General features: G+C 41.5%; 3 protein-coding genes across 8 annotated transcripts in view; all 3 read left to right on the forward strand.

The window, feature by feature from the left end:
• The first annotated feature begins 18,946 nt into the window (after nt 1-18,946).
• On the forward strand, nt 18,947-38,325 carry SGPP1 (sphingosine-1-phosphate phosphatase 1). Its single transcript, XM_039733037.1, has 3 exons — nt 18,947-19,796; nt 29,935-30,024; nt 32,263-38,325. The coding sequence occupies exons 1-3, from the start codon at nt 19,203-19,205 to the stop codon at nt 32,812-32,814; spliced, it is 1,236 nt and encodes a 411-aa protein (XP_039588971.1). The 5' UTR covers nt 18,947-19,202; the 3' UTR covers nt 32,815-38,325.
• A 4,557-nt stretch (nt 38,326-42,882) lies between these two features.
• WDR89 (WD repeat domain 89) lies at nt 42,883-61,428 on the forward strand. Of its 5 annotated transcripts, XM_039733005.1 has the most exons (4): nt 42,910-42,991; nt 44,949-45,045; nt 47,921-48,074; nt 59,800-61,428. In XM_039733005.1, exon 4 carries the CDS (start codon nt 59,812-59,814, stop codon nt 60,979-60,981), a length of 1,170 nt encoding a protein of 389 aa, XP_039588939.1. In that variant the 5' UTR covers nt 42,910-42,991; nt 44,949-45,045; nt 47,921-48,074; nt 59,800-59,811; the 3' UTR covers nt 60,982-61,428. The 5 variants fall into 5 exon arrangements, with proteins under 5 accessions (XP_039588934.1, XP_039588939.1, XP_039588936.1 ...); XM_039733000.1 differs by lacking the exon at nt 47,921-48,074 and having other exon boundaries at nt 42,883-42,943; XM_039733002.1 differs by lacking the exon at nt 47,921-48,074.
• A 26,323-nt stretch (nt 61,429-87,751) lies between these two features.
• The window catches only part of PPP2R5E (protein phosphatase 2 regulatory subunit B'epsilon), a 77,164-nt gene continuing 20,736 nt past the window's right edge, over nt 87,752-144,179 (forward strand). The window contains exons 1-5 of one of the 2 annotated variants that reach the window (XM_039732998.1): nt 87,752-88,389; nt 90,970-91,133; nt 129,105-129,301; nt 141,438-141,539; nt 144,136-144,179. The exon at nt 144,136-144,179 is cut by the window's right edge and continues 49 nt beyond it. In XM_039732998.1, coding sequence (XP_039588932.1) covers nt 90,977-91,133; nt 129,105-129,301; nt 141,438-141,539; nt 144,136-144,179 — 500 coding nt within the window. In that variant the 5' untranslated portion in view covers nt 87,752-88,389; nt 90,970-90,976. The remainder of the gene's footprint in view (nt 88,390-90,969; nt 91,134-129,104; nt 129,302-141,437; nt 141,540-144,135) is intronic. The other variant, XM_039732999.1, reaches the window with a different exon arrangement.

Consider the following 144,179-nt stretch of genomic DNA (forward strand, 5'->3'; position numbering starts at 1 on the left):
AGGAAAGGGAATCTTGTGACCCAGAAAAGAAAGGGGTGAGTTTTGTTGCATGTCCATGCACTTCATGGCATGTCACAGCTTTCGATGCCTTTCAGTTCGGCGACGATTTGTCCATTCAGGAAGGGAAACGGAAACTTGTGACCCAGAAAAGAAAGGCTTACAAACACTCTGGAAAAGGGGATCAAATGAAATCCAACTGCAAAAAATGCACACAGACCAGAAAATTGGGACATTTAGTGACTACCAGAAAATGGTCTGGGAGGAAACCAGGTGCAGTGCAAAGGGCCAAAACATGCCAAACCTAAGCTGACAGATGTTGCAAAAGCTGGTGAAAAAATCAAGGAGGAAGACAGCTTTGAGAGGTAGATATCAGAGACATGGCATGGATACTGGAAAAAAAAAATTTACAAAAAATCATCACCGAACTGAAAACCATCAAAGCCATGGCATGCCATCACGTGCAGGGACATAGAACAAAGCATGCCAAAATTCATCACCGTTCCAATGCTGGAAACAGAAAAGAAGCACTTACAAATCCTCTGCAAACGAGCTATCATCAGAAAAAATGTAATTGAAGAAAAAAAAAAGAAAATTGGGAAATTTAGTGACTACCAGAAAATGGATCAGGATTACATGCCATGCAGTGCAAAGGGCCAAAACATGGCAAAACTAAGCTGACAGATGTTGCAAAAGCAGGAGAAAAAATCAAGGAGGAAGACACAACTTAGAGGGGAAGATATCAGAGAAATGGCATGGATACTGAAACAAAATGGAAAAAAAAAGTCATCACCAAACTGAAAGCCATCAAAAGCCATGGCATGCCATCAAGTGCGGGGACATGGACCAAGATTGCCCAATTGGTCCCCACTGAAATTGCAAGATTCTCTTTCCCTTCCCGAAAGGAAATGAACTTTGCTTTCCGGAAGGGAAAGGGAATCTTGTGACCCAGAAAAGAAAGGCTTACAAACGCTCTGGAAAGGAGATATGATCAAATGAAATGCGGCTGAAAAAAACCCACAAAATGCAGAAAATTGGGACATTTAGTGACCACCAGAAAATGGTCTGGGAGGAAATCTGTTGCAGTGCAAAGGGCCAAAACATGCCGAACCTAAGCTGACAGATGTTGCAAAAGCAGGAGAAAAAATCAAGGAGGAACACACAACTTTGAGGGGAAGATACTGAAGACATGGCATGGATACTGATAAAAACCAAAAATAATCATCGCTGAACTGAAAGCCATCAAAAGCCATGGCATGCCATTGAGTGCAGGGACATGGACTAAAGATTGCCCAGTTGGTCCCCATTGAAATTGCAAGATTCCCTTTCCCTTCTGGATAGGAATTTTCATTTCATAACCTATGTCCCTGCTATTCCCACTGACCTCCCTGGCTGCCAAGCTGCATGTCCACTGGAGCAATGCTGGTGCTTTCAGGTATTTTCCTACGTGTCCTCCCTCCTCCTCTAGCTCAGCAGATGCAGTTCTGTTAGATTACATGCCTAAATGCTGTGATTTATTTGGTGCACAGATCAGCACATTCATGCATTTACTACAGGAGGAAACCTCAGGCCTGGCATGTATTTGCTCATGCCTTTATTTAATTAAACATTTAGTGGTAATTACTCTAATTGCCTAGCTTGACTTGTTAAGTCTCCCATTCTGAAGATGAAATTCATTTACCTAAAGAGGCTTCGTTTTCACAGTCCCCTTTATTCCTATCTGTCCCCTATACAGCTTTGCCATATCCCCTTTCCCTGATACTGCAGATGAGCAGTGTCCAAGGGCTGCTTGAGCCTCACAGCTGGATGCACATGTTACAGAGGGGCTGCAGTCAGGAGCGTGCTGTGTGCTTGCTTGCACAGTCCCACAATTTTCAGCAGTTGTTTAACCTAGCTCTAGCCTGGCATGGGCGTCCCCCTCTCTGTCCTTCCACTCAGCAACCATGCCAGGCTAAAGAGCCCTGAGAGACTTCCCCGTGCCATGAGTGTAACCCCTCGAGCCTGCAGAGCTCCCTGCTCCATGTGCTCACAGATGAATCTGCAAATGAGAGAACACTCTGCTTTGAGCACAAGGCTGCAAAGACCTTGGTGTTATAAACCCCAAAGACCTTAGTGTTATAAACCCCAGACCTCAGCACAGGTGTTTGACTTTGCATTTTGACTATTTAGATAAGAACATGCTGTCTGTTCTATTACTCTTTACAGAGGCTCAGGTTTAATCACTGGTGTGCCAAAGGGAGATACACCTTCATTCTTGCAATGACTCTGTGCTGCTTGTGCTGAGCTGGAGGGTCCTGAAGGAATGGAGCTGTTGTAATCAATCCCCAGCACTCTCAGCCTTTCAGAGGAGACAGACTTTCACACGTTGATCATGCAGTGAGCCTTTCAACCCTATCCAGCAGCCCTTTGTCAGAGGGTGGATTTTTGTTTCCCCAGATTGGATGGCTTTCCCATCTCTTTTCAGCACATGTAGAAATTATTCTCAGAAAAATCACCAGTGGATCCAGAGCAGAAATATGGATAACCAGCCCTGCAAATGCACTGAGTGTCATGCCTCAAAGCTATGAAAGAATGAAAATTAAAATATAAAGTACAAATGGGTGTTGTCTTTATAACCTTTCTTCTCTTTTTTTGTGCTCTGGGCAGCTGGGCTTATAGCAATTCCTACCTTTATTTGGATAGGTGGAAAGAAAAATGAGGCAAAATCATTCATCCTCTTAATTCTTTGAAATAGCTCTTAATGAGAAGTTATTGTCTACACAGCACATATAAAACAGGCAATGATCCAACACAAAGTTTCATGCTGCTGTCCTTTGGAAAATTTCTCTAATTTGCATGTGGGTTTCATGCACCCACAATCCCACAACACACATTCCAGACTTCCATGAATAATAACAAGTACCCTTTATAACATGCCAGGGCACGATGTCCCAGCATGAGAACAAAACTTTCCTTGGAATTCAGAGGTACCTGCTCCTGCCTGGCACCATGTCCCTGTACCACTAGGTGGCTTTTCCACCCCATAGTTTGTGCCTCGTTCTCCAAAGTCATTACAAGAATGGGAAATCTGCTCCCAAGTGCAACCATCAAACCGGTGGAAAAGAGAGAACAAAGCTAAGGCATCCTTCAGCAAACGAGCTCTTAATTTCCCACAGTTTTACAGTGAATCCTTTACCAATCCCTTATCTGTCCTTCTAATGCGTTGTTTTGACTTTGTTACAGCTGGCTTATTCCTAGATTTTGGGTATCATAAGACTCAGATACATTTCTATGTATCTGTGGAATTTTGCAAAATAGTGCAAGTGTCAAATTTTATAATAGGCATTTTTGTAATTCATTAGTATAAACCAGTTAGTAACACAGAATCAGGACGTGTATTTGTAAAGTGTTGCCTCACCATGTTCTCAGGAAGAGTAAATCCAGCTTTGTCTTCTCAGACATTTTACTTCTTTTTTAACTTAACAATTATAGATCTTTGCTCACACCTAAGCACTGCAATTATCTAACTAAGGATAGTATATTTTTCAAGTAGCACTCAGTGTCTGAAGTTTTCTCCAAAAAAGAAGAGCCCCAAGGGGCTCATTGACTGTGTACAGAACAGAATGGGCAGGAGAATGAGGGTTGCAAATCCACAGAAAAAAAAACAAAAACAAACCAACAAAACAAAAAACCAAACAAACAAAAAACCCCACAAAAAGCAACAAAAAAAAAAACCCACGCACCCTCTTCCCTGAGTTTTTGTTTAAGCTTGGCCATGTTGAATAGAATGTATTTTATTTGAAGCATAAAGGAGCTGAGTTGGGCAGATACAGACCTAAGAGATGTTAGAAATTTGCAGATGAGCTCAAGATTTGCATTTTTCATTCATTTCAGACTTTTCTGAACTTCTGTTTTCTGTTACTAAAATGGTCATAGATTCACATGGAGAGAGACCATGGAGCTGTCTCCTGACAAGTGCCCTTCATTGGTGTGAAAAATTGCATCAACAGCTCTTGCAGGTAGGACACATGGAATTTACATGTAAATTTTAGGGGTGGGCTAATCCTGCAACTAATTTAACACACAGGAGGTAAGATCTGAAAGAGGAAAGTCAGCTATTGATGAAAAGCCTGGAGAAGGCTCCTGCTTTAGAAAACAGCAGAGTCTTATTTGGAATACCTATGTAAAGCTGGCTCCTATCTCCAGATGTTCAGCAAAGAGGGACACAGCTGGGCAAGAGGGTGAGAAAAACACACCTGGAGCTGCTCTGCTGCAGCTTGGCGTGCTCTTGGTTGCCATGTCCTGATTTGTGCTGCTTGGATCCAAGTCTCTGCACTGATTGTAGCAGCCAGCTTTTCACAGCAGCTGGTTTTCAACACAAAGCTTTCCCAGAGGCCCTGGATTGCTGAGGGAAGAGTAAGATTGTACTTAAATTTGTTGGAGAAAACTGATGCTCGACAAAAGCTGCACCAGGGGAGGTTTGAGTTGGATATTAGGAGGAATTTCTTCACAAAAAGGGTTGTTAAGCATTGGAATGGGCTGCCTGAGGAAATGGTGGAGTTTCCATCCCTGGAGGTGTTCAAGAAACAACTGGACGTGGCACTTGGAGCCATGGCTTAGTTGACAAGATGGTGTTTGCCCAAAGGTTGGGCTCAATAATCTCAGAGGTCTTTTATACCCTAAACAAATCTGTTATTCTGCAGTAATATAGCTGAATAAAAAGCAATTAGGAATATGTGATGCTTTTTTTCATTACACAAGCACCTTTCAAGCCATGTTTATACAGCATAAGCATCCATGTATATTCCAAGTAAAAGCTGTGTTATCACAGTAGCCTGGTGCTGATCCAAAGACAATATACTCTGCTCCCAGCAGCTTTTTTTGTGGGTGCTTGGCACCACATGGATGCAGGAACACAGCTTTTGATGGGCATAGAGCATGGGCAAGAGCCATCTGTGTTCTCTCAGTCTAGGTGCATGTCCAAGCTGATCTTTAGGTTAGAATTATCCTAATCAAAATGAAGTTTTGACTTTTTATGCTCAGACAGATGCACTGTAACCTGTGCTTTTGCTTTGGCCTGGCACACTTTGAACCTGTGAGTGCTGGCAGTGCTTCCTGGCCAGAAAGTGCCTCAATTGTGGCTTCACTTGCTGAAAGACACTGGATGAGTGGTAAACCTCTGAACAACTCTTGATCTCTTGGCTGTCCCTCAAGCTGCATTATCACTGCAAACATGCACTTCCCTTAATCTCTATATAATCTTCTCCCAGACAGAGGAATTTAAAAGCAGTTCCATGTCTCTTCCTTAGCTTTGTCCAGCTAAGCATTTTGCAGCCTCCCCTCCCTGCGCCAGCAGTCTGTAAATTTTGTCCTGTGACTTTATTTTTTCTAATCAAACTCTTCACTCCTCTGCCAGCTCTGCTCTTTTTACAGAAAATTTTACAGGTGAAATGCTTTCTTTCCTCCTCTTCACCTCATTGAGAATATTCGTGTGGCTGAAGAGTCCTTGTGGAAGCAAGCTCTGATCCCAGCTCTGCGTTGTTTCCAAACACTCTCCTCCATGAATGTCTGTCACCTCTCCTTATCACCCTGTGCCCACAAGCTGGAGCAGGCAGCTGTGGTGCAGGAGCAGCAGGAGGTGAGGTCTCTGTGCCAGAATTGTTTCCAAACACTCTCCTCCGTGAATGTCTGTCACCTCTTCTGTGACCACAAGCTGGAGCAGGTAGCTGTGGTGCAGGAGCAGCAGGAGGTGAGGTCTCTGTGCCAGAGCTGTTTCCTGATGTGCTGCAGGTCTGGAGGCACAAAGGTGTTGTCATCTTACAGCAAAGGCTCCATGCCTTCTTGGTGAGGGCTCACGGGCAGCTCCTCACAGTACTGACTCCTTCTTCCTCACAACACAGCCAAAAAACTCTAACTTCTTGACCAGCCAACCTACTCTTTTACAATACCCATCCTAATTGGATCTAGCTGTGGCCTGTTAAGGGCAGGCCTGTTCCTAATTCTTGATAATTAGCGCAGCTGTAACTTCTTAGGGGTGAGATTACCTTCATCACTACCTCTACTCTGCTTCATTCCATCCATCCACACAAAGGGATTTCAGCAGGGCGGCTCTCAGTGGGCACAAGCAGTGGCAGAGACAGTGCCCAGGTGGGGATGTCAAACTGAGAGCCCAAAACTGCTCTGGGAGGCAGCTGGACCCCTCTCCCAGTTGTGCCCAGCATCCAGGGCCACCTCCTGCCCTTCTTTCACTCCTTGGAAATACCTGCTGCAAACCCATGGGTCATGGGAGGATGTGATACTTTCCCCAGGGCTGGCATTTCTGTCATGTCATCCTCTTCAAAGCTTTTCTCTTGTCACTGTCCAGGTTCACTACCTTTCTTTCTAAGCCTTTGTTAGTTCTGTGTTAATCATGGGACACATGCGTGCTGTGCTATGATGTTTTTACTGTCTTGCTATACTTTGATATCCATTTTCCAGCACAACAAAGAAATATTGTTATAATCCAATATTCTCGGTTATTTTGACTGTAGTTAAACCACACAGGAAAGAATGTGAAAACAGCTCTTTCAAAGCATCAATTTTAATTTTTCAAGGAGCAGTTAAAGGGGCATATAAAGGTATAAAGGGGCAGTTTATACCTTTTATTTTAATTGCTTGTGGTAAGGAAACATCAGTGGATTCAATATAATAATATTTTTCTACATGAGTGCCAAAAATCCTGCATCTGAAATGGCACATGGAAATTATTCACAAAAGAAGGTTTTCATTGCATTGATAACAACTTTTCTGGTACTTTTCACCAGTTGATTTACAAAGGAAATCAGTGTTCTTATTTCACTGTTACTGGTACATAAGCACAGGAAGTAAAAGGGCTTGATAAGGTTTATTCTTCCTAGCAACATGATTGCTTGCAGAGGGGTTAAAGCCTCATGGCTCCTCTCAACTTTATTTGGAGTTGAGAGCCTTGGGAGCCTATTAAAAAACTATAAATTTTCACCTAATTTTTTTTTTCGTATTTCAATCTACTTATTATCTTTACAGGGAGTATTTCAACATTAAGCAAGGAAGCTGCATCTTAATTCTATTAGCAGTAGGCCCACAGGCTTCTCAAAATTAATTCCAAACATTTTATGACCTTGTCAAGATTCAAATATGTTCAACTTCCAGCACTGAGTGCCTTCCCTGTGACTTCAAAGGAATGTGTGAGCACGATGCATAAAGATAATCCCTTGCAGAATCACAGCACTGGTCAGTGTCTTCACTGGAAATTCAACATTTCATGGTGGGGCATTACAAACAGGTATTATTTTGTAATGACACACTTGGGAGAATAGTGTGACTGCCTTTAATTTGGAGATCACTTCATGCTGCAAACCTACACAGACTGCCTTGTAAGAAAGACCTTTAACACTAAAAGGTGCCATTTTCTAAGGCCTTTGTTTAAGTGCCCCAGGTTCTTGCATGTAAGAGCAGTTATATTAGTGACTGTATGTGGTCAAAAAGCTGCTGAAACCAGAAGGTTATAAATGACTATTTCACAAACCTTTTAAACCTCAGGTTTTAAACCATTTAAGCCAAAATATATAACTCAAGCCAGACTTGCTGAAGGCATGGCTCAGGTTCAGTGAGACAGATCATAAAACTGAGACACATCATAAAACTGAGACAGGCTTACACAGACCCTGATCCGTGTTTCAGATTTGTAATTTATGCTGGTTTGAGGTTTTCTTGCAAGTGTTTTGCATGCCCTAACAAATACAACTGCATTTTAGTTTTCACAGTGTCAGGGGTGTTTGAGCACCAACACACCCTTCAACCCTGCTCCAATGGGTTTGGTGCCCATGTTCGGGGCCAGCGCTGTAACCTGGGACAAGACTGAAGGGAAAAGAGCTGTGAGAAGTCTCCTCCAGGCTGGGATCTGCCTGGTCTTGTGCCTGATCCTGCCCTGACCTCCTTGACTTGCCTTCCTGGCTTGGCATTGCCCTTCCTGCCTGCTGTGGCTTTGCACAGCCACTGTAGGGCTGCAGCTCATTTCACCTGGTGTCACCAGGGTTGCTCTGCTCATCTTGCTGGGGCGCTGCAAGACTGTGCCCCAACAGACACTGAGAACCTCACATGTGGCTTTTCCAAGCATTTGTTTCAAAAATGAAACCAGCTTGTTAAATTACAGAAAAAAAAAAAAATTACCATGTCCTCATTAAAAGTCTTGCAGGCAGTTGTCTATAGTTAAACAATCAGGTCTGGCACTTGAGTGAAGTCCTGTTTGCCAGGATTTCACTGGACGTGGCATGCAATAGCAGCATGATGATGATGACCAATCTCTTGCATCATTTAGATGTGATTTCCTTCCGGACACAGATGTCCTGGTCCCATTTTAGTCAGGGCTTTGTTGGAGAGTGGTGATTTTGTTAGGCAAAGAAGGTGTTCTTATTACACCTGAAATATGTCTGTTAGTCATTGCTACACCATGTTTGCCTTGTTCTCCACGTTAATCTTTGGATATGTTGCTATTGGCTTGAATGCCAAATCTTGCAGACTCAGAGGCTGGAAATTTCTCTAAGACAGAAGGGTAAGCTCTATTTACACTCTGGATAATATGCAGAAGCCTGTGATTGTATCTAAGAAGCTTTAACTTTGCTTATGCTTTGTTTATGATTTGGTTTTGTAAATGATACGGGGTAATTATTGTCTGTTCCTCCAAGAACATATGATATGTTCTCCAGCAACTGTCACCCTGTTTCTCCAGTTTCTTAATGAAGTCCAAGTTCATAAGGAAAAATGAGGAAGTCCTGTCCTATGTAGGACTTACAATCCATATCCAAGAAATAAATTACTAAGAGAGTAATTCTGCCTGGTGTTTATTTTTTTCCACAACAAATCCACTTATGCTCTTGTTATTGGCATTGTCAAGGAGGACTCTGTGTTTTTCTGCAGCTGGCACTTAAAGGGTGAAAAAAATATGAAATATAGTAACGTGACCCTGGTACTACCATATGACCAGAAGTGTGAGCACTCCACTGGTGCTGGTGTGATTAAAGAGTAGGACAGAAGTGGTTGTAGAGCTTGTGGCTGCAGAAGCTCTGCCAGACACTCTATGTTCAAAAGGCCAAAGGGACTTTGAAGAGTTCTCCTGACTGCACATGTGGGTGAAGCATCAACCAAACAAATGCAGGGGAGAGGGCAGACAGAGCTAATGAGAACAAGGCATAATAAAAAAGGTATATGGGCACAAATATGCATCATACAGAAGGGAACAGCACCACAGTCATAAGGCAAAGTCAGATTCCAAAAGAGAGTACTTCCAGCCTAGAAGAGATAGGATAAAATCATCTGATTAGCCAGAGAACTTGCAAATTTTAAGACAAAGTGAGTGTGACAACTTTAGCCCCTTCATGAATAGTGTTTTATCTTCCTTTGTTGTCTAGCTAAGCTGGTTTGAAATGTCCCTTCATCAGCAGGATGTAATTTCTAGCACAACAGAGGTATAAAACTACACAATCCTGAGAATGCTTAGGTCCTTAACTGATGAACCTACATTGCAAGTTCCTCCAGTCATGTTATAAACACCTTTTTTTTTTTCTAAAATACAGTGATCAAAAAGTTATGCAGTCTCCTACTGCCTCCAAAATTAGCAACTTCTTTAAAAAAATGGTTCTCCTACTATACATCATTTATTTTCCTTTCAGGAGGCATAGCAGATCACGAGGGCAGTATCAGAAGACATCCAGGCAAACAAACACAGAGCTGCTGCATCCTCAAGTTATGCTTCAAGCATGGTTGCTCCACAGCTCTGTGAATCAGCAGTCTTGTGTTCCTGGCCAAATTCTACCATTTACATATCCTGACTCCAAACCTACAGCTGCATGACTTGTCTGCAGGACTAATTTCACTGAACTCCAAGGGCAGGACTTCGGGGGCCTCCAATTGCAGCTCCCAGTACCTGTGGGAGGTAACACCTAATCAAGAGTCTCTGCTCTCTCCTCAGCCAAAGCAGTGAAGCTCCCCCAAATGTGGATCTCCAACATCCCAATCACAGCACTACTTGCAATGCTAGATCTCTTTCTACTCCTCTGACAGAGGTCTTAAAATCAGGAGGAGGGATGGAAGACACAAGGCCCTGGATTATGTCATAACCTAGTGGCTACAGCAGCCTTCTGAGTCATGAGTGGGCTGCATCTCATCAGGCCAAGATGAAACTAAATTGAGATTTCCTGCTCCCTAGCTGGCTACATTTATTAGGATATTATGGGAAGGAAGCTCTGCTGCTTCTCTTCCCTTACCCTTTTGACAGAAGCGTGTGGTTTTTCTGAGCATGGCACTGGCTCAGTGCTACAAGGCTCTGAGTGTGCACAGCAGAGTGGGTTTCTCCCGGGATCCAGGTGGAACAGTCACCCCTTTGCTGTGTCCCTGAATCAGGCTGAGGGCCTGGTTCTACTGGTCACTGGACCTGTGCAGGCATGGCAGCCCAGTTTAGCCACCTAGGGAACTGCCAGGACAGCTGGTGGTAGGAATTTTTACATACCTCTAGGCTCAGCTGCCACAGCAGAAAATAGTTTCCCTGATAGGTATCTGGAAGATAGGTAGTGCTCTTGAACCTGGCCAGATGGATCCACCTGAGTCCCATCTAACCTTTCCATCATGACAGTGCATTTATTTAATGACTTGGATGTTTGAGGGCAAGTCACATAACCATATGTATTTTAACTCACTCCCCCCAACACCTAATTACTTCCTTCATTAGGATATTTAAGGATTAATTTACATTTGAGGAAATGGCTCAGGGTCCTCAGGGAAATGGCTACAGCACCAAACCTGCTGGAGTTCAAGAAGTATTTGAACAATGCTCTAGGGTACCTTGTGTGGGGTGTCCTGTGTAGGGCCAGGAGCTGGACTTTGATGATCCTTGTGGGTCCCTTCCAACTCAGGATATTCTGTGATTCTGTGAAATATCACAGACACACACGTAATTCTGAGCACTTTCTGTGTAATTAAAAAGAGCAGCAAATGTTACCCTGAGAATGAGAGCTGGCAGAACTGCCAGCTCCATCCCAAATACTTGTCATACAGGTTCTGAATCGCCCTGGGATGCACGGGTTGCATTACCTGAAAAAGGGTGCAGCAGTAAGGCAGGCAAGTTGTTCTGAGTATCACCATGTGTGCTGAGCACACCTGGCCTTTTCCTGAGAACCTCCCCAGGACTGGGAGTACGTAACACTCCAAGACTGATGGAGGCAGATTGCTGGCATTTTCAGCAGATTGAAAAAAATGGCTCTTGGCGATGTTGTTGGATATTCTCAATTCACCTGCAACAAACAGGACCACAATAAGAGTGAATTAATATTGGCTATTACATTGTTAAAAGGGCTTAGAAATGTCCTTCCCTGGCAAGAGCTCTGACCACTTGGCATTTATAGCAAAAGTGGGAATCCTACCCTGTAAAAAAGTGGCATCTACCCAATTATTTATAAAAGTAATCATAACTGACTACCATCAGTGGAACCTGTATTGCATTGAATTCAAGATATCTCCCTTTTAGTCCTGCCTGAGATGTAGGATGGAGTTTCAGAGCCATCTTCACAGTTGGTTTGTTATCAGCCAACTCCAAACAATTCTCTCATCTGCCTGTAGATCTCCTGGTCTGTCTGTCTGCAAAGGTATCTGCCTTTTCCAGTGAATGATTCCATGAATGATGAACACATTTCCCAAACTGTGGCTTCTTTTCCCCTTCTGAATAGAAAATGAATAAATGTTGTCAGAAAGGACCCTAGGGAAGCTTTCACTCCTCCTACTCAAGGATGAGTAAGTTGACACACCCTTGAACATGAATCTGCTCCATTTCATAATCTTGGCAATTTGAGATCTTCCAAGAAAAAGAGTCCAGAACACAATTTAACTGACTAAAACACACATCTGTGAACACAAAAGCAAATTCCCTTCAGCTGTACATGTTACACTCTGCATCCTGATTCTCTCAGCATATCAAATCCCTCTTCCCTACAGATTTATTTAGCACATCTAAGCCTTGCCTAGTTACCTACATATGAACTTTTGAGCCTGACGGGAAGATTTGAACATGCTCCTCCCTTTCATGTCATGGGATGCCACGTGGTGAACTTTCTGCTCCTGCTCTTCAGGCTGATTCCCATGAATTCCTTCCCATTCTTGTGGTGTGGTGTGCATCCCTTTGATGAGTCCAAGGAATCAAAATAGCTCTAGTTTCTTAAAAAGGAGCTTTTTTTTTCTTTTTTTTTCCCACAAAGGTATAATTCCTAGGATGTGATCACATTCCCAGGTGCCTTCCCAACTCTGTGATGCCCTAAGAAGAGGGTTGTTTTCACCCTTGGCCTGGGGACTGTCCCATCAGTGAGCAGGTTCTGCTCCTGGAGAACCAGGAGTGAGATCCCTGCTGCTCTCAGCGTGCTCCAACAAGAATCCTCCTGCTCCCAGGAGCTCTCAGCAGCTGTTTGCCCCTGCAGCACAGTTGGCTTTCAGACACGGATGTAACTGCCACTCCTGCACACAAAATTCAGCCCAATGTGCAGGAACTGCAATTGATGCGAGTCAGCATGAAAGAACTTTTTCTTAAAGGACAAGTATCTGCGGGATCTGCAGGAATTCCAGGGATAAAAGGCTGAAAGTATGGTATGAGATGAGTTGTGGAAGAGGGAACCCTCTAATTCTGGGCTCCAGGTTGATGAAGGGCTGTGCACAAGTTTTGGTTGTTTGGGGTTTTTTAATTCTACCCCTCCTCTGCTGTCTTGCTAGTAATAAAACAGAGCTATAAAATAACACAGTGATGGCACCCAAACACGTGCAGGCACAAGTTAGCAACTTGCCTCTTCCATGGAAAAATGTTATGGATAATAAAGGAAAGCATGGGAATGAGAGCACAGTCAGTTATTCCGAGTGAAAACAAGCAATTCTACAATTTAATCCCTGGTAGCCAGAGTGAAGAAACAACTTCCAGAAATGAGAGTTTCACACCCACAACTAAGTATTATTAGCTCAAACTTTAGAGAAAGCAGGAACCTAAACCTCCTCCTCTTTTTCTAAATTATTTTTTATTATTTTGTGTTTCTGAAAAAGAGCAAACCTACTCTGCCCACCTACAAAGCAACCAATGTCTCTCCTGCCTCCCCAAATGCAAATCCTGGGATGAGGAGGCAAAAAGACCAAGGGTTTATTGTTGCTTTAGGATTTGTTAGTCTCTTTGAGAAACCACAGGGGAAAATAAAACAATCTCCATTTTCTCACCACACAGTCAGCACATCACTGAATTAAAAATTTAAAATTACAGGAACATGGGAAAATGGAAGAAATGGAAGTATAATGAAACTGTTACCAAATCAGTATCTTTTTCCCAGTAGTAAAATTAAGGGGGTGGTAATCACATGTTGCACTCCCTCACAGAGTTGTTCTGATGCACTGCCAACTAAGAGCTGTAAGACACTGGGACAAAAGTATGTTAAGATAATGTTGAAAATGGAATAATCTAATTTTTAACACAACAGAAACACTCCTTAAATAATGGCATCTTATCTGAATTCTGTTTGAGATGGCATGTGACAGGGTTAAATCCATGGATTTAAGTTCACAGAAGAATGGACTATAACAACTGCATTCCTAGAACAACTTTAGAGAGAAGACTCCATCACTGCAGTCCCTTTTATGACTTATTTTCAACTTTTTTATTCCTGTTTGCTGTAATGAATCACAGCATTGCACACCTGGCATCTGCATACAACCATGCTGTCACCACAGTTCTGTGCCTTTCCCAGATGATGTGCCCACACAGACATGCAGAGAAAATAAAAAGATAAACCAACCCAAGCAGCTGGGCAGACTCTGGCATGATGGGCACACTTGGCTCTCACCTAAATGAGGCAGCAGCATAATGAGAAATGCATCTTGTGACATGAGGACATGTGCTGCTGTGCCACCCTGGGCTAAAATAGCAACACACCAAAGCCAGCTGATTCCATTCCCTGCAAAATCCAAGCTTGTAACTCTGAAGCAAAACATTCACAATTCAAACAAAGCCTGTGCTTTCTGCTTTTGGCATTCATGGTCCTACTGCTAAGGTAATGTTAATTGGGCCTTCATCTTGCAATTTTTCCAGACTGCCAAGGGATCAGATTTCTGAGGTACCCAGTGACCTTTCCCTATCATACCCAAATGCCAAAGCCCTGCGTGTGCACAATTTAACAGATTAACAAAGTAAATAATACAGGCAAAGTGTTATAAAACACCACTACCAACAAAAAATGTTCTCTTGCATAACGAACCTAGAGCATTATTCTGCAGAAAGAAATGCATAACCAGGCTAAATTGAAGTCAGGAGATTGCAGCAAGTCATTGAATTATTTTTTTTTATTGCAATGGTAAAATTTTTAGCTTAGCAATTAGAACACCACAAAAAAATCAAACCAAAACAAAACAAAAACCCCAAAACCCCACAAGAACCAAACCTTATTCTTTCCAAACTGCTGATGATTTTTGGGGTTTTTTGTCCATGTAGAATGACAGAATTGTTACACCTTATCTAAGAGAAGCGCTACATTTGCTCATTACATATATTTTTACTAAAGACAGCTAAATTCCTTGAAGTTCCATTGGAAAAGCCATCACTGAGATTCATGAGCAGTAACTTTTATGGAGATAAGCAATATTTTAATACCTTAAATTGCTTACAAAGTAAAGTACTGCACAGAACTCAGCAACAACCAAGTACAGCCTAAGTGAGCTGAAAACCCTTCAGTCTGTTCTTTCCCCCACTGTTGTAATTGTAGATTAGCACTTGTGCAGCTCCTTCTCCAAGCTGTTGCAATAGCTCACACTCAAGAACAAATCAAAACTCTCGCACGCTTTTTTTTTTCCTTAGAGAAATAAGCATTAATTAGAAATAAAATCCATTTTCCCTTATACTCTCATGTATTTTTCAAGACTTATAATAAACCTTATAATAAATATATTCTTGCCTTCTCAAATCTGGGCACTCAACTCACCAATTTCTTTAATAATAAACCTGATATGGTTAGCACATTTTATTCATTGACATTCAAAAAATCATCTAAAATGAAGCTTTCCTCTGACTCTAGGCACTTTAACATCATTAATAATATAACACAACCCTAGCAGCATTAGAGTAATTATTTAAATGGGAGGGCAGTCCTTCAGACCTCTATGGATGGTCCTCTCCATCTTTCCTCATGCTGGGAAATAATTCTCCTGACAAAATGCTACCCTACACGCCTTTGGCACAAAGAGATGACTGGATTCAAGCTATTTCTGGTGACAACAGAAAACAATCCCCCAGTCCTGGAGAACATCCTGACACCTGCTCCTTCAGTTTTATTAGGACAGAAAAACAACTGGCTTCTGCTGACTGGGATGAACTGCAATTGTTAAAAGCTTTATGAGGCAGAACTGGGGTGTTAAATACCAGTGATCATCTAAGTGGGTGCCAAGCAAGATGTTCTGCTTCAAGAAGGAACTCCTGGTGCTGTTCCTCTCACCGGGGCAGGGCTGTGGCAGCAGCAGCTGTAAGTGGGATGTGTTCTGCACCTCATTTGCCATCGATCCCCACAGCTGTCTCCTCAAATCCTGCCAGCCTGCAGAACACGCTGCGAGTGCCCTGCTTTGCCAGGCGTCCCTGGAAATGCATGGGATGGGTGTCAGCTCAGGCAGCCCTTGTGTGCTGGGCTGAAACGGATCCAGAACAGCCTTAGGGCCATCTTCTGCAGATACTACAAAGAAACACAATTTCTGTCCAAGTTCAGGGTCAGGGCACACCCCACCCCTCTCCTGGAGTGCCCACTGCGATCGTTAATTGCCTTAAAATGTACAGAGGTAATTTAAAAAGCTCCCTCGGTATTAATGTCATGGCATTTTCACACTAACAGTTCAAAGTAAACAAGTTTCAGCCACACACACAAACACTTTCTGCTTTTTTAAGTTACCAAGCACATACCATAAAGACAAGTCTTGCTTTGTAATCGTTGATTTTTCCCCCGTGCAGTTATTCAGATCTCATTCCAGAATTCGTCATCTGGTTAATTAACAGATTTCAGTTTGTTCTGTGTTTAAGGGGAGATTGTTTGTGGCTTGACTCTGGGAAAATGCACAAACGAGGCAGCAGCTTGTTTTTCAGCTCCTGTCTTTGCATTTTCTGCCCAAGAGCCAGGGAAGCATGTAAATTAGGAGGCACATGTATCTTGCAGGATTAGCATTTCTCAGAAGGCAGAGAAGTGACAGAACACCTTCCAGTCTCAAGACACAAAAATTGCTCATGTACCATTTTGGGGGTGGATTTTTTCATGTTTCTCTGCCAAGCTACTGATCTGAAATCTTATTTTTATTTCATTCATCCTTCTTTCAGTAACAGCAGCTCCTCTGTTGGTAATATAATTGTTTATATTATGATGCCTCAAGTGAGGTTAAGGCTGTATGATGAAAACATATGCCACATACAAATATACATAATGTACAATATAGCAAATCTATCAGGATTCATTTGGTGCAGTTACCTGAGCGCTCTGCATAATAATCCCACAAGAAATATTTCACAACGTGAACATCAAATAGGTAAAATTGCCTCAAGGCCAAGAGAACCAGAACGCACTAAATGAATTTTCTTGTAAGGATCTACTCCTTCAGAGATTTAAATTAAAATGCAAAGAAATTTTCCCAAGTAATCCCAAGAGTGTAAATTTAGGAGGGAAAAGGCCAAAACCTTTAGATATTTTCTTAGCAAATATATTCTGCAGCCAAAGGCTTAATTCAGATCAGCTTTTTTATGGCGTGTAGGTATTTCAAGGTAAAAAAAGGAATTTATTCTAATGCTCATGGTAATAAATGAAATGTCTGCTTCTGGCACTTAGAATTTGAAACACAATGGTCCCAGCAGATCAACTTGATGCTGTGCTTATCATGGCCCATCAGATTTCAACCTGTGTTCATCCAATAAAATAAAGCATAACTTCTGCTCGGCTGAAAAGTAATTTTCAGAAATACATCTGATCTTCAACAGAAGACATGAAATTATGGCAAATCCTGAGCTTCTCTTGGGAATGTGTTCTGGTGGTTAACCATGGAAAAATGTGTCCTATTTCCTATTTGAATTTGTCTGGCTTTTGCTTCTGGCCATTATTTTTTATTATGCCTTTCTTCAATAGATTAAAGAACCCTTTAAGATCCTGTATCTCCCCTCAGGAATGTTCCTATGCACTACAATCTTCCAATTCTCTTCCAGATAACTTTAACAGCCTGAGCTCTTAAAACATCCCAGTGTAAGATATTTTCTCCAACCACCAGAACATTTTGCTTTATTCTTTTGCTCTCTCTTATTTTCCAACGTGCTTCTCAAAATCTGAAAGCCACCACTGTATGCATTACTCTGTGATGGTATTTTTGAGGTCAAACATGAGAGGTAAAATAAACACTTTTTAATTCCTTTGTTTATACATTGATTAATCCTTTTCTGTCATAGCAGCATAGAGGAGAGCCCTTATCTGATAGCTTACTTATCTGACCCTTAAATCCTTCTCAAAGTCATTACCTTCAGAGTCTTTTATTTTCCAGTTATGGTCTCCACACCTGGGTTTTAACATAGAAAGCTATTTGGTTTGATGAATGAAAATTCTCTAGGTTTGAACAAGCTGCTTGTATAAGCCTGCATTGTATTGATCAGTGCCCCATCCTCGTGTCATTATTTACAATTCCATTCATCCAGGAGCTGAATTTTTGCAGCAGCAGGTTTGGATCTGCTTCCAGATCATTGCCAAAAATGTAGCAGGACACGGAAACTGCTACTAGGGACTTTTTAGACACCATCTCTTTCAACTAAGTTGTCATAAAGATTTCTTCTTGAGATATGGCAGCAAATTCCATTTGTATGGTTTGTTGGCAGTGTATAATGAGAATATCACGTAGCACCAAGTCAAGTACATCCTCAAAACAGTATTGGTAGCTATGCTAATTAAAACACTCTAGATCTGCATCGTATTCCTTTGTTTCAACTTTTTATTATTTGAATTCCACATCAGATTTTCTGTTTTGCTTAGCATATCTGTTAAGTAACCAGTTGCTTGGGTCATATGGTTCATCCTTTTAAAACTGGCACAAAGCAACAGTTTATCACTTCTTTAAACTCCTGATTTTAAGATACAAATACACAGGAGCAGCATCTGTAGTACAGGCAAAAGCAGCAGAAAGCAGAGAAGACCAGAGACCGCATTTCCCACAGCATTTCCAGGCTGGAAACCGCAGGAACTGTGGACTTGCAAAGCACCTGCTCACAAACCTCCGCGCCCTGCTGAACTCCCAGCCCTGCACACACACACACTCTCAGGAGATGAGGAGTCTCCTCCCGACTACGGAGACGGGACAAGGCACGGCTGCTCGCCTGGGGCACTGCAGAACCTCCCCGAGCGGCCCCGCGGTCCCGGCCTGCACCGGCCCGGCCGGGGCCGCCGCCACGCCGCTCCCCTCTCGTGCTTACACCACCAGAGCTGGGCTCCGACACATCTCCAGCAGCACCACGGCAGGTTTGGGTTGGATACTAGGAAGAATTTCATCATGGAAAGGATGATTGGGAATGGGCTGCCTAGAGAGCTGGTGGGGTCACTGTGCCTGGAGGGGCAAGAAAAGATTGGATGGGGCAACCAGTGCCATGGTCTAGCGGACAAGGCGGCGGTCGCTGACAGGCTGGACTCGATGATCTCAGAGGTCTCTTCCACTGCAACTGATTCGGGTTTCTATAACGGAGAAGAAGAAGGAGGAGGAGGAGGACAAGGAGGCTCCTTCACAGTCCCCCGACCCACCCCACAGACCGCCCTCCGCCGCCTCTGCCCCTCACGCTCGAGGCCGCCTCACGCCGTGCACCGCCTCGCGCAGTGCCGAGCTCCGATTGGCTGCGCCGCCCGTGAGGGCGGGACCGAGAGAGAGCCGCGGCCAATCCGCGCCGCGATGGGCGTGTCCCGAGGGGTGGGGGGGGCTGCGCGCAGGCGCGGTGCGGCGGGGCGGGGCCGGCGCGGGCGTGAGGGAGGGAGCGAGCGCCGGGAGGCAGCGGGAGAGGCGAGGGGAGTCCCGCGGTATCCGCGGCGCCTCGCCTTCCAGCGGGTTTCTCTTCAGGGAACGGCTCTCCTATTCCGCGGAGCCCCCGTCCCCCTCTCCACCCCTCAGACGAAGTCCCCCGCCGCCCTCAGCCCGCCCCCGGTCCCGCCGCTATGTCTCTCGGCCAGCGCCTGGCCCGGCTGGCCGCCCACCTGCAGGACCCGCGGAAGGTGGCCGCGTTCCAGCGGCTCTGCGGGGTGGAGGGGCCCTCGGGCTGGGCCGACGCGGAGCAGCGGGGGCCGGTGGCGAACGGCGGCCCCGCGGGCGGGCAGGCGCATCCCGCCGGGAACGGGGCCGTGCCCGGCGCGGCGGGAACCCCGCGGCGCTGGAGGAGGAGGCCGCGCCGAAACTCGCTGACGGAGGAGGAGGACGGCAGCCAGGAGTTCGCCACTCGCAGCCGCTTCCTCTACTATCTGTTCAGCCTGGGCACGGAGCTGGGCAACGAGCTCTTCTACATCCTCTTTTTCCCCTTCTGCATCTGGAATGTGGACGCCTGGCTGGGCCGGAGGCTCATCATCATCTGGGTGTGGGTGATGTACCTGGGGCAGTGCACCAAGGATGTGATCCGCTGGCCGCGTCCTGCCTCGCCGCCCGTGGTGAAGCTGGAGGTTTTCTACAACTCCGAGTACAGCATGCCCTCCACCCACGCCATGTCGGGCACCGCCATCCCCCTGGCGCTCCTGCTGCTCAGCTACGGCCGCTGGCAGGTAATGCTCGCCCCTCCGTGCCCTCACCCGTGCGCTTTCCAGCCCCGAGGTGTAAGAACGATGTGGCAGACCTGATTTCCCCTCAGGAGGGGGAGGCGGCTGAGTTTGGTTGGGAAAACGTGAGATTCGTACCTTTTTTTCCTTGCTTTACTTTTATTTTTTTTCCCCTGTGGTTTAAGCGAGTGCTCAGGTAACGAGAAGTGTTCTCGTAATTCTGTTTCGTGAATTTGTGCTGGTTTTGGGGATTAGCTCAGCACGCATGAAAAGTTCGCGGTGACAATCTGCGTTTTGTTCCTATGAGGGTTTTTTTCCAGCTTGCCCATTTGCGCAAAGTTTGGATAAGCATCCAGTGTTTTTACAGGCGTTTGGTTTTACAGAGTGAGAATTTAGTGGAGAGCCAGTAGCTAAAGGGCTTCTTGTTGATCCTTCTTTGCTTCGAGTCACTTCGTAGCGTCACTGAGTTGCAGCTTTAGCCTTTTCTTTAACGATTTTATTTTCATCAACCACAACCTGGAAATGATTTTGGTATTTGTATTTCAGGAGGTTCTCCAATCTATCAGTGTGTTCATAATTAGCAGGAACCGCTAATCTGTGATGTTTTCATCACCTTCATTCAGCAGAATCTCTAAAATCTGGCTGTTGCGCTTGGGGTCAATAGATAAGTTAAAATAACACTGTTGATCGCCTGGTTTACGCAAGCAGTGGCATGTGCTTTGGCGCTGGCTGCTGGAAGTATGGCAACAGCAGCCGCTCCAAAGAAAGCACATCCAGCTCTCTAAATCACTGCACCACTTCCAGCAGTAGCTGCGAGAAGGCTTTCCCAGGTAAATGTCCAGTGCAGCGTTTTAAAGAAGTTAGGCAATAATTAGACTCTTAAGTCGTTAATGTTTACTAATCCTTGCCTGGTTTAAGTTGGATAGAAGTCATGTCGATAGAGAAAACTGATTCTGAGCTTCGTGCAGGGGCTTAACTCTTGTCTTCCCAGTTACGGGTAACAATCACCCGTTGTCTGCTGGCACTTTGTAGCTCTGTCTCTCTTTGTGGCATCTAGAATGGGTGACTGAAAGGAATGAGATGACTAAGGGTTACAGATTTGATTTGGCCTCTCTAACCAAAGATTATTTATCTGTTTCTGCAAGGTGAATGTATGTGCCCAGAAGGAAGCTCTTAGGGATTCATATTTGCTAGGAAAAGGTTAAGTATTATCTGCTGGAGTTATGCAGGCATAATAATTACATATATATATATGTGTGTGTGTGTATAATAATGTCATGTTATTTGAAGTTTTGCCACTGAGATGCCTAATGTCAAAGTTGTTCTTACTAAAGGACCAAAATCTGTATGTTTGATTGTTGCTTGTTTGGTTGTTGCTAGTGTAGGGCTGGTGTCAGCTGGAAGAACAAGCTGGATTTGTACTTCTCTGCATGTGGGAAAGCTCATTTAGCAGTACCAGTGGGTCGGCTTTGCCCAGGCTGGTGTCATGCGTGCAGAGGAGAGCTCGTCTCGATGGCCTCCGAAGGAGCAGCAAACAGGGTGTGAAATGGTGTTTTTGCCAATGAGTTCGATCTGTGGTTTGCCAGCCCTGCCGCTGCAGTCTGTGAAACACTCTGCTAATTCACTAAACGTTTTTACCATTAAGAAAATCATAAACATTCAGCCTTGTTACTCGTGTAGGACTGTGCTTTAGAAATGCAGAAGCAAAGTGTTTGAGTCAAGATTTCCTTTTTCTTAGAAAACGAATATGAATAAAATACCTCTCTGAAACCAACTTCTGTCATTTCAAAATACTCATGTAAAAAAAATCACTTCTGATTTTTAAATTATTTCCACAAATTAATCAATAATTAACCAATGGCATGTCAAGAGTCTTTTCATTAACCTTTCATCTGACACTTCTTCTGTTCTCCCTGTTTTACTTCTGTCGAAAGGGAATAGAACCTATGTGACATCTTTTGTCATGGAAAATGGTGTTTTTCTGGAAATGGTGTTAAAAAACACTGACCTGAAGTTCTTTATCAAAGATAAAGGAGTTTTTAATATTTTTGATTTAGTTCTACAAATTTACCAGTAGGTGCAGGTTGCTAGATTGAACCTGTTGGTTTAACCTCTTTCTGTGTGTATTTAGTATCAAGCCTTATCCCGAGCCTGATTGTGATGGGACAACATTTTGGGACTGTTGGCTCAGCAGATCCCAGTGGAACGAGGCTGAGGATGAACTGAGGCAGATTCAGGTGTAACTCTCTGCAGGGACTCTGGAATACAGGCAGCTTTGAGTTTGTCACTTTGAAGTTTATACTCAACCAAAGAAAGCTCCTTTTGCTCTAAAAGATGTTACACCAGTGAGGAGGGAATCTGTTTCTTGTGTGGCTTATTTGCAGTTTGCTTTCAGTGATCTATGACTTCCTGCTATTGTGTGATAGTTCTTTTCTATCAAAGACAGTCTATTTGAGTCTTTTTCTTGAAGAAAACAGAGAACACAGAAAATGTGCTCCTATTTTTCTAGGTGTGGCTCAGATCGTCCATTTAAAAACAAGTTTGGATTGCAGTAGTGTTTTTTCTTAACCTGTTGACTTTGTGCTTTTCAGTTTTTCAATGCCTTTAAGCAATCCTGTTACAATTATTTTTACATAGTATTCAAAAGGTTTTTGACTATAAAACTAAAATGCTTCCTGTAAGTGCAATAGTTCTATTGTTCAAGTAAAATATTTTCAGAAATAATGTATTTTAAAGATAGTTTTGGCAAATTATCACAATTAGATATTTTGGACATAGCGAATAATCAATGAAACTGTCTTTCATACAGAAGCAAGTTACATATTACTATAAAGTTGACAGTAATTAACTTTTCTGTCCATTGTATCCAAATTTTTCAGTTTCTACTTGTATTATGAGAGCTTGCCTGAAACTTTTGATTCTACTTGCATAACCCATGTCCATTTATTTGTTTAATATGTTACATTTCTGCAGGGGAAAACCATTTATTTCAACAACACTTGAGTAACCATGAAATAACAAGCTCATGTCAAAGACTCATGGGAATTTGGGAGTATTATAAATGTTGATTCCCTTCCCCACCATCTCTGAAGTGCTGATACCCTGAAAGAGGAGGGCAAACATTTAAAAGACATTGAGGTTATAGAGCTTGATACTATGTAGGAAAAAGCAACCTTTATCAAATTGGGGAAAACTTACTTTCTTTGAAGTCATGACAGTTTGAGCCAGGCTGGCTTATATCATGTCCCAGATGGAGTGAGGAAGAGATAGTGTGAACTGCTAATTATCCACAAAATCTCCAAAGGCTCAGGCTGAGACTACTGGAAAAAGTATTTTTTATATTTTGTTTGATTACGTTGAACTGCTGATTTCAAATAGACACCAAGATGTGTTTTATTAGGATTGGGATGGTACCTGAATGTGTCAGAACTCTGCTGGCTTATTTTGAGGAGAAAAAAAATATCAGCCAGGGGATACAGAAAATTCAGAAAAATAAATATCAGAAAATAAAGAAAAATAAATATCAGCCAGAGGATACAGAAAATTTGCTTCTCTCCCAGAGTTCCTCCAGGATGCAGCCTGGCTGTAGCAGTGGCTGTGGGCATTAGGAAATGATGGGTTTGCACTCCTTCCTGAGCTCTGCGTTAATGAGCTCAGTGAGGAACTGCTGACTCTCGCTGTAGCCACTGAGCAAACTTCAGTTGATGTTCAGCAGGAGCCCAGAGCCTGGGTTGATGAGTAGCAGGCCTTTAACTGTATTAACCAACGCTGATTTACCTTCTGAAGCAGCGTGTGGTGCTGGATGTGACAGCCTTGTCCTCCCTGGGAACGTGTCTGGCAGTGTTTGATATGCACAGCCTGTCATCGGGGACTGCCTTTGCACCCTGCTGCTGCTAATGGTGACCTGGATAAACACACTGCTGAACCTGCACTAGGTGCATCTCTTCTCCAGTGGCCTCTCTGATGCATTTTCATTTACAGTTTTCATTTACTCAGTGCTCTTTTGACTCTCTGTGGTACTGGTTGTGTAACACTCGTATGTGGTACCACGTGAAACTCCCTTCCAGAAATCTTTCATCTGCACTGTGACTCTTATCAGCCTAGGCTGGTGAATGTAATTAAATGAGATGGGTTTGACAGGATCTGTATTGGGATTTCAGGGAGATCTGCATTGCTCTGTGGTTCTGACTGACCCCTATTGAAGATTACCTCTAGAACTGTCTGCCTGCTCTTTCATTTCAAAAGGCTAAACTCTCTGATCCCTGCTGGAAAGAGGGAATAATTGGTTATTGGGTATGAATAAACAGCCTAATCACAGTGTTGTAGTGAGAATTTTGCAGAAAGGTGCACAGCCTTTTGTTAAATGTCTGTCCTTGGTGAAAGGCTTGCATTTTCAGTAAGATTGATGTAGTGGTAAACTGGAAGCTGCACATAAAGCCATCTTTTACATACAAAGTCTGTGTGCAGGGGCAAGTGCAGTCCCTTCAGAAAGAGACACATCACCCCTCAGAGAAGCCCAAATGGGCCTTTGGCTAAAATACCAAAATGTTGGGAAGAAATGTTGGCAAAGAGATGTGTGCATGCTTGTCTAATTGGTCTTCTTGAGCATGTTTCCTGAACAGTCAAACAAAAACTCTTCTGACATGGGAAGCACAGCTGAAGGGATGATCTGAAAACACAGAATTACCCACACAATGATTTGAGAGAGAGAGAGAGAGATGGGAATTTGGAGGCTCAGCACTGGCCTTGTCTTGTGTGTATGAGATGTAAGGTGTTCTGTGGGCCATTAGTTCGTAAAGGAAACTGAAAAAAGTTGTTTTTTGCAGGTGTTAGAAGTTTAAAAAGAGCACAGCCAGTTCTGACAAATGCCACTAGGGAATTTCTGCCAGAGGAGTACAACTGCCTGTCTCATTAGACTGTGTTGATTGTCATTAAATGTATTTTTCAGTTTTGCCTAAGCAAATCTTCAATTAATGTAAAGGGTCTTGGGAGAAAACACGTAAAACAAATGCTCTAAGGTTGGATACAGAGTTTTTAATGAAAAGGTATTCAAAGGAAATACTTCTCAAGCAGTTTCTTTTTCTTGGTGCAGTACACATGTAAATGCACTCCTTGTTCTTTAAAGAGGGTGTGCTGATTAAACTGAGAAAACATGATTTTGCAGAAAAAATGTAGTTTTAGGTACTGGGGCATAAACAGATCAAGCCATAAGTGATTCTTCCTAGCTTTGTTCAGAGAGAGATTATTTTTTTAATGACTGCAATGAAAAGAAATAACAAGCTAATTCCTATGGTTACTCCTTAATTTCTTTTCAGATTAGGTGTAGCAGAAAATTAAATGTTTTAACTTTCTTCAGGACTGGCATTGAAAAGTTTATCTTGGAATTTTAAAAAGAGTTCTTGTAGTGACATGTAACACTGAGGTCCTTATGTCTCTTGGTATTAATGTTGGTCAGTGTGAGAAAGGAGAGACTAATTGATAAATGTAGCTTCACCAGTGGTATTTACCACCTGGCCCATTTGAAAGAAAAAGTTTCATTTTCCTAAAATGACTGATTGGTCTCTGTTTTCTAACAATCCTATTCTCCCTTTTCTTCTGCTCCCTTCACAAAATCATTTTTGTGCTGTGCTTTTTGAACTCATCTGTGCAGCCAGGGTGCTGGGAGTCATTCCCACAAGCATTGATTATAGTTTTTATTTGACTATTGCCAGTACACGGCCCAAACACCTTATTAAAAGCCTGGTGCTGCAAGTGCTGCTTGGATTCTTTCCGTGAACTTCAGCCCAAAATAATTGTCTCAAACTCAAGTTGAACTTCTGAGTTATGATATGATTAAAAAAAGATCATTGAATACTCTAGAACATGGAAAATATTAGAAAGTTACTTTGGAATCATTTGTGGGTGTTGGAAACTTCTCCGGTGCAGAATGTGCTTTAAAAAGGTAAAGAAGTGAGCATTTAGTGTCTTTTAACAATGTTCCCTTTTGAAAGAAGGAATTTTTTTTGACCTAGGTCAAACCTTTTAGGACAGATTGTTTCCTTATAAGCATTTTTAAACAATGGTTATGTTATTAAGACTCTTGGCAAAAAGATCAAGGAGCGGGAGGAGGATAGGGGAGGGTTTTGTGTGTAGTCCAGTCAGAAGTTTGAAAACCTGTTTTGGAGGATGTAGTGGAATTTTCTATAGGATAGGAGTTATCTTTTAAAAATATAGGACATAAAATTCTCAGGGACTTACTGAGAGTGGTTTCACTGCTGTTTTACAAACACAAATTTAATTCAATTTCTTTAATCAAAACAATATTCTGGATATGGGAATAAAATTGGGGTCTGAAACACAATGAGTAGTTTATTCAGTCAGCTTTACCCCTCATTTTACCTTAATAGGTAAAGTTAAGAAATCAATTAACATTCTTAAATTTTTTTTTTTTTTTGGAAATAACATGCTTATTGGTTTGGTTTTGTTTTAATTTATAAAAAAGAAAGCAGTGTGCAGTTAAAAAAAAAAACACACTCAGAATTGTTGAGGTGGCATGTTGGCTATGGGGAGGCATAAGGAGTTTTTGAGGATATACATGAGATGGTCTTAAATGAGGGCATGGAGACAGGGTTTGAGGTGTTTGTGTCCAAAATGGGCTGCTCCTGAATATGTGACTGAAAGTGACACCAGGTGTGGTCAGGATTGATGATACATCAATTCTGTTATCAGAACCAGCAAGCTGAGAGAATGAAAGCTGGTTTCTATGTGCAGCTGTGCCAGCTGTGATCTGTGACAGCCTTCCACACCCTCGTCTGGAAGGACACGGGATGCCAGCCTGCCTTCTGATGCCCAAATGAGTAAAACCAGCAGTGAATCAGGGAAGGGGGTAGAAGTAAACTTGTGATCTTGTGTCCTTTGTGCCTCTGTAGGTCTGATCTGGCATGCCAGGAACCATGGGACTAAAAGTGCTGGAATTCAGCTGTCTTGCTTAATAGCTCTCATTTAAGTAGAGACCCGAGTCAACACAATAAAAAGTGCTTATCACTTTCTTCCCTGAACACTTGATATAAGTTTATATTCAAATTTTCACATTATTCTTTCATAAAATATGCCTGTTTTTAAGTAGAAAACCTAGTAAAACCTGGTGTTTTCCCTTTCTTTGAATATTCATTTATGATTTGGAGAGGAGATTTTTGAAATCCATTATCATAAAACAGTATTATTACAAGGCTTGCTGGTACCTCAGCCTTGCAGGCAACAATTTGGAAGTAAGTTTATGGCATCAGCTTTTTTTACAAGGATCCAGGTGATGTCCCTGTTGGTGGTATGACTCGGCATGCTGCTGAGCTCAGAGGTGTGTGGGAGTGCTGATATTCTCCTTTAGTCACCTTGTGCACTTAGCCCTGCGTGTGAGCACCAAATACATGCTTGTCTCACCACCTCAGGGCAGATGTGAAGCAGGTGCTACCAGTTTGGTGTTCTGGGAATTCTCCAACCCAGTGGCTGCTTTAAAAGGTAGGAGTTCAAACAGGCTGAGGAGGACCCAGGGTGTTGTGCTTCATTTGTGATCAGTACTTAAAAGGTGCCTGTGAGAAAGATGGGAGCCAGCTCCTGTGGGCCTCTTGTGATGGGAGAAGGGGTGATGGTTCCAGACTGAATGAGGCTTAATTTAGATCAGATGCAGGGAAGAAGTTTTGTAGCTGGTGAAACACTGGCACAGGCTGCCCAGAGAGGAGGTGGATGCCCCATCCCTGGAAACATTCAAGGCTTGGTTGGATGGGGCTCTGAGCAACCTGCTCTAGTTGAAGATGGTCAAGTTATTCTGTTTTGCTACAGAGAAACTAAGCTCTCCCATGTTCTCAGATGGTTTTAAGGGGTATTTTTTCAGAATTAGAGTGAGATATGACAGAGCCAAATAATCTTTCCAAAACATTGTTCAGAGCTGGAGTTTGTTTCTTTCTTACTCAAACACCCCTCCCCTGTGACTTCCCTGACAGCAAGCATTTCTTCTTTCATTTACAGAATTATTGTAGTCTGCCTGCTGTTTACAATCCTCTGCTCAGGACTCTTAAACCAGACTTCTCACCTAACTATTTCTTTCGTACTCCTTATTCTCAGGATTTTTTAGCTGCTCTAACCCCTTCCCTCCCCCAGTCCCAGCCTCTCACCCACAGTGTCGTGAGCAGCTGCTGAGCCTGGCACTTCATTCATCTTCCTGCTAAAGCTCCAGCCTCTCGTTCTGTCAGGTACTGCAGAAACAGGACAAGGCTTTATTAAAGAAAAGCCTTACCCCTGATTGGGCTCTGAAAGCACAAAAGATGTGTCAGGTGGCAAGGATGGACATAGGGTGTCAAGTGATGGCCAAAGCGTTTGAAACTCGAAGCTGCTTTTTGCTTGAGGCCCCAGGGCACAGCTGTCCCCGCACACAGAGCGCTTGTGCTGGGGGAGTCCTGGGCAGGGAGGGCGAGTGGCTGCTGCAGGCAGCATTCCTCCCACCCCCAGACCAAAGGGAGAAGCACAGTGGGGCAGGGGGATGTGGCTGCACGTGTAAGGCACCAGAAGGGCATCTTTTGTGGCTGCTGTAGCAATGTCGGTATCTGGTAACTCTGCAGTCATGTGTGTGACAGAGTTACTGGTGCATTGCCCGGGATTAGCAGAGTTCTGAAAGGCAGGAAACTGAGTTTGTTCCTTCATCGTTGCAGTCAGAAATGAGTCACAAGTACACAGCTCTGTTTAGATCCAGTTTGTAGATGGATGTGATGGAAGCAAAGACAAATGTTGCTACAGGAAGTAGAGTTTAGTCTAGATGGAACACAACTATGAGCTGGGTGTTTAGTATTTATTTGAATATGAAATCTTCTTATGTGAAACATAAGCTTCCTGATTTTCTCTTAGTTTGAGAATGTTATTTTAGTTTTGTCATGCCAACATGACGTGGTCCTGGAGTTGAGAATTCAGTGAAGGCTGGAAAAATGCAGAAGAGTGATAATCCTATCTCAAACCTTTCACAGAAAGACTGATTTTGGAACTTACCAATCTGTTCTGTGTCCTCTGTGAAGGCCACTTAACTTCCTCCAGTAATTTTAAAGATATTTTCTTGTATTTGTTGGATATTCTATCCTTCAGGTTACCTATAAAAGGAACAAGGTAAAGGGCAAGAAAACTGCCTGTAGATTTTGTTCCTAGGTTTGAGTACATCTAGGCTAGCTGTTTATATTGAACATGTTTATTGTAGGAAGAGAAGCAATTTTGGAAACTTGCCATTTTATCTTGTGACTGTGTCACTGTGTCTTTTATAGAATAGTGGCAAAAAAAGGAAGCTGTATCCTGTGTTGTATGGCATTTTGCAATAGTGGGGAAAATATTTCTTACTGTGCTGTAATATGTAAATTAGCATAGTTTTGTCCAAAATCTGAGAAAGTTAAAAAACTTTTTCTCTACATGATATCTGCTTACTACAGCAAAGTATTTTATTTCTTCCTGGTAAACAGTCCTTATTAATTAAAAAAAAAAAAAAGTGAGAAGGTAAAAATGATTGGAAGTAATTATTTGATGATTTTTGTTTAACAAATATGGCTTGCAGGAGGAAATTTATGAGGGTTTGGAAAGAACAGACAAGATTACTGTTTTAGGAGTTTCATGCTGATGCCCAGATATTGAGTCAACGACTGCAGAAGCCCTAGAACAAAGAATTGAGGAAGGAATTGAATTTCTTTGTAATTTTGTTATGAGTTCCTCCTTTTCAGGAAAAAAAGTGAAGCCACTCGATTTTGCCTGGGTGATGGCTGACAATACAAGTAGGTGGTGGAGCTGCTTCACCCAGTATAAAACTGTTGCACAGTTTAACACACTTGTCTTTGCACATTTTTGGGATACCAGAGCATTGCAAGACAACTGCTGCAGAGATTGATGCATTTCTTACTGCTTTGAAAAAGTCTGGTCCAAGCACTGAAATTCATATATCCTGAATGCAAAGAAGATGGGGAGGGTTGAAAGCTTGACTTAACAATGACTTTATGAAAAGGTGCTCTGCTAGGGCAAAGAAAAGGGTAAGCATCAGTGGCATTAATTGGATTTAATTATAGAATATTCATAGAGTGATTTTTTTTTTTTTACTTTTTTTTCCAAATTCTAATATGGTTTCTGCATTTTTCTTCCCTACCAGTATCCTCTTGTGTTTGGACTGATCCTGGCATTCTGCTGGTGTTCTTTGGTTTGCTGCAGTCGAATTTATATGGGAATGCATTCGATTTTGGTAAGAAAATAATCTAATCTACTACTGAACTTCTGTTATAATCTTGTTCTCATTTTATAAACTTCCATCACATTGAAGGTTTTACAGTGCAATAATTATATACAGATGTATTTTTTGTAGCCACACAGAAACAGAAGACTTACATTTCTTCAGCATAGAAATAGATAAAGTAGCTAAAAGTGGCTCTCATGCTAAACTAATACTTGTCTTTTATAAACTCTGTCCACAGTTGAAACCTGAAAGGTGTTTAATGTCATTTTTTAGTGCAGAAATTGACTGCTCCAAAGTGTAGAGTAAATTTTCCTCTACAGAGTAGAAATCATTTTGCAGAATGAGAAAGTGGCCATTGAAGTTCACTCCATGTCAGCTGCTCAAAGCATGTGCATTTTGGTGTGCCACTCTGCATGCTAGAGTTTCACTTACCAGAGGTTTTAAAACCAGGTAACTAAGTTGTCATCTTTGAAAAACAAACTCATTTATTAAACAAATTAAAATTCTCCAAACTGAAACACAAGTGTATGCAATGTAGAAATGAGAAAACAAGAAGAAAGTGGTAATTGCAATGCAAGACCAATTATGAGGGTGGCTAAAGATGTTTTTAAGGATCACATGCTAGAAGAAAAGCTAACAGACAGAAAAGGATAAGCCTGGTAGGGAGTTCTAAGCTGCTAGATGAACACAGTGTAAAAGGAGCATGGGAAAATAAGGCAGCTCAGAAAAATGAAATTACATTTTTGCATCAGTAGTCAGAAGGCTTTCCAATCTAAAACCACTCTGTCAAGGGTGATGTGATGGACTGATAGTTCAGCTGACACAAAATGTCATAGAAAAAAGCTGTGCCACAAATAGCAGGCAAGCAGACAGAGCTGTTTTGCAGTTTCACATCTGAATCTGCAGAGTTGAACACAGAGGGAACACAGTTCACCATGTGGTGCCTGCAATATACATCAAGCACAGTGCCTAGGTTTGGGGGGAGCAGGTGGCAAATACAGCAGGAAGGTTTTTTTTGTTGCTTCTGAAATGAACGAGTCTGATGTTTATATCAGTGAATTTTATTAGAGCTTTTATCAAGCTTTCAATTAGTGGAAGCAAATAAAAATGATTCATTGATGCTGGAGCAATACAGACTCTGCTGATTGAAGTCTCACCTCCTGGCTCATGTGGAAGAGCTGATAAGCATGAAAATGAAGGCAGGCCACTTTGTAGTGCTTGGATTGCACAAATTCTTCATTAACAATCAAAGGTGACAAAAGTAGCAGAGAGTTCCATGCAACTGAGTGATCAGTCAACAGTTAACTGAAAGCCAAAAATCCTTGGGTAACCTTTCCACTAAGAAAAGACCTTTAAAAACAGTAGTAACACTGCAAATCAGTTGTGAAGCCACAGAGGTTATCTCTTCCTCTCCTTTAATATTAGGAAACAGTTCCCAGTCTTCCAGCATTGTTAATTCTGAAGCAGGAGTGAAAGTTGAAGCTGCTCTAGTGCCTGACTGCAGTGGTCCTTGACTGCTGCCCCAGCTGCTGCTGCTGCCACTGTTGGGTGTGTTGGCACCCAGGCCCTCAGAGCCACTGTTGAGCTGTTCCAGCAAACTCAAGTTGGCAGAACATATTTAGCTGAGCTGGATTTGTGCTGACTGTAGGTTGGAATGCCCTGGCTCTGGACAGGGAGCAGTGTTGCCAGCAGAAAAATCATAGAAGAATCACAGAACAGTTTTGGGTTGGAAGAGACCTTTAAAGATTATCTAATCCTAGCCCCCTGCAATAAGCAGGGACATCTTCAGCCAGAACAGGCTGCTCAGAGCCTTGTCCAATCTGACCTTGTACGTTTCCACACCTCTCTGAACAGCCTGTACCAGTGCCTCACCACGCTCACTGGAAAAAAAAGTCTTCCTTATTCCAGTCTGAATCTCCCCTTTTTTAGTTTAAAACCATTACCCCTTGCCCTGTTGCAACAGGCCTTACTAAAAAGTCCAGACCTGCTGCTTCAGTGAAGGATCCTTTGATCATAACTTCATTCATGGTCTGGTCAGGATGCAGGTGATTTGTTAATAGGTGATCAAATGCAATTCCTTACCTTATGTTTAACATAAGAAAGATTTAATCCTTTAAAAGGTAAAATATGGGAATCCACAAGTTGCTTTTAACACTACAGCAGTTAGGCTTGAATTCTTGTTAATGCAACTTGAGGGCTTTTTTAAAAACAGTTACTACACTGAAACCATCCCTTTTTCTTCAACAGGACGTTATTGCTGGATTTCTGTATGCTATCCTTATCCTGGTTATCTTCCATCCAGTTGTGGACCTGATTGACAACTTCAATTTAACTTACAAATATGCACCCTTAATTATCATCAGTCTCCACTTGGCCCTGGGCATCTTCTCTTTCACCCTGGACACGTGGAGCACGTCACGAGGGGACACAGCTCAGATCCTGGGCTGCGGCGCCGGCGTGGCCTGCGGCTCTCACGTCAACTACGTGCTGGGCCTGCAGCTGGATCCTCCTCCCCACACCTTGCCCTTGTCCCTGTCCTCCCTCAGCGTGACTGTGTTTGGAAAAGCCATCCTGCGCTTGTTGATCGGAGTCATCGTGCTGCTGCTGACAAAAGTGGCCATGAAGAAAGCCACGATTCCTCTGGCCTGTAAAATGTTCCGCATCGCGCAGGGCGACGTGCGGAGAGCCAGGCAGCGCATGGAGGTGGAGCTGCCCTACCGCTACATCACCTACGGCATGGTGGGCTTCTCCCTCATGTTCGTGGTTCCTGGCCTCTTCCATTTCATTGGCCTTTCCTGATGCAGTTTGATCACTGTGGGTAGGGAGGACTGAGCTAGTTGCTTTTGGAAAAGGTGCACTCGTTTGCTAAGGGAAGGCCAGCCAGCTTGGCTTTAGCAGGGTCTTCCTATTAACAGCAATACAAAGCAAGCAAAGCATTTAAAGGGCTTTGCACATCTCTGGGGATGGTTTAGGGCCAGCAGTCGAGCATCAGTCCAGGAGAAGTGCTGACCTCTGTAAATGCTGTTTTTTGGACTCATTGCTGTAACCAAGTCTGTGTGTGTGTGGTGCAGTGAATGTATCTGGGATGGCTGCCAGGCTGTACCTGTGTACACTGACACTCCAGCAGGTGTGTCTGACAGCTGATCAGAAGGCTCCACTCATGATCTGTTTGCCATTTCACAGTAATTAATTCAAGTTGTTGGACCATAAACTGTTACATTTGCTTTCTTCTATTCTTTCCTGAAGTCCTGCTTCAAGGTATTTCAACTAATAGGTATTTTTAATGGACCAAACTTGTAATGAGGTTGAATTTTTCTAAATAAACAAGCAAAAGCCTTTTGCTTTGGCCCCATTTGCAGAGAAAAATGTCTAGATTAGCATTGGTAGATATCACTAGAGTATATATAATTCAGGTACTGTATTTTATGGTTTAATAACTGTGCCTTTTTGTTGCTAAATTAAGAAATGCCATATATACTGTGATGTAAAAATGCCTAATTTTATGGAAAATCCTACTTAATTAGGCAGATATTAAAAAACTTTAATTGTCCATGTTGCTGACATGGTCCAGGTTAACCAGAATGTTCAGTATTTCCTGATCAAAATTGCATAAATGAAATGACCCAGGAATTGTGTCCTTGAGCTCAAGATATTGTAAATGAACAATAGTCCCTTTTGTAAGTATTTTTAATGTGTATTGTAAGTTACTGCAAGAGGATATATTTTTCTGGAGATTGTTTATACAGTGGATGGATATTCAAAATTAATTATTTAAACATATAAACAATAAAAGCACCCCATTCTGCAAAGAAATGGGCTTCACTTATTATTCCAACTAATCTAGAAGGACCACTGCTTTTAGGTATTTGGTTAGAAAATATTATACTTATTCTAGAAAAATCTGTATTTTTATGCATTAACATACTATATTTAAAGGTGATAATCACTTTTACCCAATTTAGATAGTTATAAGACAATGTAACAGTTAAAGTAAACTTTTAATCATTCTGATTGACAGACTGTGAGCAGTCAAGACAGTATGGTCAATGCATGAACAGTTTGTGATGTCTAAATTTGGCAGGATTTTATTATGTGCTTTTCAGCTTTTCATGATCCTTTTCCCTTCAAGTGTAATTTCATGTGCCTTTTTTCTGTTTCATTTTGTCTTGTTCATGTGTTGCCTGATCTGTTCTTTCCATGTCAGGAACACTGCAGGAGCACTGTCTGAGCAGACACAAATTAATTAATTTTGTGTTGTACTTGTTTTTCAGGAAAAGCATCATTTGGTTGGGAAATATGGTGATTAGATAGAATACAAAGCCTACATTTTTTTGGTTTTAGAAGGTTTTTTGTGTTGGAGATGATATCTCTAAGCTGTTAATATGTAAATTGACTAAATTAACTTCACTTGCTTTGAAGCAGATGAAGTTGATGGTACGCTGGCACTGGATGATGTGAAAAACTCAATTTTTCTGGTGCATTTGTGCTGTGCATCCTGAATGCACTGCTGTGAATGTATTCAAACTGAGCTATTCAAACCTGAGAGTTTGTCATACAACTTCCACAGCTGAAAGGACCTTACCCAGTAGAAAATGGTTAGCTTGTTTCAGTGTGTATTTCTGGATTTGATTTTTGTGTATTTCTGGATTTGGTTTTTGTGTCTGTTCCTCTTTAGCAGTTCAATGCAGAATGTGCAGTAAAAGGTGAATTGGTTTCTGGGGCTTTGAGAGTGGGATTTCCACTGATTTGGCTTTGCACACCAAGATAGCCATTAAATAAATAGCTGGGGGAATGTACACAAAATGCCTTATGCTTAAAGCCCTAAGCAACTGGTGTAGTTTCAATGATGTTTAATTAGTCTGAGGACTGTTAAAAATAATAGGATAACTTTCTCTGAAATTTAGGGCATATTCTTAAATGTTGTAGCTTTACAATTTATAGCAAAAAAATGCTTAAATTCTAGCACAGAAAAGGTAAGTGAGCAAAACTAATTTTTTAAGGTACATATTGGACTTGTAGAAACTTCAAGTTTACATCACAAAGAGCATAATTAAAGCTGTATTTTCTAGCTGTGCTTGCTCTCTTGTAGTATTAATGGAACATGAAATGTACTGTGGAGGATCTGGAAGGGGTGAAAAAGATCACACAGAGCTTTCAACAGGCTCAGGAAAATTGCACTGTAGCTTATTCTACTGTCATAAATTTATTTTTTATGTTTTTATACAGTTCATTGTGTAAGCTCAAAATGTCATGTTCCATATACCACTGCCCAGGAAATGTCCATCAGGATGTCTGTACAGCACCTTCAGCAATTACTTCACTGAAGTTTACATGAGAGAAAGTTCTACTGTTCTATTTTCATGTTTTATAAAAGGTTAGGCTTGAGATGGCAGCACAAAATGTCATGCAACATGAATACCTTTAGAGATAAAGAATTACAGACATGCAAATGCTTAAAAATCCAAGTAAAGTATTTGTATTGTTGTATAATTTTGTGTTCTGATAAGCTAAGATTCCTTGGAATTGGGCAGAACAAAGCAGCAGATAAAACTAGAGCACTTTCTTTGCCCTAATCTATTGTTAGAGTTAAACATGAAAAATGTTTCTAGTCTGAGCACCAGCTGGTACCAAATACTTTATAAATAAGTTACCATAGCTTTAAGAGGTAGTCAAATGTCTTTCCAGAAGGAAAAATGCTTGAAACCCTTTATGACGTGGTGCAAAAACATCCTGCTTGTGAACTCCCTCAGTCCCAGAGAGAAATACTACTTCATAGAACCAGGTATAAAGCACATTTATCACAAAAAACTGCAGGATAATCTTGCCTTTTTTAATGATGGTATGAAATAAACCTTTAAAGTAGCAGGCAGGTAGAGAGCAGTTTGACACAAAATTCTCTTTTCCAAGAGGCTGAAGAGATGCAAATTAGTCTGAGACTGCCTTAAACACAGGAGCAGGATTTTTTTTGGCCTGGCCCTCACTCAGAACTGACATGTGCATCTTGGGTGAGTTTTAGAATCTGTTATTTTGGAAAAATGTTTCATGTTTATAAAAAAGCATTGCTTTTGCTTTTTTCCTGTGTAATCACCTGTGAAGCTGTTGGGTCTCTGAGCAGGAGGTGGAGGAGCCACTTGAAGGTAAATTGGCAAACCAAAGGGAGCTGGGTTTTCTTTATTTATTTGGAATTTTTTAAGGTTATGTACAGCATTTCTTCTGGAAAGAGAAACCAAACAGAAAGATGCATTTCTTTTAAAATGGCATCTCCAAATGTGATACGTGGCTTTTGTGTTGTTTATTTTTTTTCTTACCAGAACAGTGTTAAATTGTCTGGCTATTAGAAGCTAATATGTTTTCCTTTGTTTATTGTTTATTTTTTTAATTACTTCTCGCAATATTTTTTACTCCATTTTTTGCTTATTTCTGAGAGAGTGTCCAGAACTTCTGTAAACAATTGCTACTTATGTGAAGATTGTAATTTTGAACTTGTAAATAATTAAGGGTTGTTACTTGCAAAAATATATAAAAACAAATCCTTGCATGCTGTAAGTAAACACATCTGTTGTGCTAAAAGTTATTTCTGTTTCAGTATTTGCTTTCTCAATTAAAAACCCCAGTTTTCACACACAATACAGAAGATATGAAATAATTCAATGGCAGGAAGGGGCATTGCTGTCAAAGCCCTGCTAGCTTTGCTGGGAGTCCTGCACTTGGTTCTTCCACACCACAAGGCCGAGCTGAGCTGTGAGCAGGCTCAGTGAGTGTGAAGTGACTCAGCTCTAAATGTGATAGCCTTGCTTTTGGGGGATTTCCCTTGTTAAAATCACACTTTGCCCTGTTTTTGCAAGATTGCTAAAGGGCTCAACTTGGAAGTCCATTCTCTGTAGGTGGAACTGGCTGCACATTGCTAAAATTCCCCCTCTGTACCATAATTCTGTGAATGAAGAGACCCCCGAATAAAGTCAGCAGATAAAATGAGAGGAGCATTGATTTCTTGGGGTATTGTGACTCAACTTACTGTCATTGCTTCTTTGGTCTAAAGTAGAATGTTTGTTGGTGATAAAATTTATTTCTGTATTCTACAAACAACTTCGAGGAATCTTAACTTTTTTGTGGGAGGAAGTTGAATGACTTCTTGCCAGACTTCATTCTACAGGAAAACTTAAGTGGCCTTTTGTTTCAGAAAAAATTATATAAGCCTGTTTTAAAATTTACTGCAAATGATATATTTGTCAAATTGATAGATGAATTGGGTCACTAACATAGTTTGCCATTGTTCAGTATTGCAAGAAAATGAAAGCCAAATTTGGAAACAAAATGTGATATTGTGTGGCAGAGAGGATAAAGCACTTTAGGTGTTCTCTAAAAAGCAAGTATCACATGCTGGTTTTGAAGCAAATTTAGCCATGCATTAGAAAAATTTCTTTGCACTCCATTCTGCACCAGAAATGATTTGCAGCTTGGTAAGAGGCTTTATAAGAAAAGAAAGGAAAGCAGGGTGTGCTCGCAGTGTATGATCAGTAACTGTTCCTGTAGGATCAGAGGAGAAGAGAGGGTACATGGGATAACAGTACCTTAAAGACACTGAGTAGTCAATGTAAATCACATCAAGTTGGAGAATTTTATTCGTCACTGAACTTTGACTAAATTAGTCACTAAGTTTTCCCACAAGTTTATCTTTGTTAGAAAGTGTAATGAAAGATAAGAGTGATATTACTGAAATGGAAATTGGCTCTTAAGATAATTCTAGATGACTAAAGTATCAAAACTGAAAAAGATCAGTTCAGGAGAAAGCAATGGGAACAGTCAGAGTAGAGTCTGAGGGGGATTTTGTATTAAACTTAAAAATTATGCCAAAATTTGGCCTGCACTTGATTTATATGAAATCTGTAGTACAATATATATACACACATATATATAATATTGTGTATTGAAGCTTAATTTTTTATGTACAGATTTTTTTTCCTGTTAACTGCATTCCCTGATAAAAGGAAGTTGACAAAATACAAACCAGCATTGTCTGTATAAGGTAAGGCTGTAACCCAGTCTCTCAACCTCTTGGAGAACTTGATTTTAAAACTACCCCAAACAATTGAGATGCGAGCCCCAAGTTAGTTGAGGATCACATAATGTTTGCTGTATAATAGTGTACAACTGATGTTTTAAAAATTAATACATCAGCACTTTGTTTTACTCTTGTTAATGATTTTGTACTCATTGTACACTCTCTGAGTTGTCAATCTTATATTGACTGGTAACTGAAGTGTCTAACTTCACCTGCAGTGTGTGGGTAATAAACTCCTGTTGGATTCAGTTGTGTTATTGTCTTTATTCCTTCCAGTGCTCAGGGACAAGATTTGAGTTTGTGAATGGATTCAAAGTTTGTTTTCTAAAAGTTTTTTCCCCTTACATGTGTAAGGCTGATTTGATGCAGTAGCTTAGCAAGCATAAGCAGAAAATACATTCTGCTTCTGTGTCAGTTGAAAAATTACCTTGAAATATTTAACCCAGCATGTTTTTCATCTCTCCTGGTATGGCAGTAGCCATACATGGGTGGGAATTCCTGCTGTAGAGAGTTCAGTCCTGGTGGCTAATCAAATCTGCAACTGCCTTGGGAAGATTGCCAAAATAATGCCTGTAATGAAGAATTCCTTTGCAATTGCTTACTTCATGCTGTTGGGCAAAGGGATGTAATCATGTTTGCCTCGTATAGAATGATTAAATTTCAGAACATGATGACCCAGATTTCTACTAACATGCAAAGATTTTTGAAGTGGAAATTCAGGGATGCTGTTTCCCATGCTTCACAGTGTGCAGCAGGTACTTTAATAATTTGGTTTTGGTGATTTACTGTTTGCAGCATTATTCATGCTGTAATGGCTCCTGATTGCTTAGTGGTTATTGCTGTGGGTTGCAGTACATCAGCTGCAGATGCTGGAACTGTAAATTAAATAAAGCTTTTACTCAAATTGACACTTTCAGCCTTGAGAGTGAGAATATTTTATCTGATGTGATGTTTATGGGACATAATGCTTTCTCTGATCATTTTAAATAAGGTTTGAAGGTGGAAAAAGTTGCTAATCTCTAAGACAGTGGTAAAAGCACAGAGTCAACAGCTCTGGCACTTGGAGTGATTTCCCAGCGATGGCAATTAGCACTGCACTGTGCTTGCCTTGCAGCAGCAGCTCAGTCCTTTCCTGATGCACTGGCTGTGTGTCAGTGTTGGTGCTGTGTCTAGACTTCAGGCTGACTAACCTCACTAATGTACAGTTGAGAGGAAAATCATAAATGCTTCAGGCCAGCTTGGCTCTTTGCACTTAGTGGCCTGTTTGGGCACCTTTTTTAAACCTCTGATTGCCAGGTTTTCTTTCCTGTCAATGCAAATAAATGACTATTTTAGAATTTATACACATGACACTTCAGTAGTTATGCAAGAGCCCTGTTCTAGGATCAAGAGTTCTGGAATACACATCTGATACAGTGGCCTAGGGCTCAACTTGGGCTTTTGGGGACCAGTCTTCTGTAAGGGATCTTGGTGTCAGAAGCAAAAATAAAGATGGTACCCTCCCAACAAAAACCTGTACAGCCTGGGGGATCTGGCAAATCTTCCTTCTCAAGAAATTGCCCCTCCCAAAAGGCAGTAAGCAGCACATCTGAGCTGCTTTACCATGCATGCCTTTTGCATTCAGGAGTCTCACACGTGGGAGGGCTGACTCAGGTTCTTGGGAAAAGCCAGCAGGAAGGTAATGCTCGAGCTCAGCTCCACTGTTTTGTCTCTTTAAAAGTACAGGAAAAACTGAGCCTGCATTGGGTGAACTGTGCACTTCAGGTGCCCTCTGCTACCTCTCAGGTGGGAGGAAGGCTCCTGCTTTGGTGCCCAGCTTGATCTTTTGGCTTCAGGGAGGAATCTGGAATTCTTGCCACTAACAAAACTGACAATAAAAAATATCAAACTTCAATATGTACACCCCTGGCAGGCCTGTTCAGATAGTGAGGATGACCAGGAAAACAGAAATACCTGTCTGCAGTCTGTTTTCCTACCTGAATGTGCCTAGAACATCCACTCAGCTTCTTAGGGGCAGCTACAGGGACAGGGAGGCTGAGGAGGAGCCCTCAGTGCATGGCCCAGGTTTTTGCTTTCAACAGGATCCAGTATAAAATCCTAACCTGGCCCCCTGTGCAGGTATGAGAAACTGTGAGCACTGTTACTGACAGCAGCGTTATTAAAATTAAGGACTGCTGTAGCAAAGAGATGAAAGACACATCTCTGTTACTGCAGGATGAATGAAGTTTTTTAGTTTGTGTGATGTCAGGCACTGCTAACTCTGAGCTGACCTCTAAAAATTATGTCCTTACCCAACAACTTGACTTTGCAATCAAAACTGCTTTTTATTGTACTATGTAATTAGAGTATATAATTTAATCAGCCCTTGATTTTGGTTTGTTAAATGCTTATTCAGCACTAAGTGGCAATTAAGCATTGGAGTGCCTTCAGTGAATCCCAAAACCTGACTATCATCAGTCATAATAAATTTGCCTCACTTGTACATTTTGTCAAGTTCTGCAGATAGAACTGCCAAAAAATGCCAGAGAGATTTGCAAGCTCCTCCCTCCCCCTTATCCCCAACAAAGAGGAGAACTGACAAGTGAAACCAATGAGCTGTACCTTTTAAAGATGTTAAAAATAAACCCCTTTCTCCAGCAAACTGCATTAACTTCTGCTACTTCAGCTGCAGGAATCTGCTGATGGAGTTGTGTTCACTGATCCCTGGAATGTAACACTTTGTCTCTATGCACACAGGAGCTAATTACAAATCGTTATACTGAAAAAGTTGCAAGCCAAACTACACTGCCACAAAAATAACCTTGGCATATTAGGCAGATGCAAACACAAGCAAAAAAAGAAAATTAAAAAAAAAAATTCTCATTCCAGACAATTTGCTGTTTGAGTTTTTGACCTCTAGCCTAGAGTACATGACACTGAAACTCAGATTTGTTTGGACTTTGGTTTCTTTTAAGGTGGGGATCTTAAAGATTCCTTTCTCAAAATATCTTTTATGTTTGTCAAAAGTTGCAAGTGATCTCTGGAGCATCTGCCCTGCAATTCCTCTGATAAACTCCAAAGCTGCATCTCTACCCACGGTACCCTGTGACTCAGCAGCATTGGTGTGCTACCCAAAAAATGGAATTTTCTGTTAATACAGCTGCACTTGTCTGGGAGTGCTGGGCACCAAACCCCTGGCTGTAAACTGTGGCTTTCCAGTTGATCCTGCAGCTGTTTTTACCGTTTGAACAACGAACAGAAGTTATTTGATGAATTTGTGGCAACTGCCCCGGGGAAACTCAGATGAAAAACTACCAGCTGAAAATATTATTGTAGCACTGGCATTTGCACTACAGTCTTATCATGCAAATTGTGTTCTCAGTGAAATCATCTGCCTCCTGTTTGGAACTCTTCAGAACTGATCTCAGCAGTGGGAGCAGACTTTAGCTCTGGCAGGGCGAGGCTTCACAAAGAGGGAAAGGTATTTCCTATGAAAATATCAGTGTGTCATTTGGGTCTTTGTGCTTTATGTATCTCGATATTTTTCTGTGTGCACTGCACTGTGAAAATGTCAACCAAATAACTGTAAAAGGAACAAAAATAAACCATAAAGGGGCACTTTTTCATGGCAGTTCGGTGAGCTGTGCATCTGTGACTCCTCAGAAATGCAGTACCTGGTTCTAATAAACTACTCAAAATGTTGCAGTTATCAATAAAGGGGAAATCTCTGCTCACAGACAGATAACTGCACTGGTAGAACAGAAATACATGCATTATTTATGTGCCTATGTAAGTAGAATCAGTAAAATCAACAGTTACACTGGAGCATGTAGAATTAAAATATTGCACACGGCTAGTGACAGACAAATGAAATTGTCAGTATTTTGAAGTCTTTTGTTTGACTTTCTGCTTTAAGGTGGCATTAGACTGAACTGGGTGTGTTTTTTATACTGCTCTATGGTCATTGTCCGTGTAACTTGACCATCTAATTGGATTTAGGTAAAGCCTTTTTTATCTTGCTAGAACAATACATTGCTCAAATTCTTAGATTTCCATTTTAAAAAATGGAAGTGAAAACTAAGCTAATGAAAATATTTCTATGTTTTAAACATTTCTATGTTTAAAAAAAGTCTTGAAATTATTTATTTGTCCATGATATTGGTAATATGATTCACATAATTTATCAGAAGAGAGCTTATACATGATTTTAACTGCTATGAGAATAAAGGTACAAGTTATTTTCCTCACTGAATAACATCCACCCAAGTTTATGGATTAATGCTGCTCATCAGTGCTGCACAGTAAATTCAGAGTAGAGCAAGGAATTTTAAAATAAAAACAACTTGTGACAATATAAATAAAATATTAAAATAAGGAAATATTAGTTATGCCATCTTCCTTTTGATAACCTGGATGTGTTAGCCTAGTAATTGGTAAACACGAAAAGGAGAGAAAATACTGTTTGAAGGTTTAACTGGAAAAAAAAATAAAAAGTATCTGGGGAAATCTAATTCGCCTTCTTGTCCTTCTCCGTGTTCGGGTCCCTCCTAGGAGGTAACCCCGCTCTCCCGGGCTGCAGCTCCGTGCGCCATTCCCGTGCCTGCTCCAACCCCGCCATGGCCGAGCCCGGGGCCTCCCTGCGCCAGCCAATCAGAGCGCGCCGATCGGCCGCCGGCCCCGCCCCTCCGCCTTTGCGCCAATCCCCTTCCCGTGCGTCGCTTCCTTCCCCGCCTCCACGGACGGAAGATGGCGGCGGCTGCAGCCAATGGGGCGGCGGGGGCGGGGCTGGCAGCGGCCGCGCGGCGCGCACGCGGCGGGAGGCGGGGCGGCTCTGAGGGGACCGGGAGCGGGAGCGGGACCGGAACAGGGACACCGACAGGGACCGGGGTAAGGAACACCGGCAGGGACCGGGACACGGCCGGGATAAGGATCCGGGTGAGGAACACCGGCAGGGACAGGGTTAAGGATCGGGATAAGGAACAGGGATAAGGATCTGGATAAGAAACACCGGCAGGGACAGGGATCGGGATAAGGAACACCAGCAGGGACAGGTTAAGGATCCCAGTAGGGAACACCGGCAGGGACAGGGATCCCATGAAGAGGCCAGGATAAGGATCCGGTAAGGAACACCAGCAGGGACAGGAACAGGGATAAGGATCGGGATGAGGAACACCAGCAGGGACAGGAACCAGGGATAAGAATCCGGTAAGGAACACTGGCAGGGACAGGAACAGGGGTAAGGATTGGGATAAGGAACACCGGCAGGGACAGGGATAGGGATAAGGAACACCAGCAGGGACAGGGTTAAGGATCCCAGTAGGGAACACCGGCAGGGACAGGGATCCCATGAAGAGGCCAGGATAAGGATCCGGTAAGGAACACCAGCAGGGACAGGAACAGGGATAAGGATCGGGATAAGGAACACCGGTAGGACAGGGATAGGGATAAGGAACAGGGATAAGGATCGGGATAAGGAACACCGGTAGGACAGGGATAGGGATAAGGAACAGGGATAAGGATCGGGATAAGGAACACCGGCAGGGACAGGGATAGGGATAAGGAACACCGGCAGGGACAGGGATAGGGATAAGGAACAGGGATAAGGATCGGGATAAGGAACACCGGTAGGACAGGGATAGGGATAAGGAACAGGGATAAGGATCGGGATAAGGAACACCGGTAGGACAGGGATAGGGATAAGGAACAGGGATAAGGATCTGGATAAGAAACACCGGCAGGGACAGGTTAAGGATCCCAGTAGGGAACACCGGCAGGGACAGGGATCCCATGAAGAGACCGGGATAAGGATCCGGTAAGGAACACCAGCAGGGACAGGAACAGGGATAAGGATCGGGATGAGGAACACCAGCAGGGACAGGAACCAGGGATAAGAATCCGGTAAGGAACACTGGCAGGGACAGGAACAGGGGAAAGGATTGGGATAAGGAACACCGGCAGGGACAGGGAGAGGGATAAGGAACACCGGCAGGGACAGGGAGAGGGATAAGGAACACCGGCAGGGACAGGGAGAGGGATAAGGAACACCGGCAGGGACAGGGAGAGGGATAAGGAACACCGGCAGGGACAGGGAGAGGGATAAGGAACACCGGCAGGGACAGGGAGAGGGATAAGGAACACCGGCAGGACAGAACCAGGGATAAGGCTCCGGTAAGGAACAGGCTGCCCAGGGCAGTGGTGGAATCCCCGTCCCTTGGAAGTGTCCCGAACCCTGTGGATGTGGTGCCTGGGGACACGGTTTGGGTGGTGGCCTTGGCCGCCTTGATGTCTGGTCCGGATCATAAATGTCTTTTTCAGCCTTAATGAGTTGTGATTTAATGCAGTTTATGTATTAGGAAGTCATGCTGACCTCACCCAGGTTTGGTGCAGGTGGGAATCTTTATTAATGATAGTGACAGTCTAAAACAAGAAAAACCCCACACCCAAACAATCTGGAAAAGGTCAGAAGAAGAAATGAAAGTTGCAGTTTGTGGTTTTTTGTTTGGTAGTTTTACTGCTTTGGGGAAAAAAGGAAAATAAACTTTTCTATGGTTTTGAATAAAAAAGTAGTTACAGAAACTACTGCCAAAGCTGTGATATGAATATCCTAAACTCCTATTTTATATAATGAACAGATATCCTTAAGTATGCTGTGTTGCAGAATTAACTTTCCCTACAAGATACAGGGAGTGGAATTGTCAATTCTGTATTTTGTTATTGGCACATAATGGTTATAATCCTATAATTCTAAATGAATTTTTCCTAGACATGTGTTATATATTTGAAAGAATGCAGAAACACAAGCTTTTTTCTTAGTATGCTGGTTCTTAGGTCTGTAAAAACTTTGTTCTGAGAACAAAGTTATGTTAATGCCTTTTATTTCCTCCTGTTTCAGTGGGTTTCCTGTTGGAGAGAATAATCAGATTCAGTGAAGAGTGTGTGCAGAGCAGCTCCTGGAGATAATTGTTCCTGTCAGCAGAGAGATTGCACAGGTTTGTGTTCATGTGAGTCCCGTGGTTTCTATGTGCTGATTTTACAGCACCTAGAAGTTGGTTTAAAGTTTGCATGTTGGTTTCTGTTTGTTTAGAGTTAAAGACTGGTGTAGCTGTTTGTGTTTTCCCCCAAATATCTTTTTATGGAGTAAAGGAGCAGCCCTGCAGGGAAAGGTGGGCCTGGAATTCCTGGGCAGCCTCTGCATACATTGGCATGACCTGGGCCTTGCCTGTTTCTTCTGCAGTCTTAATCCTTCTGGAAGTAAATATATTAATTTTCTTTTTCCCACATAAGACTTCTGTACATGGATTGATGGTATTCAGGTGGCTTAAAATGTTTTTTTTTTGTAAAAGAGCATAGAATTGTGGAATGGTTTGGGTTGAAAGGCACCTTAAATCACCTCATTCCAAGCCCCTGCCATGGGCAGGGACACCTTCCATTTTTCCACATAAGAACTCTTCTGTGCGTGGATTGATGATGCTCAGGTGGCTTAAAATGTTTTATAAAAAAGAGCATAGAATTGTGGAATGGTTTGGGTTGAAAGGCACCTTAAATCACCTCATTCCAAGCCCCTGCCATGGGCAGGGACACCTTCCACCAGGTTACTCCAAGCCTGGCCTTGAACATTCCCAGGGATGGGGCAGCCACAGCTGCTCTGGGCAGCCTGTGCCAGGGCCTCACCACCCTCACAGGGAAGAATTTCCTTCTGCCCTCTGTCAGTTTAAATCCATTCCCCCTTGTCCTGTCACTACATACCCTTGTAAATAGTCTCTCTCCATCTTTCTTGCAGGCTCCCTTCAGGTCCTGGAAGGCTGCAGTTATGTCACCCCAAAGCCTTCTCCTTTCCAGGCTGAGCAATCCCAGTTCTCTCAACCTTTCAAGATGAGCTTTTTAAAAATGCTTTTTCCTTTTGCTGCATCATTTTTGCAGGGCAGCCCTGGGGTCTGGTCTGTACCTGACTGCGTGGGAGGTCTCCTGAGAGACCAGATGGTTGTTGCCTGCTGGCAGCATTTTCCAGCTTTGTTGTGCTTTTTCCTGGAAGTATAAAAAATAATGGTCTTTTCAAGCTTTTCTGGAGCGAAAAAAAAAAAAAGAAAAATGAGCAAAACATGAGGAAATCAGCACTTCCATGCTGCTCAGCTGTGTTGATACCAAGCTGCTTCTGCAGACAATCTAAAACTTGGGTTTATTTGGTGAATGAAAAGAAGGTTTTTGTGGGGTTCAGCTTCTCCTGTGTGAGGACAAGCCCATTAGTGGCTTTCACAGCAGACATTAAAAAGAAGCTTTGAGAATTGTGAATCAGGGTCTTGGCAAGGTTTTGGGGTGTGCTTTTGCACTCCAGAGCAGTTCAGGTGCAAGATGGACAATGGAGGGTATAAGAAAAGCAGAAAAAGAGCATATTGCCCAATCTATTGTGGGGTTAGGAAATTCAACCTCAAACATGCCTTTGCCCTCCTCAGGGACCTTCACCCTGTGCCACCACCCACTTCTCCTTCATCTCTTCCCCTTCTCATGTCCCTGCAACTGTCCCCTTTCCTTCAACAGAGGAGTTAAGAGTTCCATAAATTCTTGCTGCTGCATTTTCCTCTCTTGTTTCCTCCTGCATTTAATTTGGGGCTGGTTAGTTAAATGCATGTGGAGGCAACTCCTGCACATGACTGAGACAGTGCTTTTTTAGCTTCTTCAGTGAGTGAAGGTGGAGGGACTGGGAAATGGGATAGAGATGGATGCTTTGGGAAATAAAGCCCCAGACTGGGAGTGAAGGATGTCTGATGCCAGAATATTGCCTTGGTTGAATTGTTCTTATGATGTATTTTTTGCCTTAGCTGATATTTCAATGCAAGTTTTAACAAAATATTTCAGTGAGAAGGCAGCAGGAAGTGGGGGTGGGAAAGAAGAGGCTCAGGCAGTGTACAGGGCTGTAAAAATCACCCTCAAATTGCAGCAGCACAAACACTGGGTGATTCCACGAGGCTGTTCTGAAGGTCCAACATAGAATGTGTTTTCTGTCCTGTTTCTAGGTCTTACAGATTGAGTCTTTTCAACAGTCAAAATAATTTAGAAGTATTGGCAGGAAGCAAATATTTGCAGCTGTCCATTTTCCAAGTCTATATTATGCTATAAACTCTTCAGTCTGCTAAATTTTGATTCTGTTTCTGTCGGGTGTTAAAGTCCAGAAGAACTATTACATTTTACATTACATTATCTAGTCTGATCTCCTTTGCAACATAAGCCATCTGTACTGTTGTTTATGCCCTTTACAGACTTTAATTTATCACCCCTTTTTCACATTCATCTGAAAGCCCTTCTTCCAGATTGTTAATATTATCAAGCTTTTGTATTATTTTTTATCACACTGTTTGTATTGCTGAAAATGTTTTGAGGTGACCTTAATGTTTAGTTTGAGACTAAATTTGAAGCAGATAGAGGAATGCAAATATTTCAAAACTTATTAGCTCCTATTGTTTTCCTCTTTGAGATTTGTTTCATATAAGAATGCACTGTGGCCTTGAAAGGGCACCTGCTATGTTTTTAATTCTGTATTTTTCCAGATAAATAAAAGCCTAATAAAAATCAGAATGAAAGGGTTCTTTGTTTAATATGGCAACTGAATTTTATCTGTAAAAATGCAGGTGCATTAAAGCACTCCTAGTTCTTGTGCTGACCTGAATTAAATTATGCAAATCCAAAACTAGTTTTAAAGTAAAATGTTTGTTTTGCTGTATAGTTTATAACCTTTCTTGCAATTGCTTTATTTCTTCAGCAGAAACTTAATTTCTTTTTGTATTTTTAACTGATTAACAACTTTTCACTTGCACCTCTCTGCATCTCACCATAACTACTGAATCTTTTTTGTGCTGCTTGTTACTTCAGGGCAAAACCATTGCTCAGCTTCTCATTAAAAATAAGATACAAAAGTGCTGTACAATTGGTGAGCAGTTAAAGTGGTGAAAAGACAGCCCATCGTTTAGTTAAAATTGGCAAACTGGAGTTGTATGCTGGCAGTACCTGGAATAGGAAGCTTCAGGTATTGTTCACTTTTCAATAATTTGGGGATCTTTTCATAATAATAATTTGTGTGTCTTTGTTGCTATGGGAATGAGTGGGAGAGCTGGAATTAAGTGTTATTACTCCTTTGTGCAATCAGAAGGGACAAGCAGCTGTGAAAGCAAAATTTCTTGTTTAGAAACATACAACTCTTAGTAGCAGTTCTGACTTCAGTTTTTATGCAGTTCATGGAGTTTTTTGAGGTAAGAGGATTTGGTTTTAGTTTATTCAATGTTTGCCAGGATATATAAGGAAATACATGACTCAGTTTTGAAAGGGAGAAAAACAGATGTAAAGAAAAGTTAATTCTAGTGGTTTAATATCTTGGGCAACTATTACTTTGCATGTGCATTGAACACTCCTGCTTCAGGAATGTTCGTGGGAGATAGATATGAGTGGAAGAGGTTGAGAGAGGAAGGGTTTTGTAGTTGCTGGGTTTTGTTGATCCCTCTTCCCTAGGAAATGAGTGCTGGGTGTTTCTGAGCTGAGAAGAGCAAATACAAATGCACACAGGTCAGTCATTCCCTGCGTGTTCATGTGTGCCTTACATGGACTTAGGAGCTGCATCTCACATTGTTATCAGGTCTGAATGATCCAAATCTGTGGATTAAAGTCACCAAATGAGACTTTAATAAAGAACGCGTGTATTGTTAACCTCTGATGGTTCAGAAAGAACAGTTGTGCCGTAGTTGAATGTGGTTGGTTTTTTTTTCTTCCGTTTTTTGTGCTAGATAGTTCTGAGCAAAGACTGTGATTTTTGGTTAACAGTCTGATTTGCGGAATGGAGGCTTTTAAAAGGAAGAAAAGCATACTGATACTTTATTAACGCTCGGGTAATTGTTGTTATTATTATTATTATTATTATTATTATTATTATTATTATTACTGGCTCGGGTAAATCTGCGCTGCTCTGCGGCGGTCACTGGCGACCCCCGGTGGCCGGGAGCGGAATGACAGCCGCAGGGGGTCTGTCCCAGATTTTTGGGCTTTTCCACCCAAACCCTTGGCTTTGGGCGTGCCTGTGTGAGGGGCACGCTCAGCTCCCTAGGCTGTCCCCACAGTTCTAGGAGAGAGAGAGACCACCCTAAGCTGGAAGCTGCGTGCTCTCTGTGCACACACATGCCCTCTCACTAAATTCCTGATGCTGCTTTTGGAGCTGTGGAGTGAGCAAATAATGTGGCTTGCTGTTGTCTGCCTGGCAGAGGGGTATCTTCCAGAAAGCAGTAATGAGCCAGCTTATCTCAGAGTTGCTTGTTTCTCAGTCTGCCTTCCTATTTGGGTTCTTTGCTGTGCAAGGCCAGTAGTGGGTGCCAGGCTGGCGAGGTTATAAAAGCAGATGAAGACAGTTAAAGTCTTTACCCCCACTGTTATAACTGGGAAGTATTTTGTAAGATAAACTTTATGATTTCTGCTCCATATTTTATTTGTGGTCAGTTTATACTCTTAAACTCTTGTGCCAGTATTGTTCTTGAGTAGCTCCCCTCCCTCCCCAGCATTTATTCCTTTGATGTATTTGTAGATAGTAATTGTATCCCTTTCAGTCTCTGTCTTTGCCAAGCTACACAAGGCAAAGCATCCAGCTACTTCTTGTGAAATAAACAGTCCATTACCTGCATCGTCTCACCCTTCCTTCTCTGCACTTGGTTATGGCTTAGCTATCAAACATTGGCCTCAGCAAAGGCACTGCTGGGAGCCTGCTATGACCCTGTGAAATGTGGGTTTACTTAAGAGAACAAACATGGCTTGAGAGCAGGGTTATTAAAATGCAAAAAGCTCTTGACTTTGCTTTTTATCCATGCATTGTTTTGGGCAGCAGGCTGCTGAAGGCGTTGGAAAGGTGTTTGTGGTACTCAGAAAAGTAAATTCCCCACCTAGGTCTTCAGGGTTTGTGGGTCCTAACAAAAACATGGAGTTCTGGTTTTGCCAGCAGGGACTGTGCTGCTGCACACAGCAGATCTCTTGATCAGAGTCTGGAGTATCAATACCTGCCCACTTTCTCCTTTGTCCTTCCCTTTCATGATTTTATTTCTTGTGACTGAGTCCTAAATCACTTAAAGAGTGAAATAACAGTTGAATGTGAACTTCCAGTGGAGTATGGAAAATCACTGTGCATTTGAGTGTCATGAAAACTAAAAGCTGATTTTTTTTTTTAATTTTAATCTTTTATGGCATTGGTGAAGCTGCTGCTGGAGTTCCATGTATGGTTCAAGAGTAAGCACTGTCTAAAGGCTCCTGAAAACAAAGAGCTGCAGAGAGTGCCTTGCATGGCTTCAATGTCCACATCCTCGATGCCTTAGCATCTTTTGTGGAGACTCAAAAATAAATCCTCCTGATCAGGATGAAGCAACATAGCTCTGAAACCCTTCCTCTTGCATCTTCCTGTTGTCACTTAGATGACATCTTCTCCTTTTGTCTGCTACAAAGCATTGAAAATTGAGCTTAGGGCATGATAAAGATTCAGCAGAGCCTCCAGCTGTCAGCCTGTGCACAAAGAGCATGTTTTGGAAACTGATAGTCTGTGAACTGTCAGGGGTACACAGGGAGCTCAGGTTTCTCTTGTTGCTTTGAAACTGGAGAGGGTCTGACAAATTACCTTGACGTGGGGATGTTCTGGAGTAGCTAAATATATATAAAAAAAAAAAGGATATTGTGGGATGTGACTGGCAGAGACACCTCAGTGATCTGCAAGTTCTGGGGAAGCAGATGAGGAAAATGAGAAGTCATTTTCCCTGCGTAGGCTTGGCAGATGTTTGTGCCTGTGGAATAGATCTGGAACTGCAGAGAGTTGCTTGGGCAGTGATGTTAGAGCGGGGCTGAGAATTACCAAGCACACAAGTGTTGTTTATTTTGTGTTCCCCTACATGTGCATGTGTAGGGGAATCTTCTTATCTGTTCAGCAGTGACTGATTTAAGCTTGGGTTGTTAAGAAAAGAGTCCTGAAAACATAATAGTTTGTGTTTTAAAGAATGAGCTCTGATAATGAAGTGTACTTAAGGTAAATTACTGTTGTGAAAGAATTTCTGAAGTATTCCAGTAAATAAAACATTGACTTTATGTCATTGTAGGTATTTTGGCACCAGTGTGTGGTAGTAGAAGCTCTTTTTCCAATTACAGCAAAGTTTCTTTATATCCTTTTATTATGGTTGCTGCTAAATTCAGGCTGAAATTTCCCAGGCTTCCTGTGATGTGGAAATAAATTCTTTGGAAGAATTTCAGCAAGTTTTATTAATCTTTGGGAAGACTTCTTACTTATTTCCAGGTTTCTTCTGTATGAGGATGCTGGTAATAAGTGGGAGTATCTAAATTGAAGGAAATAAATGGTGTTATTTCAGTCACTAAATTATTCATGCAGCTGTGTAAGTAATTTTTTCCTTTCACCTTTCTCTGTAGGGTGGATCACTGGTGTTGTCCGTTCATGTGGTGTTTTGTTCAGCTTAAAATGGCCCTGAAAATCATCACCCCTGGAGTCCTTTCTCGTAATCCCAGACTTGAAAGGGCATCAGAGCACTTTCTGATTGTGGAATTTGCAGGTGCACCACGGTGTCACAGTGACCTCTGCATTGTATCTTGTAGTGTAGACATTCAGAACAAGGTTTTTTGTGTGAAAGTGTGCTGCTGACTGTATTCTGCATTGTATCTTGTAGATATAGTAGTGTATCAATACATATTGATGTATTGATCACAATTAATAGTGTAGTGTAGACATTCAGAACAAGGCTTTTTGTGTGAAAGTGTGCTGCTGACTGTACTCACTAATGTTTGTGTGCACAAGGATTGTGAACTGGGCAAACATTCTCCTTGTTTCACTGATAGGGAAAGTGAGGAGTGAGTGTTGGTCCTTGCTGGGAATTGCTCAGCAAGCTGTTCTGCCACAGTCAGGACTGGGAAGTGTTTGTAGGCCAGGCTCTTGTTCAGATCCACTTAGATAAATACTTCATTTCTGTCTGATTTGAGATGACCATCTCAGTGCATGGCTCTAGTGCCAAGTCAGACAGCAGAGCTGTTGGATCTCTTCACAAAGGAAAATGCTGTTGGTGAGCATGAACCATGAACCTCCTCTGAGCTGCTCGTGGCTGCTGTGTTGAAGTGTGAATGGATCAAAACTTAATGCTACGTGCAGGTGACCATTGTACCCTCTGTGTTTGATTTCCAGCAGCTGTCTGTCTGTTATTTGAGAGGCTGATTAGTCCTGGATCTTCTTTCCTGTGTTTGTGGTTACAAGAAGCCATCTCAGTGTGATGTGTTCGGTGGGAGGTGCTCACAGGAGAAAGGAAATGACTTTTCTGTGGTGCCTGTGGTCTGATGAGATAAGCACAAGTGCAGAAGGCTGAGACTTGGATTCTCTTCAAGGTTTGCAGCAGACTGGCAGGATGGCTGTGGTTCCATTACAGGCAGCAGGCACAAGCCTCATCTTTGACCCCCATGGCTCAGTGCAAAAGCCAGAGCCCAGCACTAGGACAGTTTCCCTGTTCTCCAGGATCCACCTGAGGATGCAGCATTTGTTCACCTCTTCAGAGGCTTCTGAGAGTGCAATTTAGGCATAGATGAGCTTTCAGAGTGTCTTTAAATACAGTGTTCTTTGCCAGAAAAAAAACCCCAAAAACATAATAAATAGAATTTGGAATACAAATAGCCCAATTTTACTATCTCTTTCTGTAATTTACCCTTTGCCTGGGACTCTTTCAGACCTGCCTTTATGAAATAGGATTGCTTCTGCTGCAGCTTGATCTGAGAATAGCCATGAGAGCAAAACAGAGCATCTCTTATCCTCTTATTACTCCTATATCGGATGACCACCTCACCCACACCTGGATGCAGTCACATCCTCTGCCTGGAGAGGTCACTACAAGGAAAGCTGCCCCTCACAGGGAGCTTCTTGGCTGGGTCCAGCTCATGGCAGAGTGGGATTCCAGGCACAGCTTCCTTTGTGGCTCCTCTCTTAGCAGGTCTGTGTCACAGGCACGGAACTGGATGAAAAGAGAAGAGTGAAAAAGGGATATTCTCAAATTTGTTTGAATCATTGTTTTACACAGTTTCTTAGAGTATTTAGAAACGGTGTTTCCCATGTTTATGTGAGGGTCTTCTAAATTGTTCTAGAGAAGGTAGGTTAGCAATCTGAGCATCACATTTTAATAAATTTGCCTTAATTTTGATGCCAAAATTTGTAATTTGGCACTTTTATTATTTTGTATAGTGCCTTCTAGCTTGAGTTTTTTAATTGTAGATTGGATTATTCTGCACTTTTTCAGTTGGTCATCTGATATTCTCTTTGGTTCATGTATTTCTGCCAATAGGCTTTGAATTACTAAAGCTTGAATGTTAATTGCATTTTGGACCTGAAGGCTTGTCTAAATGTTCTAGATCTCTGTAGATCTCCACCATATTTTCCAGTGTTGGATGCAAAATCAGGATAGATCTTTCTAGTTTGAATGCAGAATCTTACACCAAACAACAACAACAAAAAAATGGAAAGTTTTCTTTTGATGAAAATAGTCACTGTATGGTTTTTGTGATCTATGCATTTAAAGCTATGCTTGATCCAGTTCAGAAGTTGTTTTTGCATTCTCTCTATGGATGTCCAGTATAATATTCAAAAAAGCTTTTGTTTCATCTGCATTGATGTGAACATTTGCTTATGTCCCCGAAAGATGAATTCAGAACAGTTGTAGTTTCCATTTAAACTTTTTTTAAAAATTATTGAATCCCAAAGCACTGAGCACCTGGGCCTTTTTCCCTTTATTCTCTCCTACCTCTAACTCTTACTTTTCCCCTTCAGGCAGTACTGTTAAGGACCATTTCCTTGGTTCTCTCTCCTACCTACAGCTCCTCTCTCCATTGCTAAACAGGATTGTACCCCAAAGCTCAGTCCTGGTGGGAGGGCACAAATTGATTTCATGAAAGGCAAGTAGCTTGGTAGACCTAATGTTTTTGATCTTCCCACAGACTTTCTGTTTTATCTTTTTCCTCCTTTCTATTCTACTGATATAATTTTCTCTGTACTGCAAATGAAGAATTACACAGAGCTTCTTTCTGACTGTGCCTTACATTTGGAAGGGAGATGTAGCTGATTGGAGAGGATGAAATAATTCTCTTGGCAGTTACATCTTGTCTCTGCACTTTAGCATAGCCTCTCGTGCATTTTATTCCCTTCCTGCCTGATGACTAAATGCTCTTTGCCTTCAGCAGGCTTTATGGGAATGCTGGAGAAACCCCTTTCCCCTCTGCTTGGGTGAAACAGCAAACCCAGCTGTGGGAGAGTGTGTGCTGGAGAAACTGAGCGTTCTGAGGGGGTTTTGTGCTTCCCCTCTGAGCTCAGGTCATTTGCTGGTCTGTCTTCTGCTGGGGAGTGGTGCCAGTGAGGAGAGGTCTCTGCAGGTGCTGCACTGGGGCAGTGCAGCACTGGTGTGTTCTCCCTGCACTGGGGCCGTGCAGCACTGGTGTGTTCTCCCTGCACTGGGGCCGTGCAGCACTGGTGTGTTCTCCCTGCACTGGGGCCGTGCAGCACTGGTGTGTTCTCCCTGCACTGGGGCCGTGCAGCACTGGTGTGTTCTCCCTGCACTGGGGCCGTGCAGCACTGGTGTGTTCTCCCTGCACTGGGGCCGTGCAGCACTGGTGTGTTCTCCCTGCACTGGGGCCGTGCAGCACTGGTGTGTTCTCCCTGCACTGGGGCCGTGCAGCACTGGTGTGTTCTCCCTGCACTGGGGCCGTGCAGCACTGGTGTGTTCTCCCTGCACTGGGGCCGTGCAGCACTGGTGTGTTCTCCCTGCACTGGGGCCGTGCAGCACTGGTGTGTTCTCCCTGCACTGGGGCCGTGCAGCACTGGTGTGTTCTCCCTGCACTGGGGCCGTGCAGCACTGGTGTGTTCTCCCTGCACTGGGGCCGTGCAGCACTGGTGTGTTCTCCCTGCACTGGGGCCGTGCAGCACTGGTGTGTTCTCCCTGCACTGGGGCCGTGCAGCACTGGTGTGTTCTCCCTGCACTGGGGCCGTGCAGCACTGGTGTGTTCTCCCTGCACTGGGGAGGTGCAGCACTGGTGTGTTCTCCCTGCCTTGGCAGCTCTGCTCCCAAATGCAAGCCACATGTCCTGTGCATGCACGAGCAGCCTCCTGCTGCCCAGAGCTCAGGGTTTGTTCTCAGCTTGCTCTGGAACTTGTAATAATTGTGAAAATAAAGGGAGGGTCTGTTTGTATTGTTTATAGTTGGAAAGAACAGTGCAAGATTTCATCTGCTGCTGTTCAGATCCCTTGCTATTTTTGGTATTTGACCTCTGCAGAGAAGATTGCCAGAACTACAGGTCTTTTTCATTTTTATTACGTGTTTCTACCCTCCTACTCATAAGTTACTCTTACGTTAATGATTAAATCTTTGAGAATGTGCCATTTTTCCATGTTTTCCCTGTATTTTTCAAAGGAAAATCTGTATTTCTATATATTTTTGTGCTAACATTCCCTTTTGGAAAGGAGAACTATGCAACTTGGCAGCATCTTCTGTACACCACTCAAAGGAAAAGGGAAATAACTTATGATTTGCTGGTTTATCTTTTGAAAAACATTCTGGATTGAAGAGGACTGATGAGCCTGTTGGCTTGTACTGAAGCTGCAACGCTTAGAATGCTACACAAACAGCACAGCAGTAAGTGCTGGGACAATGTTAATTTAGTTTGTGCAGATAGGTGCTTGCTTTTCCTTTCTGCACCATTGGAAAGGGCTGCCTTAGCACAGCTGTTTGCTTCTAGTCTTGCTGTGTGGTTGTTTCCACACTCCACCAGTAAAAAGCACATAACAAAGGCATCTGGAAATCCTGTCCTGCCTCTTTGGCATCACTTCCACTTCGTGCCTTCTATTCTAAACATTGAGTTTATTTCTTTTTTAAAGGAGCCTTGTAGGATGCCCTGGAGGTCAAAATATTTTAGGTTATTTCGGAGAATGGTATTTATTCTGAGTTCCCAAGATGTAGTGAGTTTTGAGTGTCCTTCCAGAAGCTTATTGTTTCTGGTAGTTGTGGTACCCAGGAGATGTGCAGGGGTTGCATGTAAGTGTGTACTTAAATTCATAGAACAGATCACCTGAGTGTTGTTCCAAGTCTGGGTGTAATAACATAGAAGTTTCAGGTTTAATTGATAAAAGGTGGCTTTTCCTGGCTCGGGGGGTGCAGGTGTGGATGCAGCTGGAAGATTCAGCTGTTGCACGTCAGGCATGGTGATCCCTAAGGATGGGGTTCACCTGTGCCAAGCAAAGTGAGTGCCAGAGCCAGGCACCTTCATCCCAGTGGTGGGGGCTCCTGCACCTTGACATCCCCTGGATTTTGTCAGTGTTGAGACTATAGATCCAGTCTGTGGGTGACTTTGCTGGAGAAACTGAAAAACCTGAATTTAATGAATTAACTCACATTCTGAGCAGAGGAGGATCCATGGGGAAAGAAGAGCTTTTGGCCAGTGCCCTCTCTAATTTTTTCCTGAGCCTGGAGTAGTCCAAGAGCAAGCTGTTGGTAGAAGTCTTTGTGTCAGAGACTTTGTCATACAAACAAGAGCAGAACTCTTTTCTGATCATCACAACTGGCTGTTGTGCTATGTCCAAAACATTTCAAAGACTCTGATTTTGCCAAAGATTCTTTGGAAAACAGATACCTCTGTTGTTGAACTTAAGGAACTGAAAGTGCTTCAGTGCAGAGGACCATGTGCTCTGTAGGTGGCTGCAGTCCAGTGCTTAGTTATCTTCTATTGTGTTTGGAAGACCATTGTTTCCTATTTGTCTCATAAATTTAACACAGATCCTATTCCTGCCATTTAAACTTTCCCATCAAAATACAACAGTGACTTCCCCTTCTGAAAAGGAAGGGCTGGCAGCTACACCCTGAAGTTTGAGCATGAATTGTTTATATAACCTTCAATCACAATTTCATAATAGTCTGAAGACTTTCTTGCTAAAGCAGACATTTTACTGAGTTTTTAGCAAAAACCTGGCTGCCATCGAACACAAGTCTGAGTTGTTGCAGTGGAAATAGAATTGAACCTTCACCTTCCTGATGGTAGAAATTGCATTTCTGTCTGAAAACATGAACATCATTTTCTGGTATTTCAGAATAGCTCTAGTTAAGTCATTCTGGGCAAAAGCTTATGAGTTGTGTTGAGCTAATTTTATTTCCCAGAAAATATTATTAAAACTGAATGAACCTCCTTTTGCAGACTCTGGCTTTTTACAACTTCTGCCTATTTGCAGAGTTCCCTCACCTTCCCCAGCAGTAAAAGCTCTGACATGAGTGTTGTAGAAACTGCTTATTGAAAGATACTCTCTATCATAGTCAGTAATATTTAAACAACTGCAGCTTGCCTTCCAAATGGATGGCATTTGTCAGGAACATGTCTGTTTGGGTTTACTTGGCCTTTTGAGTAGACTAAATCTGAATATTTAGAGCTTAAATTTCAGGTCAGCTTGGAAAACTATATTTTTCTTACAAGAAATTTACAGAGAGAACTAGATTTTTTTAGTAACCATAGCACTGCAGGAGAGCTGGTTTACAAAAACTCCTTTCTCCACCCTCGAGCATGTGTGTTTGAAACTCTATTTAAATAGAAGCTTCCATTGTAATTCTTCAGTAAATTTAATTAAGCAGTTTTCCTAATTAATAATGTTTAAAATATTTTATTTCTTCAGTTAATATTATTCATTTGCATGGCTGTTTTACAGTTTTGTGTTTAAGCAGCATAACAAACAGCATTTGAGAGCAGTTGGCTTTATGTAATAGTTCTAGTAAAAGCTTGTTTCATTTGAGGACATACCCAGAAAAGTAAGGAAGGAACAAGTTCTGTGGGTAGGTTGTGCACAGGGTAATGCCAGAAAACACATTGAACTTCTTTGCTTTAGAGGGGGAAGGAGTTTCCACAGGATGTCTGCATTTTATGGCAAAAATGACTGGTAGATGTGCTCTGAAAGGTTGCTTTGATGTAGAAGATTAACCTGGGGACCTCATTGTCAGGATATTGCTGAGGCAAATCGCTTAGTGAGATTATTTGTGACTTGGGAATTAAGTTTTTATGTGTGCCTGCTTAAGCTGTTTTTTAAGAATTTGCTGGTTTGTCACATGGTGTCGTGAATATTTGTGTACACCAAACCAGAGGAGGGAAAGCAAACCCTTGAAACCACAAACAAGACCAAGAAGAAGAAAAAAAAAAGCAGAATGCAGCTTTGTCATAGCAACTTCTCCTTTGTTTTTGGTCTCTCACGGGCAATTAAAATAATTGCAACTAAAGCAAGTAATACATGGAAGCTTGCACATTCCACCCCTAAAAATCCAGCCTGGAGAATTTGCAGAAAAATTGATGATAGAACAGCTGGGAAGGCATGAGAATATTTTCTTACATTCTTTGTCTGCCTGATTTTTATTCCATTTCTCTTTGTGTTTTTTGATTTTTTTATTTAAAAGGTCATTTCATGCATATGGTACCTGGGTTGGCTGCTGGTCCAGACCTTAAGAAGATATCAATACCAGTGAGAAATCACTGGAGTGTTGACCCCTTAAAACCTGCTGTGATTCCCTGAATGTTTTGGTTTGGATTCTTTTTAAACACAGAATAGTGGTCTCATTGAACCTGTGTTTTTGACAGAAGTGGATGACTGTAATGACATACCTACATCTTCCTTTAAAAAATGGTTGTACTTTGTGAACCACTAAAACCATTGCAAATATCTCTTTAAAATGTAAATGCTACTGTGCTTTTTCCTGACTCTGAATTGATGGAGTCTTTACTGCAATTACAGAGTAGAATTTTCTCTTGTGTTATAGAAAGGAAAATTAAGTTTTTCCTTTTTTTTTTTAGGGCATATTTTCAAAGTGAATCTGTGAGAGAATCCAAGAGAATTTTGTTTAATTTTGGTTTTGCTGGGTAAAGTTTGCATTTCTGTGCATTGCTGAAATAGTTTGGGTTTCTAGAAGGGTTCAGTAGTGCCAGAGAGGAATTGCCTCTGAAGGGAAGATCTTTATCAGCTGCACTAAAAGCCAGTGTTCTGTGGTTTTACAGGAGGCTCAGAAAACACTGAGGTGCTTAATTGCAGTGCATTCCACAGGTCACACCGCCTGTTTAGGTGGTCCCTGCTGTGCTGGCAGGTGTTTCTGTGCGTCATTGGGCACCTAAATACTTGTAAAATTACCTCACCAGGCCGTTTCAGGCTGTAGTGCTGTGTCGTTTTGGTCTTGTTCTCTGCCTGCCCTGTGCACACAAGTTCACTGAAGAAGTCTCCTGCAGTTGTAGTGATGCAGCTGTTTGTGGGCTGTGCTTCCTAGAGCAAAACTTATTTCTCCTCAGGTAGAGGGGGTGACTTCATTTTGTTTCCACTTGTGGAGAACATCATGTTCCTTTATAAAAATAATAAAGCAAATTATTTAGCTTATTTGCTTTATTATAAAAATAATAAAGCAAAATAATTTAGCTAAGTGACTTCCCCAGGATTCCCAGATAGACTGTTTAATCTGTTAAGGGGATTATTTGGTGTAGTGCTTACAGACATGAGAGACTGAACTCCTTGAATCAGGGAGCCCTTTCCTGTCCTGTGTTCCTGTGAATGAAGTTGTGGTGGGGAGGACATCGGGATAATTGATGCACATCTCTGCATCACCTCTGCACAAGATGTTCCCTTGTAGGTCTTTTTAAAGCTAACGCTGTTGAAGAATGTTGCAATTAAAGCTCTCCTTGGCTGTTATTCGTTGCAGGTTCCTGGTGAGATGACGGCGCTGGAGAAGGTGGAGGAGCAGCTGGCGGGGCTGCGCATCGCCAGGCGCTGCGTGCCCAGCGAGGAGCCCGCCTACCTGCTGGACATGCACACCTCCAGAGCCTCCCAGCCCGGGGGCAGCCGCTTGGTGGCCGTTTGCTGCTCCAACGAATCCATCAGGGTGTACGACAGGGAGACGCTGCGCTGCCTGCGGGAGCTGCGCGGCCGCGGCGGCGTGCTCAGCGGGGTCAGGTTTGCACACACGTGTGACAGCGTGGTGTTCTCAGCCTGCAGCCAGGGCGCCGTGAAGTGCTGGGACGTTCGCTCGGCCACACAGGAGCCCGTGCAGGTGTTCAGTGGTTATCCTTCCAACGTCTTCATCAGCTTCGACGTCAGCTGCAGCGACCTCGTCGTTTGTGCCGGAACGGAGAAAGTTGAAAAGGACACGTTTCTGGTGTTTTGGGACGCAAGAGGCATCACAGACTGTGCCAGTGCCACTAAAGAGCCCTTGGGAGTCTATTCTGAAAGTCACAATGATGACATCACCAAAATCTGTTTTCATCCTAACGAACCCAATTTGGTGGTGTCTGGGTCGACCGACGGCTTGGTGAACGTGTTTGACATCAACAAGGATAATGAAGATGATGCTTTGCTATCGACCTGCAATTCAGATTCATCAGTGAGCTCTCTTGGCTGGTCTGGGGAAGACTACAAACAGGTCTATTGCATGACACACGATGAGGGGTTCTGCTGGTGGGACATGGCTCAGCTGGACACCGAGGAGCCAATAACCCTGCTGCACGTCGTGGATGTCAGAGAGTCAGTGTGCGCCGAAAACCACGGCCTGCATTACCTGGTGGGTGGCTTGTACCACGAAAAGGCAGGGAAACTCTTCCTGATTGGGGGAACCTCCACGGGAGACATCCACCTGATCAGCTGCAGCACTGCTGGCCTGAGCCTGGTGGGGACCCTGTGTGGGGGACACTCGGCCACCGTGCGCTCCTTCTGCTGGAGCCCCACGGATGAGTCTCTGCTGACGGGTGGAGAGGATGCTCAGCTGTTGCTATGGAAACCTGGGGCTGTGGAAAGGTCCCTCACAAAGAAAGCATCTCTGAAGATCTCTTCTTCCGTGCAGAAGAGAGTGAGAGTTCACAACACCTCCCTCAAAAGCAGGAAAAAGTGAATTGCCTGAAGTGAGAATCTCTGCTGTGCAGAGCTTTCCTGGTGTTTAATCTCTCTAGGCAATACTTGGCCGTGTTTTATTTGGAGGTTTTCTGTGGAAAGAACTGTGGTGCTTGAATTCCCCCCGGGAATGTATTTCAGTCATCAGAAGAATGCCTTTTATTTTTTTAAAGTTGCTAATATTAATCAGACAAGAGTAAATGTTTGCTCCTGAGTTCTTGAGCAACAGATGCTAAATCATATTATATAAAACTGTTTCTGTGGTTATTTAATGTCTCAGACAATGTTTTAAATGTGTAATACAGGCCTATGGCTTGCTTAGTTTGTTACCTTCCCAATGATATTCCCCTGGCACATTTCAACAGCTTTTGTATTCCATGCTGTATTCTGCTTTCTTCACAGGAAACTTAATGAAATTGCTCAATTTAGTAAAAGATTTTATGTCACATCTTAATGCCTGAAGGAATTACTTCTTGATGAAACAGAAAATAAGTAGTTTTGCACTGTCACATCACTGGTTTAGAACAAGCTCATAAAGAAGCAGCTGATAGAGCCATCTTTTTCATAGCAGATATGAATGTATTCAACCAAACAGCAGCTAATTTGTATGAGTATGAGAACTGTTCAAGTGGCATTATTTCCTGCATGAAAATACCCAAGAATTTTGCAAGCAGCTTCATTCTCTCCTCCTAAGTGCACCTGGAAGACTGGGGAGATCTTTGGCGGGTTGGAGAAATTGATGGGTGTAATTACACCAGTGGTGTTTTAAAATCCCAAACCCTGATTTGAAAGAAACTGGTATCACATGCTCAGCGGGGATGTTGAAACCCAAAAATGAACACTGCCTTCAGAGTTATGGAGGAACAGACTGATATGAGGAGACTTTACCAAAACCTTTTAGAGGTTGGCTGGGTCCTTTAAAAAAAGTTTCTCTCTGCAGAGAGGTTTATGTTTGGACATCTCCCCAGGAGAGCTTTGTTTTATTATTCCACCAAATACCCATTGAGTGCAAAACCAGCCCTGTACTTGTAAAAGGGGTGAGACTTCATGCTTATTCTGCTTTTCTGGCAGACTCCAGCCTGTGCTCCTGGCTCTGCACACACACTCACCTCCAGCCTTCCCAGGAGCACTGCAGGCAAATGGTGTTGCTATTTAGGCTGTAGTTACACAAGTGCACTACAACTGAGTATATTTAAGAATTGCTCTCTTATAGATTAGCTGGCAGAGGATTTAAGAGGGGTTGGGTTTATTTTTTTTCTCTTGAGGGTGAATGGGCAGTTCTTTCAGAACAACTCCTGAACATCAGGTTTAGAAGATTGTCCTGGAGTTTAGAAGCAGTTTCTGAGGTACAGAACATACTCTAGTGTGTGGTTACAGCTGTGCTGAAGATGCCTGAATCATCTCTGGAATTGAATCCTTTTCACCCACAAGTATTGAGTTTCCACATGATTTTTCACAAACTGTTAATACCCTTTAGCCACAACTGTGAATCCATTGTTGGTTTGGGTTTGCCTGTTGGTGGTAAGTAAGATGATTCACTTGGTTTTGTTACTGCTGGTTATTTAAAAGTACAGCTTCAATTTGGAAATCACAGCTCTCTACACCTTTTTTTTGTCACTTGTGTTAAATTCATGTTGTCCCCAACATCCTTATCTGCTGCTTTCCAGATTACATTGTGCTATTTTGAGATGAGGTGGGCAGTGAGTGTCAGGGCTATCATGCACCTGGATCATGTGCCCTCTCAAGATTTATTATCCCAGGTCAGGTTTTGTTGCCTGTTGTGTGACTGAGTGGACCAAGAGCTTCAGACTCTGAATTCACTTAAAGCCCTTGTGGGCCCGACTTGGTTCAGTGCCAGATTGGGGTGGGGGACTGAAGGATGATTCTGAGACCTATTTCATTGCAGGTACCCAGTGTATAACTTGCTTTTTAGATGTTTATCCACTCTTTCCCTGGTATCTTGACACATTCATGGGAGTAAAGTCATTGGGTCTGTCTCACGCCTGATCTCTTGAAGACAGGTTTGTGTGCACGTAGAGAAATGCACAGAGAGGGAGCTTGTGGTTGCCCCACTTGCTTTCAAGTGTCTGCTGAGTGAAATTCCAGTGTGCTGTGCCAGCTGCCTCTGAATTAAAGCAGCAGAGGTGGGAGATCTGGGACTGAAGAGTTTGCAGTATGCAACGTGTGCCTGTTGTCTTGTTTCTGGATTAGGTGGATATTGATTTGTTCTGTATCAGTCACAGCTGAAGCCATTATTTTCTCTGGGAAGCTGATTTCTCCCTTTTACGTGCATAACAGAAATAGCAGCAGAAGGGAAAAAAATGTGTGTCTGTGTCTTAAAATTCTGCAAAGGCACAGCAGCTGTCACGAGACTGAGGCTTGTGTTGCCTCTGAAAATACTCAGTTTTGTTGTTCCTCTTTTTCTTTTGTGTTGACTTAATTTCAGGTTAATACCCACAAAATAAACATAGATGGAAACCACATGTGAACAAGTAATTAGCACTGCTTGCTCCTGTAGGCTGCAGACACTATTTCATAGACAGAGCACAGGCAGAATCCATGTATGATGAAATAAATAATAATAGACTCAAAATGAGGTAACTTGTCCAACAGTATTTAATCTCTTGGGTTAATTTTGACATCTCCAGGTTGGCTTTGGCATTGATAAGAAACTGTGAATCATGGAATCACAGAATGGTTTGGGTTGGAAGGGACCTTTACATTTAATCCAACCCCCTTGCAAGGGGAAGGGACATCTTCAATTCAACCAGGTTCCTCAGAGCCCCATCCAACCTGACCTTGAATGTTTTCAGGTTTGGGGCATCCACCACCTCTCTGGGCAACCTGTGCCAGTGTTTTACCACCCTCATTGTAAAAAAAAACCTGAATCTGCCCTCTCAGTTCAAAACTTTTACCCCTTGTCCCATCCCAGCAGGGTCTGCTAAAACATTTGTCCCCATCTTTTCCATAGGTCCCCTTCAGGTGTTGAAGGACTTCAGTAAGGTCTGTCCAGAGCCTTCTCTTCTCCAGGCTGCCTCTGACTGTTCACAGAGCAGGTGCTCCAGCCCTCTGAGCAGCTCTGTGGCCTCTTGTGATCCATCTGTGCTGGGGTCCCAGAGCTGGATGCAGCACTGCAAGGAGCTCTCAGCAGGGCTCTCCCATGCTGCTGGGAGTGCAGCCCAGGGTGGGATTAGCTCTCTGGGCTGCAGGCATGCACTGCCAGCTCCTGGCCAGCCTCTCCAGAGCAGCAGAGTCCTTCTTGGCAGGGCTGATCCCTTCATCCCCAGGGATGCGAGGGCTGCCCTGACCCAGGTGCAGCACCAGCACTTGGTCGTGTTCGGCCTCATGAGATTCCTGTGGTCCCACTGCTTGAGCTTGTGCAGGTCCCTCTGGATGGCATCTCATCCTTCAGGAGTGTCAGCAGCCCCTCTGGGCTTGGTGCCATCTGCTGAGGCTGCCCTGGATCCCACTGCGTGTGCCATTAATTCACCAGTGCTGGTCCCAGTAGAGACCCCTGGCCTCTGGCTGGACATTGAGCTGGTGACCATCACCATTAACCAACTCCTCATCCAGCCAACAGCCCATCATCAAATCCATCTCTCTCCACTTCAGAAGGAGGCAGGAGGGGACTGTGTCAAAGGCCCTGCAGGAGTCCAGCCCTGACCTTTATAAATCTTACGTCATTAAAGCTATGTGCAAGTAGCTTTTGGAAATCATCACTGTGTGAATTGTTTAACCCCAGGGGAAGCTTTCATTCCGGAAGCAGTATCAGATTTGTTCCAGTAAATGAAAAGCAGAAATCCAGATAGACTACTTAAATGCAAAAAACAGTGTCCATTTTTATTCAGAGTTTATAGTAAACCTGCTGTATGATATATCTGAGCAGCAAATTATCCTGCTGTAAACATATGAAAATTAACTTACTTGCATTTGGCATGTCCTGAAATGTACTCTTTGTTTCTCTCTCTTGTCTCTGTAATTAAAGTGCAGTACTTGCATGCTCATCGCTGTTTTCCAAGTAAAATATGTTCAGGATGACATCCTACAGTCTGTGGAGAACTTCCATCAATTACTCGAGTGTAGGATTTTATCCACACTTTGGAGTTGAGGTGGAAATTGTTTGACAAATCTAAAGTTGTAAATTCATTTCTGGGTGGAATATATTTAGCCAGTTGCCAGCCAGAAGCTATTCTGTGGTCAGATTGTTTATGGCACATGTCCTGTGTATTCAAACTGCATATCTACACTCAAATATCCCTCAGCAGAGAAGCTGATGCAGTAAAACATTGTAAAGACACAGACTGCAAGCTTTACACTGTTCCAAATGACAGCTTTCTCCTGGCTCCTGCTGTGGCTCTCTAGGTCAGAGTGTTGTGTGAAGCAGTGCATTTTGTCATGGGAAGTGCTGACTCAGCCCCTGCACACCCCTGGAGCTGCATCTTGTGTTTTACAGGATCCAGGACTGGCTGGGGTTGGAAGGCACCTCTGGAGATCACCTGATCCAAGCCCCTGCTCTGGCAGGTTCACCTAGAGCAGGTTGCACAGGATTGTGTTCAGGCAGGGTTTGAGTATCTCCAAGAGACTCCACAGCCTCTCTGGGCAGCTGTCCCAGTGCTCTGCCACCCTCACAATAAACAAGATTTTCCTCATATTCAGATGGAACTTCCTGTGCATCAGTTTCTGCCCATTGCCCCTTGTCCTGTCACTGAAAAGAGCCTGGTCCCATCCTCCTGGCACTCACCCTTAAATATTTGTGTTTTGGGGAGAGGCTCCCTTCTCTCAGGAGAGGTTGGGTATGGATGCAGTTAATTGCACTGTCAGTCCATCAGCAAAGCTTTTGTACTCCTGAAAGAATTTACACACTTGCCCATCTCCTAAAGATCATCTGCATTTGCTGTGGTTAATTTGGATTTTTTCTCTTCACCACTTCAAAATGATCTCCTGTTGTTTGGCTTCTTGGTCTCTTTTTGGACAAGTGTAGTGGCAAGTTGTGTTGGCACCTGCTTTTCTGAAGAGATGAGTCCTGTTCCTTTCCTCTGGGAGCTCTCCTGCCCTGTGCATGGTCTGCTGGACTCTGCACTTCCAACCACACTAAATGCAGAGTGGGAAGCAGAGGGAGGGAAGAAAAAGGGGAGGGTGGCCCCAGCTGACCCTCTGACAGGGCATCTCTCCAGGGAAGCCCCTGGATAAGGAGCTGGACCCTCTGCCTTTTGAAATACCTGTAAGAGCTTATTCTTGAGCTTGATGGAAGGAGGATAGGACCTCAAATAAATTATGCAAGAGATAAACACCCTGTAAGCATAAAAGCCAGTTCCTGTTTGTCTGTGAGATGGGGTTTGTCTGAGATTGTCTGTGTGATTTGGCAGTGAAGCGTGTGAGAAGCAGAAGGTGTTCACTCTCCAGGGCTGGGTGTTCTTTATTCCAGGAGCAGTGAGCACAGCCACTGGGTGAGCCACTCTTGCTCTCCCTGCTCTGCAGGAACCAATGGATTTGGGGATTCCAAGTACCATGAAAAAGCAGGAGGGCAGGAGTTGGTGTGGAGGTGACAGCTAAAGGCAGCAATTCTCTCTGTGAAGTTGCTGCAGCTGGGGTGGTTATACAGCTCCCTGCTTCCTCAGCAGAGTTATTTGCTGGTAACCCGTCAACCAGTTCTGGATCTTTGATAACTTCTTGGTTTCTGCTTTCTTTTTCTGCACCAGTTCTGACCTGGCACAGGTATGTTGGCTCAGGGGAGAGGCGTCACCTGCAGTTGCTGCCACTGCAGGTGTGGCCTCAGCTTCCTGACAGGCTGTTCTGTCCTGCTGGGATTTCTACAGCCAGCCTTCCTCCTCGTGCCTTTGCATACTTCGAAAGCTGTATTTTGAAAGTTATCTACTTTTCTGGGAATAGAATGTCAGAAAATACTATTCTGTATACTCTTCTGCAATCTTGGCACCAATATTTTTAAGGGAATAGATTACATTTTGAATAGCAATTTCAGTCTTACTCTCTCGTGCTCTGATTTAAGATTTGATGGAGCTCCAATCTCATAAAGGTGGCACTTGAGCAGCCTGTGGCTGCAGGAACTCAGAACTGGCAGTGAGAAATGCTGGGAGGATTTCAGGAGAGCTCTCAGTGGTGATTTAAAATAATCATTTGGAGAAGTGTCCTAAAAGTGGGAAAAAAAGAAGGTCCAATAACTCGAAATACACAGTAGGACACTAAAGGACTCTTGCATCCCAGGTAATTTATTTGATATTACTGATTTGGAGAGTATATTAGATAAAAACTGAAGCAGTTTTAGAGACTGAGTCTAGTTTTCTGGATGTTTTTAATACAGGAATTCTTGATTTTTAAAGGAAATTTATACCTGCAAGTACAATGTATACCAGCCCTCACTACTTCAGGTCCAGATTAAATAAATTGAATTAATTTTAATAAATAGTAGGCCAAACAGCTGGAAGTGGCTCCCTTAACTTTTACAGGTACTTCTGGAGAGCAATGCCCATCGACCAAGCACAGTGGTTCTGATTTTTGTCTTTGATTTCAGAAATGCAGATACATGACAAATGAAGGCAGAAAGGTAGACTGACATGTCTTGAAGAAACTGAGGCTGACACAATTTTCTGTTGGGAACTCTGACTGGTACAAGGAGATCTCAAAGGTTCCTTTAAAGGTTTTCCACTCAGGCATTTAGAGAATGCAGAGTGCAGTGTTTTCAAACAGTAATTTGGGCTTCATTTGAAGAAGGAAGGCTCAGCACTCCTGAGCACTCACTTCACTCTAGCAATGATCTGGGTGAATTATCTCAGTTTAGGACTGATGGATGAGGGATCAGGATAAACAAATTGTTCCTTGGATCAATTAGGATGGTGGTTGTGCTTTACACCCCAAAAACCAAAGACTGGCTGAGGCCAGCACTGGACAGCCCAGTGTTTATTAGAAAGGAATGAGCATTTTAGAAAACAATCTTGTTTTGCTAAATGCAGACACATAATGCTGTATGGGTCAGGAGGATACCTTGAGATAGCAACCCATCAACATGGCAGTAATAAAGACCTTGTGTGGCTTTCTAGATGTGTGTGGCATTAGAGCCACAGGTAGATTAAATAATTTTTGGAATTAATTATTATAGTTGGGTTGAATTCATGGAGTCCTAACTGTAGCAAACAGGAGAAAGTATGAAGGCAATTCAGGAATACAGCACACAGGCATCCCAGCACATGCCAAGGAATGAATAGTGGCGCTTTGTTAAAACATTTTGGCTAAAATAAGCCCAAATCCTTATTTATTCTTAATAGTGTTATTATTTTAACATTTCTATTGTGGTTTATTGCCAGGATGCCTAGACAGTGAGTGAGCTGTAACTCAGCTGTGCTGGGTGAGCTCTGGGCCATGTGCAGGGGGTGAGAGCTGCTCTTCCCTCTCTTGTCCCCACCTGCCAGCCAGGACACTCCTGTCTCCCAGGCTTCACTTTGCTTTTGTTTCAGATGTTCTAAGTCAGCAGGTTTATTCTATTTCATAGAAAAATTTGCTCCCATTTATTTTCCAAACTGTTAGAATGCCCCAGGACGGCATTTAAACGAGACATAGCTGAAGTATTTGTGGTTTCTCACAGGGGTGTGTATTAGACCCATTTGCTGATTTATTATTAGCCTCATTTAACAGATTTACTAGCATAGCAAAATTAGCATGTGGAGAATTACCTATTTATGCATTAATACAGTAGTTTTAACTGCCTGGTCAATACTCTTTAAAGACACAGACACACAAAAAAAAAATCTCAAAATTTGATTATAGTTGACAATTTCTCTAGGTGGAGGTGTTTTTAGAGTTTTGTTGGTGCAACAATTCCAAAAAGCTCCACAGTATCTTGTAAATGAAGAGCCAGTATTTTCCAGATGGCTCTATAAATAAATTTGGTAGATGCAGAAATTAGTGAAGGTATTTCAAGAGCTCCAGGCGTGTTTTTGCACATAGTGCTATGGTGAGCTAATAGAGGAAATGAACTTCCTTTTGTTTGCAAAATACAAAACCCCTCCAGTCCTTAAGGTGTTTTCCACCCCGCCGGGCGAGTTCAGCCACGGAGAAGCTTCTCCCTGTGGATCCTGGGCTTCCACCTGGACCATGCTCAGGAGCTCAGGGGAGAAAGGCCACAGGGAGCTCCACACAGCTCATGTGGGTGCACACCAGAGCTGGGTCAGAATCCAAGGTCCAGGAGAATAAATCCTGCACGTGTGGCTGGCTAGAGGAAGAAGAGCTGAGAGCAGTTGCTGCTGTGTTCATGTCTTCCCATTCTTTTCCCTATTTTTTTTTTTAGTGATTCTTTAACTTCCTGTGCAATCTGGTGTCATCTCACTAGAAAAAGAGAGTGTTACTGAACTGATACTTGAGACAGCAGAACCCAGGTAGCCAAGAAGGCCAATGGCACCTGGTCTTTGTCAGGGCAGTGATTGTCCCCCTGTGCTGGGCACTGGTGAGGGCACAGCTCAAACCCTGTGTCCAGTCCTGGCCCCTCACTGCAAGAAAGACACTGAGAGGCTGGAATGAGTCTGGGGAAGGGAGTGGAGCTGGGAAAGGGGCAGGAGCACAAGTCAGATGAGGAGCAGGGGGTGTTTAACCTGGAGAACGTGTCACTCTGCCCGTCCCTGCCAGGAGGGTGGAGCCAGGTGGGGATCGGACTCTGCTCCCAGGGAACAAGGAGCAGGATAAGAGGAAATGGCCTCAAACTGGACCTGGGGAGACTTAGATTGAATGTAATAAAACATTCTTCACAGAAAAGGGTTGTCAAGCATTGGAACAGGCTGTCCAGGGCAGTGGGGGAGTCGCCATCCCTGGAGGGATTAAGAAGGTGTAGATGTGGCACTTGGAGACGTGGTTTAGTGGTGGCCTTGGCAGTGCTGGGCTGATGGTTGGACTCAGTGATCTTAGAATCCAGCCTCAATGATTCTGTGATCTCTGAGAACCTCCTGTTCCCTGCCTTGCTCTTCCTGATCTCAAACCATTTCTGTTCTTTAGGCAAAGGTGAACCTGACAGTTACCAGGAAAATTCCACCTCCCTGGCTCAGCACACACTGGGACAGCACCAAAGAAACAGGAAACATGCTGTTTTAAAATAAATATCTTAAATCACAAACTGCAAGAATATTACTGAGTGCTCCAAGAGCACACTCTTGCCCCCTGACATTTTGGGCTGTGGGGCTTCATGCAGGATATTGGAAGGAGAGTGGGAAGTGCAGGGCATTGTGCCCACCTGCCCTGTTCCCTGCTGGAATGTGCAGAGGGATCAGGTGTGAGCAGACCAGCTCAGATGGTGGTCTGAGAGGCACTTTGCTCCACTTTTAGGAGCTTGGAATCACTTATGAATGCCAACAGCTATCAGAAAGGTTTTAACATGGTTGACATTAAAGCAACTGTGTTAAGTGGAATAGTCTAAATATATACTTGGAATAATAAACTATTGCTAATCTCCTGGAAGAAAATGGTCCTCTGTCACTCAAAGATTATTTTTCCCAGATTTTAGACAGGATCTAAGCTGCCCCCCCACCCCCCAGCCCATCTCCAGTATAACTAAAATAAACTGGCTCATTTTTAAAGTTACGTTACATAGTTATTCTCAAGCAATGAAATTAAAACCTCTAAACTTTAGAACCCAAATGGAATCTAGGTTTCTAAAATCACAGATTTTTTTTTAATATAAAAAGTATGCATTTTGTTCCATCAGGAGGGTTTAATTACAATATATTTCATGAGCAGAATGGTCTTGAAAACCATTGATACATATTGTATCAGCTTTTAGAAAATGGTACAAAACAGCATCTCTACTTTAGCTTCCTTAGAAAAGTCTCCTCTGAGTGTCACTAATTTTTTTCTGAGGTGTTCCCACCTGCTCATGGTGTTCATTGTGACCAGCAGGGCCCAAGGTTTTCCTGCAGGGATGAACAGCTCTGTACATGCTGCCTGTGGTGTTTTGTGGATTGTCCTGCCAGAGAGCTTGTCCTTTGAGTGCCTCAAACAGGGACTGGATGTTGTATTTTTCATTTTAGAGAGGGAAAGTGAGGCAAAAACCTTCCCACCTGCACATAAGAAATCTGTGCCAGAGCTGATCAGAATCATGAACTCCTGCCTCTGTTCCATCCCTCTGCTCCACAAGGCTGCTGCTGCTTTGGCCTCTTGTGGAGTTTATAAAGTCATCAAGGGGTAATTTATTTTGTGAATTTAAAGATTTGAAGCTTGGAGTCTGGAACCCCAGAGGACAGAGAGACAAGGGGCACACAGCTGATGTGCTGAGGGAATAAACCACTCAAGGAAGGGGAAGGAGATGAGAACAGCAGCAATGCAAGTCAAGGTCATCAAAGCAGAAACCCCCAACCTTTCCCCAGCCCCTTCCCATTTCTGTCAATCTTTGGCAGACTAGCTGGCAGGGAGAGGAATGAACACAAGATTTTAAAGAATTCTTAGAGAATAAAGCAATGGCTTGGTGGTTTCCTGAGAGCCTCTGGGGAGAGTGAGGAGGGGCAGCAGGGGAGAGAGCAGGAAAAGCTTCATTTGGAAGTCAGACAAAGAGGTGATAAAACTCCTCCTAGATGTGTATCAGGCAGGAGTAGGACAGGTGTAACCCGTGTGGCCTGTCCTGTGCTCCACCAGTGCCAAACTGCAAACTCAAGGTTTGCATCCCTTCTGAAGGCACGGCAAGGGGCCTCTGAGGAGGCCCTTATTACAGTCATTTCTGTTTTCCTGAAGCAGAAGGGCTCAGAGAGATTGTGGGGCTCCAAAATGTGCTGGAGATGCAGCGAGGCTCCTGTTGGTGTGAGGCTGCAGGGCACTGACAGATAATGATGAGCCTTCAAAACACCCAGTGGGCAAATGTTTGGAGAGAGGAGGAAGAGCCAGGAGAGCTGGGACTGGGGTGTGCAGGAGGAGCTCAGCACAGCCCAGCCAGTGTTTGGGAACCAGCTGAGCTCTCACCCCCAGTGTTTTATGATGATGCCCTGCAACGTGATCTCTGTTTACATTTTAATAGATCCATTTAGCAAACGCAGTGCTGGGATTGCTGCCAGCTCTGTTTTCCTTGCTAATGAGTGTGAGGGGAAGGGAAACACAGGCAGGGAATCTCTTGTGCCAGTCCAGCAGGAGCTGGGCCTGGGGATGGGGGCAGTGGGGCTGAAGTTTGTGCTTAGCCCAGCTCCTCTCCCCTGAGCTAGAGCTTTCACCAAACTCTGCCCTCTGAAAAGTCCAGTCAGTGATCCTCTGCAGCCTCAAGATAAAGATGAATGGAGGCTTTTTACCATGGGTGGCACTAAAGAAACTTTTTGGTGTTTTCTTTTGCATGTTTTGTCCTTAAAGAGCTGGATGGGAGAACAAGAACAGCGAGGCTGAGGGTGATGTGGAGGAGATGCTGTGAGATGAGAGACCACAGGGCACACAGGGGCTGTTGCCTTCTGTCCTCTGCTGCAGGGACTTGACTTCCCTGCTGTGTTCCTGTGTGGGTTTTAGAAATTTTGGGAGCTCTTAACACCACACACACTTGGGAAACAGCATGAAGGGTGTGCAGGAGCCCGTCTGTGCTTGCTGCCATTCTGCATCATGTAGGAAGAGACGATAAACCAAGTCTATTTCATTTCACTTTAGTCTGAAAAACCCGTGGATCTCTCCTGCGGCTCTGTTTGCCTACCAACACTTTAGCAGTGTTGTATTTACTGCCCTGAGGGCACTGACAATCCCTTTAAAATCATTGTTCTGGGAAGCCAGGACAGGTCTGAAATGGCTGTGAGTGTTCACAGCCTCCACCCTGGGAAGGCTGAAGATGTGTTTTGTTCTGTGCTGGGTCTGGCTGGGATGGAGTTAACTGTGCCCACAGCAGCCCTCACAGGGCTGTGCTGTGTATTGGGGGCTGGGAAGGTGTTGATAAATAACAAACACACTGCTGTGCTGCCCAGCACTCCACAGCATCGAGCTGCCTCTCCAGCATCCTCCCCTCACCAGGGGCCTGCGGGTGGACAAGGATTTGGGAGAGGACACAGCCAGGACAGCTGACCCCAAGTGACCAAAGGGACGTTTCAATCATTTGAAGCCTGGTCATCAACAGAAGCTGAGAGTGGAAAAAGAGAGAGAGCATTCCATCCTTACAGCTGCCCCATGCTGAAGCACTTCCCGGGAAGGGGCTGGACCCGGCCTGCTGGTGGGAAGTAGGGAATAAATACTTTGTTTTCCTTTGCTTCCATGCACGGCCTTTGCTTCTACTTTATTTAACTACCTTTATCGAGATCCATGAGGTTTTTTCCATCTTATTTCCCCTTGTCCCCATCCTGCTGAAGGAGAGGACTCACAGGGTGGCTTGGTGGGCACCTGGCTTCAGCCCACTGCAAGGAATTGTCTTTCTCTAGGTGCTTAAACTCAAATACAGTATTTAACACAGCCTGTGTGCCACTGACATCTATTTACATGTGAGAAACATCCCGACTTAAGCCTGTTTAAAATTTCTTTTGCGACAGAGGCTTCTGTGAAGACATCACAATTAATAGTAAAATTAATTAACAGCCAAGAATATGAGTATCTAATCCTGCCACACATCTGTGAGAACTGCTGAATTCAGGTTTGGTGGGATGGCTACCAGAGTGGGATGTCTAAACTCATCAGTATTTTCCTTGCAGAGGTCATAATGGACAGGGGGAAAAAATCAACCCCCAAAAGTACAAGCCTGGCTCCAGGACCTCTTCTCCACTGACTCTGCAGTCCTTTCCCTCTCCTGGGTTGGGAAACCACAGGAGAGAAGACAGAAGGTTTTAAGAGGCTGCTTATCCTGCTTGAAACAGCCTGTGAGCACTGCAGATTCTGATCTTCAGTTTGCACATAGGAATAAATTCAGTAATGACAATATTTATTACAGTAATCAACATATGACAGGATGAATGTCTGGTAGCCAAAATTGGACATAACTCCAATAACAAAGAAGGTACATTATAATGGCAGAGGTCAAAATTAACCATTCAGCAACTTGCCTACACCACACAAGGCCACAAGCACAGGAAATACTAAAAATTAAGAATGGGTTTCCTTCACAAGAGATGACAACTCCTAATTTACTAAAGCATCACAAATATTTTCATACTCATATATACTTTCATGTATTGGAGTGTATTTTCATATACTTATACAATTTTTTGTTTTATTTTTCTTCCTCAAAATAATTTCCCTGACAAAATGCAGAATATATCTTTCAATTCTTTAGCCAGGAGTATTAACTTTCATTGAATTCTTCTCCCTGCTTTCCCTCACAGTTAAGAAATTGTCGCTCTTGTTAATTCAGTTTAGTAGTTCTCTGAAAGGATCATGTCCTCCTCACTCTCATAAATTCTTGGCTTTTTTCTATTTGTTTAGCTCAGGTGTATGATTTATCAATTTTCAGGAAAAAACTGCAGTAACTTGGTGTATTCTGGAACGTGGGAATAACCAGAAGCCACTAAAGGACAATAGAGGGGACAGTTCTGTCATTCTTAGAATGATACCTGAATACCCTGAGGGTTTTTAACTGTGAAAGAACTGTTAAAGAATAACAAAGTTACAGGAGAAAATGATCCTGAGGAAGAAAGAAAAGCAATAAGCAATTCAAAGGAATAGGAGAGCTAGGAGATGGGAGAAACTTGCCTGATAAATTGTGTATTGTGAGGCACCGAGTGGTTTTATAGTCTCATACATGTGTGTTCAACTATGATATTTTTGCCCCTATTTCCTCATAGGTTAAAAGCTGCAAAGGAATAGTTCTGGTTAAGCTGAAAAGAATGGAGACATTGGTGGTATTTCTAGAGGAGAGGCATTCTGCACTTACTGGGAAGGTTTGAGACTTCTGCTTGCAACATGATTGGCCCTGGTTCATCTCTCTTGTTTATATTTTGAATTTTCAAGTCACATACTGAATTTTGCCAAGTGACAGAAGGGAAAATGTCTGTGTGGAGCAGAGTCATGCCCCCACAAGGAATTGGCATCCTTGGCACATCAGTGTTTTCAGGCACTGGTGACCCTCTGAGTGAGAAATGGAAAGAGGAATGATGAGCCACGCTTCCAGACAGGCACACACAGTTAAACACATTTGAATGTGCCTTATTTGTACTTGTAGGGATTTATTTGTATTTCTCTCCTGAACAGCTTGAGCCTACTTTAATAGCCCCACAGGGTCACTGCCCTCTTCAAGGGCCTGATGAGCTGGAGATTGCTGCCCTCCTCTGTGGCAGTGCTGGGGCCCTGGCTGGGTAGCAGAGATTTTGGGCAGTGTAAGGCACCCACAGCAGCTCCAGGGAGAAACCCTGAGCTGGGTGTGGGATATCCACAGGGTGTGGGATCTGTGTGTGGGTAGGGAACAGGAAGGTGAGAGGCTCAGTGTTCACCAAAGGCTTCTGGCTGAGTGTGTTCTGGGCTGTGACTCTGGTCAGGAATTTTGTAGGAAGCTTCTCTCCCACTTAAAATTTTCAAGCCTCTGCACATGGCCCTTTGCTGCTGATTATAGCAAACATCAATAGAAATGGAATCAACAGAATGGTTTGGGTTGGAAAGGACCTGAAATCACCTTGTTCCAACCCCCTGCCATGGGCAGAGACACCTTCCACCAGACCATCTTTCTCCAAGCCCCATCCAGCCTGGCCTTGAACATGTCCAGGGATGGGGCAGCCACAGCTTCACTGGGCAATTTATGCCAGGGCCTCACCACCCTCACAGTAAAGATTTTTTTCTACTAATATCCAATCCAAACCTACTCTCTTTCACTATGAAGCCATTCCCCCTTGTCCTGTCACTCCAGGCTCTGGTAAAAAGTCCCTCTCCTTTCTTACAGGCTCCTTTCAAGTACTTACACTTGATTCCAGCTCTCTTGTTGAGGAGTAAGTGATTTTGATGTCTCATTTGATCACAGGTATCATTCATGACAATTTTATCAAGCCCACTTGTGCCAGAAACATAAATTTTTGTAGAGGTGGAAAAGTACTAAGAATAATTTCTTCACTGAAGGGGTTGACAGACATTGGAACAGGCTGCCCAGAAAAGTGGTGGAGTCACCATCCCTGGAAGTGTTCAAAAAACGTGTAGATGTGGCACTTGGGGACGTGGTTTAGTGGTGGGCTTGGCAGTGCTGGATTAATGGTTGGAATCAATGATCTTAGAGGGTTTTTCCAACCAAATGACTCCTTGACTTTGTCTCGTTTTGCATTGTTTATACTGTTATCCCTCTTCCCAGATGCAAAACCCCGTGGTTTTTCGCTGCAGCAGACAAAATGGTTCACAGATGCTTTTGTTGAGTTTGAAAAAGTCAGTGGAAAAGCCCAAGAGGCACTGCTGTGGTGAAAAGCTGTAAGAAAAAGGACTAGATACAGCTTTGTGGTTCATTCTTTATTCTCAAACACCTTTGAGTGGGTCAGCACAACCAGCTGTAAAACTTTCTTCTTGATTAAAGAAAGAGCAGAAACAAGAGCAAAATTAACAGCAGAAATATTGCAATTTGCAAAATATAGTCAATTATTGGCAGAGATCCATGGCTGCAGGTTATCCACCTGACTTCAGTGCCCATATCCTTCTGTGGCTGGGATACATAATAAAATAAAGCAAATGTATGTAAAGAGAAATGTTGATAGGTTGTTTTTTTCTGTAATATTGATTTTTCTGAGCACAGTCTTTAGTAAAAATAAAATAATCTCAAGAAAGTCTTTGTCTGCCTACCCCAGTCAATGACACTTAGTCCCATTAGTGGGAAAAAAAGTCATAACCAGCTAGGGAAGTACAGAAACAGCTATGGGAAGACAGGATCAACAATTTCATCTCTTACTCCAGCTAGTCAGAGGTTATGACCAACAGTGTGCTGGGCTTAACAACAGTTTGTTAAAAAAAAAACTCCAATGAATTGTAAAGGAAATTGGAAGTGTGAATAACTTTGATTTAGGAAATAATGAAGACTGTTTTGGACTGTGACTAATCTACTGAATCCCTAATGGAAATATGCACTCCAGAGCCACTGGGAGCTTTCTGCATTGGTGTGATGGAAGAAAATATCCTATGGTAAACATTAATTGTGAATTGGGTTTGCCTGACCAGAGAGGTTCTGGATGATGAAGGATTGTTAATGCTAGCCTAGCTTGCACACAGACATTTTTATAATCAGTATATTTGGAGGAGAAACATCAGAAATGTTGTAATTCTTTAGAATTACTTCCTGGATTTGATGATCTTGGAGGTATTTTCCAGCCCTAATGATTCTATGATTCTAAACAAATGGCATCATTTTTAGGGCCTCTGAATGCAACAGAACAGATGTGTAGCCCATTGAAGATCATCCATGCAAAGAAATCAGTGCACAAGTTGTAGAAGAATGCAGGTGTTCTTTCAAAAGCCTTCTTTGATGCTAAATACTCCAACATGAGATGGAAAGTGGGCACAAATGGCTGAGACTGAGCCTGTTGCTCAGTGGAGAGAAGTTTTAAGCAAGAAAAGATGAAACCCCCTCCCAAACTGCCCTTTCCTCAGGACAACATTCTCAACAGACCCAGTAGAAGCTATCTGCCTGGACATGCAGCCCAAGTAACTCCTTTGTTGCCTCCTTCTGGGAGAAAAAATGAGTGAGAATGGGTCCCTGAACACGCCACACACATGCAAGGTCAAGTTTCAAGCTGAGAAAAGTTGCCCAGAGAAGTTGTGGATGCCCCATCCCTGGTCAGGCCAGGCTGGATGATCCTTGGAGCAACCTGATCTACTGAAAAGTGCCCCTGTCCACAGCAGGGGGTGGAATAAGATGATCTTTGAGGTCTCTTCCAGCCCAAACCATTCCATGATTCTGTGATTCCTGCTAATTCACCCAGACACTGAAGTGCCCCTGATTCCACACCTGGGGTTAAGCACACACATGTCAGGGTGCTGCTGCTGCTGCAAGGACATTTGTCTGTGTCCCCTCAGTGTTACCTGAGGCACAGAAAATACACATCACCTCCTGCAGATCCTGTCAGCATCCTGACCAGGAACTGGCTCTGAGCATCAAGGAAACCCAGTAATTCCAAAAAAAAATAGCATTTATCTCCACAAGATGCTTAATCACAGAGAGAAAAAATAAACATACACAAATTCTAACAAATGCACAAAGGACTTTCAGGCTTTGGGTTTAAACACTTGCACGTGGAAGCTGTTACCAGTCCACCTGGCTCAGCACTGATGTCCATCCATCCCAAAAAAGCAAGAGGGGCTGAGCTATGGAGAATCACCATGTAGGACTGATTTGGGCTAAACTGCTTTGTGGCTGGATCCACGTTCCCACCTTCTGGAAGTATACTGGGTTTGGATTCCAGAAATAAGTCTGCTGCATGGGAAATGTGATCCATCCTATTGCTCACAGTTTGCCGAAGCAGCAGCCATCTGCTGGGGTTTAGAGAAGGCTGAGGAACACAGGATGTTTGCTTTCATTCAGATGTGCTGTGGATGTGCCTCGTATGAGCAGACTTGTCACAATCCTAATAAAACAACTGGGACATCACACTTGAGAGGAAAGCTTGCCTTATGGGGTAAAATTAAGCTTGAACAAGATAGAAAGCACTGCAAATACACATGCACACATGCATATACATAATCATTTAAGTAAAGGTCAGCAGAAAACAGGCCAGACAGAAATTTCAAGCAAATGCAGCACTAACTTTGAGACTGAATTAAATGCTTTCTGAGGTGTTTTATGGAAACCACTCCCAAGAGAAAAAAAATCTACAAAGGGTAAGATAAGGAATGGTCCAGTTGCAAAATAAACCTACATGGCAAAATTACAAGATGAGATTAATTCAGATAAACTCTCCCACGTGGGATTTGGGCTTACTGACAGAACCGAAACGTGGGTGTGGATTCACAGCACCAATCCAAGACTTTGGAAGAGGAGACAGAGGCATTCCCTTATCACTGGCAGTGATCACCAAGGCCACGGAGGAGACTCAGAGGGAGCTGGGCTCAGGTGTCTGCAGCTGCAGGAAAATGTCATCCACACGGAGAGTAACTCCACGCTGCTGTGGATGTTAGCCACAAAGGGGAACCATTCCCACGGGAGCAGAGGATGCAAGCAGCATTCTGCAAATGCAGGGGGAGAAGGAACCCGAGGAGTAACCAAAGATGCAGATGGAGGTGCTGGCAAACAGCACGAGCAGCAGCTAAGGCTGTTCTTGCCAACAAGGGAAAAAGTTAAGTATAGTAAATCGAATAAAATTAAACATGCAGCAACAATGGATGCCCCACTTTTCTCTGCAAATGTCTTTTACCCTGTTTTCCCCAGGAGGTAATGAGGATTTTTGTAGATCTCTGTCAAAAGCAGACAACCTTGTTTATATTTCTGTCTAATGGCTTGAATAAGTGGAGAACATTTCAGGTGGCAAATATTTTTGCAACAAAAATAAAATAAAACATTCTGCATGTGTGGCATTGAGGTTGAAATATCCTGTAGATGATCACCAGCAGGACTAACACTACTGCTGGTATTTTCTGTGAAGAAACCATTTGAATGGGATGATAGGCACTGTATGAAAGCTTTGGTGAGTATATTTGTCAGAATTCTGTCAATCAGTCAAAAGCAAAGCAGTGAGGGAACAGGGGACAAGTTAAATTGCTTACACAGATGTATCAAACCAGTTTGCTGAGTTGCAATGCTACCAGGAATTCTGAAAAAATTCTCCAAAGTGTATTCACTGTTGTGTATCAGAATGGCAGTGTGCAACTTCTGTAACATCCCAAAGCAAATTCCCTGGATCATGCTGGGAGAAGGCCTGAGGTGGATTTCAGTGGGGGTAGAATTACATTTGATGTGATCAGAAACTTTGAATGTCATGGAATGAAATTCTGGATGAAAATCAGTGTACTTTGGAGGAAAGTTTAGTAACTCGGAAAGGAGGCTTTATGAAGATGATGAAAAAAATCTATTTTCACATCTCCCAGGATGTGACTTACATAATGAAGATCTTAAATGCAGATGCAGTGAGTTTTCAAGAAGGAACCCAAGATCATAATATGAATTTGACCTAGCTATAAATCAGAGAAAAGACAAAAAATTACATTTTAAAATTGTACTCAAGCAGGCATTGAAGAGCATTTCCCTGGAGTATCTCACACTCATGCATCAAGATGGTGATAAAATTTCAGGAACAAAAGACTCTACAAAGATTATGGAACTAAAAAAAATGTCTCAACAGCCTATCATTAAAAGCCAGTAATTGCAAGAAACTATAATTATTCTAAAACAAACTTGCTGAGAAGTGCTTGTCTGAAGGGCTCTTATTAGCCATTTTACTAAAAGCCTTCAATATTAGGATTTCAGTGCCTAGTGTATTTTTGATGGCCTTTAACACATGAAGTAGAGGTGCACACCTATAGAATTGCAGTTAGAAATTAATCTGTTCCAAGGCAGGAGCTCACCTAGAAAAGGATATAGTAGAACTAAACAAGAGTCAGAAGCATACAACTCTCTCAAATATTTCTTTATTTGTTTGTATTTGAGCTGAAATGGCTCAAGTGGAAGCTACAATTTATCTGGAAGACAAATTTTCCAGATAATTTTCCAATTGTCCTCTTGGTGCCACTTGGTGCCCCAGCAAATTGTGGTTTTAACTTCTTCTTGCTTCTTAGAAAAGGAAATCTCAACTCTGTTTTTGATCAGCTCTCACTTAAGTCATGGCTATTGTTCTTGCTATCAATTCTTCCAGGTCCCACCTGACAGTGGATAATGTTGAAAATTCCCTAAGTGTGGGGACTGCACAGCGTGTCAAAGAAGCCACTCAATAATGACAATATGCCAAACATTACCACATCACAGATTTTATATTGGTTCCAATCCTTCTGTATTTACTGAGCTATCTTAACCTAAATCTGGTGTCTAGACTTCGCTATAGAGCAGACTTTTAAAACTGATAGTTGTGCACTTTTATTTAGTATTTAGATAGGTTTCTCCACTCATTAATATGTTGTATGTGTCATGTATATTGCAATTAAGACAGCCCATTAAATATGAGGACAATTTAATCACCTCAGTGCCCTTGAGCATCTGCTTTTTAAAATTTTGCTTTACTGAACCTGTTCAAACCTTTTGCCTCCCTAACAGGATGTGGAAGCTTGCAATATTCCACCTTGCCAGGTAACATAAGAACAAAAAATACAAAGCACTTTTGATAAATAACTCACTCATCCACCCGTCTCCCTTCCACTGAAGATCTTGACAAACCTCTGTCAAATTCAGCATGAAGCTTTCTTAATTCTGAGATCAAGATCACCACTGAGTGAATCCTCTCCTTCTGTGGGAATTGTACCAAGCCATCTCATTTCTTGGCTTTCTCTAAATTACAGTTAGAGATAAGGAAGGATGCATGATGGATTTGTACAGTGATATATTTTCTGTTTATTTGCTATTAATTTCCTAACTTTGGCATCCTCAGCTCTTTTGGCTATCAAGTATGGAGGAAGCTTTAATGCCATTCCTGCTCCTAAAAATCAGTCCTATCAGAGTGCTCCTTTAAAGTGAGATGTCCTCATCTCTTCAAGATTTTAAACTTCCAGTTCTAGTACAGAAAAACATCAGTTTTGTTCTTGTTCCAGTTATCTATTTTTCTGTGGTCTGCTTAGTCATGAGATTATTTAGGCATTTCTTTGCTATTTTCCATCTCCATCTAATGAATTTCTGCCTGTTTCTAGGATTGATAGCTTTTGGATCCCAACTCCAGTTCCTGTCTCACACAAAGTCCTTCCTTACTGGTCATTTATAGGGTATCTGAAATTCCTGTACAGGGTCATGACAGAACTACAACCTCCTAAATAATGTAATTTTCTCAGTGGCAAAATTATCCTCTTTGTTTACCTGACAGTGAATCTCGGAAGACTCTAGGAAATACTGTTACCTTTGTTTTTCTATCCTTCCCATTTTGGCAGTATTCCTGCATATCTACTCATCCCTACTGCAAAAATTGGAACCCATAAAGTTCCAAGCATTAAGTTTAAAGTATTTTAAACTTAAGTGCTGCTAGACCCCCTCTGAGCCACTGACTATAGAACACTTCCATTTGCTGTAATTTAAAAATTTAAAAAGTATCTAATAGGTTAAAGATGTACAATGAGATAGAGATAAAGCAGGTGTCAAAAATACAACATGAATACTTGCTTGTTCTCTTTTACAACAAAGAGAACAAGATATCTCTGTCTCAGCCTACTCCATCCTCGGGGTCTCTGCACTTGTGGAAAAATCCAAGTTTTATCAACTGCTGCTATGATCACAAGAGATGCACCAAGCTTGGGAGGGAGCTGGTGATGCTTCAGTGGAGACTGGGAAGTGCTACAGGTCACACACTTCCTGGGTACCTGCACCACACACACAGAGAGATATTTTACTCTTTATTTGTTCTTTCCAAGGTGGTGTTGTAAGTAGGAAGCTGGGCCACAACTGAAGGTGCTCACTTGAACAGGATGGTTTTATGGTAGAGCATATATTGGTTTTTAATACATTAAATGCAGAGATAACTGAGGAGAGGGAACCAAGGAATGGTTTGAGTTGAGAGAGACCTGAAAGATTATCTTGTTCCAACCCAATGCCATAGGCAGGGACAATTTCCACCACGCCAGGCTGCTCCAAGCCCCATCCAACCTGGCTTTGAACACTGCTGGGATGGGGCAGCCACAGCTGCTCTGGACAACCTGTGCCAGCACCCTCAGAGTAAGGAATTTTTTTGTAATACATAATCTAAACCCATCCTCTTTCAGCTTGAAGCCATTCCCCCTTGTCCTGTCACTTCATGCTCTCCAAAATATCCCTCTCCATCTTTCTTGTAGATCCTTTCAGGTCCTTGAAGGAGACTTGATCACAAAGCAAAGCGCAGAAGCTGAGCTCGTTTCACCTGAGACTCTGACATCCCCCAGGGGACCACATAACAGACGTGGCTGTTTCCAGGCAGTTTCAGGTGCCCTGTGGGTGCTGCCCTGGGAGCAGGGGCAGCACCAGAACCTTCTGAGGCCGTTGCAGGTGACAGTTGGGGCGGGCAGGGACAGTTGGGGAGGGAGTTGGCCCAGCAGTGGAGCGCAAGGCCTGAGGAAGGTAAGAGGTAAACGGGCAGCGAAGGAAAGAGAACAAAAAAATTCACAAAACTTGGCTTAAAGGAGTGCCTGGGGCCTGGAGGCAAGTTAAGATGCTGGGGGAAGGGAACAAAGCAGGACCAGACCCATGAATTGGGGAATAAGAGAGAGCAGTGCTGTGCTGGAGGAGGCAGCTAGCCAGCTGCCAAGGTGAGCAAGCTCCTACTTATCTTGCCATGTTGACTACAGAAACAGACCTCAAATGACGCAGTGTCTATAAACAGAGAGGAAGAATTAGTTCCCATTCTGTTGGTTGTGTCTATGACCCTAAAGTGCTTACCCCACACGCACCAGGAATTCAGTTCCTGAGGGCACTGACAGTGCCATGGCACAGCTGATATGAGGAGGAGCAGGAGGAAACTGTAACTAAGCACTTGCTTATTGCTAGAGAAACTTGGTATGGCAATTGCAAACACTGCCTAAAAGCCACACCACTCCTCCCCAAAACCAAAACCATGAATCAGAACAGACTTAAGCAGAATGCTTTCTTGTTACACGTGAATTGGATTCCAAAGTAAGCAAAAAAGTCTCAGATTGTGCCCTTTCAATCACAGTGATGGAGCAGGACAATTACTATGATGCTGTATTCCACAGTGTTCATTTTTGTTAAAAGATGTATCAGAAAAGCCTTGTTCAGATGCTGATTTGCCTCTTCAAACAGCTTTGCTGCTTCCCCCATAACACTTTCTCTGGCTGGTCTTATTCCTGATGGTCTGAATAATTAGTTCTCTGGGGAGATCAAGTCTTTCCTTGTTTCCTAGTATTGGAACAGGGAATATCTGGACTAATCCCATGGTTCCCTGATAATGCTCCCTTTGACATACAGGAGATCCTTTAATGGAGCATTATGTGACCCTTCCTGTAGACAAATAGATGTCACATGTGCCAGGTGAAACAAGCTCCAGCTAGATCCATTTATGTTTATCACTCAATACAGCAGGACTTGCACAGTGGTATCTCTGCAGCAATCCTGTTTGATAAGCTGCTCTGCAAAGAGCAGAATGCCAATGTGGATGAGAGCTCCTGTATTCTTGCCTGGGTGGCCATAACAGATGGTCTATAGTGGAACTACAGACACACAAAAAAACGTGAAGTGGCACAAATCTGAGTCACTGGTACAAAAATCTCTGTTCTGGAGGGCTCTTGACTGCTGTTCCAACTGTCTGGGTGCTAAAAAGCAGAGCTGAACTGGTGAGGAGCTGGCCCTGAAAATTCCTTTCCAGCTATTTTTAAAAAGCCCTTTTGTAGGAGAGTGAGGCAGTGTAAGTTTTAAAAAGAATAGGTTTGTCTTGTACCTTTGATAGCAATGGAAAACCACTGATCAAAAGGATTTATTATTGCTTGTAGATCTCCAGGAGGGGCTGCAGGTACTGAATGTGCACACATTTTCATATATATGCCCACACACTTGTATAGGAGATGTTGGTCATGTGAACTTTTATCTGAGGAAAGTTAATTTTTATTCCTGCAAATTGGTATTACATGTATTTATACAAACACATACATAAACACATACAGATACACACCTATATAAAATACCTGCAGTACTCCGTTCTTCTCCATCTCTGTTTGGGATTCACATAACCATTTTCAAAGTAGCAATTCTTAAAAAATACAGGCTAAACAGAGAATAGGAGAAGGACAAGTAACAGTATCCCTCTGAAACATCAGCAGTTTTACATTCATACCTTATGTTGTGCTCTGAAATCTCACCACAGATGAGGACTTCACAGATTAAAGCAGAAAAAAGAAAGCGACCAGGAAATAAATGGGAAGCCCACTGCATAAAATCTGATGGCCACATGATAAAGAAAAGGTAAGATTTCTGTTTATTTCCTGATAAAGCCTGTATTTTTTTCTTGAATTGTTACTGTCCAAACATCATCTGATATAAAACACATCAGAAAAATGCTTTACACAGCCAAAATGGACCAACCAGACTACATGATGACCATCTAAGAAATTATTTAGCTGAATGCATTATTTACCAGCTTGTTCAGCTGTACTGAAGAACTAATTCTGTAGTTATTATACAAAGTCAGAATGAAGGGTAAAAACATCTGTGCACACTGGACAGTGGACTTGGACAGCACTGTTGATTTTTATCCCTTCTATGGCAGTTATTTTAATAGATACCCACATCACAGGCTTCAGTTTTAGATACTTGGTGTTTTACAAAGATGGATTAATCTCACACTAGGAAAACTGAAGTACAATCATGTAAAATGACTTGCTCAACTGCACCTAAAGTGCCAGTGTAGCCATCAGGCTGTGCTAGAACCTCCCTTCTGCAGAGCATGCTGCCAGTAGCTTTATGAGCTGCTCACTGCACTGTTCACATCAAAAGCAGCACACAGGACAGTGAGCACAACTGAGGAATTCTGAGCTATCAGAATTAAGCACATGGAATAGCAAAACACATACAAATACAGGTTCTGTCCCTCACTAATGGGACATTACACTGTTTTTGCCATATTTTACCTTGTATTGGTATAACTCCGACCCACATTCTTTGTTATCCACCCTTGTTTGCATTTAGATTATTTTAGCTGGTTTAGTTTAAGAAAATTTAAAATTTTAAATGTCTACAAATATGTACAATTCACTCTTCTAAACTCAGAGTTACACAACCCTTCTGTAACTGTGGCACAGTTCAATCTTAGTTTTGCTTTTTTAAATACAATCCTTCCCAGAAGTGCAATCGATTTACAGAGGATGACAAATTCTACAGTTCTCTGACTTAATATCACTTGGAATTTCATTTTGAAAGATGTCTTGACTGCTTGATTATAAAATAAAAATGAAGGCATAGCATTAGGCTGTTGCAGGAAATAATTTCTCAAGCAGCATTACTGTCTACTTGAGGGAGAAATACCTGGCTTGGGAGGTCAGCAGAAATGGATGCGGGGGTAAAACAGGTCAGCAAGATTGTGAATAGATCAGATTGACTCAAAAGCATTTGTACTGGCATGTGTGAACAGGAATGGGGTCTGTGACAGGCAGGACAGCAGATGCTGGCCTTGTTGAGGCCTTAATTTTAGTAGTGTCCAGTCTTGGGTGCTACAGTTGAAAAAAAAAATACATGAATGATTTTGAGACAATGCAAGGAGAAGACATAAGCATCTTAAGAGGTTTAAAACTGTGCCACACCAAAAAGGATTGAAAGGAAGCAAAATTGCTTTGTCTATAGGTAAAAAAAAAATATAGGGGAGGCATTTATCTTAAGATATAAAGAGGCATTTTGAGGTAAAACCACTCACATCCATTACAGTTATACTTCAGTGGCCATGAGCTTTTAAGTAGTGTTGCAGGTTCCTCAGTGGGAGCTGGACCAGGGAACTGGCTGAAAATTAGCAGTTTTGAAAGCAGTTTGACAACAGCCTAAATGACTTTAAATCAAGTCTGACACAGTCTCACTTCCTCCGTTATGCCAAAAGCTGAGTCAGGAAGCTGAGTAGGACAACAACTAGATATCCTTTGCAGGGTTAGGAATGTTGAGAGGGTTCAGTACCTGCACAAACAGCAGGGATGTGGCTGACCCACCAAAGCAACCAGCTCTCAAACTGCCTTTGAGCTAATTTCTTTAAAAAAAAAAGACTGTTCATCACAGGGATTTCATCATATCAACGTAGGAGGGCTGCTACTCACAGATGTCAACTTTTAAAACAGAACATTTATATTAACACCATTAGAGAATCACACAGTCAGGTTGGAAGGGACATCTGAGATCCATGACTGAACACCACCTTGTCAACCAGACCATGGCACATCCAGTCTTTCCTTAAACACCTCCAGGGACACCAACTCCGCCGATCTCCCTGGGCAGACCATTCCAATGTCTAATTACCCTTCCTGCACAGATAATTCTTTCTAATGTCCAACCTAAACCTCCCCTGGCTCAGCAGGGACGTTCCCTGACATCCCCTACTGTGTCCCTTCATTTCTGTCACTTGTCTGAGGGAGAAGAGACCAAACCCCTGGCTACACCTCCTTTCAGGGAGTTGCAGAGCACTAAAACCACCCCTGAGCCTCCTCCTCTCCAGACTAAACACCCCCAGCTCCCTCAGCTGCTCCTCACAGGACCTGTGTGCCGCAGACCCTCGCCCAGCTTCCTCACCCTGTAGCCATTACATGCATTTTGGGAAAAAAACCCAGCAAAACCAAACACACCAAAACCATCAAACACCAAGCCATCGGGTAGACAAATTTAAACAAAATTTACCATATTTAACTATGCTATCTACAAGCAGTCCTTGTGCTGGTCCCTGGTTACAAGTACATATAAATATACTTGGGGGCAAAAATAAAAAAAAAGAAATAAAAAAAAAGAAAAAAGCAGACAGCGCTCACACACTGAGCTAAGAAACCCAAGGGCAGCAGAGATGAGTGAGGGGTGCAGCGGCTGCTTCCCAAGGCAGGGAGCTGCCGGGTCCGTCCCTCCGGCCCCTCGCCCGCAGTCCGCCGCGGGAAGAAGCGGCTCTGTGCCCCCCGAGAGGCTCCGACGGGGCTTTACCTCAGCCTGAGCGCGGTTTCCCCTCAGCAGCGCCGGGTTTTACTGCTCAGCCGACGGGCCCCGCCGCTCGCCCGGGCGACGGATGCGAGCGACGCGCGGGCGAGAGAGCCGAGAGCGGCGAGAGCGGCGAGGGACGGCGGGGCCGCGCTGCCGGGGAGGGGGCGGCCCTTTCCCGGCGGTCCCGGCGGCCAAGGCGGCTCCGGGCGCCACTGAGGCGGCGCGTCCCGGCGGCGGCTCCGGTGGGCGGTCGGGGGCGGTCCGCGGGCGGGGGGCGGTGGCAGCAGCGCGCTCGGTTGTGAGCGAAGAGCGAGTGCGTGCGAGCGAGTGCCATGGCCGGAGCCCGCTGAGAGCCACAATAGGAGCGAGACCCCGACGCCCACCGGGACCCCCCGCTCGCTCTCCCCCGCGCCAGCCGCCGGCGGAACAGCAGCGCTCCCCGCCCTGCCCGGCACTGCCCCCCCACCCCGCGCCCGCCGCTCCCCCTCGGCTCGGCTCGGCTGCCTCCCGCCTCGCAGGGCCCTTCTCCGGGAATGTGAAGAGGCAGCAGCACCGCAGGCAGCGGGGAGTGCACGGGACTGAGCGGAGCCGCCCGCGCCTGAACCCGCCGCCGACGCCGCCCTGCGCCGGGGAGGCCGCGCTGCCGCCGCCGCCGAGGCCGAGGCCTACAGGGCTCCTGCGCCGCCGCGGCAGCGACCGAGCCCGGCGAGAACCGCACTCGGGCCGCCGCCGCCGCCAGGCATCGGCCGCGCTCCGCCAAGGCCGCCGCCGCCTCCCTCCGTCTCCTGCTTCTCTGCCGGGAGCGCCAAGGTAACTCCATCGGCGGCCCGGCGGTGCGGGAGGCGGCGCGGGGGGCTGCGGGAGGACATGTTCCAGCTGCGGAGATCCCGTCTGGAAATGACAGCCGAGAGCGGATAATTGCGCCTCTGCTCCCTTCCCCGCCGATAGCCGTCGGTATTTTCACTTCCCCCCCCCCAGCTCCCCCACCCCCGGGACCGGCGGATCTGATGAGCGTGGCTTCGTATTTACCAAAATACTCGGGGAATGGAGCGGAGGAAGCGGTGGCCGGGTTTGCAGCTTTCCCCCTCGCACACAATAAATAATCTCGGGCTTTATTCCCCCCCTCCCCCCCCAGTGTTGGTGGAAACAGAGTATTTCCCTGTGATAGTGTATGCGGGGCAGCGAATGTTCATTTGGAGGGGCGAAAAAAAAGATCAGTGTTTACTGTAAGGTTGTTAGGCTGGATGTAGTCTTGTTGAATTAGAATTAGATTTTAATAATTTATAAAGCAGGTTAGGGAAACTGTTACTAAATTTACAGCAGAGAAGTGTCAGTAAAGCTCCTTGCTGACACAATGATCCTGCAGTTTAAGTGATCTACTTTAGTTGCTGTCCATTATTACTATTTTTATTATTTTTTGTAATTTAATTTGGAGAGAGCGTGCAAACATTTCTGCAGGGATGGTTACACTTCAATGATGCACGTGATGAGGAGGGGAAGCTTTCTGATGAGATGAGACAGGGCCAAACCGATTCAGGTTTAGGGAATATATTTTTGCTGATATACTCAGAATTTGGTTTATGTAACAGGTAACTTTGTGTGTTTTTTGGCGGACTGTTGAAATCTTAGAAGTGGGTTACTAAAGTACAGGCCATTCTATTCCAGTTTATCTGACTTTTTTATTTATTAATCTTGGCTGGGGCCTGAATGCCCTGGTGATGGTGGCTTTTTTTTTTTTTTCTTGCCCGGGTGATAAACAAGACCAGTTTAAGGTACGGGTTCATGTTGCTGATAGTATATTATATTTAGAAAGCCTAAGCTGGTAGTGAAAGAATACCTCAGGAGAAATCAAAAAGATGGAATAAGGTTTTTTTCATTATTGTAATGCCAGCTTCACAGTTCAGCTTCTGGGTGCTGCACATGCTTTCTTGAAGAAGCTATGGAGTTTATACTCCATTTTTTTGATGGATTCAATGCACCTATATGTAATTTTGCATTAAATAGTTCTTATCTTTTAGAGCTTGTTTACACTGTTGCAACAAATGATGCTTTCGAAAGCTTTTCTTACAAAAGACAAACCCAAATAATGCCTGTTTCAGTGGATTTAGAAATCTACAAAGCACACCAGCTATTTCAATAAAAATAATAGCTACTCGAAAGTGTTCTGTATGTTGTGGAATCAACTTCTTGTAGCACACGAGTCACTTCTGTAATTGAAGTCAACAGACATTGAGGATGAGTAATGCTTTCCAAGGACATGCTCTAAGACCCTGATCCTGCAAGTGCTTACGCCGATGCTTAACTTTGCCCGGGTGCCTGTCCTGGCCGAAATGGACGGAGCTGCCCTCGTTAATGGTGCAGTCATTAGTGCAGATGAGGCTGCTGGAGTTAGCTGTGCACCGAGCTGCTTGTAACGTGTAGGCCTGAATTCCTCCTGTCTCCTCTCCCTTGGGTATTACTCATGTATTTCATCAAGCTCTGATGGGCCTTTTTAAGAGACAGGACCAGGCTGGTAAATAAAACAGCTGGATGTATTAATTCAGTGTTTGCTAGTGGTACAGAATCAGCTGCAGGAGTACCACCAAGGCAGGTTTTGTAGGAAGAAGCAATGCCCATTGCTTAGGCCACCTGAAGTTGGGAAACAAACAAACTTTTGCTTGCAGAAGCCTTTTTTGGCTCTCTGCCTCTCCCTGCAAACCTTGTCTGTCTCATGCCCTTAGAGCAGCTACTGCTACCACACTGCCAGTCGTCCAGAAATGCCAGGACATGGAATAACTACATGCAAAGGCACTCACAGGAAAATAACTGAGTGTTTCTGAAGTGGAGAATAAAGAAGTAACATGCACAGTTTGTCAGTGTTAGTGAAATTGTGAAACGTTTCTACTATAACGTTTTTACTGTCCTTTCCTAAATTTCTATAAAATCTTGTATGTAGGTGTGGCAAATAAATGGAGTTTTTGTTCTGTCCTGTGCATATAGGTAACCTTAATGCCAAAAAACCATCTGTGCCTTTTTGTGTACCCATTCTTAGCAGAGCAAGTTGAAATGACTTCATCCCAAGGAATGCATAATTTAAAGCTACAGTCAGGTCTGCAGGTGTATGAAGTTCTGCTCTGATGAAGTTCTGAATGCAGTGATTTCAGCATTAGGTCTGAAATTTTTGGCAAATGGGAGACACAGATCAAAAAGTAAGCAAGAGGAATTACTACACGAATAATTAAGTTCCATTGAGTTTATTCCATCCATAAGATGGGTTAGATCTCTCAACAGTTTATCTATGTGAGTTGTCAGCAGGAGAGCAGAGCAGGAAGAAGATATTTGGAAAGTTTAGATTATTCTCTACCTGTTTCACTCATTTGGAACACATTTTTAACACGTGCTTTCCTTCAGTAGGGATATGTCCTCAGCACCAACTACTCCTCCATCAGTGGATAAAGTAGACGGATTTTCTCGGAAGTCCGTCAGAAAAGCCAGACAGAAGAGGTCACAAAGCTCCTCCCAGTTCAGGTCTCAGGGCAAGCCTATCGAGTTAACTCCACTGCCTCTGCTGAAAGGTAAGATCAAACACAGTTTTTAATAAATAAAACAATTTTTGCTCTACAACTGACTTCGAAAATCAAAGTATTCTATTGTCAGGAATCACAGGGAAATTTTGCAGGCATTGAGAAATGTTTCATGCCAGATATATATGTATTTAAGCTCTACAAAATATTTTATCTGTGACTTGAGGGTGTGGTAATTGTTTGCAATACTTTTGACAGTTTCAAATGCTGATATTAACCCCTACCACGACTTGAATTTTCAAGGCTCTCAGTCTTTGTGCAGGAGTGTTCTGGTTTGTGAATCCTCAGCAGCTGACATAAATCAGCAGTAATTTTGGTAAGGGTAAATGGACTTGTGAGCTGAAGGAAACTGCTTTTTAGTATCTTTCCTTGGTGTGTGGATCTGCACCCTGTGGTAGTGGTGCCAACTGCAGTCCCTACAGCAAGAGAGGAGATGGGATCCCCTCTCATACCATTTGTGCATGGATAGCTCCCAGGTCCTGCCTTCTGCTGGATTTTGAAATGGAAAGGTCCCATGAGCTGCAGCCTCCCAAGGGGAAAGATGCTGCCAATCTGGTCTTGGGCAAGGCCCTACTGTTGTGAGATCTTGCATATGCCACTGCTGGTTGAGTTTCTGCTGGCAGATTTAACCTCTGATTGGAGAAGGAAAAATATGATCCAGCATACTGCTCTTAAAAGGGTGCCAATATCTCTGTGATACCTTGACTGCTTCCCCTGAATTCCAGTTGTCACTGAATTTCAGAACAAATCCAGGGGTCAAGAGCACCTCTCGAATGTCTGGTGAGGAAGGGGAAATCACCTTTCAGAAGTCTTCAACACTAACTTCTCAAATGGTTTATTTACTTCTGTGTATTTTTTTCATTGCTATTCTTCATTTCTACCTTGAGTAGTGAAAATAGGCATGGCTGGTGCTGATAATTCTGGAAAATAGGAAGTTTATTAGGTTTAGTACTGTGTCTGTCCCTTTTCTTCCTTTTGGGGCAAGTATATTCCCCATCTCTATGGGGATTCCCCATCTATAGTTCTCTCATCTACCTTGTTTGACAAATCTGTTAATCAGAGCATTGAAATATGTAACAAATATGGAGCTGCACTTTGGTTAGTTCACAACCCCACTTCATAAGGATGCAGTAGTTGCAAAAACAAAAACCTCAACAAATGCCAAACTCCCCAAAAATCTCTCAGCCTAATGTGGGTCTTTAAATTTAATTAAAAGTAGGATTCTAGGATTAATTCCAGTGGACCTGTCATTGCAGTATTGTGGGGTTCTTTCTGTGGCTCCCTGTAAGAATGCACAAATGGAATATCCTGAGTCAAGTGAAATGTGCACCCAGCCCCCCTGCACTGTGCCTGGTGGTGAATTTTATCCAGTATTTCTCAGTTTAGGGTTGGTTGGTGCCATTGGATTTGACTTTGTAGTCTGCAGTGAATATTATTTGTGATTCTTTGGATGATCCTGTGCAGGGCCAGGAGTTGGACTTCAATGATCCTGTGGGTTCCTTTCAACTCAGGTTATTCTGTGATTCTAAATTTTTTTTTTTCTCTTTGTTGTTAAACTCTTCTGTTGTTTTGTGACAATATGTTAAAGAAGCAAATACTTCTTTCAAATAATCTGAAAGCTCAGTTTTACACTTTTTCAGGTAATTTTTGATATGCAGGTTATTTCATGCTAGTTGTTGCATTTCGGAAGGTGACTGGACTTTATCCTTTGGCTTAAACGATGGGATTAGTGGAAAACATTTGGATTTGGATTCGTACAAATGAAGAAATTATTGTTGTAATTATTTCACTCTATTCTGCAGTCCCATTCAGGGAGTAAACCAGGCATGGGCACAAGCATAAGTAAAACAGTGAGAACCTCACCTTGCAGAAACACAGGCGTGTCCAGGTGCTTAATTTGACTACTGCAGCCAGTCCTGAGGATTGAGATATAAAACTATAATAAGATAAAACAAACAGATGGGGAGCAGAGAGTGTTGGTGAGACATTTATGATTAATGTCATAATGAGTTACAGTGGTCCAGCTTCAAATTAAGAATGTGATCCTGGGAGTTGGTTTCCCCTCAATACGGATTCCCAGAGGCACAGGGATCTACCTGTGCAGATTAATTTGTGGGATTTGGGCCTAAGAATCTCTAAACAGCTGAGCTGTTGGTCCCTGCAGAAGGGACACTGGCAGCTAAAAATCATGCTGCTGTTTGGAAATACTCTTGACCTACATTAATATTTGTAACATTCAGGATTGTTAAGTCTGCAAGAAGTGAGGAAATTATTTTCTCCTGTGTTTTTCATGCTTTTCTTGACCAATTTAATGAATGTCCTGATTATTTTTAAACTCTTATGGTTACTCTCACTTTCCAACAAGTGACCAGTCCTATTCCTTCTGTCCAGTAACTGTATGATTTCCAGTTTTATCCTGGCAGATTTTGTCTTTTAAACCCAAATAGAGAAGAGATACCAGCAAAGTAGCCTTTTAAAGTCTCAGAAAACTGAACTTAGTTTGGAGATGTGCAATTGGGTAAATTTCAAGTTTAATTAAACCTCTTCAGAAGTATTTCAATATGGGAAATTTTTAGAGGACAGACCTCAAATTCATACTCATCAGAAGTATTTGATATGCATCATGGAGGGGTTTTGCTTACACAAACATGCTGTGCTCCCTTCTATTATTTTTTTTAAATTTTTTTGGGTGGATATATTGCATACTGACATCAGCAGGCTGCTTTATCTCAAACAGCACTTTATGGCCTTCAGTATCTTCTGTTATTACAAGAATCATGTATGCAGAAAACTGGGTAACTGCTTGGTCCATTCCTTGCAAGTTTTTATACTCTGCCTGTCACCATAATGATCTGAGCACCTTCCAGTAGTGTATTAAGTGACGTGACTGCACATCTGTCACATCTTATCTGCTCTCCTTCCTTTCCCTGGGGGCAGAGTCACATATAGTGAAATGGCTTGTTTTGGTAGTGTTTTAATGCAGTCTGTTGCCTTCTGTGAGTATACACGCCTGTATTGCAAAAACAGATAGATGAGCCAGTCTTGTTGTTGTTCATTCGGTAATAAAAATATTTTGGGAAAGAAAAATAAGAGAGATGCTGTGTTTTGATGCTGTCTGAAGGATAAGCTGCTATTTAAGAAATGGAATGAAAACAACTGGAATTTTCAGTGTTGCTCATTTCAGGAAAAAAAAAGTATAGAGAAATGAAGTTGTTGCTCTCATATTTTTTTAAAAAAATCACGTGTGTATTGTATCAGTTTGTAAACAAACATTTAATGTATTTGGAAAGCAAGGTGTTCTTTCTGAGGCTGTGCTGGGCTGAGTTGAGGTTTTGAAAAACCCCAAGTCAAAAAACTGCTGTTTGCCTTGAGTAAAGACTTAAATTTTTAGATGATTTCATTATATTTTTATTTATTACATTGTGACTAAATCTGAATTGATGTTATCTTTTAAAATCTAACGAATGTACAATGTAACACTTTAAACCCAGTGTTTTCTCCCTTGTTTCAAGTGCCGAGGAATGCGATGGGAAGTGCACATGGGAGTTGTGGCACAGTTGCATTTTGCCTGGGTGTGCTCTTCTGTACGTTTCTCACATGCATTTTTTGAAGGTTGCATGCTTTTCCCTGGTGTTTCTTGCAGTGCATGATGGATTTTGGCTTTACTTTGAAGAGGCTGCTGGTATTACCCAGGCTGACAGGTGCCTTAGGTGTAACTGGCTTGTGACAGAGCAGTCCTGGTGAAGGGCTCTTTTTTGGGATTGTAATTCCATCTCTGTGCCTGAGATTCCCTCCCAGGTTTGCTAACCAGGTTTGTGGCTTGCCTCAAATTGAGCTTGTTCTGTAGAGGAAAATAGGATTGTAGATGCATTGGATAGGTGTATTATTTATTGGAGGACTATTTTGCTTTCATTTTGTATAGCTGCTCTTTTTACTTAGAAGTCTCTAGAGGTGGAACAGCAGGAGTGCAATGTTAGAAAGCATTTGGCTGGAAAAAGAGTATATTGTAAGTGCTGGACATGTGAAAACAGAGCAATTTCAGTATTACCTGCAAAGGGGGGAGGGGGAGCTCATTTGTATTTCTGCCTGGTGTCTGTAGAGGTAGGGGAGTGTTCAGAGGATGAAAGCATACACAGAGATGATTAAAAACATCATGTGTCTTAAAAATACACATTTAGCATCCTGAGAAATTGCACAGAAAACTTGTATGTTGCTCACAGCATCATTCCACCCCCCTGGCCCTCATTACAAATATAGAAGTTAGGCAAAGCAAACCATCCCAAAAGCAAGACTGTTAATTGTTTAATTGTTAATTTGTATCCCATTTTTGTAATTCAGGATGTGTTTTTTTTCTGTCATCCTTCCACATTTTCCAATGATTTAATATAATTAGTGAAGGTTACTTGCACGTTCTCTGCAACTATTGTATATTTTTGTTGAAAACATTTCAAAGTAGGATTTTTATTTTTAGATGGTTTTTCCTCCTTAAATAAGCACTTAGAGCAGAAGTTCTCTGTCAACAGTACCAATTGCTTTGCTACCTAAATATTATGAAATTTATTGAGCTTCTAATACATTTATCAGATAGTTTCCATGGCATTAAAGAATTGGTGTGGTGGCAACAAAAGAGCATTGCATAGTCAAAAAGGGAAGAATCTCTTTCCACTCGCAATTTGCTTTTGATCATTAAATTATTTCCCTATAGCTGAGATTTTATTATAAGCTTTTCTTGTGAATCTTATCTATTGGTCAAATGCTGAGGTTCCTAAAGAGTAAAAAATCCTAACAATTCGAAAAGACTCTTGACTGAGAACTGCAAGATGTGCACTTCTTGTTCAAATGTTACTTGTTACTTTTGAATTTTTAAAATATTCCTTTATCATAAAAAAAGTATTCAGGCCTTTGCAGACCTATGGATGTCACCTAAAACTTATTATATGGGAAAGTGATTTGAGTTGTAGAAGAAGAAGGAGTTTGTTGACTTCCATGGGAGCTGCCTGCATATCTTGTCTTTGCTGCTCTTGATTTGAGACTTTTGGAATGTTTTACAGCTATCAGATATACAAATACCAGTAAACTGTTAATAAAATCACTGAGCTAAATGCTCTCTTCTCATATATAAACAGGAATTTAGGGTCATAGTGGTTATGATTTCCCAAAATAAAATTCAGCTTTATTTACAGAATTAGAAATAGATCTTAGGACTCCTAATTTATTGCATGGAAGAAACACTGGAACTTGGTTTGAGCTGCATGTACATAATCAGGGATGAATCCTGGAACTGCTTCTAGGAATTTTATGCCCATTCTGGTTGATATAAATCTGGACATAATGGGCCATCTCTGTGCAAGATTTGGGAACAGGGCCACAATCTCAAAAGGGAGGAGGACTTAGCCCATTTAGTATTTTCTTTATGAATATGTATGATGTTCTAGTCATAAGTAATAAATTTCATCACTTTCTTTGTGCTCTTTATCAGTTGGTTTTTGAATGTTTCTGGTTGTTTGAATACACTGATTACATTCTGGATTTTTATTTTTTTGGTTGCTTGTTACTGTCTCCCACATTAGGAATGTATTTTTGTAGGACAGCATTTGTAGAGAATGAGCAGGTTAAGTAAAAGAAATACCCACTTATCTTAACAGTGTATGGGTGAAAATGCAGTGGGTGAGGAATTCTGTCAGCTTATCCCCAATGTTTCCAGTCAGTTCTCTGTATTAATTTCTGAGTCTCTCTAGGACTGACAATTTTCCTATGGCCAGAGTAGTGATGGGTTATTTTTTAGGGTGTTTTTTGGGGGAGAAGGTAGTTTTGTTTTGTTTTGCTTTGCTTTTGAAGCTTCCAGTGTAATTGTTTTACTTCCGGAATTTCTCAGTCTGGCTTCTGGAAGTGTTTAGTGATGATGATTCCCACCTTTTCCTTTTTTCTTTTTAATAATTTTTGAAGTGAAGTAAGTTGTAATTATGTAAAATGTGTTTCTGTACTCTTCACAAGACTGAGTCTAAAATCTTGATAACTTTCTGCAGGATATTTAGACTTTATCATAGAATCACAGTCACAGAACGGTTTGGGTTGGAAGGGACCTTAAAGATCATCTTGTTCCAGCCCCTGCCATGGACAGGGACACCTTCCACAGACCAAGTTCCTCAAAGCTCCATCCAACCTGGCCATCATCATGAAAAACTTTTGGTTTCAGTCTGTACTTGTACAGTATGTCTCTAATGTTCCCCACTAATACTTATCTATATAATAATATTGCCATTTTCTTTTCTGGCCCAAGTGTAACTCTGTGGGTCTGTAATAAAACCTCCTGTTTCTGTAATAAGTACCTCCTTTATATTCCTTTCCTGAAGTACCTTCAACAAATACAAGTTCTGGTTCAGCCAAGCTATTATTTCTATATAGTGCACATGATTGTTGAAGTATAGTGCTGCCTTTATAATTGATTATGTTATGGAGCTCTACTCTTGTGAAAGAACACATTTTCCATATCTCTGGAATTATGTGTGTATTTATAAAATCTGTGATTGTGTATATTACATGTGTATGATATATAAGTGTATATAAATAAGCTATAGACATATTTAATGTCTTATACAAAGTTTCTGGTTTGAGTTTATTTAATTTTCTCTTCTGTTTTTCAAATGGGAGAGTGCTTCTGTTCATTGGCAGAGCTTTATAGTAAGGCAGCAGTCCTTTCACATTCATCCATTGTAAGCTACTGCGTCCCTGAGAAAAGAGCACTTTCATTAATGCTTTCTGGGGAGTGGGAGGAGGACACACAACTATTTTTAGGCTCAGGGTAACTTCCTTTCACCTACAGTTTTTTCATTCAAGTTATTACTGTTTCTTTGACTCAATCAGGCAAAAATCCTTAGTAACAGAGGAGGGGACTTGGGGAGTTCAGGGAGTTTTGGTAGGGTGGGTATTTATGGATTACTGTACTCTTGATAACTGTATAACTCACAAGTGTCAGCAAATGGGCTCACTTTGCTTCATAAGAGGTTCAGGCAAATCTATTAGAAAAATACCAGAATCTTCCTTGGCAACCTCCCTGGTAATGTCATTCTGGTTGCACATAGTGACAGGAGGGGTTTTTTTTTGGTGGTGAAACTTCTTCAAGAAGTTCTTGAGCCAAGTGTGGCCTCTCATCTGCTGAGAGAAGTGTCAGGGGCCACAGTGTAAAACAGATTGTTAGAAACCTTCCACCTCCTTCTGATTTTAGTGATGTGCTTGATCCTGTGTCCTCTCAAACAGTTAATTCAGCAAATCTGGAATGCTGGTGGATATTTATGTAGGGTTGATAGTTTCTGTGTCGAAGTAAAAAATACTGCAGCTACAGTCTGAGCATCTTTATCAAGCATTTCAAAAGATAAGGCACCTGTCCAAAGAATCAGTGTAAAATACTTTTCTGCCCTTAGTTGTTGCACTTGATTGAAAATTTTGTCTGTTTTCAGCTAAGTCTTGAAGTTAGACCAAAGAGGAATCAGTTTGATTAGGAGTAATAATGATTGACAGTAATGGAAGGTTTTTCACCAGTAGTTTTTTTCTAATTATTATATTAAACAAATCTAAGACTATGTACAGTTTCAGAATTATGCATGTCAGTATCATTTTACTTTTGAATTTCCTGTAGGAAGTTTATTTTGCATGTCACAGTATGTCTGATATTAACCTTTTTTTTTTTTGCTTGAAAACAAAGTAAGATTTTATTTTAGAACACTTGAATATTTTTAGTATATTTTATAAAAAAGATCATTATTTTGTATTTATTCTCTTTACTGATTTTTCCACTCTTCTTCCTTTGCAATATGTATGACAGATACTTAGACTGTAATATTTTCCTTGTGTGTGAAGTGCAAGGTCCTTCCTGTAGCACCTGCAAGAGTCTAGGGCAGAGAAGGAAAATAATACATCAGAATTGCTGTACCTAGTTAAATGGGCAGAAAACAAAAAAGTGAAATGGATCATTTCTGGGTAGCTTCCCAAAAGAAAAATTAGAATATCAGATTGCTGTAAAGTCTGTTTTACAGGGTTGGACATGGTGCCAGTGCTTCTGTAACAGCAGTTTCTCGTGTTCCCCAGCTGAAGAGCTTGTTCTGATACCTCAGTGTTGGACTTCAGAGCTGACCGAGTTACAAGAGATGTGGAGACTGTTCTGATTATAGAAGTTTGTGCATAATTAGGGTATTTCTGAAGATTTTTATGAATTTGAAAAGGTGCATCTCCTGCAAAACACGAGTCACAGATTCAGCTGTCCTTACTTGATGGCGTTTTGCAGAAGTTGAAGTAAACCATCAGTGATATCTCAGGCATCATGAGTAAATGCTGACACCTTTGTGCTGGTTAAAAGTATCTGTTTTAGAACTCGACCTCCCAGCAGGAGAGATGATAAACTACTCAGTTACAAAAATTTTTGTTCTGAAAAATCAGATACTGTCATGAAGGGTAAGGTTAAGTTGAAATTTTGTGTTGTCTGGAGTTCTTTGCTGTCAGATTTTGATTAAAAGAATGAAATAAATATAAGCATGGTTATCTGTTCTTTATTTTTCATTGTGAAGGCTGACTGGGCAAAAATGTAGTTTGGGTAGCAAACTACATTGGGGTAAAAATTGGGGGTAGCATTTCTTTGGGTATTATTTTATCATAAGGTTAAGGAGATCTGTCATTAGAATTGTTTGTGAATTTCTAACTCTTTGAGGAGAAAAAAAAGTTTAGTGTCATTAAGAAGTAACTGTAGTTGGATGTGGTCTGTAGTTTTCTGTGGGATTCCTTTAAGGTTTTTAGGAAGTTTTAGGGATGCATTGTGTGTGATCTATTTTTTCATAATGCTCATGATGTAGCTACCTAGTCTGAGTTGTGTGTTGTTTGGGATTTCTACGCTTCTTTGCAGTGTCATGACTTTAATGTTATTATTACTTCCTTGGCTTTTTTTTTTTTTTTGCATGTGCTTGCACTGAACTTGGATTTTCAAGTTTTACAGTGTAGGTGGTAGCAAATTTGTTTGTTGCTTTCAATACGTTTGTCATGCTGCAAAGGAAATCTACTGCAAGTTAAATTTCTCGTATTACAAATTGATACTGTGGATAGTCAGAAACTGAGGGAAGGATGATTTCAGATTTTTGAGGAATTAAATATTCTTATTTTTCCTTTATGTTACCCAGTAGGATGTACTGTGAATGCATAAACTTTCATTAGTTTTCTTGGCAAGTTTCGCTCATGTGCTCTCCACTTTCACATTCCAACAGCAGGACATAGATGTTATATGCAGTCTCTGCATAAATTAGAAAGTCTAGTTAGTGTTTTCTGATTTCATATAAGGTTAACTGTTGAAAACTGTTTATAGAGAATATGTTTTCCCATCTATGTGTAAACAGAAATGCAAAAGGTGGTGATTACAGCTGAGACAGTACTTGAATCGCTGTCGAGAACAAAACTTATTGGTTGAATATTGTCAGCGTTACCAAGGGAGAGTAAATTTGGCAGCTTGCTCTCTTGATGTTTTCAAATAACATTTTTGGGATAGCTTTTTGAAGAAGTTGAGGTGGTACTGTGTCATCTTGGTTCTCCTTCACTTTCCCTTTATTCCACCCAGCCCATACTTCTCCTGTTTTCTTCTGTGCTTGTTCCTTATCACTGCCTTCCTGACTCCCACTTCTTTTTGTTCCTGCACCCTCTGATGGATACGATAACATACTTTTCCACAAGAGGGTGATAAAACTCACACGTGTTAAAATGAGCACTCCAGGTGGAGGGCATTGCAGAGGTTATTGAAAAACTCAATAGAATTAAATTACTTGTACTTATACAGAAAAAAATAGTCTGGTCACCTTCATCTCCATCCATGTGTTACAGTGGTTGTTTGTGTGCACTTCTGGAGGCAAGACTAGACCTGTCAGGATGGAGATCCACCCTGGGAAGAACATGCCAGCTCCATCCTGCCTCTGTTGCAGTAATCAGACCTTGCTGCAAGACAGTCTTTGTATCTGTTGTTCATGCAATAATTTTCCTTTTCCATTCTCCCCTATGCACTCTCATGAGTATTTCTTGCTTTTTTCCCCTTCCTCTCCTGTTTACTAGGATACAAAACTTCCTTCATTGGTCCTATGAAACTGCAGTTGTTGAAATTTCTATTCCTCTTTAAAAAGTGCATAAAGAATGAAAAGGTGAGGCAGAGAGAGAGAGAAAAACAGCCACTGCTATTCTCTGATAGAGAATCTCAGCATAAATTTGTACCTGTTTTTGACTGTACCCAGACTTGAACAACTCAGGACTAGATGCTGCTTCAGTTTTTCTTTTTAGGGCTAGGAAGGCTGATGGAAATAAATTGTTCTTAGTCCCTCTGACAGGAGCAGCTCCAAAATTGTATTCTTTAAGTGGTAGAGACCATAACTAGAGTTCTGGCACCTGGGCTTGGCTCTTGGAAAAGTGGTGTGGCTGGATGACAGAGTTGTGGGAGCAGATCCATTATGTATGTGGGAGAGGGTTGGGATGCAGGGCTTTTTAGATGACCTTCAAGAAGAAGTCAGCATTTCAGGGTGGTTGTTAGCCTGTGTTTTGGATCCCATAATCTCAGAAGAAGTGTCTGTTGCTGTAAATTGCTTTGGAATATGATCTGGACTGCCAGATTAAATCTCTGCAGTCACAAGTAAAAAGAGCTGCTGTGAGTCTCCTAATATTAGAGAAATGAGCAAAGGAGCTCTATACTGTGGGTTAGGCATAAGCCAGGCATGGAAAGGCTCCTGGAAAAATTCTAAACACTTCGTCGCCATGAGTCAGCGGGAATCGGGGCAAGGAGGGAGAGAGTAACAAAGTACTTGAGGTTATGTTTACTCCATCCTCCTGTTAACTGTGAAATTCCAGGTCACAGAGTGAAATTTCTCACTCTTCTTTAATTTCAGGAAAAACAAGTGTCCCAAATAATAAATAAAAAAGATTTTCTTTTCTTAAAAAGACAGCCACAGAGTGGATGATTTTGTCAGAATCTCTTTTTTACTATTTAGTTGCTCTTCCAACTGTAGGAAATTCCAGTGGCAACAGAAATGTGTTGAATTTCTCAGGACAAGTCTGTTCCTCTTCCTGCTCTTTTATTGTCCTGTTTGTCCCTAAACTACCACATCCATAATGTGCACAGTCAAGTTCAATAAACAGCATTTGGAGCTCTTGATTCATGGGCCAAGTTTAAGTTTTGGTTCAGGTATCCCATAATCTCAAATGGGACAAAATCTTCCAATTAACACTCTTGAGGTGAACATCCCACCCTCAGAGCAGAAAAAACCAATCTGCAAATCCCAAATAATACTTAGAATTTCTATATATGCTTCTGAGCTGATTCTGAGTGTAAGGGAATTGGGGATATTCTAATTTCCATTAGCAATGTAAAACCATTTTTCTTAAGTTTTTGGGTTATTCTCCTAATGAAAGAATGCCATAGTACCTAGGAAAAAAAAATGGCTAGAAGCAGGCTTTGAGCATCTCAAAGCAAGTTTCTCTTATTTCCTGTTTGGTAAGTAACAGTCATTCCTCTTGCAGAAACTTTATTAATCAAGGACTTTATAGAGAGGAGGATTGCCATGCCCTTCATATAGATTGTAAGGTGACCTCATTTGACACGAGCGCAGTGGTGGTTTATCTTCTCTTGTTTTGTACAGTTGTTCCCAACATGAACAGGCATTGCACTATGGCAAAAATTCATTTGAGAGCCAAAATCTTCAAAGTAATTTCAGTTGTGGTGAGATGTGCCAAAACTTCATGGTCAATAAAAAGCAAATGGTTTGGAAATGAGCATATTTTCATGTTTATTTGCTTTTGGAGAAGTATTATACTTCTGGATTAAAGTGTTCTGATATATCAAATATAACAAAAAGCTCCAAAACAACACATTATATACAATAAAAAATTCACAGACTGTTTTTCATTTTTAAGCTAAAGCACTCAGTACTTGTTAGTAGGTTTTGCCTATGTAGTTTCAAATGTCTGAAGGAGCAGGACCTATCTCATGTCCAGATCTGCAACAAGGGGTGGAATAGAGCACCCACTCGTGTGTGCTTCATTTTGGGGGAGTTGTCAAATGGGTGAAAGGGAAGTAATTCAGTCTTTCCCCCATTCAGTGGCTGGACAGACACTCCCTCCCTCTTTTTTTTTTTTTTTTTTTTTGCCCATGCTGCTTTTGTGGTTAATATAGTTTTTCTGCATTATTGTTTCCCGGATTTCTTGTCCATATTGAATATTTATATTTGGGATTATTTTTCCCAGATGTATTAGCTGATGTTTTTCCAAACTGAATTTCCCATTATTTTCTGGCTGTGTAATGAATGTGCTTAGGTTCCTTTGTATTATTTCTGACTTTACTGCTACTCAAAGTTCTCTATTTAATATCCTCAGAAGATGTTATCTATATGCTATTTTAATCATTAGATCATTAAGGAAGTTATTAATGTCTGGACTAAATTGATTCTTATATCTCACTGGCATTTTTTTCCAGTTGGATACTTGGAGATTTTTATCCTTTTATTTCCAGACTTTTTGGCAGCATTGTGTGTGTCAGCCTCTTCTATCCAAAAAAATTGGAATCTGTTTAAAACGTAGGACTTTCAGGGAAAACTGAAGTGTGATTCATGCTGGAATAGAGTAAACTTTGTAAATCCAATCACAATTGAAACTGAAGATGTCTTGTAATCCCTGCATATGTATCTCACATGGATTTCAATATGCTGTCTTTTGTACTTCCATTTGTACAGTAGTAGTTCTTAAATGATAAATTATTAAGTAAATATTTTCCTAGTGGAATGTGCTTTCTATTTTTGTATATCATCTTGAGAACAGAATGTGATTCCTTTCTGTAGGGTCAGCTACTTGAAATACTTGCCTGTGTTTGTTCTAACTGCATAATCTATAATCCTCAATATGTCTTTAATCCACTTTATCTCCTGCAGAACTAAATCTTTGGAATTGGGGAGAATATATTGTGATAGATGGTATCTAAGGTTATAAAGTTTGGAAGATTTAATTTACTTCTGAAGTTAGATTGATAGATTTTGGCAAATAACTGATAAAATAAATGACTAGTAAAAAAATAAACACGACTCATATTTCCATGCCTATGGAATAAACAAATAAGTAACAGAGGTTTTGTAGTGTTTCATTGCTAGAAATAAAATAAAATTGAAGATGAAATTTCCCACTTGGCTAATATTAAACATCTCCTACAGTGTTAAGCAAAAGGAATTGATTTATTTTCTGTTTTATTTTTCTTTTGTGAAGTTGAATTGAACTTCAAGATATTTACCTATGTGTGCATGACTAAGGCTGAAACCAGAGTGCATTTTTTAGCACTGACCACTTGGGAGTGAGTGGATGCATTAATGTGAACAAATTTAACCTTGTGTTCAAGGAGAAGGTGTGTGCATCCACACACGTGTCTTGAAGTCTGTGCTGGGAAAAATGAGTGTGTCCTGGGATTGTTTAGGGTGGCTTTGACACTTTGAGGTGCTGGCTTTGCTAAGGATTGCACAAAGTGCTTCTGTGGGATTGCTTCCTTAGAGAAATGGAAGGAGAAAAAACTCCTGGGAAAAAACCTCCTTTTTTTATCCTTAAGTAAAACAAGTTGTCAAAGGTCAGTGTCTGTGTTTGTCTAATAAAGGTGTTAAGTACTGTTTGTTAGGGGATGATGGATTTGTCATTTCACCTAGTGATAAATAATCTGATTTTATAAGGTGTTTGGGGAATGAGGATAATGATCATGTCAGATGGCAGGTTTGCACAGCACAGTCTTTTTATAATGGAGGCACACTGCATAGCAGGCCTGGGTTCAAAGTCTGCAAGTATTTATTTTGTTTTGTTTTAAGTAGTTGGTGTTAAACACAAATACTCCTGGTTTCATATTTTAGAAGAAGCAAGATGATCAGCAATGTTAAGTAAATCTGGCTCATCAGTCCTAATATTTGTTCTTACAACAGCCTGCATAATACTGAAAAAAACACATGCTGCTAATACTAAACATAAGAAAGAAGTTAGTGTGGAATTTCAGTATACTGTACTTGTAAAATTTAGGACAATCTTGTGAGGAGATGTAAATTGCAGGGAAACTTATTTACATGAGTACAGATTTCCTTTATAGAAAAAAAAAAGCTACCATGCGAAACATGGCCTTGTTTGGTACAGACCCTTAAAAATCATTCCATCTGATCCATTCCCTGGAAGGGATGGGAACTGGCTGACAGGGCAGTGAGTGATCCTGAACACAGAAATGTCTCTTTTGCCACAGTGATGGCATCCATGTGGCTGCAGGCAGGGAGGGCTGCATTTTATTTTTTCCAGTGAGGAAGTAAGTGGGATTTTGCTCTTTTTTTTCCCCTTCAGACAGCAAGAAGTTTTCTCCCAGCTTCACTGCTTAAATTTGTGTTGTGCTCTCTGTGCTGCCATACCATTTTCAGTAAAAGAGCAGTTGCATGGAGACAAAGAGGCTGCTGATTTAAGTCTCAATAGAGAAGTCTGTTAGGCTTCAGCTGTGGGAGGATGCTAAATGTAGCTCAGAGGTTGGCAGATGCTACCTGGACCAAAACTACTTGAAAATATTAGGAAGCTGTTTAGTAGGTTTGCCTAAAAAAAAAGACATTTAATGACTGGAAGAATTAGTGGGACAAATATGACAATGGACTTGCAGTTTAAAAAGGTACTTACTGTCTGGATGTGATCTGCTGTTCATATTGAATAAAAAAAAAAGAGTTCAGCTACAAATATTTTGCTAATCTTGACAGGAAGGCAGAAGAAATCCAACCCCAAGCCCTTTCTCTTCCTACCTGTCTTACTTTTTTTTTTTTTAATTATGGCAGTTCATGCAACATTTTGAACTTCATTTTCAAAGGGAGCAATACTGTTTCTGAGCATGATTATGTAAGTTAAGCTGAAAGCTGTGGAATATTGTTTTCTGACATTTTCAGAAAGCTCAGTGTTAACTATTAACATTTGTCTAAGCCATAGCACAACGAGAATTTACCTAAAGGGTTTATTTTGTGCTGCAGCCTTTGGCAGCACCCTAAGACCACCATGAGCATCATTACTGAGGTGGTGGGACTGGGCTTGGCTTTCTGCTGGGTGTGTGTAGAGCTTCATGGATGGTCCAAGAGGGGAAGTTTTCTTTGTCCCTGCAGGTTGGATAGTCCTGGGAGCTGCCATGGTTTCTTACCTTGTTGGTGAGCCAGAGTTTAAAGGCTCTTTAGCCATTTCATTTCTGACCTGTGAGATGCTGTGCAGGACACATGAAATGAAGTATCCCAGCATTGTTTGTTATTTTCTCTTTTAGGGATGGAGAGGGGAGATAGAAGCAGTGAAAGTGTTGTGCAGCCTGAGTAAACATAGAGAAAAGGTCTAAGGAATCCACTGCTCAGGACCAGGGTAGTTGATTTAACAGGGAGGATGAACTTCTAATTAATTTCTAAGTGGGGTTCCTATTATGGCCTGTTCCATGGGGAGAGTTGATGAGAGGATCTCTGTGCCAGGTTATTAAATAGTTAACTTCAAGGGAGATAGTTTTGCTTCTGAAGCAGAGGTTTGCACACGTGTGGGTAACAAAGTGTTTCCAGTAGAGCATGTTTGATACTTAACCTGCAAAATGTCAAAAGAGGTGATTAATGTTTTGTACCTTTGGAATAGGTTTGATTTTGTGTGCCTGAAGCTTCTAGCAGGTGCTATAGAAACCAGGGAAAAACATTTTATCTTTTCAGCATGTTGCACTCAAAGTTCACGTTGAGCCACAAAATAATATCTAAATGAATGCCAATGTCTTGTTTGAATCTAAATGGAAAATGGAGTTTTCCATGGCCTACTTATTCTAGAAATGATCATTTCATTGTAGGCAGATTTAACTAAAATCTAGGAGACTTTGTCAAAGTTACAAGAAAAAAAATGAAAGAAAAAAAGGTATTCACTTTTAAAGTGAGGCAAAGAAAATGACGAGACTTTTCAGAGGGTCTGTGTTGATCTATCTTGCCTGCTAGTTCTGCTTTTGAGTTTTCAGTTTTCATAAATACCTGCTTGGTTGTTTGATTACTTTTTTTTTTTTGTTACTGCACTATACAGTAATGTGGCTAAAATTGCTGTATAGTTTCTTAAATTTCAAGGGTGTTTTTCAGAGTTTATAAAAATCTATTTCTGAAAGAGTCACTGTTTGCCCACATGAAGTGGGGCTTTAAAACTCTCCTAGTGGTCCCTTGCTGTTTGTCAGGGATGATGTTTGTGCCCTAGGTCAGCTTTGTCTGTGAACACCAGCCCAAAACTGGCTGAATTCTGAGACAGCAGATTCCTCTGTGTGTAACAGCTAGATAGGGTTATCATAATTAAGAATGACCAGGCATTTTAGCATCTGTTATTAACCAGAGTGTAGGTGTGTCATCCTCACGGAGCAGATGAGGGTGATTTGTTCCCTCTGAGGTGTGATGGAGGCATCATTGTTGGATCTGGCTGGGGCTCTGGTAATAGCAATATAAGGATGCATCATGGCCAAACTTGCAGGAGGATAAGAGAAACGTAGCCCCATTAAATGATGGAAAACCCAGAGAAAATGCCTTATGCAATACAATTAAAAAATAGTGTTTTAATTGCAGATAGCGGGGATAGTGTCTTATGGGGAGGAAATACTGGTTAAATAGAAGAACTGATGCTGTCGGCTAAAGCAGGATCCATGTGGTTTTAATAGTGAGGAAAAGTCTGTGCTGGCAGGAGCTCTTTAAATGGATGATAAATTCTGTGTGAGTTTCCTAAAAGTCATGACTCTTGATTTGGGAAGTTGTAGTTGAGCACATGTTACCAGATTAATTTGTGGAGGGTTGCTTCTGTAGGATATCTTAGGGACTGTTTTAATTTAGGTTGTTCTGCCTTCTTTTGTAGCCTCTTCCAGCTTGCAGTCTCCTGAATCTGTACCTCTAAGACCCCAGCTTCTCCCCCTTGTGAAGCTGTCAGGGTTGTTAGTAAAGCAGCAAGGAATTTGGGAAGAAAAGTGAGGCTTTCATGACTTAGACTAGTGGGACGTTTCCTTGGAGGAATTAGCTTCTGCTCTTTGTATCTTGGGTGAATCTCTGCTCATAGTTGAGGACTGCCTGTTTACTGCTTCTGCTGCTCAGCCTGAGACAGGAGGGGGTGATTTTTTTATCCATTTACAGAATGAGGATGACTCAAAGTGCAAGTGAACTTGGTGGGAGCTAGTCCTGAGTATCACACAGTGCTAAATAAACATCCAGAGAAATCAGGATGTCTCCAGTTGAGCATTGACAATTAATGGATGCTTTTAATCTGACTCTTTTTATTTCTCAGTGTTCTTTTACATGGTATCTTGTGAGTAATACAGCATAAAAATGACAGTCTTTAAAAAAAATTATTATTGTCAGCTTTGAGGAAAAACAAGATAAAAATTACATATGACATTATGCTAACTCTTTAAGATTCACTGCTTTTATTACAGCTAAGTAACTGAAAGATTGCTCTAATTTTATTTTAATAGAAACAAATCTGATTGAATTATTTCTGTTTTTCTTTTCAAAAATGAGACTATCACAAACATTTTTAAAAATCTTGATTAGAGGTGATGAAGTGCCTAGTGAAATTCAAGTATCCAGACTGGAGCAGTGTTACTTCATTGGTTCATTTTGAACATGAAGTCTTTTGCTTTCCAATCAGATCCTATTTTTCTTTAGGAATAAAATTTAAAAATTAATTATTCTTGGTTTTAGTATAATACACTATTTCCTGATTTTATTATGCAAAATTAATTAATTTCTTTTCCTAAGAGGTAGTGTACTCTTAGGATTTAAAGAAAATTTTTAACTGAAATCCATAGTTTGTTTTGTTGCTTCACCGGATCTTTTTCCTCTCCTTAGCACATTTTAGCAAGGCTCACCAGGTTAAAGAAAGGCCATAGTGTTAAAATAATTTTAAATTGGGATCCTGCTTAAGCTCTTCTATTTTCTCACTTCCTGACTGAGCACAGCTATCTTTGCCTGCCCTTTCTCCCCTCTTTTGTTTACTGCTGAGGACAGGGCTGATACCACATGCGTTGGAGATCCTCATTGTCAGCTGCAAGGAGTTCAGTAGCAAAGGCTTTGTCTTAGGGAATATTGAACAGCACATCCCTACTCTGTGATCTTTTATGGCAGCAGAAAATTCATCTGTGTGGGCCTTCTGTGTTTATTCTACTAATTTGCTAGTGGAGCATGCAGTAATTTATTGTCATGTGTTACATATTCATATATCAAAAGGGAAAGCAAAATAAGGTTAAATAAGGTTTCCTGGACATTATATTATTTTATATGAACTCCTTAAAACTTACTTTTTGGTTCATTTTTTAGTAAGTTTGGAAAGATGAAACTGTGCTGATGAATTTGAAATTTATGGAGATTTGAAATATATCTATCTATTCTTAAATATATGAAATGTTTATATCAGTGAGTTGCTATTCAGTATATCTTGTTGAAAAATGGCTATGCTCTTGTTCTCTGAAAATAAAGGCTTGTAACCTGAGACTGCCTTTTTAAGAGTTTCCTCCAACACTGTCTCAAGGTAGAGTTTGAAAAAGGAAGTAGTTTATGAACTGCTGAAATACAGCTTAGTGTATATATCTATTCTTAAATATATGAAATGTTTATATCAGTGAGTTGCTATTCAGTATATCTTGTTGAAAAATGGCTATGCTCTTGTTCTCTGAAAATAAAGGCTTGTAACCTGAGACTGCCTTTTTAAGAGTTTCCTCCAACACTGTCTCAAGGTAGAGTTTGAAAAAGGGAGTAGTTTATGAACTGCTGAAATACAGCTTAGTGTCAAAGCAACCAGAGAGTAGAATTGCTCAAAAGAAATAGTTGCTCCTCTTTTGAAAGCGAGTCAGAGTGGAGGAGCTTGCTTTGTGCACAGCTGCTATTGGCTGCACAAACCCCTCGTGTCTGTGGCCAGTGCTAGATAGGAATATTAATAATATAACTCATGCCTCGTCGTATTTTGCTGCTTAATCATCTTGTTTGGCACACCCCTGGTCATGTTCTACGTGGCCATAATTCAGGAAAGAAAACTCACTGGGGCACTGGTGTTACAGTGCAGCAATCAGAGAGGATGGGATTATGCAGATGATGAAAGGACCGGCTGGTGTGGGTTTTTCCAGGAAAACTGGAGTGAAGTTGTAGCAGGCAGGAGCTGGAGCCACCTCCTGTGCCAGCCCATGGCCGTGGCTCCCTCGTCGCAGCTGCCCTGAGGATCCAGGCTGGGTAAGCAGAAACCTGTGTCAGCAGCTTTGCTGCAAGCAAAAACTCCAGCTCTTACAAGTCCTTCCCAGTGTTGGCTTCCCTGTGCTGTTGCTGCTGTCAGAAGGGGTGTTTCCAGGAGGCTGATAATATTTTGTTGGAAAATACTTCATTATGTTAACATAGTTCAGAAAGATAGAGGGGTTCTAGCATGAATTCCAACAGAAGTGAAAAGCAGTATTTTTAAAATCTCCTCTTGATTTTTTCTAAACCTAACATTTCCTCATAGATCAGAACTGAAGCCTGTGAATTGCTTGTAATTTAAAGTGTTGCTATATTTGTCAGGAAAGCTTCTGAAAAAAATGTGCAGTAGAAAACAAATGTTTGGCTTGATCTTAAAGGTGGTTTTGTTGAGGACTATAAAGGATGAAATGATGAGAGGATAAAAGGAAGTATCTAAAACAAAGGGGAAACTAAACTTGATTGGGTTTGTTTGGTTGTTTTTGGGGTTTTTCTCCTTTGTTTTCTTTGTTTTGTTTTTAAAAATCAAGAAATCCTTTCCCTTTTTTTGGTTTTTAAATAGTTTGATCTTTAAATAGTGTAGGTTGTTCCAAGAGACCCATGATTTTTTGTGAAGTGACTTCCATGCTCTTGTCAATGCATGAATAAGAAATAATAGAATGGGTGGGGAGGAAGTTGATTGTAATTTGACTTAAAAGCATGAATGTTTTGACCTCAGCGATTGGCAGTTTGAAAAGAATGATTTGCTGTGCTGTTTGTGTGAGCGTTGGGTTGTTTAGTGTTAATCACCATCCAGTTATGAATATAATTCACTCGTTAGACAAGTGAATTAACTACAGGCTAGTGCTGGACTTCTAAACATACCTTCAGTAAACACTCAGGTTAAAAGGAGGGATGCTACTTGGAGTGCTTTTTTGAGGGAAATTTCATATTTCATCTTGTGAGAATATTCATCTTGTGGATGTAATGAAGGTAATGCTCTTCAATTTGGAGAGGTCAGTAAAAATAAGAAATTTTTATTATAGTTTCTTATATAGTTAAAAGGTGTATTTTCTAAAATACAGTTTTGACTGTGAAATTTTCGTGCATAAACAAAGGATATGGTGTTAGGGTTTCTTTTTGGTGGGGTGTTGTTTTATTTGCTTTTTCTAGTGGTTTGTGTTTTAGGCTCTAAATTTCAAGTAGGATGCTTTTTCGTTTGGTTTAAGTTGACTACTTTAGCAGCTGATACCATTTAAGAATATTTCATCTTTGCTTGCTGTAGCAAAGCAGTGGAGTCAGAGGAAAGCTGATCTGTACTTTTTTAAATGATACTTTTGTTTCTGGATTTTAGAGCTTTGAGACAGTGGGTGGAAATCAAATCAACATATAACCTGATCCTAGCTGCAAAGTTCTGGTAGGCTTGAGAGGCCCAAATCTGAGGAAGTGTAGGATCAGTTCCCACTTTGTAACAGTTTTTCCTGCATTCCAGAATTGATCAGTTTTGTTTTGGTTTTTTTTTTTTTTTGTGATGCTCAAAAATAATTCTCATTTGATTATATTAGCACTTTGCCTGATTAAGGATTGCTGAATGAGGTTCAGTATTTGAAAGGTGAAGGAAGATGAGTGTTAATGTTTGTGACTCTGGCTGGTGTGTTTAGTGGTAACATTTTAATAAAGCAAGAGCTGATCATTGTGTTGAAGGATGTTAAGAGGGACTGTATTTGTATTCTAATCCCAAAGAGAGTTTTTCAGTTTATTATTTTCCCATCTTTTTGCTGAAGTTAAGACGTTTTGAAGTTGTTGAATGTGCCAGGGCCTGAGTTTTTTCTCCTCCGGTTGGAGGTAGAGAATTATGCTCAGAATAAAGGTAAAATTTACTTATAAAAATAAACTGGAACTAGAGTTTTCAAAGGTCTTATGTGAAAGTTATAAATCCAGAAGTTTTTGTACCAGTGATGTGTTTTCTTTAATATTTTTAATAGGAATAAAATACTGTGTTTCAGTTTGGTTTAAGAAAGGACATCAGCATTGCTTATTAGGCATAATCAAAAAGTAGCTTAGTTTCAAAATACCAGTCCAGTGGGAATTTCATACACCTCCTGTGTATTCTCCCCCATGGACATTAAGAAACCATTAAGAGTTTCAAGTACTGTAAGCCACACATTTACTGTGATCACAGGGTAGTTTTGTTTTTCTTTTCCCCCCCAAACATTTTCAAATAGCTTTAAACTTCTTCCTACAGATTTCAGTGAGTTCCTTACTTAGAGTGAGAAAATAAACTTCCTGTTTGTTGGTTGTTTTCTGTTTGCTTTAAGGGCTCAGGAAACCCAAAACTAAAGATTGTTATCTTAGACAGACCCGAAATTTAAGGGTTAATGGCAGCTTTCGAGGGGGTGCCATGGAAAAGGTGGGATGATCAGGGAAGGGGAGAAAAGCCAGGGAGGTTTGTTGCTCAGTGACAGGAGGGGAACAGAGAGGAACTGGCCAGACCTGTTGTATGGGAGGAGCTGTGTCAGGAGCAGGGCAGGGAGCTGCAGCTCCCTGGGACAGGGTGAGCACAGGGAGCTCTGATCCAGCCCTGTTATTCTGCAGCTGAGAGGGGCTGAGCTAAAGCTCTGTACAATAATACACTACTGTATAATAATACAATTTTGTTTGCCTTACTGTGATTTTAATCAGAATGCCTGTGCGTGAGCTTACATCTGTCTACCAATTGGTTGAATTTTGGAATAATTTGCTTTTTCCTCAGTTTTCTGAGTTATTGAAGGGAGGGCCAAGAGTAAATACTTGCCTCATGAGTGCCCTAAAGTGTGGTGCAGGTGCCTCAAGGAAGGATTATCTCAGAGTGGGAAGAGTAGTGCCCAAAGCAGAAGAACCTGTCGTTTTCCTCTTCATTACACAAACAGCCTTTTTAATTTCCTCTGCCTTGCTGAATCCTGATTGAAACCTTGCATTAGGCCAAGGCAGCCTGGGTGCCCAGGTAAGGCTGTGTGCAGTGAGAGAGGTCTGGCTTGGAGATTGGATGAGAGGAGTCTCCTGTAAAATGGTGAGAAAATCATCAGGCCTTTACCTGGGCAAAAACTTCTTGGATATGCCTGAACCATTTCTTGGAGAGTTGGAGTATGTAACTAGGAGTAACCATGTCTGTCCACAGCTGAAAGCTCCCAAACATTTTTTCCAGCATTTTGGGTGAGCAACCATAAGGTTTGGGAGTTGGAGGAGGAGTGAGAGGGATGCTCTCTGTCAGAACCCAAGACATCCCTCTGGGTGCCCTGGATGGCTCAAGCCCCTGGCAGGAAGTCAAAGGCTTGGGATTTTGATTTTAACCCACAGAGCAAATTACTAACCTTGTATGAAAATTACAAGTCACAAAAGTTTAAGTAGAATGATAATGAATTTATCACAGGGTGAAAAAAGTGGAATTTTGGGGATTTCACTATAGGGGTCTAGGAGGCAAGGTGGAGGGATTTGGACGTTGTCCTGTCCTCCTTCCTTCTTCTTCCTAGCTTCCATCTTCTGTGTGATGTTGGCACTTTTGGATTGGTTTAAATAGACAGTTTAACATAGGTGATAGGTATTGGAAAATAATGGTAAATAAAGCACACCTAGTTTTTAGTATAAAGAGATTGCACTGCCCTGAGGCGGTGCTGTGTGCCTTGGACAGACCTGCTGAACAGACCGCGGCAGGTCAGAAAAAGAATGTTTTAGATAAGAGACAGCAAACAACCTTGAAAACCAGAGCCAAGGAGTTCTGACTCCTTCTTTGACCATTGGGCTGGGAAAAAAGGACTCTCGGGGTGATCCTCACCCCAGGAAACCCAGAGCTCTGGAGCTGGGTTGTAGGGCCCAGGTTTCCTGCTGCTCTTGTGATGGGCTCGCTGTGTCCTGTGGGGTCTGGTTCTCCCTCTGCTCACTCCGAGCTCTCTCCAGGCGCTCGATGTCCCTCACAGTGCTGTGTCGTGGGAAACAAGGATTCCTCATTGGTTTTGAGGTACCTGCATGTGTTGGAACCCAAAGAGATGTGCACACCCATTCTGTACTTAACTGGAGGCCTGGCTTGAGCCTCAGTCAGCACCGAGGCTGTACACAGCCATATGGAACTGTTCCTTTAGAAAGAGAAACAGCCCCAGCCAAGCCCACTAACGTGAGAGTGGGAAGAAGGGATTTGCCAGCTAGTGGTGGTGGTGGTTTGCTGGGCAAGGATTTTGCAGTTTGTTGTATGTGTTCTTTTTTTTCAGCAAAATCACATTTAAAGCAGATTGTTTTAGCCTTTATTTCAAGTGAAAAGAAGTTCCTTTCTCAGCAAAAACAATCATAGAAACATTCAGTTTCTCATTTGCAGACTAAATGATTTTAAGTTCTCTTGAGTCCAGCATGGACTTTACGATGGAAAAAGTGTTCCATCGTTTTACTGGATGCTGTGTTCTCCAAAACATCAGTTTTTTTTAAATGGCTGTTTCTTAATGATCCACAGCTGAAGGTCCTTCCTTTACTCTTGGCAGCCTGAGCTGTCTTCATAAGGTGGAACAGGATCTCTCTTTGGTCCTAGGAAATAGTATTAATCCAGTATTGAACTGAATCCAGAATTACTAACCTGTCAAACTCTGCTTTTAGTTACTACAGATGATACTCAGGATAGCTGAGAGTTGCATTCATGTTGTCAAAAACACACTATGTATTTGTCTGTGGTAACAATCAGATTTTCTAGAAGGGATTTGTTATATTAATATTAAATTATTCCAGTCTCTATTAGTAAAAATGAGTCAGGTTCTCTTAATAAAATGGTAATTTTCTAATTATGTACTATATTTCTGAAGTAATGGCTTTTAAGTACCAAGCATTTAAATTTGGCTTTTTAATGGAATAATGAAGTATTACAAAGGCTGTCAAATAAATTAAGATGAATTCAGATCATTTAGTTATTTGTTTTTCCCAGTGTTTTCCTAGTAAAAGCTGCCTAACTAGTCTGTCTTTCTCATGGTCTGTTTTTCCTGTTTGTTCCAATTTGGTTGATAACTATACAGAAGCAGAATAGTTGGGAGGAAATTCCAAGATGTTTCAACTTTTCATTAACAAAGTGATTGAGAAACAAGGAGGGTTCACTGAGATGTCTGAAACATCATTTTGTAGCTGTGTAACAAGCTGGGCTGTGTCACATATGTAAGAAAGAAGTCCATGTGGAAAAGCATCCTCCTCAAAATGGGTTGCTTTTATGTGTGCATTATCTTTGCTTGTCTCAGCCTTCAAAAATCTAAATTTACATGGGTTTTTTTGTAATTTCTTTTGAGTAATCCTTGCAAGTTTGCATGTTGATGTAGATAATATGTGAGGGGAAAAGAACCTGGTGAATAGGCAGGGTAAAGTTGATCTCTAGTGCTGCAGTTGTCTCATGTTTTATATGGTGCTTGCTTAAGGATTTTGAACTTTAAACATCTTGTGCAGGAAAGCTATTATTAAAAAAGAAAAAGTGTGTAAGTGACACTGCTGTAAAATCTTAGAAACTAAATTCTGGTTAATTTGTGTTAAACCCTGGAACAAATTTACTGGAAGCTTCCCTGTCTGAATGGATGCGAGCAGCTCAGAAGGAGTTACTCAGGCAGGTTACTTTTCCAGTTGTGACTAAGGGGCCAATTAGCAGCATCCGGATGAGACGGCAGCGCCTCGGTAAAAATAGATGGCATTTGGAGGAGCTGGGGGCTGGCTTGGAGGAGGTCTTCAGCTGCAGACTGAGAGAAACAAGAGAAGGAGGCACCCTTCAGAAAGGAGTAGTACAGGACTGTGAGAAATTCCATGAGCAGGCAAAGGTAGGAGCAGGCCAGAGGAATGGCAAAAAGCAATACCAAATTAGACCCTGAAACCAGCAGGCCTCTGCTGCCAGAGGAGTTCCCGAGCTGGGCTCGTACTTCCATTTGACAAGAGCATAAGGCTGGCATTGATATGAAAATGAAACAAGCTGTAGCATCCTCTGAAAATGACAGGAACCAGAGGTGTGGGTGTACAGCTCGCTAGATTGTTAGCTCTTATGTTCAGGATTGATACATTAATGCCTCTGTCAGAGGCAGGAGCAAGTCACACACCAGTGATGCTTCAGTTGATTTGCTTGAAGGCAATTAGTTGACTACTGCTGGCATCTCTGAGACTAAATAATTAACTATCATGTGGGGTACAGGGAGGAGAACTAGATGGGCTGAGGTTTTGCTTTCTAGCCTTTAGAGTTACAACTTAGTCTTGGGACCACAGCAGCTTTGATGGTCCTGCCCTGTTGTTTTCCTAGGATACTGAAGCTGCTGGATTAGTGTAGTTAAAAACTCTTTTGTTGCCCACTGACCTACTTTGGCTGCATGTTAGCTATTGGATTGGGAAAGGAGCATCTGTATATGTGCCCACTGGTACAGCCTGAGTGGAAAGAGAACCTAGGATGCTGTCTGCCTTCTCTTGATAAACCTCAGTCCAGGGGAGGCAATTACTTAAAATACTCAATTTTATTGTGAATGGCTCGCTTCACTCAGCATTTAGTAATGTATTAGTGAATTTGATATTTCATGGAAGAAAGAGAAGGCATGAGGGCATGCACTTGAAGTCCGATCTCTAAACACAAAGGGTGCAAGTTAAAAATTTCTTACTGGTGGTCTAGTAGTGAGCTGGCAGCTTTCTGAAAAGTGCAAGCCAGGGAAGGTGTGATCTGTGTATTCCTTTGGACAGATAAAAAGTATGTTTGCTGATCTGTACCTGCAAAAGCTCTATAAAAATGCTTGCAGAATGTTATGCTAATTCACCAGTAGTGTATTTGGATCACCTCACTTTTAGAGTTACCTATATTTGTATAAACCTGCAGAGCACACGCTTTTCCTGCTGAGTTTTTCTCCATTTAATTTGTTGTGGAATACATAACTGATGTGATTGCTCTTCCTTGTTTTAATTTTTTTATTCATTAAGCAATGAGCTTTCTTCCAATTAGAGAAAAGGTGTAATCACAGTTGTAATGAACCAGAGTAACACTCCTTGACTTCACTTTGGCCAGGGTACCACCTTCAAGATGAAGTTTGTGACCACAGCACAGCTGGGGATGAGTATTGCTGGAAATCTAATTTCAGTTTATCATCTTCAACAGAGAAGCAGCTGAACTAATGAGTAGCTTGCAAGAGGTAGAGAGGGTAGCAGTTGATGATGAAGGGTATTGTTTGGTAACCACAAAGGAAATGTTTTAATTATATTTAATGCTTAAACTGTTATGTCTGGTTAATATTTGTAACAGTCTATACTAAGAAGGCTTTGCAAAGTGACTCTAAACCCAGCAGAGCTATACCTTTGGTTATGTTACTTGCATGACATAACCTTGTCTGTAAAGTTTCTCATTTTCGCAGACTTGTTCTTGAGAATTTAATACAGAATTTTTAATTTGTTATGGGCCAAATACTTATTTTTAATAGCAATGTGCTGTTGTAGACTGATAGTGATATTGCAGAGAGTCTTAAGTAACTTCTAGAGAAATTCAGGTGCCAAGGCCCAGTGGTCATCAGATATATTTGTCTGTCCAGGAGCAGACAGCATTTCTGAGGGACAAAACCCCTTATGATGGATTTGCACACAAGCAGGTAGATAATGTTCTGCCTAAGAAACACTGGATTATTTTCTTCAGTATTTTTGAAGAGCTGAGAGGTAAAGGTCTTGTGAAAAAAGATCCATGTACATCATGCTAGTGCAAGGTTATGATAAAGGTTGTTCTTTAAACAATTATAAATATTCTGAAATTAGATCTTTGCTCTCTAAAACCATGTTAGGGAGATAAAATGCCTATCCCATTTAGGGTTCAAGAAGCAGAATAAAAAGTTTCTGTTCAAAAGAGAGAAAAGTGGCCTAATAGTCTATGTCAGTCAATTTTGCAAGTTTTAGCAAAAATACCTGGTTTAGGTATAACAGAGCAATAGACTCTAAAGGTAGATAATTACTAGTAAATGACTTTCTCATTTACATTGCTTTGAAATTGAGCTGAGCCATTCTGTGATGGACAAGATCCTATTTCTAAAGGAATAGCTGTTATTTTTACATAGACATATGTAATGATAATACATAATAACATAAAATACCCAGCACAGCACATATTAACTTGACAGGTTATAGATGAGTATTATATAAATGTCATGTTTTTCCCTTCTATTGCTGAGTTGTTCCAGATCCTGAATAATCTGAAGATCAAAAAGTTGCTGTAGAAGTGGTTTGGAATGGCAATGTGTTTCTGTGCACCGGGGAGAGTGACAGAGCTCTACAGCAATCGCAATAGCAAAATAAAGTAGATTTATATATTTATTTTCTGTCATTTAGACATATGCACTGGGCTTGGCAGTATGAAAAAGGGTGTTCCCTTTGAGTTATTTGAGTTACTGCCACAAGGTGTTGAATAACAGAGTGTGAGGCTCACAGGTGACCGTGTCTGGGGCCGGCTGCGGGAGCCGCCTTCCTGGCAAGGAAACCGCATGGGCTGGTCCTGCTGCAGAGTCCTCACGTAGCATCTTCTGAGTAATGCTCTGGAGTTTCCCAGCTGGCCAGGAGCTGTTAGCCCAGCGTGCAGATCAGGCTGTACCTCCAGGTGTTGCTGTGTTTGCTGTGGCTGGGATGCAGCAGGGGTTGTGTTCTCGTGCTCAGGGAACACGGGGGCTGCTGTCCCCGAGGGACCTGGTGCTGCAGGTGGAGCATCCCTGCAACCCCAGCTGGCTTTTGGCATAACGTGGAGTCCAGCTCGACGTGTTGATTCTCATCTTGGTCATCTCAGTGGGCTGAAAGAAGAATTAAAGAAAATAAATGAATAATGAAGGCCAAACCCCATGATTTTGTTGTTGTGTCATGCTGGAGGTTATACAGGTAAGAGGAGATAAGAATAAAATGTGTAAGAAGTTGAGCTTTCACTGTGTCCATTTGGGGACTTTGGAGCGAATTCCCAGCTTGTTTCTGCATCTTTTGTCATAACTTTGGGGTATATTTAGGAAATACTGGGTTCTTTTCTTACACAAACATAGTCTCTTAATGATGTGCAGTTCCTTAAAATCCTTACTCCATTACACACATTTGTCCCCTCTGTGGAGGGAGTGAGAGAGCAAACAGTTGGGTTGTGTAGCACATTACTGGAAAATGTTGGGAGACTATTGTGGTGAATTAGCATGAAGTAAAATATGTTGCTGACTGAATTTATACTGCCAAATGAGAAGAGAATGGAAATCATGTTTTCAGGGTTCAATTAAACTCTTCTCAATGTATAAACAGGACTATAGAAATGTATATTTTATATGTATGTTTATTATTTAAGCTAATAAATGTGAATATTTTAAAATATAAGCCTGAGCTCTTAGACAGTGGGTTATGTATGTAGAACAGCTCTCACATAATTATTTGTTTCACTCGAGAATGAATTCCTGTAACTTCTGGGATAAATTAGTGGGTCAGTATCAAGCAAAGCAGCAATTCTGGCACTTGCTCTGAGCCTGCTTGGGTAAGAGTTATGAGTTGGGTTTCCTGTGCTCTTGGTTCAAGCTTTTTTGCAAGTGTCTGGGCATTTCTGTATAAATTTCTTAGAGCAGCTCTGTAGTTGAAGCAAAATGAATATTGCATATTTTATTTGGACAGATGGCAGTTTCAGAGCACTTACTAAGCAAAATACAATTTTTGCATTCTTACAGGAAGCATGTACAGATGTATAATTTTATCATTATTTCATTATGTACTTAATGCACTGAAGAAATGAATTGCTATGCAAATCCTGGACTGCCTTGTGACTGCATTTAGGGTGGAAGTTAACTGTAAGATTGCTGTGACGTGTTTGTGTTCTTATATTTAATGATCATTACGGAGCACGGGCCTCTCATGTCATGCAGAAAAAAAATTGTCATCTGGTAAGAATCTTATCAAAAGAAAGACAATAATCCTCTTAAGGATTCTTCTGTCTTAGGTCAGGAGGCCATCATGGGGTTTTTGCAAAGGTTTATTTCTTAGAGTCCTGGAAGTTGTAAACATTTTAAATTTTTTGCCAGCTAAGAAACCTGGAAACAAGGTCCTGTTTATTATAAATGCTTGGTCTTGCCATAATATTGCCATTAATTTACAATGGAAAAAAAATTGTACACATTGTAGCAAGATACAGCTGAAACTGCAATGCAATCCATCATGCTCTCTGAAATTAACAGAAAACAATATGAGATAAAAGATATTTGAGCATAGCATGACCAAGTTGAAATAATGAGCTGAGACTTGGTGTTTCTATTGATGTTTTGGGTTCCAGTGCTCTACTAAGAACTTTGGAATGGATGGAGGATGGCAGGTCCTAGAGACAAGCAATTTAAAATATACTAAAAAGCACCTTGAAGAACTGTTAGAGATTTTAAAGGAAAGGGTGCTTTCCATGGAGCACTAAGCTACCATTGTGCAGCTTTGCTCTAGACTGGAAGTTTGAGAAAATCCCTTGGAAAACGAGGTGGCTTTGTTTATGTGGTGTTCCTGCCTCTGGGCTTTGGGATGTGATTTAGTGTAGAGGAGCTGAGCACTTAGCTAAGTTCAGCTTACTTTGCATTTGCTCTACCTATAGCTTTTGGTATTCAAATATCTACAGAAAAATCTGACTTCAATTCTGGTGTGCAGCTCCTCCTGGTAAGGGCTGAAAGGATCTGCTGGAGGGCTCTGCACTGGAGGCATTAGCAGCTAGAGCTGAGCAAAGGTGGAAGGAATAACACTTGGTGACTAATCCTGGAGCCTGACCAGCTGCAAGGAGTGAGTCCTGTGTTTGTACCGAGCATGGTGCTAAAATTCAGGAGATCTTCTGAGTTTGTGGGTATTTTGATTCTTACACAGAGGATGTTCTAACAGCTCTGGGAGTTGCAAAGCATGAGCTGAGTGTACTGTGTCCTAGTGTTGTCTCCCAGGTTTGGTTTTTTTAATACATCTGGCTAAATTAAGAGGTTAGTGTCAGAAAGAAACCAGAAGCAATAAACCATTCAAGAAACGAACAAAAAACCAAAGGGAAAGATGCTTATGTTTATATACATGTGGAATTCAGGAAATAAACAGTGGGGATTTTTTGTGGGTTTTTTTCTTTTAATAAAGAACATTTGCAATCTGTTGCACTTTTTTTTCCCCTTCTTGGAGAAGACATTGAAAAGTAACTATTTAATGTGTCATGTGTGATGCTGGATGGTATTGGGCAGAAAGTGTGTGGCAAAGGTATCCTGATAACTTCTTTGCTACCTCAGGTCAGTGTTTTCAAGTGGCAGGACAGACATTGGCACCAGCTGTCCCTGGTGACTGTTCAGCCAGCTCAGTGACTTCAGCTGAGTGAAGGGTTGCTTGTACTTTGAAAGTGCAATTCAGTAAAAAACCTACTTAAAACAACTGGCATGAGCTTTCTGAGCCAGTGTAAAAGAAACTTGAGTCAGTCCAAGAAACTGGCCACAGTAACTCTTAAGAGTTTCAGCAAAGTATTTTTGTCTTCTTTTGAAACTTTATGCTGTGCGTTCAATTTAGAGAATTGAAATCATATTTTTCTGTATTTTTGCCAGCCTTCTTGCTTTCCTGGAAAAAATAAAAGAAATGACTAATAAATTTTTTTGAAATATTAGTTAAAACTGGGCGGGGGAGAGAGCAAAAGCAACCTACAAAACTTTTGATCAGCCTGGGGCTAAAATGTAAGTGTTAATTTGATGTCTAGGCAAACTCACCCCAAGTAATGTAATTGGATATATTAAAGATGTCAGAGTGTCAAGAACCTCCAGATATGTGTCTGCTTAATCAAATCCAGCCCCTAACCTCTAACCCCTTTGTTCTTGTTTTGCTTAACCACATTGAGCTACTAGGTTTTTTTTTTCCTTTTAAAATACTCTAATTTCATTGTGTATATATTCTCTAAACATTTTTCCTCCATCTTCCAAGTCTCCTGCTCTACCTCATTCTCTCTGTCTTGGTCTTTTAATAATTTATGTTGTTTCCCTGCCTTCTTTAACTTCCCTCTGTCTACCCTCCTCATAATATTCACAGCCTCTTTGCTTTTCTTCCATCTCTGCTGGAATTTTTTGGTACACTCACCTACTTGCTATTTTTCTGTCAATTTTGCTCTGAAATCTTGTAATTTGAATCCTTGTCCTTACCTTCTCTTTCACCTTCTTTGGCCTGGATCATTTTTGGCTTGAATGGACTTGCATGTAGAACAGGTAATTGTTGACTGTCTTGGGGTTATTTCATTAAACTCATCCCAGTTCTTGAAGAACTAATGGGGAAATGTTGCAAATGTTGTCAGTTTACCTAAAAACCAAGGTATTGCTACTTGATTATGAAGAGACTCAGTTCTGCTGAGTGGTGATTATCAGTCCAAGCATAAGGCCTGATAATGTACAGACCAAATATCTCGTGAGTCTATTTTTGTGGGACACCAGTTGGTGTACCAAAATACCCTGGCAGTCCTGTCTTCCATTAATTGCTCAGGAATTCTCACTATCCACCATGTATTTCCTTGAGTCCATATCATTATCTGAGATGTTTGATGAAACTGTTTCATAACAGATGCCTCCTGTAGGTCAGTGATAAGTGAGAGAACCCAAACTTGTAAAACCTCAGGTCCCTTGGTGTCTCTCTGCTCATTTGAGGGTGCACATCATCGATGCCAGTTTGCACTAATACAGACCTTTTGCAGTCAGTATTCATGGAATAATGTTTTGTTATGGCTCATAAATAGCTTTGACAACCAGGCTTGTAGTCTTGGTTCACTTCCAAGTTGTAAGATGTTCACAGCACAGATATCATTGGTGAGAATGGACAAGTGTTGGTCCCAGGTTAAGGAACCATAGCCCAAAGGAGGCTTTTCCTTGAAACTTTGACTGCTGTGGCTCTGGATTGAGCTGTATGAAAATGAAGAGAAATTAAATTAAATTAAACTATTGCTTGCACTGTTGCCTGCTATGGAAATAGGCAAAAGGTTCAACTGAAACTTCATAAAGTGTAAAAGTATAATTTTGAAAAATATGGTTTAATAAATTCTTTTTATTGTCAATTTCTAGCTCTTCACCCATGTATTATTCTATTGAGGTATCACATATGTGAGTAAAGGCAGAATTTTTATTAATATATCTAAAATATATCTATATCACAAAATTTGGGCAGTTTATATGACTAAGAATACATCTGTTAAGGAGTACCCTATGTTGTTTGTGATGCTGCCCCATCTGCACTCAAGGCACTCAAATGAGATGTTAGATCTGCACTGAGTTTATGATACCCACCCCAGTAAATGATGTTTGTTGAATATCTCTGAAATGATGGGGGAGTGTTATAAGCAGTGGAGGCATTTGTGGATCCAGGATCACTGTGGAACTTCCCAGGAGACTCCCACTTGGTGAGAATTTGCTCAGTTTGAGTCAGGGCAAATTTATGGCCAGGGAAATAATACTCAATTTTGTGACAGATTAGCTGAAGAGGCAGTGATTATCAGGAAATTGGTGGATTATGTCCTGTATTGCATTTCTAATCATGCAATTTGAATGTGCTGGAAATGGTATGGTAATGTTGTGCTTTTGCTTTCTGAGTGTTTTCACTCAGGAAAGTCAGCTTGAGTTTGTCCCACTGTATTTATTGCTGTGTGAATAATTGTACTGGTTAGATTTTACATATTTGGAACACAGTGCCTAACTGCTGCCCTGCCTGTGTAATTATTAAGTCTAGAGAATAGGTTGGGAAAACAGCTTTGAGAAAAGCACCTCTTATAAATGAATGATTACTGACTTGGCAAAGCATTCATAATATTGACAGCCAGTTAGGAAATTAAATCAATGCAACAGGATAGTGATTATTTTTCTCAAGAAGTGTTTGTTTAAGAAAAAGAGGGCAAACATTTGTACTTCTTGGAATGTTAAGACCAATATTCTGCTGTGAAAGATAACCTGTAGACATGTAGTTGTTCTGTATTTCAGGACTGTAAGTTGGGAAAGCTCTGAGCTGGGTGTTGTTAGACCTTCTCTTGAAGTCAGCTTCTCAAAGAAAACAAAAGGTTTTCAGGTTCAAATTTGCCAGTTTTGTTGGAATGACACTGGAAAGGTAACTTCTTCCATAATAAAATCTTCAGTGATTTGTGAGGGCTGCCTGTAGCAGAGTTCTGTGCACCGCTGCCCCCTTTGTGCAGGCAGCTCTTGATGCAGTACTTGGTTGTATTTAATGTGATTTGGTGAGTGGCAGCAAAGTTAGGGCTGTTTGGGGTTTGGAAGATTTTTTTTTTGTCACAAGGAGATTTTGCTTAAGTAGAAAAAGAATTGTGCTAGGTTTACTTAGTAACCAGAAGATCTGAAAATTGAAGAAGAGTTAAGAAATTATTTTGCTGTTAGGTCAAAGGGAAAGTTGAAATTTTACAACTTAATTGAAAGAGGAAATCTCAGAGGTGGAGTGAATGCAGAATTCTCAGATGATGGGACATTTGAAGGAAGTTCTTAAAATTAATGTGTTACTATCAGTCTCTCTTCCCCATTTTGGACTTACTTTGGTTTTAATATGTGTTTTTATTTTTTGTATTTAATGTGGTGTTTACTTTTGCCATCATACAAGAAGATGATGCCAATTCTCTATGCAAATGTCATCTTCAAGCTAATGAATACCAGTAATGTATATACTGGAAGCAATACTTATTCTGAGAGCATTTTGATTTTAATGATTCATAAACGTTCTGATAGTGCATATGTGGGTGAAGGGTAGCATGTGTGATCATCCTCTAGTTCTGCTTAATACTTCATATGTAATCTGCATATTTGTCTTGTTTCATTCTGATTTTTACTGCCCTGTGTCTACAGTCCCATGGCTTTTCCTCACAGTTGTCATCATGCTTTGAGCAGCTCAATCCCTTCCTACACCTTCACTTCTCCCCAGCATTTTATCCTGCATTGCAGAATGAGGGGCAGGAGGGGACTGATCCAGGTTCTCCCCCTTCCTGGTTGTTCACTTGCCAGGGAAAGGAGAGCCAGAGCTCACTTCCCTGGATGCCATTTCTCTGGTGCATAGTTTGTTTCCTATAATCCAAAATGAGTTACTTGTAAATGACTTTAATTAAAACATGAATGTGGTATAAATGTTAATATGCTTTTATGGATGTTAGAGACTTGCACTAAAAGTGTGCCATCAGATTGTTATGTCTTTAGTTGATAAAAGGATGCAGAAGGCAGAGGCTGATGAGAAGGGATGGGCTGGTTGGATTAGGATTATTTTGGGAAAAGGCTATTAAGAGAGAAACAGAATTGCTTTAGCCATTTTAATATTTCAGCCCTTGCAGTAAAAAGTGTTGGTCCATGTCTAAAAAAATATTATAGCACTTTCTGTCAGTTCTTCTGATAACTTTATAAAACCTTGACTTTAAAGCTCTGATCCTGTCTTGATAATCAGCATTCAGATGTACTAGTACATGCTTTCACTAAGCCGATTTCCTTTGAGTCTGTGAATACTCACTGTATTTCAAAAGCTCTGAACAGTTTTAAATGGCTGAAGAGAAAACTGACAAGCCTGAAAATTAAATTGTAGCAAAGACCTGTAAATGAGGAGAGTTCTCACAGTCACCCAAACAGAACTTTATCTTGCTTTAAATTTTGGTTTTAATAAATGTATACTCCTCTGTGTATTTGACATAAATCACACATGCCACTTAATAGTGTCACTTTAATTTTATTTTGTAGGTTATTAAAGTGTAATGTGTATTTACACAGATTTATTAGAGCGGTTGCTCAATTTTCTGTTCTTTTATGTGAAAATAGATACAATGGTAATATTGCAGGTTATTAAATTTTGGGACCTAAATGTGTGGCTGTGTATTAGCATGGGAATAAAATTCATTGAAAGCTCTGAGTATCTACTGGGAAGAAAAGGGTTTGCTGTCTTTCCCCAGCCAGCTTTGAACATCTGTAAGGAACTGTGTGTTTCATTCCAAGCTGCTGCATTAAGGAGCTCAGGAGTTGTGCTGTGGGGTCTGCAGGTATGTGCCCCAAATACCAGAAAAAGAATCCCCCACCCCAGAATCTCAAACCAGCTGATGCCGTGGTCTGTGTGGGAAGGCTGGGAACACGGAATACTCATTTTATTTATTTCTACCACCCTTTTCTTGTCTTAGGACCCCCTAATTTTTCAAGTATATTTACTCTCACATACTTCCCATGTTTCCAAGTACAAAAAAGCTCTGGCATTACATGTTACCCTCTTCCCAAGGCACCCCAAATTTCCAGGAACATTGAGAAAAATTACTGAGTGAAACTTCTTAGAATTGTATTCCCTAGTGTGAGTGTCAACTTGCTTAGTAAAGAAAAGCAGATATGACCAGAACAATTGGTTTGTGGGGTTATATCCTGTGGGGCTTTGAGGTTTTTTTGTTTGTTTGGAGGTTTTTTGGTTGGCTGTGGTTTGGTTTTTCTTAGCTTCTCCTATGGTTCATATGGCATGATGATGTAGTCAGACTGGCACGAATTTCATGAAGGGTTTTAGAGTGGTTTTTCTTGAGAAGAATGTAATTATATTTTCTGTTTTGTTCCCACACCTCCAGATAGTTAACTGGAGAAAGAAAAAGAAAACAAACTTTTATGACTTATTTTAATGCTTTGGTAATTTTAAAATTTTCATTTAATATGAACCCTGCTTAAAATGACTGTAATCTTGAGTCATATATATGAGTCTGGTTTTAACTTGTGCTGAATTGTAACCTAATGGATTCCACTTGATTTCAGCCTGTTTTTCTTCAACTATAATGTCCTTGTTGGTCAAAATAAACACATAAAAGTCATGTAGAACAGTGCAACCAAAACCCCATTATGGTCATGTAGCAACATAGATCTTATTGATATCTTTTAAATATTTTCAAGGTCTGTGGTGGATTATAGGTGTAATAAAGAAGAGTGTAAGTTTTAAACATCAGGCTTTTGAAAAGTAACCAATTGCACTTTTTTCTTTTTTTCAGCCTGTGTATACGGCTGTCTTTGGAAGAAATATTTCATCATTTAACTGTTGCCTGCTTGTTTATAACAGTGAATTCTGAAGTCCATTTATCTCTCCGTCATTTGAAGGCAGGTAGTCAGGAGAGCAGTCACAGAGCTCTGCTTCCCCAGGCCCTTTGTGTCCTGTAACCTTAGAAAGGTCGTGGATAGAAATGATCTTTTTTTGTTGTGGGTGAAGGCTAATGAGTTTCTCTGTCTCCTTGGCTCATCTTAGGTTTCAGCTTTGCCTCCTCTGAGGTGTTTGAATGTGTGAGAGAGACCTGGCCAGTGGAATGGCTTCAGGGTTCCTGGTTTTGGGCCCTTCAGTATTCCAGGGGTGTTTGTGGGGGATTCTTCTCCCATGTAGATTGCCTGTTGAATCCTGTCACTACTTCAGTGCTGTAAACAAAAACAGGTTGAACAAACTGTTGCATCTTTGCTTGTACTGCAAACCATGTTTATTCTTTATAGTGTTTAAGCACTGGTTTTAATTAAGTTGAAGCTCTGTGTTTAAGCAAAATAGATTTGTGGTACTTAAGCCTTAAAACTACTTTTAAAAGTACCATACAATTACTAACACCTCCCAGCATTTGCCAGGTATTCCTTACTATGACTTATTCTTGTGTCAGCAATGAGAAGCTTAATCTTAGATTGGCCTTTTAGAAGTCCAGGTTTTAAGAAATAAACATAAATTCTTTACTATTAAAGCTTTTTTTAAGTGTGATCAGGAAGGTTAACCAATGGATTTTGGTGCTGAGGCAGGTATTGGTGCCTTAAATGAAACCAGGTAGTTCAAAGACCTTCAGAGTGAAAATGTGGATTTCATCTCTGCAACTTTCTGCTATTGCTGTCCTCTTGTGTACATGAACATTGGATAAATGGGAAGGGAAGTGCTCCCTAGTGTGAGGACAGACCTTCAGAGTGAAAACGTGGATTTCATCTCTGCAACTTTCTGCTATTGCTGTCCTCTTGTGTACATGAACATTGGATAAATGAAGCTGCCTCTGTATTCTTTTGATGCATTTGGTAAAGTAACCAAGAACTAAGAAGTTGACATTCCTTTTATTATTGTATTAAATCTTTTCATTTGCTGTGAATTAAGAAACAGCAAAAGTAGTGAGTTCTGCTTACTTTATTGGTCAAACACTGTTTATTGTGAAAATGTTCCTATTGATGCATGTTATGTGTTCACAGTACAGCAAAAAGATCCTCACTGTATTTAAATGAAATTGATTTTGCTATGTGAAGTGTCAATGTGGGGATAATTATTGAAACTCAAAACTTGTTTGTGGAATTATGGTCTTGCTGTGTATTCATATATATGTATTCATGTATATTCATACAGGGTTAAAAGTGACGTGGTGTTTTTAGAAATACAAATTAATCAAGCTTGATGTGTTTGACAGTTCTTTCATCCTTCTTTGGAGTTGAGTTAATGATGGTAAATGCCAGCCTCCAGTCAAAGTAGTTCTTTATTGTAAAATAAAGTTTTGGGTGCTGGTGTGTTTCCATTCTCTACTTCAGCCTGGACTTTCTTGGTGAACTTTATTTTCCTTATAGCAGTTGATGATTAAATTCCTTCTACAATACGTTCAAGATCTCAAACACACCATAGCAATACAGTTCCTGTAAGTGGTTCATTTGTTAATCTGAGCTCTGTTTTACAAGAATTGTATGAATGCTGCTTTCCTTTGAAATTGATCTTCAAAAAGAAATCCTGTTTTGTATAATAAGATGCCAGACTCACAAAGATTTCCTTTCTTGTTTCATAGACGTTCCATCTTCAGAGCAGCCTGAACTGTTCCTAAAGAAACTTCAACAGTGCTGTGTCATTTTTGACTTCATGGACACGCTTTCAGACCTTAAAATGAAAGAATACAAGCGCTCCACTCTTAATGAACTGGTGGACTACATTACAATAAGCAGAGGCTGTTTGACAGAGCAGACTTACCCTGAAGTAGTTAGAATGGTGAGTTCTTTCTTTCTCATGGTCTCTTTTTAAATCCACTTGCACTTCCAGTTACACATTGTGGGTGAAATTGAACCCTGGAGTAGGTGGAATAAATGATGCCTTTGGCTTGGATTTGCTAATAGACATTGCTTGGGGATAATTCTCCAAAGACAAAAATATTAATTTTTTATATATTTGTAATGAAAGTCAAGTATAGAGTATGGTTATTATAGTGTCATAAGTGTATGAAAGGAAACCTGGATTGTTTCTTGATAAAGAAAGCCAGCAGCCATTAAATCAGAGTCCCTCATGTTTCCTTCAATCTATCTTCCCTCTCCTCCCAGTATAAATAATGCAATAATTTTTGCAAGTTTTTATCTTTCTTTGAACTGTCTCCAAGTTCTTGGGTGTCTGCTTTAGGTAGAGATACCTTTAAGTATGCATGGATAATATTTTTAAAATAATAAATGCTAAAAAATGTTGTAGAGGGTTGTTGTTACAATTTCCTGGTTGGGTTATGTGGATTCATTGCAGGTGCTGTTAGAGTGAGCAAGGCTGCTCAACTATAAAGCCATACCTTGTATATATAAATTGTTAAATAATAGTGTTTTCATTGTAAAAATGGAAACAGTACCAGATGCTGTATGGTGAAGAATGTTCATTGCAACTGGCAAAATCAATCACTGCTTAAAATGTTTGTTCTGTGCTACTGAACAAACCCTTATAACCTGTTCTCTAAATGAGAAAGCAATTAATTAAATATAGATTTGATCTTGACAGTTTCCTAACAGTATTATGTGATTGTGGAATCCACTGGCTATGTGCTGCAAGAAGAAAAACATGAATAGTTTTTGCATTGCATTGTGTGTGCTCCTCACTTCTTTTTGACACACAGATACATGCTGTGTTGCTTGTCTGTAACACTTAAAAATAGCTGTAAATTGTGACAGAGCCATCAAGCAGTTAATCTTGAAGGAAAAAACCAGAATTAAGGGTTTATGAAAAAAATCTTAATATGGCTTCTTTGTGTGTATGCATTGCCAGAAGGCCTATAATTATGAGATCAGATTCTTTCCCTTCTCCCTCACCCTCTCCTGCCCCTTTCTGCACTGGACCAGTCTTGTGAATGAACTGCTTGCTGAGTTATTTCTTCAGAATGTGAACTCCTGCACCATTCAAATACCAGGCAGAATACAGAATAGTTTATTTTTTTTTCTCAATTTTTCTGCTGGTGCTGCACTGTAGTATCTAAATGGTTTGCAAATGTTAGTTTAATTTAATGTGTGCCCCTTGTGATGAACCAAATATATCACACCTGTTGCCTAGAAAGGATGTTAATGCACAGATAATTTCAGTAAAATGGGGGTCTTTTTCTGTGTGTAGCAAATGCCTCCAAACTCATCCCCTCAGAGAATTTGGTCATTTTTTTAGCATTTCTGTTACTGAGGTTCTGTTCTTGGGTTGACGCTGGTTATAGTTGTTTACTGCAGCAGCATCTCTTGAATAAAAACTCTGCAAGTTAGTGTTGGCCCTTAGCTTGGGCCCCAGAAAGCAAGAAGCATTTGATTTGTAATTGTTTATAAGGTTCAATTTGAATAATAAATAATAGTCTATGAAACAATGTGACCTTGAAGAGTAAAGTAAAACCCCTTTGGTATCATGTCCTACTGTCCCTGCAGTCACTTGTATTGATTCACACAACAGTTTTTAACTTAAGGAAATGATGTATTGCCTAAAGAGTTTGAAAAGCATGGTTTTGTATAATTTCCTTAAATATAGTGTGTATCTATGATATGGAGGAATTATTGGAAATAAAGATACAGCCTGAATATTTCCAGTGGATTTCAGACATTTACTAATGGTGCTTTAAAAATTCCAGTTTCACCTTAGATCCTTTTTGATAGAAATCTGTTCTCTCATCCTTTCCTTTCATTGCATCGTGCCCTTCTTCATTCTGCTTTCTCCTACTTTGCATTTGTGGTGCTGAGCCCAGGCTGTTTCCTCTTCAGTGCTAGGATACTGGAGCAGGGAAGGACTGTGAATATTCTCGTGTCCTGTGTCTGGCTACCCAGTTGCCCCTGACTGCCTGAACCTGATTTTTTTTCAAGTAAAAAGATGCCTAAATATTTAAGGAAGTGAACATGATTTTTTCCTAAAGTATTTCCTGAGAAATTTTTAGTAAATGTAATTGTAAATTGTAATTTAGATTTTGGATGAAACTCTAGCCTGCAACAGCCACCTGAGCTTTGGTGGAGGTGTAAGCAGTTGACAGCTGGACTCCCCTGATTGTGCCTGTCACAGCCAGTGGTGTTTTGGGTGCTTGTGCTGCTGTGAAACCACTTTGGTGGTTGTATTCCATGGGAGCAGGATGCAGTGCTGTGATGCTGAATTTGTGTGAGTGAACCCATAGCAGATCCATGAATGGTTCCTGCCCATGGTCCCAATGAGTGCTGTTGTAGTGTTTCTGCTAAACCACATCACCAGGGCTTTTGAGGCTTGCAGGTATTTTGTTTTTTGTAGATGGACTGTCTGGTAAAAATGCTGTTTTTACCTGCTGGTCTTTGCCTATGGAAGCAAGACTTCATCACTTTGAGAACAGTTACACAGGCCCTACAGGGAAAGGTAGTTCTTATAATATGATATAGAATAAGTTTTCAGCCCATGCTGCCTGGTGAAGAGATGGCATTAATCACTTTGTACTGAAGCACTGTTTTTTTGGTATAACTTATTCTTTGCAGTAAGTACATGTTTTTGTTTCAGGCACTTTTGTGCCCATAGTCATACACTGAGACAGACTTAAATGTGCAGAGTTGACTTCAGGAGTGCAGCCACCCCCTTCATGTGCTTTTGGGGATTTCCACCAGTCTCCAGCTGGGTTCACAAGGGAGCTGTCATGTTGACAGTCTCAGACCTGTCATGATAGTGAAGAAAACAGCAGTATCTATGTCCTGACCAAATTAGCATCCCCCCTGCCTGCCTGCCACAATTGTCATGGGAGTGTTTTCATTGAAAGACCAGGATCTTAAAAGTGATCAAAACGGAGCCCAGTTTTTCTGTGTCCCTTTCAAAGATCTCTGCCTTCTTATGTTTAGTGTTTATGAATCTGAGAATTAATATTTCTTGCTTTTCTCTTTGGGCTACTGTGATTTGGAGGTGAAGAGGAAAAAAGTTCTTTTGTGAGTTTTAACATCATCCAGGAGCAGGAAAAAAAAAGTGTACCAGTCTAAAACTGGTATTTTTAAAGTTACTAATATTCATAGAGAAGGATTAATAGCTCAAGTGTTTTCTATTCTAAATAATCTAAAATGTTTGCAAAAGTAATTTCTGTGGAAGAGACTTCTTTTGTTTTAAGGTTTTGTAATGTATGTGTATGTTAATGATCTCTGTTAGTGACACAAAAGGTGTTCAGCTCTAGATATACTAGGCTAGGGGAAGGTTGCCAGTAGAATTCTTCAGAAGAGCTAAGATTTTTAATTGCTTCTAAAATATAAGGGTTTGAAAAAGTCATTTGTAGCAGCCAGATAACTTATACATGTTTTTCATGCCAACCATCTAAAATTTATGCCATTAAAAGCTTTATCCATGCTTGTAACATCACATGTTTTCATTTTCTTCTCTTGAGCATGTGATATGATGTTGTATATAGCTAAATGTGAAACCACTTGGCTGTTTGTCAACCTGTGTGCAAATCTGCTTCCTTAAACCACTCTCTATAGCTCGATACAGTGTCTGGCATATTATTTGTTATTCAAAAAATAAAATAAAACAGAATCTCGTAATGACCAGCAAAGCAAGTTGCGGAGGACTCATCCATGTCATCAATATCAGTTGGTGGGGAGAACAATTGGGAATTGTGGTAATGGCCATGAGCTGAACAGATTTATTCAGGAGGGGATTGCTCAGTGTGCTTCCCCTGCAGTTTGATGTGTTGTTCAGAAGGGCAGATGACATTCTTTAGAATTAGGCAAGTCTTAGGAAAAATGGCCATGCCAATTAAGCCACGCTCTGCTAAGAAGGAAATGCCAGTAATAGGACTTTATGAGCCAATAATTGGACACTTAATCTAAAATTTATTCCTGTCTGAGCAAAATGTGGAGGCTTAAACTAATGATACTGATTTTTGCTGGTAGATTAAGCAGTGGTAGTTGAAGGAAATAAATGTTTGTTTTTTATCTGTGGTATCCTGAAGAGTGTATGTGGTAGAGCTGTTTGTGTTTTATGGATGTTAAGACATAGATGGAGGAAACGGATCTATTTAATTTAAAAAATGGATGAAAAAATTGACAAGCTGTTAAAGTGAGAAGTCTGGGTGAATCTCTTTGTTGGTGAGCAGCCTTTCAGCTCTCCTACTTGCTTCTTTAGAAATTGTAGACCCTGGCCCTGACGTTTACACATCAGTGTGTGTTTGCCAGCCCACAGGAGATGGCTAATGAAACCCTCTTCAGATACATCTTTTAGAATGCAGTAGTGATACTTTGTTCTCTTTTCTAAGTGCTGAAATGCCTCTGGCTTCCCATTGTCATCTTTATCTTTTCTGTAATGGCAAATTGAGTAAAATAAGACAGTAATTTCTGTACAGCCCAAGTGAAACATCATAGGAGATGTCATGTGGTGTAGAAGCTGTGTTAAGCAACACAGGGAAAGAAACTTGGTTAAATCAATACCCAAATAAACACAAAAAATGCATTTTAAAGGTCAGATTCTGGTTTGGGTTTGTTTTTGTTTTTTCTCTCTCTCTCTTCTTTCTACTGACATAAATCTAAAGACTTGCATTCGTTTTTACTGCAGGTTTGTCTCAACAGATGTGAGGGCAGAGTCTGCTCAGGAGTTTGTTTGTGACAGACCCGTTAAACATAAAGAGTATCTTGCTAAGCCATGATTTTTTTAGTATGTTGAGGAACCTATTTTTAGGAAGTGTTCTAGCTGTTAGACTTCATAGGCATTATGGTTTTTATATTTTCTATAGCTTTGGCTGTGTCTTGTGACTAAGTATGACATCTTCAGAGTTTCTGTATTAAAATGATTTTGGATAGAGATTTTTCTGCAGGCCCACCTATATTCAGTCTTACCTTTTTGATTTAACAAAAAACACGTGTATGTTCCTGTTGCTTCTTGCATTAGATTTCAAAATATAATACTGAATGTCATTTTGCGTTTAAGGGAAATTAGTGAAACTAATATATATATACTCTCACACCCCCCAAATGTTTTTTGATTAAAAATTGTCATGTAGGTGCAGCCACAATGGAACAAACATGCTATTGTTAAAAAGAAAAAAAAGCATAATGATCACATAATATTTTAAATTCTGTTCTTTCTTTAATGTGAGGGTTATCAATTCTGTAGAGGCAAGAAAAGAATCTAACTTTGATTTCTTTTATGCATTATTTCAAAATACTTTTGTTAGATGTTTTTGTTATTCACATTCTTTATACACCTAGCTTGTATTAAATGCACAATGTGTATTAAAAGAAGAGGCTCTGATGTTTTGTGCCCTTCTCAAAAAACCGGCTGGAGGCAGCTCCTCTTGCAGCAGTTGTCCCTAATAATTTTCCTGGACAGTCTGTAATTACATTTACCCGTATCCGTTATTGCTGCGGTTGGTTACATGGGCCTTGCATCTGTCAGGCTTTATCTGCATAACAGTGCAGTGACTAGGTCTGAAGCAAAGAAATATACTGGAAAAACACTTTCTTGTTCAAAAAGCAGTTGAGATTTATTTATTTAACTAATTACTTAAAGCACCTTTACATCCCCACACCCTCTTTTGGCTGTGTCATCCTCTTAAGTACCTTTAAAGCATTTTGTCTACAGACAAGCACCGTGTTAATCTGCTTCCGAGGGATTGTTTTCCCGAGTTTTGAATTGTATGTTTTGTTCTTTAGTTTGGAGTGCAGGACAGCCTGAGTTTTGTAATGCTGTCTAGAGTTCAAGTTCATTTATTGGCAGGCTTTCACTTGATCTCCTGCCTGCTCTAGAGGTGAGGGGCTCTTTCTGCTGGTACTGTGCTTGAATTTGGCCAAGATACTTAGCTACTGCTATGATTTTTCAGACTGTATTATAGAATTACCTTGGCACACATTAAATAAATAATTCTTCTATTGAATCATCTGAAAACTTAGTTACAGGGAGATAGTGAGGAATGGGGTTACTGGTATGGTACCCAGATATAGTTTGGGTCTGGGTGACCTAGAGTGGAATTGCAGAGCTCCAGTTCCCAGCAGGGTTGTACCCAGGGCTGCTGCCTGGGCTGGAGGCTGAGCTAACGCTTCTAATTCAGATCCAGAGTGTCATAATCCACCTTGGTTCTTGTTAGAGTGAACAAGATTAATGCATGGGAGTGTGGTTTTAAACTGGAGAGGGAGAGCAAATGGTAATGGTTTGAATTTGGAAAGGGACAGGGACTGATTACATGTTAGGATGGAATTCTTCACTATTAGGTTGGTGAGCCACTGGCCCAGGTTGCCCAGAGAAGCTGTGGCTGCCTCATCCCTGGAATTGTTTAAGGCCAGGTTGGATGAGGCTTGGAGCAATCTGGTCTAGTGAAAAAGTGTCTCTGCCTGTGGGAGGGCAGATTGGAACTAGATGACCTCTAAGGTCCCTTCCAGACCAAACCATTCTGTGGTTCTAGGATAGGTTTCAGGGTTTGTAAATTGGGTTTCTTTTGGGCAAATCATCCCCTGCAGGAGTATGGCTGCTGCTTTTTTCAGTGCAAGATATCACTAGAAAGCAGCTTCTTCCTCTAAAAACATGGTGTGGACATTGCACCTGAGCTCCAGCTGTTTTGTCCTACAGTCACTCCTGTTGTAGTTCTGCCAAGAGAAACATTGCCCAAGGATCTCAGGTTTGCTGCTTCCTCATCTGTATGGATGGAAGCTGCTACCACCACTGAGGTGGGTGATGGTAAGCTAACAAGTTTAGGAGCCCTGATCCAGAGCTAAATTCTTCCAGGTTATTGATTGAATTTTTAGAAGACTTAAAGGTCAAGGGAAATGAGAAGAACTGTTTTCCCCCCAGCCTGTGATCTGGATTGTTGACTGTTCACAGTCCAGTGTAGTTCATTTTGATGCAGCCAAGTCAAAAGTAATGCTTCTGGGCAAAAGAAGGCACGTAATATTAAGCCCTGAAAGACTGTATTCAGGCAAGCAGTGGTGCAGAAAAGAACCTGAGCATTGTGGATTGCTTATCATGAGTATCTTAATATGAATTTCTGGTACGCTGCTCTGTTCAAAGAAGTGAATGTCGATAAATTAATATGACAACATGCAGGAAAAAAGAGGGAGATGGTCTGCCTTTTATATACCCCAGTGCACTTGTGCACAGGTGGGAGGTCAAAGGAAGGAAGTAAAAATAATCACAGGATTAAAAACAAACAGAGAAACCAACAACTGCCTGGGTTTAGGAGCTTTGTTTTTCCATTTAACGACACAGAGGTTGAGAGTTGTCATGTCTATATAAAAATACCTATCTATAGATAGACACATACTGCATATGCAAATATGTATACAGGTGTAAAAGAGATCTGGTGGTTTAACAAGAACCAACAGGGTATCAGGCAGATTCAACCTTGAGATCACAAACAGTGCTGTAGCTAAATTAGTAGTGAAACTTTAGGAAAAGAGAGCTGGTGGAACAGTTTATAATCTTTTAAGATAAAATTAGATACTACATTTTGTAAGATGTTCTTTAGTCAAACTTCTGGGAACAATTCAGCGGTTTTGTAGAGAGATTATAGCTGAGTGACTGCAGTAGTTGCTTCAGGCTCTAGAATATGTAAATCCGTAAATGACATTAAAAAAACTCCACTTATGCAGATACTTTTCAGAAGGACAAGTCCAGTGGCTTTTCCAGGGGCCAGTGTTGTCTCCAGGTTAGCATGGCTTCATGTTATGACTTAATTACATTTTATTGCTTCTCTATGTTATTATTATGCACAGCAGTTTAAACATTGTGAGCAGAGATACTGGGTTTCAGTTTTATATGTACATGGGGTTTATTTGGATGATTCCACATATTTTTAATTGAAGAACAGGTGTTCCCTGTAAGCTAAATGGGTATCCACTTACCCTGGTTTTATATAGAGAATACATTAAACTTTGCTGTGTGTGTTTGTTTTCATTTCAGCTTTCATTCAGGAAGACTATTACTGATAAAAATCTTTGTTTCAAACAGCACAGAATAGAAGTGCTCAGCTGCAATTCAATTTGTGAAGTGTTTCTGTTACAGCATTGTCACTTTTATAGCGCTCCAGTGAGGGGCAAAGAGAGGACTTCTCAAAACATGAATTTTGACTTCAGACTTGAGCCTCTTACTACCTTCTTTACTAAAAGTTAATTCAAATATAAATGTGGTGATAAAGATTTCTTGAATCTTGATGCTTTTACCTGTCTATTCCTAATTTTGTGGTTGTGCATTGCCAGGTACCAGCCATCAGATCTGTTCAGAAATTGCAGCTCACTCTCTGGGGGGTTACAGAGCAGCCTTCCCTCTCTTGTTTGTTTTTAACAAATTGACATTGACTTGTAATTGCCCCGGAGAGTTTTGTCTTGTATCTGGTTGGAGTTAGGTGTTAGATCAGAGCTGAAGAACAAATTCTTTATGAAGAGGGCAAGTGAAGCACTGGCACAGGTTGCCCAGAGAAGTTGTGATTGCCCTATCCCTGGAAGTGTTCAAAGCCAGGCTGGGTTTGGAGCAGCCTGGTATAGTGGGTGGCATCCCTGCCCGTGGCAGGGTGTTGGAATGAGATGACCTTAAAGGTCCCTTCCAACCCAAACCACTCCATGATTCTGTGACTTGTGCCTGACTGACACAGAGCTCAGAGGTTTCTGTGCATCTCCAGTCTGGAAATGTCATTTCAGCATTTCCACTTAGCTCTGGGATGTTTTTGATTCTGTGCCAAGGGGTAGATTTAAGTGCTTGTTAAGTTGGTTTCTGGCACTTGGGTGTTCATATTCTGTGTGGTGGAGAAGCTGTGGTGGACTTTGTACAAACCCAGTGTGGTGCTTCTGAAAGGTACAGCCATGGAGAAGCGGGTGCAGGTGTTTTTGAGGGCAGAGAGGGGACATCTGTCTTGATACAGCTTTCTAGAATATTGGAGTTCTGGTTTTGCCTCCAAAAGGATCATCTGGGCTTGGAGGTGTTCCTAATCAGTGGCAGACGGAAGTCAGTATTGATCCATAGTCATTTGTGTTGGCTTTGGGACAGGCATCACTGGGGAGTGTGTGTGCAGGCTGGCAGGGATGTCCTCTGGCTTGATGGTCCAAGAAAGGTCAGGAGAGAAATGGTTCAGCTATCCAGCTGAAGGAGTTTTGGCATGCTGCTTGGGCCCAGGGATAAATTCTAAATAGCTGCCTTATGCCTATCTGAGAAAAAGTCTTTGCAGATCTGATGTAGTGCATTCCTGTGTTATGTGGTGGCTGTCAGGGTCTCCAATGTACAGCTGGGCAGTTCATGCATGGAAGGACTTGTTGCCTTCAGTTCTCCCTTAGAGGCTTATAAACATTAACCACCCAGAGGCTACTGATTTAGATAAGCATGCTATAAATTGACACTGCATGTAAATGAGCTGTTGTGCTGTGTTGTGGTGATGAATGTAACTGTAATGGCACACATTATCTCCTGAAGTTATGGTAACCTGGGGAAATCACTTAAAGATAACCTGTTCTGTCTGTTCTCCTCAGGAGAATATCTGCATTTTGGCTCCACATAGCTTATCTTTACTCCTAATGCAAACCAGAAAATTAAAGAGAGCAAACTGCATGCTTGGACCATATTCTAGTTTGAATTGCATTTACTCCTGTATGTTAATTTTCTTATGCAAAAAAACCTGCTTTTGAGCTGCCTTGACACTGGCATTTTTTAATAGGCACTCTCCAGAGATCATACTAATTTTGTCCCAAGCTCAAGATCCAGGTGTCTGTGCTGGAACTTAGCTAATTGTTGCTGAACCTCTCATACTTCTGTCATGCTAGTAAGGCCCTGGCACTAACTGCTTGAGGCTTGGTTTGACTTGAGTCTTAGAGGAATTTGTCTTTGTTTAGGTCTTCATTCTGAAAGTATGTACTTTCCCTTGCAGGTTTTGCTTGTGCCATAATTCAGTATTTGTTCCAGTTTCTAAACAAAACAGCTGATGAGTGATCTGTAGGTACAAGTTTTAATAATACATGTATAGTTAAATTTGCAGAAAATTTTCTTTCTTGTTTCAAATGAAGTTTAAACCGGAAATGGGGGAAAAAAGCTATCTTTGGTTTTCTTAGTTTCTTATTTTGATCCAAATCCTGAGAGAGCTGGAATTTTTGACTGTGAAGCATTAACAAAAAAATGCTTGACTAAGTATTTTAGAATCCCAAATGTTTGGATACAATGTACATTTCCCACTTCTTACTTAAAAATCTTTTCTGCTGTCTGCCCTCTTTTGTGTTGTACCATAGAAACTCTGTCTTGCTAATTGTGATCACTCTCCTCCTCTCCCTGCATTTTCATATCAGGGATAGTAGAAGGAGGAGCTCAGGAATCCTTGAGGAAAGACAAACTGTAACATGTGTGTATTCCTGGTATAGTTATTTGACCTCTCATGAGATTAGAAATGTCTGTTCATGAAGGGGCTCTTGAGAAAAGTGAATGAGTTGGTGAAGAGGCTGGAGAAAGGAGGAAAAGATCTTCTCGTGATGAATGCTGGCAGTCACTCTGCTGTGGGCTCAGGGCAGGAGGAGCTCGGTACCCATCAGCACAGGCTGCAGGAAGGGCTGAGTCTCCAGGCTGAAAGCAGTGCTGAGCTTTCCAGAGTGGGGCTCCTGCAGAGCCTGCAGGACTGGAACTGCAGTGGCACACACCCTCTTGTGGCAGGAAGGGACAAGTCCCAGCACAAACCAGCGTGGCCTCTCGTTTTCTGTGCTCACTGGTTTGCCTTGCTCACTCTTCTGTGTTCAGTCAACATCCCTCACTGGGTGCACCACGTGTGCTTTCCTGCACTTGCCTCTTTCATCTTTGTTTCTGCAGTGCCTGAATCTGTTCTGTTCGTCTTGCAAATTCTAAAACTTCACCCTATTTAAACCTGGTTTTATCAGTATTTGGATTGTATTTAAATTGTGGACTTTAAAGTGCCTTTTCTCACTAAGTCACCAACATACTGAAAATACTCCTTACACACTAAAACATTTACAGGAGCAAAAAAGCTGGAAAAATAAACAAGGATGCTGAAGAACATACTAGTTTTGTGTCTTAAATAGCTTAGTGCCGGGGTCGGCTGTCACTCGTCTCTGCCCCAGCACGGGAAAAGGTGGTTCTGAACTACTATGAAGGGGTCATGTATAGATTAGGGGATAACATGCTGCTTTTCCCAGCTGTTTGATTAACCAGCTTAAGGATGGGTCAAATGCGCAGGAGCAGAGCAAGGAAGGCACATCATCACCTTCCAAGTGCAGAGGGGCCCTACAGCATGTTTGCAGTTATCAGATTTGCTGCATAATAAGTGGTACGCTCCATTCAGCACTCTAATTAACCCAGGAAAGCTCTCTGGCTCAGTCTTTGCTGATAGCATGAACCTCACAAAGCCAGGCAGTCTCACCAAAGTACCTCTAAATAAGATTAAGCAAAGCGAGCCAGCCATGAAATAAAATGTAGGCTAAGTGTCGAGCAAATACTATTATTTGCTTTCATTTAGTACCAAGTTCTGTACTTGGCATGAGGTGTCCAAGCATTTAATGTGTGAGTAGCACTGGCAGCTCCTAACAAGTACTGACAGATGAGACCTTAATCATTAATGTTTCTCTGTCCAGACAAAAATAATCAAATGCTATATGACAACACTTACAAAGATGAGTTGATGGTATTTCCTACAACTCTTTAGCAGTCCTGGCTCCCACTGATGCCCATCAGGACTGGGAATTACGTGTTGGTGGGCTCCTCTGGAACATGGTGGCAGACTGGGTAATGCTGGGGTATCAGAGGAAAGGAGAAAAGCCAAGGCTGGGGACAGGTTTGCCAAGTGACAGGTTCCTTAGCCCTGTGCTGTTGCTAAAGAACCTTTTCAGACAGCAGGAAAAAGAAACAGTGTTCAAGTGATGAAGGATGGAGCAGGTACAGACATAGGGAGTCCTGAAATCTGTTACCTGTTTGCAGAATGGATTTCATCCTCCTTTCTTTGCCTTTTCAGGTATCTTGCAATATCTTCAGAACTCTCCCACCTAGTGACAGCAATGAATTTGATCCAGAAGAGGATGAGCCCACCTTGGAGGCATCGTGGCCGCACTTACAGGTTTTTATTTACCTCAGAAGAAATTCTTGTCATTGCTTGGTGTATCTAATAATTTTCTTGGCCTTTTTTTTAAACCTGTGAATCAGAACTAGTCTGTGAGACACTAACATTTATTAATACTGTTTATGATTCTAGCAAAGTACCTGCAGAGAAGGGAGAGAACTTTGTGATGTTTGCAAAATGTTAAAGCTTTCTTTCAAAATTATATTGATGGTGTCCCTTATATTCCTGTTGTCCTTCACTGATTTAAAAATTGGCTTTCCCAACTGCTTTGATGCACAAGTATTTTTCAACAACTGCAGCAAGAGCATTGTGAGGATGACACTGCTGGCAGTTTTGCTTTATTGAGAGTGGTTAATATTCATAGGAAGGTGCACAGGTGTTGGCAGCTGATCAGAAAAATGAATGTGAAGCTGCATCCCTATCTAAGTCCTCCTTCCCCTCCTCGAGTCAAGGTTTGCTCCCAGGTGTTTGGAGCAGGATTCAAGCTCACTGAGTAGCATCCCTTCCTCTGAATTTCAGTTGTCTAAACAAGGGATTTTGAGACCCCCCATGTGGAATAACACTGCATCCAGGTCTGGAGTTATTAGCACAATAAAATTGTAGACCTGTTGGAATGGGTCCAGAGAGGAGGGTGCAAAGATGATCAGAGGGCTGGAGCACCTGTCCTGTGAGCACAGGCTGAGAGAGCAGGGGTTGTTCATCCTGGAGGAGAGAAGGCCCCAGGGAAATCTCATTGCAACCTTCCCATACTTGAAAGGGAGCTTGTGAAAAACCAAGGGAGAGAGTGGCTTTTTACATGGTCAGATAGTGGTAGGACAAGGAGAGATTCAGATTACACTTTAATAAGAAGCTCTTGACTTGTGAGGGCCTGGCACAGAGGTTGCCCAGAGAAGCTGTGGCTGCCCCATCTCTGGCAGTGTTGAAGGCCAGGTTGGATGAGCAGCCTGGTCTTGGGAAAGGTGTCCTGCCTATGGCAGAGGGTGTGAAATGAGGTGATTTTTAAAGTCCTTTCCACCCCAAACCATTCCATCATTCTGTGATTTTGAATGAACGTAAACTAAACTGGAGAAAACATCATTGATACTAATGCAGTAGATTCTTTTATAGAAAATATAGATGAAGATCCTGTGTGTGTTAGTCAGGATCATGACTCACACCACTGGTAAATTTACAGGAAGTTTGCTTGAGTAACAGTTTGTGGAGCTTGGGGAGTTTTTGTGAGCAAAGAAGCAGAGTTGATCTCAGCCTGAAATGAGGATTTTATTTTACAGTTGCATGCACAATCCTGTGAGCGGTTTTTTTCACTCTTTTGTGCTCTCTGATTCAGAATCTGTTGAAATGTAGGTTCATCCCTCATTTATATTTAAATTTCACAAAAAAAATAAGAATCTTCAAAACTTCAAGGCAGCTCTGAGGAGCTGTGCCTGCCTGGAAACAGCACATTCAGTGACACTGGTGCTGTAGTTCAAAATGTCATTACTTGCATGGAAATTATGGAATTTCTTATCCAGTGGATGACTTAGCATTGTCAAGAAGAAATTCACCAAAGTATTTGTGAAAAGTCAATGGAATTGATTTCCTGATGATTTAATGTTGGTGTTGTGTAAGCTGTCACTTTTCCCACAGCTTACTTCTAAACCTCTCTCCTTCTTTTTGATTTCCTATTGCTTCCTTTGAGAAGTCAGAGAACACTGTTACAAAGTACCAGCAGCAGTTTTGCAGCATATTTCTGTCATGGAAAAGTTTAAAATTATTTTAAAATGTAATTTTTAAGCTTCCTTTCTCCTTTCAGTATCAATATTCATACTCACTAAAGACAAAAAGGAAAAAGTTTTCAATGGCTGCTCTTTATGAAAAGGTTCTGCAAAGAGAATGGCTGGCTGGTAGCTCATTATCAGTGACAGATCAGAGCTGCTGTCTTATGAGGCCACAGCGGTCTCTGTTTCACTTCACTTCCTTGTTCCCTGGTTTTTATACTCTTCTTTTTCTCCACTAAATGAAAAGTCTTGCTGTCCCAATGAAGAGTTTAGGTAGAGATGGAATTGCATGAAAATAAGCAGATTTTCTCCAGCCCTGAGGCTAATCTTTACAGTAAGTTAGGAACTTCTGAATAAATCCTGGTTTGTATTCTCCTTCTGTGTTTCAAGTTGTACTAGAACACTACTCTAAGCAGTTTCTAATTTAATTTAAATATTTCCAACTGTTTCACCAACCCCTTCAGAATTGTAATGTCTGTATTTGATGTGACTTCAGCAGTTCAGAGGGCAGTTTAAATGTGCTTCCCAATTACTCTGGGAAGCTTTACAAGATGATAACAAGCATTACAAGATGGCAGTGCCTGTTCTTGGTGATGAAATGTCTTTGACTGGAGTTAAATAAGCAGAGGCAGCTTAAAAATCTCATGTAATTAATTTTAACTAAAAGGTGGCAATTTGATAAAGGAGAAAAATGTTTTCCATTTTTTTAACCCTTTGTACTGGGGAAAAATAAGCAGTTAATCTTCTAACAAAATAATTTAGGGAAATACTAAAAATATAAAGAGCAATCAAGTTATAAACTAAACCCATGTTTTGGTTATTCTTTTCTTTTGCAGCTTGTATATGAGTTTTTCATTCGATTTTTGGAAAGCCAAGAATT

This window comes from Passer montanus, unplaced genomic scaffold (genome assembly GCF_014805655.1).
Source record: "Passer montanus isolate IOZ18808 unplaced genomic scaffold, ASM1480565v1 scaffold82, whole genome shotgun sequence".
NCBI classification, from domain to species: Eukaryota; Metazoa; Chordata; class Aves; order Passeriformes; family Passeridae; genus Passer; species Passer montanus.

Coding starts and splice junctions, on each gene's coding strand:
- SGPP1 (XM_039733037.1), top strand. CDS start 19,203: ATGTCTCTCGGCCAGCGCCTGGCCCGGCTGGCCGCCCACCTGCAGGAC. Junction 19,797..29,934: donor TCAGCTACGGCCGCTGGCAG/GTAATGCTCGCC, acceptor CTTCCCTACCAG/TATCCTCTTGTGTTTGGACT. Junction 30,025..32,262: donor TGGGAATGCATTCGATTTTG/GTAAGAAAATAA, acceptor TTTCTTCAACAG/GACGTTATTGCTGGATTTCT.
- WDR89 (XM_039733000.1), top strand. CDS start 59,812: ATGACGGCGCTGGAGAAGGTGGAGGAGCAGCTGGCGGGGCTGCGCATC.